This window comes from Leptosomus discolor, chromosome 3 (genome assembly GCF_034619465.1).
Source record: "Leptosomus discolor isolate bLepDis1 chromosome 3, bLepDis1.hap2, whole genome shotgun sequence".
In the NCBI taxonomy this organism is placed as follows: domain Eukaryota; kingdom Metazoa; phylum Chordata; class Aves; order Leptosomiformes; family Leptosomidae; genus Leptosomus; species Leptosomus discolor.
The window spans coordinates 3,881,147-4,025,325 of NC_141393.1; the positions used below are offsets into that span (position 1 = coordinate 3,881,147).

At 46.6% G+C, this 144,179-nt stretch overlaps 1 protein-coding gene across 2 annotated transcripts; it reads right to left on the minus strand.

Moving 5' to 3' along the window:
- Nucleotides 1-18,873: 18,873 nt before the first annotated feature.
- DDHD1 (DDHD domain containing 1) lies at nt 18,874-85,780 on the minus strand. 2 transcript variants are annotated; one of them, XM_086462646.1, is made up of 13 exons: nt 85,090-85,780; nt 70,159-70,332; nt 62,140-62,241; nt 55,416-55,544; nt 53,463-53,610; nt 42,495-42,601; nt 42,237-42,343; nt 31,440-31,702; nt 29,180-29,255; nt 24,032-24,181; nt 22,641-22,893; nt 21,157-21,339; nt 18,874-19,055 (listed from the first exon to the last, which is right to left on the minus strand). In XM_086462646.1, exons 1-13 carry the CDS (start codon nt 85,778-85,780, stop codon nt 18,874-18,876), a joined length of 2,565 nt encoding a protein of 854 aa, XP_086318772.1. The 2 variants fall into 2 exon arrangements, with proteins under 2 accessions (XP_086318772.1, XP_086318773.1); XM_086462647.1 differs by lacking the exon at nt 62,140-62,241.
- Between the last annotated feature and the right edge of the window lie 58,399 nt (nt 85,781-144,179).

Here is a 144,179-nt window from a genome sequence, read left to right on the forward strand (position 1 = left end):
CATGTGCCAATGTTTGACCGCTCTTTCAGCAAAGGAATTTTTCCTAATGTCCAATCTAAACCTCCCCTGGCGCAGCTTGAGGCCATTTCCCTGTCCTATTGCTTGTTACTTGGGAGAAGAGACCATCACCGGCCTCACCACAACCTCCTTTCAGGCAGTTGCAGAGCGATCAGGTCTCCCCTCAGCCTCCTCTTCTCCAGGCTGAACACCCCCAGTTCCCTCAGCTGCTCCTCACAGACCTGTTCTCCAGACCCCTCACCAGCTTCGCTGCCCTTCTCTGGACACGCTCCAGCACCTCCATGTCCTTCTTGTTGTGAGGGGCCCAAAACTGCACCCAGCATTCAAGGGGCGGCCTCACCAGTGCCCAGTACAGGGGCACGATCCCCTCCCTGCTCCTGCTGGCCACACCATGGCTGATACAGGCCAGGATGCTGTTGGCCACCTTGCCCACCTGGGCGCACTGCTGGCTCATGTCCAGCTCACTGCCGACCAGCACCCCCAGGTCCTTTCCCGCCGGGCACCTTTCCAGCCCCTCATCCCCAGCCTGTAGCGCTGCGTGGGGTTGGTGTGACCCCAGTGCAGGACCCAGCCCTTGGCCTTGTTCAGCCTCACAGCACTGGCCTCAGCCCATCGATCCAGCCTGGCCAGGTCCCTCTGCAGAGCCTCCTACCCTCGAGCAGATCAACCCTCCCACCCAATTTCGTGTCCTCTGCAAACTCACTGAGGGAGCACTCGATCCTCTCATCCAGGTCACTGACAAAGACATTAAACAGAACTGGCCCCAATACTGAGCCCTGGGGGACACCACTTGTGACTGGTTGCCAACTGGATTGAACTCCATTCACCACCACTCTTTGTGCTTGGCCATCCAGCCAGTTTTTCACCCAGCGTAGAGTGCAGCTGTCTTGGCCATGAGCCACCAGCTTTATTAGGAGAATGCTGTGGGCGACGGTGTCAAAGGTTTTACTGAAGTCCAGGTAGATGACATCCACAGTCTTCCTCTCATCGACTAGGTGGGTCACCTGGTCATAGAAGGAGATCAGGTTGGTCAAGAAGGACCTGCCCTTCATGAACCCACACTGGCTGGGCCTGAGTCCCTGGATAACCCGCACATGCCATGTGAGTGCCCTCAAGATGAACCGCTCCATAATCTTCCCCAGCACCAAGGTCAGGCTGACGGGCCTATAGTTCCCCAGATCCTCCTTCCAGCCCTTCTTGTAGATGGGTGTCCCATTGGCAAGCCTAATGCTGCCTTCCTGCTGCAGGAACCTGTCCCTCTCAGCTTCTGTCATCCCCATCGGTCTTTGAGCCAGCCCTAGGATCCTCAGGGATGTTGGACTTACCTCCATCCAGCCCACCGCCAAGGTTTCCAAATTCTTTCGGCAAAACCTGTCCCAGACGTAGCTTTCCCTGGCTGCTTGCACCGGCTCTTGGAGGGTGCTCTTCTGCGGGTGCTTTGCATGGATCTGTTGGCAAGCGGTTGGTGTAACTCATTTTCTAGAAACACAGGATGGAAAATGCTGTGCTTTGATTAGGTATTCCCAGAACATGATCAGTCTGAAGAGTTTTTTGGCTAAAAGTGTCTTTGAAAGATACTTTACTGCTTTACTGATTTGCACTTACCCAGGAGAAAGTGGGTAACTCCAGCCTAAAGCAAATACCTCACCCCCTGGCTTCTCCTATAATATACAACATATTAAACCACTTTCTATTGTCCATCAGATTTTCTGAGCCTTTGCCACTCCCTTCTGGCTCTTCTCCACCTCCAGAAGGACTCCTATTCATTTGCTCTTACGAATACAAAGTACAGGCTGGAAGGCTGAATTTCTCCCATGGAGCTGGGGCTCAAAGAAAACCCAAATGTCATGTCAATCACCATCCCTGGAGCTGGTGACTCTGGGGCGTTAGAAGACACACCCGGTGTCATTTATCCACTGCGAGTTGGCAAGAAGGAAAAACAAAAATCGCAAATAATTCATCTGATGGCTCTGACACCATCATCTGCAGAGCTGGCCAGATAATGGAAAGCGTCTATTTGGAAGTGATTTAGTGGGAAGCAGTGAAGGGAAAAGAAATAAAAATCCCCAAATCACCCCATCAATTATTCACCACCGCTATTCAGGCCCTTTCAGGGCAGCTGCTTGATGGGAAGCGGAGCTGCAGGAGAGCACCCCGCGCCGGCACCCAGCACCCTGTAGATCTGCCCAGGTCATGAAAGAGGGGAGGAAAACTGTCCCCAGCACCCTGTGCAGCCCCATCTGGTGTATTTGCAAAGCTGCAGCCCCACGGCCAGCACCCCCAAGTGCTGCAGCACCAACCCCCCACCCCGAGCCCTGGCACTGCCGCTTCCCGTTATCTCTCCAGCCCCAGCTCTCCCCTCCCCAACGGTCTGGGGAAACTGGCTCCCAGCCCGTGGGTTTTCCCTCTATCAGCTCAGGGAGCAGCGAGGCGAAGCTCATCTGTCACGCTTCGTTAGGGGGGCCCGAGGGCTGTAGAGGCGTAGGGCATCCCTGGGACATGCCGGACCATTCCCACCCCTATGGAGTGGGGTCAAAATCAATTCAAGCCATGCGGAGGTCAAAGACAAAGCCCAGCGAGAGCAGATCTTTCTCCTCCCCAGACCTGGGGGTTCAACACACCAGTTTTTCTTCGCAAGCGTTGCTTGAATCCTCCCACCCTGCGAAAAACTTTGCTCGGCCTAAGATGAGCTCCCCAGGGCACTGTTTGACCCCATGGCATTGCAAAAATCACCAGATCATGAAAGAGGCTGGCAAATCCAGCCCCGGGGACTGGCTGTACAGTGGTGCTCAAGGGACATGAGGATGGGGAGGGACTGGGGTGATTTTCCCACTGTGGAAACCACAGAAACCCCAGCCTGGACCACCCATCCCTTCTGGCCAGCACTGGGATGCTCCACGCTGGCTGCACCACTGACCCTCTTGGTGCCAGTGACCTGGTCCCCTCCCCACAGCCCCCAAAAGATGCTCTGAGATGGGTTTATTCTTCACCTCCCAGGATCAGGGCTATGACAGCAGCAGCTTGGGGGCGTGAATGGAGAAACCCAGATACCCCCCCTCCATGATGTGGAGAGCAAACACCAGTGGGCAGCTGGGACACACTTGTGGACCAATTAACCCCCAAAACCCCCACACCTCCCCTTCGTGTGGCATCCTGAGAAGGAGCCACGTTGCCCCGACCTCCCCAGGGAGGAGCTGCCCACCACCCCCAAGCCCAGCAGCGATGGACACCCCCCCCAGAAACACCACCACTTTGTTCCCACTGTCTGATCCCAGAAGCATCCAAAGCCTCGGGAATAAGGGATTCAGAGCAAACCACGCTGGCGCAGGGAGTCAGGAGCTCCCCAAGGCTGCAAAGCCCCAAGGGCCAAACAAGTGTAGCAGCAGCCTCGTAAATCACACCAGTCCCATGAATCACACCCTCCTGATAAATCCCTCCGCTGCTGCGGGAAGCTGTGAAGGCTGGAGAAGGAGGAGGAGAAGGAGGAGGGCACCGAGGACGGAGTCACCGGGGTTTGGCCACCTTTGCTCGTACGCTGCTAGAGAACAAAAAGCTCCGAACGAGGGTTTTTATCGCAAGGCACGTCAGATCCCTGCGAAAGCCGGGCTGATAACGGGTGCCTGAGCAAAGGCACCGACGTGACGTGGGTCAGATGTGCCTCAGGGGGACATTTGGCTGCACAGCCCTGAGCAAATCACCCAAATTTGCCCCAGACCCCAAAACATGGGTTCAGAGTGAGCGGCTCAGCATTGTGCCTTATGACTACCTCATTTGAGCATACATGGGGCTCCCCACAGGCCCCAGATTGCTCTTTTGTCTTGTTTTTAACCAAACACAAGCATAGCCTGGCTCCTCTCGCCAGGTTGGGGGTGTTTGCTGGACTTTCCTCGTCAAATCTGGGTACGAACGGCTGCGGCCAAGACAACTGCAATAATTTTCTCCCCGTTTCACAGATGGAGGTGCTGAGGCCAGACGCTCGGCAGAAACAACCACTGAGGGTGCAGCTCCCCACTGGAGACGGGATCGTGCCTCCTGGGATGGCTGGTGTGGTTTGGTACGGTGGAAAAGCACAACAGCCCCTCTGCGCAGATTCGGGTCAAAAATAACCCCAAACTCTTTTACAGGGCAAATAACACCGGGAGGCTGCAGAGAAACAGGCTGCAGATGCTGGGCTCGGATTTCCCAGCCACATCCACGTCTCTCACTGCGGATTGCTTCGGTGCTCTCGGTGCTGCGCTGAAGGGTTCTGAGCTGAAAAGAGGTGTTTGGGGAACAACGAGGTGAAAACAGACACATTTATTAAAGGGGGAGGGGGTTGATACTTTTTACTTGCCTCTCGGACATCCGAGATGCCCCGTGTAGCTGCAGCAGCAAAGCACCTTTGTGGGAGCCTGTTGCACCGGGGGAAGCTGGAGGCGGGTGATGCCCAGACAGCTGGATGGTTTTGTGGGTTTTTGACTTCAGTCTTCACCAGAAAGGTTAGATGCAAGCAGGATGGTAATGTAGTTAGCGCTGGAAAAATAGAGACAGAGCAGAGCAGCTTAATAAGGCAGATGTTATTGAATCAGCCGGGTGGGATGAACTTTGCCTCCGAGCAGAGCGGTCTGAGCAACGGGCAGCTCCTGTAGGAAGGAGAGCCGGGCTCTCAGCTGACCAGGAATGGGCAACCTGGGGAGATGTTGGGAATGCCCAAAACCCCACCGAAGCATGACGTGGCGGTGACTTGTGAGCTCCTAGAAGACACACAATGGTCTGCAGCCAAGGGTGCTGTCGGGCACCAACGGCTTCTGGCGCAGCTCCACAACCCCTGACAAACTGGGGACAAGAAGGCTCAACGAGGTCCCCGCTGGGGACCCCCACTCCTGGTTCATTATCAGTTTGTGGCGAGATGGGAGTGTGACCGATGAGGAAACATTAAAAGAATTCAGACTGTTTACCCTAGAGAGAGAAAGAGGGCCAATAACATCTTCAGATAGATAAAAGAGGTTTTTTCTGAACAGGGAAGGATGGAAGAGGGAGGAAATGTCCTGTTCCCTGTCTCCACAATGGACAGGCAAAAAGCAATGGGCAAATCACCTGGAGAAAGGTTCAAGTTAGCTGTTCGGGGAGACTGTTTAGGTGTAAGGGAGTGAGGGATTGTAAAGGGAGGGGAATCACCATCATCAAAGGGTTTTAAAGCTGAGCCATGTCCTGGATGGTTTATGTACCTGCTGTGTGCCAGTGGGGCTCTCCCACCTTTCCTATTCAGTAACAGCTTTTGGCAGCTCACTGCTTAAACTGGAGGATGCTGGGGCTGGTGCCTGATCTAGAGAGCAGCAGCTTCGTTCTCTCCAAAAAGGTGCTTGAAATTAGTGCCCCACACCGACTTGGTCCAGTCCCTGCTTGCAGGTAAATCTCTTGTGTTCCGCTGCGTGCTGAATCAAGCACTGAGGATGCCCCAACCCCACCGTGCGCTGGAAGGACGGCCATCCACTTGTGTCCTTGCAGCCACCTGTGGCTAAGACCTCAGGATGGAGAGCGCCTTGCTTCTAGACCATCCCATGGGCCAACAAAAATACCAGCGACACAGCCCGGGTGGGAGCAGGGAGGTGGCAAGCGCTGGGGGACCAGGACCCTTCGTCCCTGCTGCCAGCTAGCACCGTAAAAAAGCTGGTCCAGGATTGCTCTCGAGGTGCAGCAGGATGATACTCACGGGATCAGCAGTGATGGCAGGTCAGTCACATCTGGGACCTGCTGCTCCCCGGGGAACGGAGAGGCCAAGGCGAGGATGCGTTTCATGTTTTGCAGCCCGGTTAAAGCTGTAGCTCTCACGCATCAGGCACAGCGAAGAGTCAAGCCCAGTCACTAGGGCAAGAAACTGCAGAAACCAGCTGGGGCTTGGAAAAGAATAATAATTAAAAAAACCAGCCAGAAAACCAGAAAATAACCCGCCGCATTGAGAGAGCTGATTGTAAGCGACGGTTGTTTAAACATGGCAGAGCATCAGAGCACTCGAGGAGCTGAATGTGTGTACAAGACAAAGGTAGCCGGAGGTGGGTGCCAGTATTTTCTGGCAGCATTGGGTTGGAAATATCCTTCAGCTCCTTAGATAGCAAGCCGGAGATTACGATGCGAAGGAATGCAACGCAAGCCGCTGCTGCGCACAGCCGTGGGAGGGTGGGAGGAGAAGCCAAGCCCCATGGCAGCGTGATAGGAAACAGTCTGGAGAGGCACGGGGAAGAGGAGAAAATCAGGTCAATGCTCTGAAGTGGCTTAACAGGCCGTATGGAAGCTGTGGGGAAGGAGACTGGCGCAGGAGGAGATGCGTCGGGTGAGAGGAAGTCTCCATGGCAGAGAGATCATGGAATCACAGAATGGTTTGGGCTGGAAGGGACCTTCACAGGCCATCCAGTCCAACCCCCTGCGGTGAGCAGGGACATCTTCAGCTGGATCAGGTTGCTCAGAGCCCCGTCCAACCCGACCTTGAATGTCTCCAGCGATGGGGCTTCTACCACCTCTCTGGGCAACCTCTGCCACCAAATCATAAAAAATTTCTTCCTTATATCTAGTTCTACCCTCTTTTAGTTTAAAACCATTACCCCTCGTCCTATCACAACAGGCCCTGCTGAAAAGTCTGTCCCCATCTTTCTTATAAACCCCCTTTCAGCACTGGAAGCTGCTGTAAGGTCTCCCCGGAGCCTTCTCTTCTCCAGGCTGAACACCCCCAACTCTCTAGCCTGTCCTCACAGGGGAGCTGCTCCAGCCCCCTGAGCATCTTCATGTCCCTCCTCTGGTCCATGTCTTGGCTGTGGAGAGACAAGCGTGGAGGCAGACATGGCTTTTGGCCTGCGCTCCTTGGTTTGAGGCAGGAGGAACGCCCCCAGCTTGCTACACCACCTATATCTATTTATATTCATATGTATGCTTCTGCCAAACACCAGGTTTCCATCTTTGACCCCAGAGCTGTTCCTTCACGTACATCCTGGTGGGGGTTATCAGAGCTGCCATGGCAAAACCCCTCTCCGAGCTGAGTGCTGGAGGCCAACCTGCCAGTGATTCACCACCTACATTGTAGAACATTTCTTCCTTATATCTAGTCTGAATCTGCGCTCTTTTAGTTTAAAACCATTGCCGCTATCAAGACGGGGTGATGGTTGTTCCCCACGACGGATGTCAGCGTTTCAGCTGGGACTGCTGCTCCACGGGCAGCGCAAATGCAGCGAGCGCCCCAGGGAGCGTGAACTGAAGTGACGAGTGGGAGGGAGGTTTAGTGCCATCTTCTAGGGGATGGATGGGGGCACTGGGCAGGTTTTGGGATCCCAACCCAGGCCCCTGCCGCCCTCCCAGTTTGGCTTGGCAAGTGATGAACAGGGCCAGGGCATGCAGACCCAGGGTTCCCCATGAGCCCCGCGATGCAGAGGTGCTGCGCTCATGTGCTGACCCAGCGCTGGAAAGCACAGGAAAGCGTTTGTCAGCATGTTTGGCTCCCCAAATCTCTCTACACCAAGCACCGGCTGCTTTTGGGTAACCCCATCTCCATCCAACAGCCCAAATCTTGACACGTCTGCCCAGCACTGGCCAGACCCTCGGAGGTCCGTAGCAGCCTGCATCCAGCACTGTCCCCCACACTGGTGGTCACGCAGATGGGGGAGGGCAAGTCCCGAACGCTTCTCCTTGGCAGGGAACAAGAGGGAGGGAAGGTGATACAGGAAAGTATCTCAGCTGCGTGTTTGAGTGCACAGCCGGCAAAAAGATATTCCCAAGACCTCACTCGTTTTCCCAACCACACGGAAACATGGCAATAAAGAGGAGGAGAGACATATTTTGGCTGTCTAATGTGCTCTTCCTCCCCAGGGGGCTTTAACTGAGGTCCTGAGAAGCCACTGCCGTTTACACTGAGCTCGCAGCCTCCAGCTCCTTATTTTGCTCAGTTTTAAATAACACGAATGTCGGGCTCCATCAATTCCTTTGGGAGATTTCTTTTTTTTTTTTTTTTTTAAAGGCAGAGTCTAGGAGATTGTGCTGCCAGAGTGTTTTTTCCAAGCATCAAGTCTCCTTCCCTGCAGGGCTGTGGTGTGGCCAGGTTTTGCTTACGTCTCTCCAGTGTGTTTTGGGCACTGGAGATGCTGCCAGCTGAGCAAAGTTGGGTTATTCCAACATTCGTTCCTTGCAAGGAAACACCTCTGCCGCCTCCTCCATCTCCCCAGTGATGACACAGGATGATAGCGCCAGGCCAGGAAAAAGGAGCAATAGCAGCACTGGAAAGAATAAGGAAAAAAAAAAAGCCCACAGCTAAAACCCCCAAAGTTCCATCAAATCACATGGAAATTAGGCACCGTTTTGCAGGACTCACTCCTGGATCTCAAAGGAGAGGTTACCAAGGCCATGTGGATAACCCAGCCTCCACATCACGTCCTTCCTGGAAGGGACCCTGGCATGAAGATGGGACCTACTGTCCAACAGAGCAAGCCCCTTCTCACAAGAGCCTGAGTCCTGGGAGCTGGGCTGGCATCTCAGGTGGCTTTGGCATGTGAGACCACGATTGCCACCTTCTGTACCCAAACAGCTTGTGGTCATGGCAAGTTGCCTCAGTGTGACCTCCCAAGCGGCACAGGGAAGAGCAGCTCTCGGGGCTTTGAGGAGGGACAGGGAGGATCTGACCCCCAATTTCTTTTCCCTGGGAGAGGTGGGTACCAGGATCAGGCAGGACCACCCTGCAGGGCCGACTCACAGTGTCCTCTACCATCACCCCAACACCCAGGAACGTGCTGCTGGGGAGTCACTCAGCTGGAATAACTTTCTCTGTAGCATCACGCCAGCGGAGCAGCCACTGGGAAAACTCCCAGCACGGGTAAGCCTGGAGTTAACTTTCCAGGCAAAGCTGTAGGAAATGAGAAGTGCTACAAGGGAGAGCGCAAAGGCTGGTGCCTTTCTCATGCATCCCAGAAGATCAAACCGATGGGGATTGTCCTGCAAGGCAGAGCAATTTGGAGGGAAAGAAAAAAAACAAAAAGGAGTTGCTTCTTTGCAGAATAACTGCTCCAGAGATCACGAGTGACATTTCCAGCAGGGCAAGGCATGCTACACGGTCATGTCCCGGCTAATACAAGGAAGATACGGGCTCGTTTCCAAGCACTCTGGCTTTGGGCCAGTCACTTAACCCTCGGCATCTCAGTTCCTTGAGCTGGAAAAGAGGCGAGCTGTTCTGCCTGGACTCTCTGGCATCTCCTAGGCCGCTAGGGCTTTGGAAGGTGAGGACGGGGCGTACGCCTGCAGCCCTATGGCAGCAAGCTGCACTGGTTTTCAGGAACCCAGTCCCACACTCGCAGGTGCAAGCCTGTTTTCTGCAAGGTCAGGTTCAGGAAGCATCACTGGAATGATTTACGGTCCGCTTTTTGGGGGAGCTGTTTCCTTCTGTTGGGCGAGTGCTAGAAGCTACCCGCTGCTAAGGACAGGATGCTGGGAGCACAGGGTTGGCTCTGACAAAAGCCCTGTGCTCCTAACTCGCCCTCTCTGAGGAAATTTGGCATCAGGTCACTGCACTGAGAGCTCTGGGGGACAGCAAAAGTTGGCCTGAATGCAGTACCTTAAAAGAAGTCAGGAAGGGACACGTCTGTCTGTCTGTCTGTCTGTCTGTCCCTCTAAGCTATTTTGCAGCCAACACCTCCCTTCTTTAACTTCCCGCGACTCTACATCGTGTTGCAAACAGATCAAATGCCAAGTTCACCCAGCCCAGAAGGGAGATCTCCTTGAGATTCCCTTGGCCCTTTCCTAGACTGCCCAGGCACAACAATCCGCATCCAGGATGCGAAGGGCATCGGAGCAGGACTGCCCAGCTTCTGGAACACCATTTCTGGGGCAGGAGAGCTACCAAACGCTCAAAGCACCGAAGAACTGGGTAAGCATCTTGCTGCTCCCTCTGCTCTCCAGGACACCCGTCCTCTCCTCCCAGGAGCTGGGATATTTTAGAGCTCGCAGAGGCGATTCACAAAGCTAACTGCAAACTAGAAAACCTTATGTCAGGAAGAAGTCACAAGGCATCCTAACCAGAAACATATTTGGGGAGTGAGTCAGTGGAGGGGGAAGCAAAAAAGAAAGTTGCACCCTTTTACTTGATGAAAAAAGCATATGGCAACAGCCAATATTGTGAACAACATTCCCCACTCCAGCGACCGAGCCAGAAAGAAAACTCATGACTCAACCGTTGCATTTCATCCAAATCTAAAGAAAAAAAATCTCGTTCAGGAGGGGTATCTTCAGGGAGAGTCAGCAAGAACTGATTTAGCCAGTTAATTAACTAAATTGTTTGGAGAGGGTAAAATTATTTTGGAGGAGGTTTTAGGCTCATTTCAAAGCCGTGAGTTAAACACAGCTTGGACTGTGGAGAAACAAGTGCACTCTGCAGATGTATATAATGCACAATATATATTCATCCATGCTCACAGACATGCGTGGTTTCTCCTGATACCGCAGAATAAACTCAGGAGGACCTTAATGCTTACACAGAAACAGCTTGCCTCCAGAGCTCCCGCTTCCCCAGAAGGCTGTGAATATGTCACCATCAATCATTAATGCAAGGAGGCCAAGAATGCCATCACGATGATGAAATAACACTAGAAATTGGCAAAACATTTACTGCAAAACCCCTACAACCCTGATTTCCTTTGGGTAGCTAGAACTAAAAGAACGGGACGCGTTGCAGAACGCAGGACCAACAGGGTCTGCAGGCGCTTTCAGGCCCTATCGCTTCCTAAGGCTACTCAGAATCAAAATTCACTGCAGACAGAGGCAGTCTGAAACAGCCAGTCCCCAACACGGTTTTGGTTTGTTTTTTTTTTTTCCCCAAGACTTTGTGGTTGCAGATGTCAAAGCTGTAACGCTCGGTCAGCCCAGTGACTTGGGAAAGAAAGTGAATAATCCCTAGAAAGCAGCTCGGCGATGCTGGGTGGGAAGCGAGCGCCTGCACGAGACTCGACAAGGCACATCGGTCCCTCCTGACTCGAGCCGTCCATCAGTGCCCGAGTTTAGGTGGCTCCGGGTAGGGGAGCGAAGGCTCCTGTCGCCCTCCCGCAGAACTGCAGCCCGGTTGCTCCTTAGAGGCTACCCACTGAAAACGGGCTGGAGACCACGCACCAGATAACCCCCAGGATGGGGACAGGGCTCGGAAAGGGGTTTCACTTCCCTGGAGACACCTGTGGACACCGGGGGCTCCTTCCTCCGGCTCTGGGAGATCGCACCTAAGCGGGCAGGACACAGGCTGCCTTGCGGGACTGTCCCCAGCCTGAGTGTGGTCACCGGAGGAATTAAATACCCCCAGGAGAAGCCTTGCCTGCCTGAGCAGCAGCACCTTAATCCAGGCGCTCTCACGGGGAGTAGGAAGGGCTCGCTCGGCCCCAGAGAGGAAGAAGATGCTGGGGACAGGCGCAGGCTGAGCCCCTCGAGGGAGGAAGGGGCCGGAGCTCTCGCCCCGCTCGCTGCCAACCGCCTTGCGCCCACGTCTCTTGACGGGAGCATCAAGCTACAACATGTGTTGAACACGTGCTGGCTGATACGCATCAGGCTGTTCCACAACGCTGCCAAGCTTTGCCTTGATTTAATCAGCGCTTCTCCTGTCTGTTTTTTTTCCTCCCCCCCCCCCCCAAATGCAGATGTGGTCTCTCTCCAACACGAAGGAGAGCGCAGGTTTCTTTCGTGACAGCAGAGCACGCATCGTTGGAAGGACCGTTTCTACCCTCTTCCCTTTCCTGCAACCACCACAAAGCAGCCTCACCTCCCTCTCGTCCCCCTGCTGGTTTTTAATACTCTAGTTTATATGAAAATTAAAAAAAAAAAAACCCCACCCCACACTCAATTGCATGCAACGGGCAGTCTGGTAAGCATAAAGGAGAAACCCTGAGGAGCGTGCCAAGAGACATAACTGTCCCATCCGAACATCGTGCTTTGTAAACACAGAATATTCAGCTGCTGTTTCAGTGTAAGCCCTTCTTGCGAAGCACACAAGGCTAAACACCGCTGCCACACGTGAGCTGTTTAAAGAGTCCTTTTCCAACAGTACCTCACCTTATCCAAAGCACAGAGATTAACGGAAGGATCTTTCACAGTCCAGTAGCTGGAAAACTAGTTGGGGAAATACTGGTGAAACGTAGCGGTGGCCTCGCTGGAACACGCTCCTCTAAGACACCAGCCGGGAGATAAATGGTGTTTGTTTTGGAAGTGGTCTGTCCTTCTGTGCAAATAGGTCTAACCATTTCCTTACCGAAAGCACACCCAGCAATGTTGAAAGTGCCTTAAGTTATTTTTAAACTTAAGTATTGGTTACTTCAAAGCGATCAGGAATGTGAAAACTTCTGATGAATGCTGCAGTTTTAAACATTCTGGAAAGTCATCAGAGCAGGACATTGGCATTTTCGGGCTGAAAATGTGCACGTTCCTCATTGGGCCCTTCAGCACAACAACAGGACGGGAGCGGGTTGAAAAGCGGGAGGGAGGAAAGATTTGGGCACGTTTCGGAGGGTTCTCTTCATCTTGGAGAGATCTGTTGCCATTTTGCGTTCCCACGCTGATTCACAACGGGAAACACCTACCTGGGGAGCTGGTGGGGAGCCGGTTCCCGCCCAGCCGGGCTCCCGGTGACAAAGCACAGAGCTCGCGGCAGCCCCTCGGCAAACCGCGGCTCCCTCCCTGCGGGCTGGCTTTCGCAGCACCCGCCAACTCGGCGCCCCCGTTTCATCACGAGCACCCCCACCCTGAGACCGCGTCCTTTCACACCAGCCCTGCTCTAACATTCACAATCGCCTTTTCCACTCTTGAGGGTTAATCGGAATTGTCTCCATTCCCAGCCTGCTGGGTCCTTACTCTGCAAAACCCGAGTATTTGGAATCTGAAAACCCCAGGGCACGTTAGTGACTCAGTTCTGAAAACACAAGCTGTGAAAAGAGACCAGGGACGACGTGGTCCGTCAGCCTCTTTCCGGTGGTAGCACAAACTTGTTTCTAGTTTTGGGTAAGCGTGACAGACCACAACAGACAGAAAGATATCACAAATTCAAAATCAGCAGAGCTGCTCTCCTTTCCCCCTTCCCGTGGCTTTGGTTTCCAACCAGTCTGGGCTTTGCAGGCAGAGGAGGATGAACAGAAAACCAGAATTTAACCTTCTGCTTGCTGAGAGGCTGCTGGGATAACCCGGAGCACTCGGCAGTACACGGAGGCCAACGCTGGCCACAGCATGATCTCTCTGCTGGAGAGATTCAAGGGTTCAGTGCTGGCCAACTGCCAACCTAAATGCCAAAGCCTTTTCTTCCCTGACCTAATCCATATTGTACCTGTTCACCTAAGAAAAGGTAGGAAGAGCAGCAAGCACTAAAGGCACTCAACATGATCCAACACCCACCGAAGGCAAGGGAAGACCTTCGTTTCAGCCAGGTTGGGATCTGACTGTTAGAGAAGTCGCATAAGCAAGACCACATGGGTAGCCTGAGGTGGTTTGTCACGTTACCAGTGATATGATATCAGAGAGAAAAAAATCTGGATTCATTAAGGGACGATAAGATTAATTTCTAAATCAAACAGCTATTACGAGTTCAAAAGCCAAGCTAAAGGATCTTTCTCATGAACTGCAGAAAGTAGTAAATCCCCAAAAACGGAGATGCTTTAGCACAAACACACTTGAAAATCCCCTTTTAAAGGATCTTCTTTATCAAGGGGTATGGCGAAATGGTAAAACCCTTTAAGTAGCTGCTCTTTAAGTACAAAGTATGGGACCACTCTGAGATGAGATACTGACTTTCAAGGCGATATTGAAAAAGCCATAAAACCAGCAAGAACAAATTGGATGTGGGGGTCCTTGGAGCTCCAGCATCTGGTCAGGGCTGCAGCCTGTAGAGAAGTTTGCAACTCACCTCTCCCACGTTCGTGCTGACAATCAATGAGGCACCAGGCTATGGGCAGAGGAGCTGCAAGAAATCGTATTTTATGTAAGAAACAAAGAGAGAAGTCAATCTGTGGCAGATGCCCACAGAACTGTCAAATGGAAACCCTCTCTGGATAAATCAGCGAGGGATTTCAAAACCACAAGTGATCGCTTCTGGGACAGCTCGTGTTTGCAGGGGACTGAGTGACTTTTCACTCTTGAAGGGAAAGGGTTGGCCAAGGTCTGCTAGTCGAGAGCTGCTGCGACTGCAGCGAGGGAGACAGGGCATTTTCAGGGGAAAAGGCTGATGTGGGAATTTGCTTTCTAAGGGGACCAGAGAGCACTGACCTCCGGGGTGATCTGAAACTTTCATAGCCAGGCATTTCTCTCCGTGTGTTAGGACTTCCCCTCTTACTCTTTGGAAGAGGAGACCTCGTCAACACACTGTCGACATCAGGAGCTGTGCCTGCAGATTTAAGTGCTTCTGCAACGACATGCAGAGAACCACAAAACATTGTGACATCTATAGCAAAGCGTGGGTCAAATGGGCCTCAAGGGACGCAGGAGAAGCCCAACGAGCAAGGAACCAGCCTTGGGAGAGGCCAGCCCACATCCACTGCTCACTAACAGGCCAAAATTCATTGGCAGTGACAGAAAATGCTCTGTGGGTCCCGGAGTTAAGCTGCCTGATGGAAGACACAAACGCAGCAAAGGGAGAATGTGCAAACCCTTCCCGAAAGCTAAACACATCCAGCTGGGCTTTGCTGATGCTGAGCTTTCGGGAGAAGCCTGGGGGATCACAACAGTGATATGAGCCTCTCCCGTTTCAAGTGGGTTTCAGTTTCCACTTTAAGTCTCGAGGATGCACAGGCTGCGCTCAAACCTTCACGAAGCAAGCTTCAATTCCAGCGGGCAGAAATCAAAGCCGAAATGAAAACCGAATGCTTCAGAAGAGGCTTGAGCGCAACGGGCAAGAGACAAGCTGCACTGCGAAATCGCTATGGAAGAGGGAGGGAAAAGCTAAACCAAGAGGAAGTTTGATTTTGTGGAAAAAGATAATTAAATGCAGATCAAACATGGAATGCAAGAAAAATGTCAGGCTGAAGTCCAGCCGATAAAGCAGAAACTGGCATTGTCACCCAGGTGATGTTTAAAAAAAAAAAAAAAAGATTTTAAAGCTTTTTGCAAGATCAGGAAAGACAATAGGGGTGGACTCGGGGGAAAACAATGAAAAGTGGCCACTACCAGTAAGCAACCAGTAAGATATTGCTTGGGAAACTGAAAATAACTCAGTAGGTGTGGCAGCCTGTTACTGGGTCTTGGTGTGTAAAAGCTGACTGAACGCCTGATGCTGTACGGGTTGTAAACCACCGCGGATCAACCACCTGCAGCCCGGCTCCAGTAGCAAAACGACGTGTGGAGGCAGAAACCGAATCTCCAAGCTACTAACGGAAAAATGGGAAGCAATGAACGTCAAATAAACGTGCTGGGCAGAGGGCACACAAATATACATTAACTATCTAACTGCAAACAGTTGACATAGTGATTCATGAACTCAACTTGAAAAAAAAAATCAATGCCCACCGACCTAGCTCCGGGCAGAGTCACCTCGAACTGGAAACGAGCACCAGGACCACAGAAAACCATGGAGGAGGAGGAGGAGGTGGTGGCAACCAGGTGTCATACACATAGGAGAATGCGAAACGTGTTTCTGTTCAGCCTAATAATACTAATTAGGAACGGAGATAAAATAATTGAAGTTGGCCAGCTAGTCTGTCACAGTGAAATAAAGCAAAGGGCTTCTAACTCCAGGAACATGGGCAATAAAAGCAGAGAGAGAGTGTATACAGGGGAAGGGAGGCTGTAGTAAAACCGTGACAGAATGATTAGGAGTAAAGGGATGAAATGTAAAAAAAAAAAAAAGTAATTAAAAAAAAAATGAAGATGATTATCTGTAAAAATGACCTCGTAGCAAAAACCTGTAAGCGTTGAATTTGGACAAAGCACTCAAGGACAAGTTTCAGAAAACAGCTCGGTATCAGTCAGAAGACTGACAACAGTGCACTACACTTCCCTTATCTCGGTTTCTCAAGAAAAACCACCAGTCAACACAGCTTATAAAGCCAAACATCGTTCTCGCAGAACCAAACAAGTCGGTAATTGGAAGCCAGGACATTCCAGCTCTCTATTATGCCACGGACCATCTGACCAGAAAGTTTTAAGCATGAAATTTAGACTCTAGCACGCAGAGACGTGACCCTACTTGAATCCGTGCTACCCTGCAGAATAGAAACGGGGCAACCCTTTTCCTAACAACTTCAAAACTTAATTTCCAAAGAGCATTTTGTCTTTGCAGGAGGGTAAGAGATTTTTTTTTGGAGGCTTAAAAAGATGAAAGTCTGCCCCACAGCACGCTTAACATCTTTGCATTCACTTTAGAATAAGTCTCCATTTATCCTTTCGAGGTACGTTTTAGCTTGGTAGTTAAGCTTGGAGATTAGTAGATGCTCCATGAAGTTACAAGTTAGAACGGAATCATAAATACATACGTCCGTTAGCTCAGGAAAAACACAAAGCCATGAGCAGGTTTTGGTCCTCCTTATCCCTTCTCCTACCAGCAGTATGGTTTACTTCTCAGCTCTGTCTTCTCCCTGATCTACCAAGGGGTACGGACACAGAAGTAGGATCTCATCCCTTATATGGAGAGCACTCGGCAAGCACCAGCATGTTCTGATGCGAGGGGAATGGCTATTCCATAAATCTGAAACATGTTCTGGACAACAGCGGAGTTGACACAGACCACAGGAACTACAGGAATTAACCCCCTTCTGTTTACAGCGTTCAACGAGGGATCTAGCGTGGATCCAGGAGCGTCAGGGGATAAGGCAGCAGCGACACGATCCAACTCAAAGGACTGGAACGCAAACCACGCGCATTTGGAAATGTTTTGCACGTTCTAAATATAAAAGGAGATTCTCCTTTTATGTTTAAGTTCTCCTAATTAGGAAGAGCTGATTAAACAACTTCTCTGGAAAGCCACTAACGTAAACAAAAGCCTGTTTTCTGGAGCAGAGGTGTCAAGCTTCCTTCTTTTAGAGGGTTATTTTAATTTCTTCTGATTGTTCATCAACCCAAGTAAACACGTCAGGCAGGAGACTCACAATTCACTACGGCTGGAAGGATTTTTTTTCAGAGCTCCACACTGAAGCAAGGTCCTTTACACCATTGGAACAATTTGTTGGATATTGGTTCACTGCAGTTATAGTAGTGCTGCTTCTGAAATCTTCTGCCCATTCCCCTCCACTCCTCCCTTCCCTTTTCCTCTCCATTGTTCTTTCCCCCTTCATCACTGTTCCTAAATCCATAACCCCCAACACACAGCCTCGCTCCCAGTTCCTTCCCCACCGCACCACGGACCAGGGCAACGAGCAACAGCCCAAGCAGTATTACTTGGGAGAACAATACCCTGTCTCCCCCCCCAATCTCCAAAAGGGATGTCCGGGTGGTTTCCACACCTCTGAGCCACTGGCTCTCTGCTGTTTACACGGAGAACACCCCTACTCCCCAACATCACAAATCACCGATTTCTTTTTAAACAAAAGTTTGGATTCTGCAGCTTCCACCTGTGCTGTGGAGATCACAAGTCCCTCTGGCAGAGGCAGCTCTGAGGCCACGTATGCGGCGCTTCTGCTCCAGAGCCTCCCACGTGGTCTGAAAATCTCCGCGATGACCTTTCAGTGTTTCATTTGGGGATCATTTCCTTTCACCGCAACGCTTCCCTCTCCTCTTCTCCTGAATGAGTCTCAGACACAAACCTGATCTAAGCTCCAGTGTTCCCAGGCCTCACCGAGTTTATTTTACGCTGCTCTCTTTCCTCTTGATAGGATTCTCGTGCACAAATACACCCAGACATACGTTTTTATACACAGACGCACGCACATATATACATTTAACAACGGGAAGCAAAAGACAGACGGATCGTCTGCAAACCAAGTCGGATGTGAGGTCGAGACCTTCATGTGCCTGAGAAGCACCTGGGACCTAAAAAGCAACGGCAGTTACTTACCTTTGAGAAGAACGTGACTGATGTCATTTGTGTGAAACCACAAATATTTATTTTTAATGAAAAAATACTTAAAGTGTGCCACAGTGTCCATATATTCATTTGAATAGTAGTACAAAGATATGTATTTCTGAGTAAAAGTCTTAACACTGTAGAAAATAAATGTGGTTCTTAAATTATGTCAAAAGAAACCAGTAAAAAAGTAATGTTTTATACACTGGAATAAAATGAAACAATTAGAGAGAATAATAAATTATAATTACAGTATTTCAAATATTTGCTTCATGCTTTTTTCAGCATTAGTTTCTAAATGTGTCACGTACAATACGCCCTCGGAAGCCAGCAGTCAGAATGGTCTTTCCATGGTACTGTGGATAATAGGATGTGGAGCTGAAGAGAGTCCTAGAAAAATGACACCACCGCTTGTTATTTACTGATACATAAAACATCGGAACATGGCAGTTTTAGGTTTGTACCTAACATATATTTTTGTTAATGGAAATTAATTTAGTAGTGTTTTTTTTTTTTTTTTTTTTAAACCAACTAATCTTTTATACTTTAATGAACTAAACAGCAGTTATGGTCATTAACAAGTATGTCACCCAAGCACACCGCACAACCGTGCTTACGGGATGCTACACGTTGTATTGGCTTTTTATACAGTCAAAGGTAACAGGAATTTGGAATCATTTCAGGTCTAATCAAGCACTGCAAAATGTTTAAAACTATAAAGTGCTTTTAAATACAAATCATTTTTGCTCTTTAGAAACAGGAAAAAATCCAAACATGCACTTAAACCTGAAACCTCCATGCCACATATGCTGCAGTCTGACAGTAAAACATCAGTTTTGTGCCATTTGTTTTAAAATTTCCTTTCCCATCCCGCCCCATCCCCAGTCCAAAATTCAAATAGTGTCTAAATTGGATTTGTCAGTGTCTTCTTGGTCCTGTTTGTACATGAAGGTTAGAAGGAAAAGAGCAATATCCAGAGATGACCAATAGGCAGTGTGTGATGTGACTGCAGACCAGTATCTGCTCTCCACGAGACCTTCCCTGAGCTCGAAATCAATCCTGTGCTCCAGTTCCACTAGAAATCAAACGAGAAACAGAAATGGTGTTAGAATTGTATGGCAGCAGAAGGAAGAAAACAACACTGGCATGTTTTTCCATCAGCTTTGGGCTCCGATTGTACTTGCTATAAACAAAATGTACATAATAGCTGCGTTTACGTTTAACTGTACCCTCATCTAAATCTGCTGTGATTTTTAATGATACATACATATATTTTGATGGACAGCATTTAGCACAAACCTGACCTAAGAGTGGTGCTTAGTTCAGGTAAAAAAAAAAAAAAGAAAATAAACCTAAAGCTTAGAAAAAGCTGGTATTTTTTTTTAAGCAGCTGTTTTTCTTATAGTAACTATATAAATACATTTACGCTCCTTCTGATCCCTACACAGACGTATCCAGTAAACGTGGAGGCCCCATTAGGAGCCGCTGACTTTCACAACGTGGACACTTCAGAATTTTCCGAAGTAAACGGACTTCTCACATCTTTAGTGGCGACACAAGGAGACTACACCCAGCGTTACAAGCCCGTTCTGAAAACCAGCAGTCCCTACGCAGCGCTGGCCCTTTTCATTTCCAGATTATTCCAAATCGATTTCAGCAGCTATCCTCTCATTTCAATGGCTGCTTTGATTAATACCACATTCAAAGCAATTTTCACTGCGTGTTTAACTGGCCCAACGGCTAACCTATTGTTAAGGCACTTGAGCGGTCAGAAAAATCTCTACGAGGAGCAACAGAACAAAAAGGACACAACTAAAAGCCTGCTTAGCTCCAAAAGCCAAAACCCCATATTGAGTAAAAAATGCAGCCATTTATCATAGCCAACTTCAAGGAATTTCCATTCTTGGCTCAAAGAGCGCCCAAAGGGAGCGTCGCGCAAGCGCTGCCTCCGCCGCCACGGCCAACGGGCCTTCGCCGGAGCGCTGCGCCGCGGCGAGGGAGTCAGAGCCTTCCAACGCCAGGAGAATCCGTGGTCATTTCCACGAAGACACGTATATTCCCAAAAAAAACCCACCCCTCCCCCGGTTGCTGTCTGCAGGAAGGACGCCCCGACCATCTGACAAGAGGCCGTAAGGGGAGCTTGGGAGGCAGCCAAACCCCGCCACGAGGCGAGCGGCCGCGCTCTCCGAAGCAAATCCTTTGGCCGCGGATTGCATCATCGCAGGCTCGCTGGCCTCCGCTCCGCGTTCTCCTTGTATGGAGCAGGGACGGGCTTTCGGGATGCGGGAAGCAGGCAGAAGGCCCTTGATGTGCCAACACCCCCCCCCCCCCCCCCCCGAAAGGACCTCATCGGCAGCTCTACAGTATTCGCTGTCAGGCCACTCTGTTCTCCTCAAGTTTAGGACAAAGTCTGTGCCCTCGAATACTGACGCAGGCAGGTTATCTGTTGAAATGAGCAGTGATGAACAGACAGTAATGTAAATGTGTCATGTGAACGCCGTCACAGGATACAACATACTTGTGACTCCTTAGATTGCAAAAACCCCTGCCTTGCAACAGTGCCAACGAGAAGTTTAGAAATAATATCATGTAGGATTTTCTGTAAAGGAAGTACCTATAATTTTCCAAAAAAAAAAAAAAAAAAAAACCCAGCGGCTCAAATCACACTTTCTGTTTTGGGTGGTTCAGAGCAGGACAAGGGCAGCTTCTGTTTTGAGTCATATGTGCCTTTAAATCCAGATTGCTTCAGAACTGCAAATGTATGAGGAAATTTAAATAAATCCAGCTAATGATAAATGGTGAGGGGGATTCTCTGCAGCAATTATATTGCTTTTCCTAGTGGGAGTCTAGGAACTACTGATACATTGATCTCATTAGCCAAAACTCATGTATATTCATATATATATGTGGTGTGCATGGATGTGCAAACACATATACAGACAAACCTCCTTTAAGAGGAAAGAAAGATTAAAAGAAGAACAAAAAGTCAGTCCTTGGGCAGTCTTAAGAGATACAAAAAGCAGGAACAGATTCAATATTTATCACTTTAGTGCAAACCAACAGAATCCAACAGCAGCATTATGTCGTTATGGTATTTCCAGCCTCCCACAACCTGCAGAGGCAGCCCACCAAAGCCCTTGTTTCCACAGGGTTTGTAAGGTGGGCTCGTCACTAACCTGCAGGTTCGAGAAAGCCCGAGCTGCTGTGCGGGAGAGGCGGCGTCCCAACAGTTGTGGCCTTCTTGTCGTCCCCCTCGGCCCCATCTTTTCCCGTCTCCAGTGTCTGTGGGGTGGCTGGACTAGATCGACCGAATCTGGAAAAAAGCATCCCGCCGAGGCCCTTCCCAATACTCGCAGCGCCTGCATTCAGCACAGAGGGAAAAAAGAAAACCACAACCAAGCACAAGGGCAGCTAAATTAAACTGCAAATTAAAGTCACTGTAGCAGCCGTCAATTAGAGCTGAGTGACAAGACGGAGGAAAACACGACTCATGCTTTTCTAGGGTGGGAACAGCTCATCTGACTTGAGTGTACACTGTTTACCGTGAGGCTACTCTAGCGTACGAGCAAAGGCTGTAATTTGGAACCTGTAGTTCGGGGAATAAAAACACACGAGAACACTTCTGCAGCAAGAAATCTGGTACTTTTACAGATAACGTTGTAACTCCTCTTTCACGAAAACCCTAAGGCCAAGACACAAACGCTTTATAGCAATGTTAGTACCTTCTGCACAGAAGAATCCCATCAGGACATTTAAGACTTTCCTCTCATTAAGGGTCCTTCTGTTGGCATCACCCTCACAGACATTTAGAAACGCTACATCATCCTTTAAAAGGACTATTTCGGTTGTTCAGGAAGGGGGGGTGTAGAAGTTAAGAACAGATCTGTGATGTTTTCTCCCGACTTTGCTGCCACCTTATGGACAACACATTAAAGTTCCTACAGTCACACAGCCCAAAGCAACCCTCCTCTGAAATACCACATATTTCTACTTAAGGACTAAACTGCTTTTATATGCTTTACTTATTTGATTGGGAAGATTCCTGGCACTAGCCTTCTTCCAAATCCCACGTAGAGAGCGAAAGAAAAGCCTTGGGTCAACAAAAACTGCAAGGGCAAGCTCAAATATAAGCTCCAGTGCAAGTGAATTTAAGCTCACTTAAACCAGGGTTTATTTTGAATCAGAAAGCCAGAAGGGGATAGACTTCATATTAAAGCAGCCTGAATTTCCTATTGTAAAATCATGAGTTAAATGAACGGTAATAGCTTACAATAGAGTGATTTTTCTCCTCTTTGCCAATACCAGAAAATGTAGTCACAAAACAAGCTTTAATCTTTTTTTTTTTTTTTTTCTTTTCCACAGAGTGGAAACTATTAAATCACCAGGATGTTACTTCAATAAGGCAGGCAACAACAAGACAGCAACAGCATAAACTCCCTGACCCACATCCTCTCCCCACAAGCCTTGACTCCAGCGTACGTAAACTATCTTTTCTTCAAAGTTAAACGTCAGCTGGGATTAAAACAAACCACACAGCTACGCAGAACAAACTGAGACAGCCAGGAATAGTTTGCTTATGGTTGCACCTCCAACGCCACGGAGCAGCAAAGCTCTACCAGAAGGTCCTACACAGAAAACAAAGGACATTAGGAACAATTACCCAATATACTCGCTTTGCCTATGTTAGTTATAGACTCCCCGTAGTGGCGTCGAACCATGACCGGTGAAGTCGTTGGGCTTGGCCCGGTTGAAACACTTTCACCGTCTGTCACTGAGGTAGGTTCTTTTGTTGGGTTGAGAAAACTTGGCTTCATGTGCTCATAAGGTAGAGGGTTCGCAGTGTTGTACCAGTGGATCTGGACAGGCGAAATGTTGCTGTAGTGTTTCAGAATTAACGGTTCTAACCTATAGGCCTGCGAGAGCAATTCAGAAAAGAAAATCCTGAGTGTCGAGACGGAAAAACCCCCTCCCCTTCCCATACAGAGCCCTTTCCAACCTCAAATCCAAAATATCTGTAATGAGTGAAGCCTACAAAGTGACAGAATGGTGGCATTACGTTCTGGTTCACTTTTATTTTCACAGCCTGGAAGACACATTAGCTGCCCAGTTGCTTGTGCATTCCCTTTTGCACATTTCTCTGCAACACTTCTGCCACGCCTTGTTACGAACGCACCAGTTACTGTTAACAGACGTTTGTTATTAAACACTGACAGAGCAAACTTTATATGCAGCTAGGCTGATTCCCCACAGCACAACAGAGAGGGAGGAACTGGCTATGTAAACATTTTGTTTGATCACTCTTCATTTATCCCCATGCAAACCATGAACTGGTGTGCTTATTAAAAAATAATTTTCTATTGATTCTTTATTTTTCTTTGTTTATTTTGAGGTAGAAAAGCATTCTGCGCTTCCTTATCTGAAAACTAAGTCAAGTTACTATTTGCAGAGCGGGACCAGAGATTACAGCCTGACCAACCGTCCTAGATGTCCCAGGAAAATTCTGGTTTTGGAGTAGCTGGAGCTGAACAAGATCTGCCTATGGAAGAGTATAAGGACAGGGTGAAGCTATACCAATCCTGCCTTCCCAAGCACTATCTCACCCTCTCTCTAACAGTCTGTTACTCTGGACCCCTTGGGGGAAAAAAAAGCAGTGGTTTTGCTTTCCTACAGTATCTTGTAAAGTGCTTGTGAAACCTTTTTTAACAGCAGTAGCATCTTTGGACAGACGATGTTTAATGGAAGTCAGTAAGTTAAACACAAGTTGGAACTTGACTGAGGATTATTTCTTAAGTCTTTGCAAAAAAAGCAGAGTAACCTTGAATCTTATGCTTATTAATATGAAAAGACAAGCAAAGTATACGGTATTTAAGGCAATTATTTGTAGGAACTGTTATTCTACAGTTACAAAACCCAAGACACGGTACGATAACAAACAGTCCTGTGCTGGAACATACTTGCGTTGATTCACACGCTTTGAAGATCACACATTATCACAGAGCTGATGCTTAAAAACAGTCAAGGTAAAAGCTTGCAATGGCAATTAAAACTCACCACTGGATCTGTTGGATGAAAAATATTTAGTAAGCGGTTACAAATTGTTCTGGGCAGAATATGGTCTTGACTACCGCTGTTTCCTGGACGGATGCCACGCAACGCCAAAAACACTGCTAATGGAGATCCCATACAGAAGAAATTCTCAACCTAAAGAGAGATTTCATCCACGTTAATAAGGATGGAAATAATGCTTTCTGACATGGCTGGATTTGATTTCTCTCTTTCAACTGATTTCTCAGTTTCAGCTGAGGGACTCGTACAGTATTAGTAAGTCAACACAGGGAAGACCACTGTAACATACGCCCTATAACATGAAGGTTAAGTTTCCCATTTCCCTTTGCTGTGAGAAGAGAGTAACATGTTGTGGTGCTACACAACTGGAAAGCTGAAAACCAAGTCGGACACTTGAACTGAACGAGAGCTACCAACATTGGAAAGGCTGGAGTAAGAAGAATTTGGAAGACACTAAAGAAATGTACTGAGTTTCACAAGATTGAAGCCCGATTTCTCATGAAACTTTTGGAAGCTCACCACACCTCCTTCATCTCACCCTAACCAAGTACCCCATGATTTGTTTTGCTACACACACCCATTGAGGAAGTAGAAATGCAACCTACGCTATTAAAGACAACCTAGAGAATACTTAAAGTAGTCACACACACAGAGACAGGCTGCTGTTATGTGCCGCCTCTTAAAAACACCTAGCGTTAAGTGAACAGAACGGTGCTTGTGAAAAGTGCCACCACGTCACGCGTTGGGAACCACTACCCAGGAAGAGGTACAGCACCCTGAGCGACACCGCGGGCTACTCTCACGTCATCCAAAGCTACCGTGACTTTGCTCTACAATGACAGCCTCTAACCCTGAGAGGCAGCCGAGTCAACCTGAACTGCCGCTGCTAAGCCATCTGACAAAGGTCACTGAACATGCAGCAGTGGTAACGACTTCTGGTCACTACCAACCTGGGCCGGGATTCAACAGTGACCTAGAGGTGAATGGCTTCGTATCCCATTACCAATCCTCAGACATCGTCTCCTAGAAACATCAAATGTAAAACTCTGTAGTCAAAAATATTTTCATCAGTCAAAATTACTTTTTAACCTCTAGTTAAGGTTATTTTCTTACACGAAAAATTAATGTTACCGTTATCAGACCTTCACTGCAGCTTTCCCAGTTCGCAGGGCACTACAACTGAGCAACTCCTAGTGCGCTGCCACTTAACCAGCAAGAGAAATCGCTGCATTCTTGCTAAGTGCACGTGGAGGACGCTTGGATTCCCACGTGCCTTCGCTATATGTCAGCGCAGGGAGCGAGGGCATAGAAATAATGGCCCGTTTCATCTATCAGATTCCAGCACTGCACAAAACATTCCTCCTCCTCTGACTTGGCACTGGTACCCCACTGCGTCCTTCCAGAAGAATGAGCAAGTCCCAATTCAATGGGGTGAAAAAAAAAAGAAATCTAGGTCTTCAGCAAAGCTATTCAATGTCATATGCTGCAAAGCACTGCTCTGTCATCTATATTGTCACTCTAGTGCAGAGCTGCTCTCCTTCCTTATCATCAGGTTTTACACAGACCTTTACATCTTTGCAGTTTGGACAAAAAGCTTTCTCATCTTCAAATACAATAGAACAGACATTCACAGTGCAATCCTTTAAACTGAATCAGTAACCTTTAGCCCCGTCCATCTGATACGCCTGTATCCAGCGCCTGGAATACACAATTACGGTCCTTCTGCTTCAGTAAGACATCAGAAAGTGACTGCCAGCAGATGCTTAAAAGATGTTTTTGTGAATTCACCTTAGGCAACTACAGACTAGGGAAAAATCTCAAAAGGTAAATAGTTTTGGTGGTTACATAGCGCGTGGCTTTTATTCCATCGTTTCTCTTGATAAACGCAAGATTAACAGCGTCCACAGACGGATGCTTTCTTCTCGGAGGGCGCTGTTCTTTGCTACGTATTTTCTTACATGTGCAAGCCTTTCAACATGGTCTTCCAGCTCTGGAAATGCTTACAAAGACCAAGTACCCATCGGTGGGTACCTTAATGGGTGGCACCAGACCGGTACCAAAGCAGTAAATGCAAAAAATCAAAATTAAGTCTCCCCAAAATAAACTCCTTTAAATTGCAGCCATTAAAGCTGTGAGTGCTGTTGCAAAGTGGCTGAAGAGAAGACTGCCATGCGATGAAACGTACTGGGAACAGAGGACTAAAACCTTTTGAGAAAACATTTATTAGTGTTGGTGTTTCTCCTAGAAGCGGGAGTGAGGCACTTCACATGTATTCCCGTAAATGTTTAACAACAGAGAAGACATGTTTAAGAACATGACCTTTCAGGGTAACACTTTTCTCCTGGGTATGATTCATAAACAGAAGACTTAATGCATTTATTTGTACTTTAAGCAGAAGCTGAGCCAAACAGTCATCCATTCAACTTAAGGCTGCAGTATCTTCAGAATTTAAAAAAAGCCGAATGAGCCAACAGAAGTGAGGCAGCGCAGCTCCGCTGTGCATAAGTAAGTGTGGGGGGCAAATGAACAGACACAGAAGGTGATTACAGTTTACGTGTCTGTGCTGCCTTTCGGCTTGGAGCATCCCAAACATCCTCCCAGAGCGAGGAAATACAAACCTTTGCAGCAGCCTCTACCCATTCCTGCACCCAGGAACGTTCTGCAGCCTTAGCGGACAGAAGGAACAGAGACTTTCACCGGTGTTATATGAGGAATTTAACTGGGCGGTTGCGTGTTGAACTACCATGGCACATTGCTGCTTCCAGTGTAAAGGCTTCCCCCTCTCAGATAAGGCTGCATGTCAGCATCCCATTAAGCTCTCATAATTCTTGTGCATGTAGTAAATCACCAGTATCTTATAAATTATTTGTGATAGTTGTTATCGCAACACTGACATCACTGTCAGATGATCCCACACAGAAACCACAAGGCCAAATACAAGCTGGAGCTTCTTCCAGAAGAGCTTCTGTAACCCTGGATGAATGAGAAGTGCTAAGGAATCCTGAAGCACTTTGGGGAAGCACACAGACAAGTCCAGATTTAAATTAATTTCCATTTCAGTATTAGGAAGCAACTGAGGTACGTCCTGCCCTCCTCTTCCCTACTGTGACTGAAAATCGTCCTACAACATGGATATTTTCATGCAGCACAGTCACAAAGAGGTAGGTATCACACCATTCCCCATGCTTTCACGTTCTTCAGCCCATTTAGCCTCTAACCCCGATTCCTCTTACACAGCTGGTAGGGAGGAGTCTGTGCTTCTAAGCTTTACACTTACAACGGGGTGTTGGCTTTGCTTTTAACCCACGCAGGTCGTAATGATTTCCCAGTTTATTCAATTGTGCCTTTTGAGGAGAGCGCCATAAAGATAGCTCACCCTCAAGTTCTCATTCTGGTGGCTTGTCCAATACATTTTTAGAGTACAAGACACTCCATACCTTCAAGATTTATTTTTTTTTTCCCTCCCCAAAGGGTCAGTTAAACGCAGGTAATTTTCTCTAATATTAAATAACAGCTAAGTTAGCTGCTGTATTGATTCTTACATTTGTCTTGCCAAAAGCTACCTTTGTCCTTGCTCAACATCAAGCAAGCTTAACTCTGCTTGATGTAGGACTAGTTGCTTTCCATCATCCTGGGAAGCTTAATTTGTTCAGTCCATAAAAGAGGCAACACACGGACAGTGGCCAGCCTTCTTCATCACAGCAGTACGTGCCCATTTTGCCGTGTAACACAGCCTAAGGAGATCAGTGACCAAAGCCTCCAGCCTCCTGCCTCGCACAGACCAAAGTAATTGGTGGATTATGCATTTGTAGTTCATAGCAACTCACGATCAAACCAGAGCTCTGGTCTGCCATGAAGAGCCAAGGTGCAGGTCGTTGGTACCTACAAAGCAGTTAGCTCTCTTTCAACAAGCTAGTCACCCTCAGCAAGCTGGGCTGGCTTGCTGATGAGCAAGTGACTTTCAATGACATCCTGCTGAACTCCTCCTTTGGCAGAAGCACTCTGCCATCACGTTCACGGAAAGCCTCTCTCGTTCTGGAGCTCTGTCTCAGGCACGGTACTCAAGCAATGGGAGTCACTAACGGAGAGTTTCACAGAAACAAAACATCTTCCTTTCCGTAAGGGTAGGAAAAAGGATGTACTGCAACGGAAAATTACCTAGCAGTAATTTAGAGAGATACAGTCCTCTGTTCTTCCCAATTTCTTTTCTCCTCCTCGCCTTCTCCCTCTAAAAAGCATCTGTTCAAAAAATCTTCAGTTTAAACACAACTGAGTGAAGAACAATCTTTCACAGAGCTGGAGGAATATCAGCCTGACTCCAGCTTCCTTGATGGTAGAGATAATAGCACGATACATGCTTTTAAGCAGTGATGAAAAGAAGAAGGCTATGACAAATTGAATTATGGTTAGTTTCCTCTTTTTTATGGCTCAAGATTGAGCTTGTCTTCTAGGAGTCCTTCTGAACTCATAAGGAAAGAAAAATGTCAAGTTAAAAACCAATAATCTATTTTGTTCTCATCTATCATGTCACATTTTTATGGTTTAATATTTCAGGATATAGTCGAGCAACTACAAAGTGTTGCACATCCCACCAAGAAGCTAGAAAATGCCTTTTCCCAGTGATAAGAAATTCTAGCAATTTGAACAGCTGATCTGTTTCAGGAGATGAAAAGTAACTTGCGCGGCCAGACCAGAATAATGTGAAAGGAAAATCCACTGCTGAAGGAAATTCAATCAGATTTGCTCAGAGATGTGACATGTTAGAAGTAGAGCCCAAGGAAAATGGATTAATCAACAAAGCAGAAGTGAAATTGTTTAAGGTAAGTGATTAATGTAATTTGCCAAATGGCTTTTACCTTCCCACACAGTTGTATGTGCACGTGTAACATTAACAATCTACACACAGGTTTATATATTTACATATAAACATACATCTTTGTAATAAATAGTAATATGTGGACACAGTAACATGTTTACACACACGTACACACACTTCAACCAATACATTAAAATTATTCTACCAACATCATGTCTAGGGACACGGGCAATAAATAGTAAGCAGAATAACTCATATTGCAGGTGTATTTTTACAGCAAGTAGCACATTCAGTAAAAACCTCTCGAACGTACATACCTTAAATTTTAAGACAGGTGGTTTTGATATGGTGGATGCCTTTAACCCATGTAACCTCTCTTCTATCTCTCTCAACCTAGAAAATAGAGATCTTTCTGAGATCCAATAAAAAACGTAGCCTTAACCTCTCTGATCCAAACAGCCATTCCTGGGGGGTCCAACCGTTTTGTCTGTTGGTGCTGTCAGTATTTCTTGGAGGCAGTCCAGCTGATTAAGAATCAACGTATGTGCAGTCCTGTTTCTCTGACCACAGAAGGAATCAATCGAGACGTGACAGCTTCCTTGTTCGCCACCCCAAGCATCTGCCCACCCTCCTTCCTCACAAGGAGGTGACTCACCTCCTGTTTCCTTGGTGTTTTTGCAGCCAAATCACCTGTTTGGTTTTGTTGCGGGGTTTTTTGGGTGTTTGGTTTTGGTTTGGTTTTTTGGTTTGTTTTCTAAAAAAACCCAAAGCTGCGGGAAACTCCGTGGCCCAAGCATTACGAAGGTCTGTATTGCGGTGCAACATCTAGAGGCCAGCGTCCCACCCTCTCAACTATCATTAAAAAGGTTCCCCTGTTCTAGTTAGCCTGAATTAAAAAAGCAGCTACAATATATAGCGCTCATATGGACTGGTTAAACTGGCCCCCAATCCCAGCACCAGAACGTTATGCCCTCTCCAGAGCAGGAAAACACCATCTCCTCAAGTACCACAAAAGCATTACGGAAACAAATATGTTAAGCTTAACCGCTGCCATCCTGATTAGAAAGAAGCAAGTCTGGAGCTGAAACTTCCCAAAGACTTCCCGCTACTTTCAAAAAAGCTTGTATGCTTTAATGAACGTGATTCAGTCTTAACAAAGACGGCACGCAGAAGTCTTGACTCGTGAACTGCTGTCGAGGGTTTCCAACACACAGCCTCACGTGCTCTATGTATGTTGTTCTACAATGTAGGATATTTATACATGCTATGACACACCCCACTCAGGCATAAGCATTTCCAGAAATCCACTGTGTGTTTGCCAACCCAAGTTACAGGATGTCAGCCGTGTATTTTCTACCGTTTCAGACCGAATTGCACTAAGGTGGCCCACGGAATGGAGAGCCACTCTTTGTATACACAAGTGCCAGTGTCAAATGATACTTGGGTTACTGTGGATGCAACCCCAAGCACTTCAGAGGGTGTCTAAAGAGCTGCAGCATAAGTGTGAAAATGGTAATTTTTCCTTGATCATATGCTAGCGATATGCCTGAAGGGTCGTCTCACCACTGGACAACTTCATTAGGTTTCTAACTCCCTTTCTCTCAGAAATACTGCACTTTATCCAGCCTTGCAGCTGACAGAGATGTCCTGTACCAATCCCTAATGACACACATACTGATTTCGAGCACTGCAGGAGATCTGATGCTATATTAATGCTTCTAAAGTACCGCCAATACTAAGACAGGTTTCATGAACAACCCAAAGAGAACTGTGATCATGATTTATCATCACCTCCCACTTGAAAGATTGAAGCTCGAGCTACTGTTACTAGATTCTCTAGCTACGGGTGTCTCATAGCACCTTGATATCCAGGTTATGACAGGGAAGTCACCTTAACACTGTGGAGACATCGTGATGATCTGCAAGGTCCCCTGACACTGAGAATCCCTACCAACACTTGCAAGGTGCTGAAACTGAGATCCTGTTTGTCACAGTGGGCAGGGCTGCTTTGCACTCCAAACAGCATGAACGTTTCTAGATGGCAGCTGGAAGAAGCTGGTAGATGATCCACAGCAGGGCAGCAACCCCCTAAGCCCAGTCACAGCAATGACAACATCTGTATCCAGCTGGTGGAGCTCAATTTCCAAGCTGAGCCTAGCAGAAAACGTCTCGTTTTCCTCTAGACACTCAGGAATTTCACTGCTCAGCATTACAGCTCACTGCCCGCCTGCAAGCTACTTTGTTGTGTTTCTCCTCAAGTACCTGGAGGGCTAATGGCCTGACCTTCTCCTTTCTTCCTGGCTATGATCTGCTCCCCGTGCATGTGGTCAGTGAGCAGTAGCTAGGTGCCTGGTTCTGGTACGGCCCGTAGGATGTGGGTTCAGAGCTCCTGTTAGCAGTGCCAGCTCCCTGTGCCTGCTCAGTCCTGGGTTTAGCATTTACCACTGCCATTCAGCACCAGCAGAAGGACATCATCCACAAAAGATAACAGCCACGGTGGGTTCGGGAAACACTCAAAGGGCGTCATCATCTAGGGATGTGGTTTTCTCCTTTAATAACCAGAAGTGGATGCATTACCGTTGTTTAGTTATGTAAAGTTCTTCAAGTAAACGTTGCTCCTCGTAGCTCATCCAACGGTCTTCAAGCTCCTCCTCTTCCTTCTGCAGCAACTGTTCGTAAAGCCTGACTGGGTTCCAGCCAGTCATGATGTCGTAGGTGATGACGCAGCCCAGCGAGTGGGACACAATCGAGACTTTCCCTCCTTTCTCCTCAAACTCCGGATTCCGGGAGCAGAAGAGTGTGTATAGCCGGTTCAGCTCCTGCTGCAGCCCTTTCACCAGCTGTTTCAAGAAGGTAAGGAAAGAAAGTTTAATATCAACATCTTATCACTCCATGTTCACGTATGTTCATGTACTACACTGACCAGCTTCTCCAGCATGCATCTAGGATGAGCGTGATGGTCTGGTCACTTAGGCTGAGGAGATGAGCTAAACCTTACGGTCAGCAGCCACAGTTTGGCTGACTGCTGCTGACTGCAGTGGTTCACCTCTCCCCTTCAGACCCAGCAGCAACCACCACACAGGACACACGGTGACCCTAGAACGGCTACAGTACACAGGCCAAGGCATTAAATGGAAATAAACCCTTAAACAAATAATCAGCCGTGCTTAACAGCATCCTCTGAGGCCAGCCGTAGCGAGGTACTTGGTTTTCACTAGCGGTCCGTTAGCACAGCAGCAACTACTAACACAGCAGCACTTCCCTTAGTGCTCGTTTCTCTACCTTTTCACAGCACTGAACGTCTCTCCTGTGTCAGACGTTCAGCTCCTTTTTTAACCTAAGGAGGCTGGAAGGAACCTGAGCCACACACGATGTGGAATCAACTCCTACCTCTGCCACAAGCTCGGCACATAACCCTAGACAAGTCAAACTCTCTCTTCTCCATTTATCAAAGGGACCAACAGCATTCCTACCTCGCTGCAGGGGACTGGGAAGATAAATCCACTAAAATGGATACGCTCAGATACTACGGTGACAGCCTAAATGGGTTCTGGGAAAACATCCTCAAATTGCTTTTGGATCTTCATAAAGCATAGTTGAGCCCATCAAGTCTTTTGTTAGCCTGCCCACTGCTTGGCTACCAGGAGATGCCACTTTCTGTCCTACTTCCCCTCCTACCATACTGCACCTATTGGAGTTTCTTCCAAAGGAATCAGAATTAAACGATGCTGCTAAGGAATAAAAAGCCTCATTTCAGGCAAAAGGAAGGTATAGGAGGAGAAAAAGCACAAATGAGACGGGCAGAGCCAGAGTTTGAACTTTTGATATAAACAATGCTACGTAAAACAGTTTTCTGGGTACAGGTTTCTAGGAGGGTTTTGGGGGAAAAAGAAGGAATGCACCACAGTTCTCAGACACTGCAGGCTAATCCTGTAGTACCGCTGCAATAAATATATATTGGTATTGATTTCTAGGAGGGTTTTGGGGGAAAAAGAAGGAATGCACCACAGTTCTCAGACACTGCAGGCTAATCCTGTAGTACCGCTGCAATAAATATATATTGGTCCTACAGTAATTGAGTCTCTGAGAGGCTTTTCTGCTTCAAATCCTGCACTAGGGTACACATGCATAAAACCGTTCAGATTCGCCAAAAGTATTTTTTAGAGAGAAACGCTGAAAGCCGTGAGATTTAGGAACTCGACGCTACAAAAAAAGGCAGCTTTGCTTGTGAAACTCAGCATGGCAACAGAGCAATGCTTCCAGACTATGGGATAGAGGAGGACAAACAAGAAATTGCAAATCATTCCCTTGTTAGCAACAGGAAATTAAAGCTATAGAACATGTAATTTGAACATGATTTTTCAAGAGCCTGACTCATTACTGAATATAAATATGAATGGCACTAGGACTGTCGGCGTTTGACACACATTTTACTGAGCGAGAATCCACACATCAAACCCTAAGCCGAGAGCACTGTGAAATGATTAACAAAGCCTGGCGACAGCTTGGAGAAATAAGTATCTTAATACGTATTTTCAAGTATTTTTGACTGTGATGCTGCCTATTCTTGTGTTTGGCTCTATATGGACTTCGGGCACCGCTGTCACACATGAACAAACAGGCAGAGGTTTTAGCAAGAGTTGGAGCTGAAAATAGAAATCGGGACCAGCTTTGGCTGGCTGGCACTTTCTCCGTTTAAAGAGGTTTTGATTAAAACCCAGAACAAAATAGCAGAGATCAAAGTGTTTTGGGATTCCCGCCAGGAACTCAGTGAAATGAGGGAACGCTGATATCCAGCAGTTTGGCTCCAAGGGAGCCAACGTACATCGTCCTGCCATCAGGGACCTCGGCAGGGAGCCCGGGACCCCCAGCAGACACGCTGGATGAAGTGCTGGCTTCAGGTTTCAGGGTCGGTGGTGTGGAAAATGCCAAGCAAGCTAGTGCTGGACTCACCACAGCTTCCAGCATCCCTGTCAGTACAGCAGGGAGATGAATAATGCCATCTTGTTTTAAAAAAAATCCTCAATAAACTGTTTTAATACATCTCAGTGTCCCCAGATTTTTCCTCTGGTAGGAAAAGCGAGATGCGCAACTCAACTCCTTCCCTTGGTTTCTCGTTGCATAAAAGCCACCGCTCCCAATGCCCTGCCCAACTTGCTCAACAGCCCAGTACTCTCCTGGGCCCTATTCCTGCCCAGCCTGTTCCCTAGGAAGAGCAGATATCTTCCAGGAAGAATGATATTCTGTCAGTCTCCCCCACAGCCCATAGGAGGTAAGCAATCTTCTGGCATCATGGCAGTTCATGACAAAGGTCTTGTTCTCTCAATCTGGGGGCACAAACCAGAATATTCTTGGAAAGTCCTGGTTGGACACAGAGTCCTCGTTTTAAGCGTCCTGCTCCTTGAAAACATGCTGTCACTGAGAAGTTAGGCAAAAACACGGACAGCAACTGAGGAACTGTGCGTGGATTTCCAAATAGCTGCCTATTTGGAAGTCTGCAGACCAGAGTCCGAGCACTTAATTCAACTAAATCATCTGATCGAGATTGTTTCTAACCTCCAAATCACTGGCTACCTAATTTAATTGTAGAGTGAAAGGTCTGCTGTAGTAAAGCCTCCAGATTTTCAGGGACTATGAATGGTCTGGTTTGCTGCTATTGTAAGCTAAAAGAGTGAAATCAATTGGGTTTACAGAGTTATTGATCCAATATTTCAGTAACACTATGACAAAACCAGAAGCCCTCCAACCTGCAGTGAGTGCTTGTGGATGTTTGTATCTTGCCAACAGTTCTGTATCAGTACTAAGACTTGAAACTGAACCTTTTGGTATATAGTAAGGAAAAAAAAAGAAAGGGAAAGAAAAAAGTATATTCATTTTAAGTCCCAGCTAAAAAAATTATTTGGTTAAGCAGTATATGAAGTTAATTTTTAATCCTGATTTGCTTTCTTAGTCTTAAAAAGCATACAACATCCTAACTTGTAAAAGAAAAGCTTGGTTTGAAAAGGACTTTAGTCCAGCAAGTGTAACACGAAGTGCTTTCAAACCTCTTTTGTAGTTACAATATATAGATAGATATATATCCTAACACTCCATATAAAAATACCTTCTATAAACACCAATGGCCTTTACATTGGTTAAAACGCAGTGATTTTTTTCATTGAAATTAAACAGGAAAAACGTAACTACCTATCAAATTTTCTCTCCTAAATGCCATCATTGTAATTAAAACCAGCTTTTTAAGAGCTAATTTATTTTTTTTTCTATCCACAGCTCATCTTTTTACTCACCCAGAGCTTGCTCCTGCTCTCACTGCACCTACAGCCAATGCCTTCCCAGTTCAGAGAGCCCTTTCCCTACTGGTTTCCCCAGTGCTTCTGCCAACCCCAAGCCTCACTGCCTGCCGGTCCGTGGGATTTATTATGGGCTTAGGAAGCACCTGCTGTTTCTGCCTGAAAACAGGAAAGCGGGAATCATCCAGGAAAAAAAAAAAAAAAAAAAAAAAAGAAAAAAAAAAAAGAGTGCCACACGACCAGACCCCTTTCTCTCTTTCCATCCCCCCTCTTGCCTCCTCCCTCCCAGTTCCCACCTTATTTTGGGGACCAGTGGGACTGAGCATTCACAAAGAGCTGCACCTCCAGCCCCCCGCAGGGCTTTCAGTAGGGCTTTCCTCCCTAAAAAGCCAGAATTTCCTTGAGTAGCTGCCCAACCCATATTACCATCTCCTAAGGCTTCTCCCACCGACTAAACAAGCTCAAATACCACACAAAAGAACAAATGTGGCAGCGGTCAATTGAGTTGATTTTTTTTTTCCTGTGCAGCTGCTCCTACAAGCCCCGCTTGCTGCTCTGCCTGCTAATCTGCTGGCTGCTCTGCTCCGTTACCCTCCGCTCTTCCAGAAGGACCAGTGAAATGCAGCAGGCCTACGTGTCTGTTACTGAAGAGATCAAACCACCATAACAAAGGGAACACTTCCTACTTCTTCAAAACCCAGCCATATCAAATCCCTTCCTCCCAGCTGACCTTTCTACCACAGCACCAGTTTAGCCTGAGGACACTGCAATGAAAGAAAGATTCAGAAAATCTTTCCAGCGTTCCTGTTTTCTTCCCCAGAAAAGTCCTTTCTCCTTGTTCTGATTTTCAGGGAAAAAATCTCCCAAGCACCTTTTGCAGACCAGTTGTATCAGTGCAAAGGTTTAGTGCAGGATTAAAATGCTACAAGCCTCATAGATGTACCACTGCAAATACCCAGAGAAAATGAAATACAAATAAAGCAGGACTTTGCGACGCCTGAAGCCTTTAATGCAATCAAATTTCCGTGACTGATTTTATGGCAAGTCACAATCAGGCCCAGGAAGCACCCCACAATTCTCAGGCTGGGGACAGAGCTCTTATGTACTACTAAACTTTCAGACCTGCTCAAAGCCAGCAGAAGCACAGACACTTGAGAGACAACCTTTGATAGGGAGCAGCATCCAAGAAATGGATGCACTTCCTACACGTTCTAGTCTGGTCCCAAAGGGCAAGGGAGAGACTCGTCTTCCAGCAGCCAAAGATCTCAGCAAAACAGGGTGAACGGAGAAAAAATGCCACCGGATACCTGAGCAGATGTGGCACACCGCTGTTCCCCTGTGAAGCTCTTCTGGGCACGTGTTTCATTTTTGCTTCATGAAAAGAAGACTGATTGCTAGTTGCCTGAAGCTCCCTTTATCAGCTGAAGTTTTGCCAATAAATCTTCCATGCAGGAAACCCAAGCCCGCAGGATCAAGTTGCTCAGAAGTCACCAGCTTATATTCTGACAAACGGAGGTTAAATGCTCTATGCCCTTCACAAACCAAATTAAAGGCAGAGTAAGGCATGGTCTTTCTGCTCATTCATGGAGAGTCAGCGTGACAGCCATGCAATTTGAGGGGAAGCCAAAACCCAGACTGTTCACCAAGGAACGGGTTGCTGGACTTGATGAGGTCAAAAAATCCCCTCTGCTTTCCAGTTACATGCCTGCTCGGCCTACGGCTCCCAAGAAGTCAAAAAATAACAGCCCATTCCACCCATTCAGGAATCCTGGTGGCGAGGGCACGTGTTTTATAAAGACAAGATGGGAATTGGAGTCAGATGAGCCATGCCACTGTCATCTCAGGCAGAAGAAGGAGCTGTGGCAAGGCTGATAAATAAGGGCAGAAGGATCACGTCTCTAATCACCTCTCGGGTACTGGGTAAGCCTGAACTGCTGGATCGTGATGGGGGGGGAGCGAGTAACCGTGTGAGCAGTGAAGCATCCAGAGCTGCTGTCTGTCTCAGCTGCAGCCCTTTTGCACAGAACATTAACAGCCTCCTGTGCCGAGCTGGAAAAAAAACCAACCCTCTAAATCCCCAGCACCAGCATCCAAACCAGCTGCTCATTCCTCCTCTGACGCACAAGAATCCTTGTGAGACACCAGGATAAATAAGCAGGCCTGTTTCTTGCAGAGCAGGAGGCAGTCGGCTGTGTGCGTGGTGGACGAACACCTCCCGGACCCACACCAAGCAGATCCAGGCAAGAGAAGGAACTTCACCCTCTGCCCATTCTAGTGGGGAGATCGCTGGGGTTCAAAGGGGCTTTTCACCGCACGCCAAAAGTACCAGGGTAGAAAATGACATTTTCTCCTCAATATCCACAAAATGAGGTGTGGGTTTTTTTTTTTTTCTTCAAGAAAACGAGTACAAAACCCCCGCTGGTACCCTGAGCACAGAAGTAACACAGAGCTGGCACTGCTCTTGCTCAAATCCTCGATGACCCGCTTGCTGCCAAAACTTGGATAGAGCTCTCCAGTCCCAACCTCTTTGATCTGTCAAGGCCAACACAAACACTTGCTCTCCTCTTGGGCTACGCTGATTGTCCCCTTCTGAGACCGCTTTCAGCTCTGACCACCCTCTTGCTGTAACTTTCAGAGGTCCTTTCTCTCTGCTGTCTCCACAGGACCCTCACGCGCTGGACAAATCTTCTCACATGAACAGCTTGAAGCCCAAGAGAAAAAAAAAAAAGATAGCTACATAGGAAAAGGGAGTGCAGGAAACCTGACCTCTGCACCCCTCCAGCTTGAATAGCATGACTGTTTTTGTAGGCTTTGTGGGAAAGGAATTTTAAGGAGATCTGAGGAACAGTGAGTTTTGCAAGCAGCTCCCTCCAAATGTCAAGAGAACTTCAGGAGAAAGTGCAGACTCGTTTGAAATTCAGCAATCAGGCAATAAGAAGGTTTGTGAGCCAACTGCAGGTAGAAGACGGTCCTTAAAAGCCAATGAAAGAGCTGCATCTCAAGGACGGATTGTAAAGGACCATGAAAGCAAAGACATGGAGTGTTTGCTTCACGTGAACCAGAAGAACATGCCAGCACATAACGCAGAGGTGGTGAGACTGCTGACCCTCTAGAATACAACAGTTGCCACACTCCCTGATGGCATCGCTGATGGATGCCAGAAGAGTGTCACAACAACAGATGAGAGGCCAGAATGAGACTTAGCTGTGCGAACAGGCAGGAATGGCTGCGCGTCTCAGTGACGTTACAGAAAAAGGATCTGCAGATCTGCCCAGACCCAAGTCTCTCTCTCTCAGTACCCCTCTTGCTGTTGAAAAGGTGAGTCTAACTCATTTCTAACCAGGTCACTGTGTTCAAGACTAAGTTTAGGTTCAAGCAGATCCAGTAACTTATCACTTTATGAAGTTGAGGATACATTCAAGGACGATCAAATGAATTAAGCAAGTCATGAAAGTGCTGCCAAGCAGCTCCTTGACTATTAGGTTCAACAGAACAAGCAAATCCAGTGTTGAAACAGTCTCGGTTAAAAATTTCCTGCTTCAGATCCCTCTTGTTTTCAAACGCACATAAAACAAAACAATTGCCTGTTATTGCTGAGAGGAGTGCATAGGAGAGCATTGCAAAACCTCATATCCAAGAGGGATGAAAGCTCTAGTAAATGTTAATACTCGTCCCGAATTTCAAGAGTATGTTCATTAATTCTCCTTTTTATGTGTATAACCATCAAGCAAACCATCAAGCCCTTTCAGGGTGGTCAGTGAAGTCTGCCCAAGGGAGCAATGCTAGGTTGGCTGCACTACACTGCATTCCCCCTGGCCTCCTAAAACCTGTAAAGCACTTCCAACACCAAGCCATGGTGTCCCAGACCCTGGCTTCTTCGTTCCCTCTCCTCAGTTAGTGAGAAACATGCAAACACCCACCGTGTTTTCCTGCTCTTCAGCTGTGAATCCATAAACATCTCCTACTCATCTTCTGAGGCTACTGCAACATTTGCACCAAACCTTTAGAGATCTTGGGATGATGGATGTAAATAATATTTATCCTGTACTAAAGGCATTTTCTGCCAAGACATATATCAATAATTTACAGAATTACAATTAGCCTGCAAGTAAGCCCAGTGAAGATAGTAAAATAAGCACTTAACAATATAACGAAGGTGACAACACTAAATTTACTACGCATCAATCAGTCTTTTTAGTCTCTGTTACAGCCATTTATTATTAAAGAAATACGAAGCTACAGCGACAGAGATGTGAAACGAAGTCACCCACTTGAAGACACTAAACCCCAAGATTATGTTACCACAGACGGCACTGGCACGGTCAGAATTAAAATGTGAACTTTCTCCATTTAGAAACCGGCATGTGTGCATCAAAATATCCATTTATTGTTTTTCCTTATTATCTGTGTAATGTTTAAAGAGGGATTCCCTTTTACTCCTCATGGACCACCGTATAGGTGAGGATCTGCACAGCACGATGCACACACAAACGCCACAGCTGAACCTGTTGCCTGCAGACATCCTCCAGAGTGAACTCTGGGACCAGACTGCCCGAGAGGTTCATAGGGCTGCACTGAATTATTAATACCTGTCTGGTATCACATTCGAGGCCAGAAGTCAGAGGCACCTTTTGGATATTCTCCTACCACTCTGCAGAAGAAACAACACTTGAAATCAGAGAGAGGGTCATCCACCACGCTCCTGTAACGCTCAGCAGAGCAATCCAGCTGCGTCTGAAACAGCTCTCTGCTATCTCACGTGAAAGCTGATATGACAAGGCTTCTTCCCCCCGAAAGAAGATAGCGGATACCCACCTGCAACTCCCTTAATGAGTTGTTTAAAGAGTGGCCAAAAGCTTTAAAGAAGCAGCTACATTACTTCCAGACGTGGGGAAAATCCTTGGAAGTAGAAAGAAAATTCGTATCAAAGCATTGTTGAGTGTTGTCAGGCGAATAGCGGCTTTACTCTTCTCTTGCTGCACTGCTCAATTTATTTCACAGGGGCACGGCAAAGTTTAATTAGCTCCTTTTGAGGTGCTTGTAGGATTTCTGGATGGAAAGCATCAGGAGTGCCCACAGTATGCAAAGAACCAGGTCGGCGTTACGAAGCGGCAAGCAGGAATGCTAATTCTGAGCAACACGTGAGCATGTGAATATTTGGAGACAAGGCTCATTTCTGAGCTGGACTGAGCACTCGGAGCAAAGTGCCACAAAACGGTGCCACACTCAACATGGGAAAAACCCCAGTGCCTACCTTGATGCTATTGTGTTTGAACTCTGCAAAGCTAGCTCACAGAAAATAAACGGGATAAGGAAGCGTAACCAAACCCACCCCAAATCAAAACAAGTCTGTAGGTAAGGCAAAATAAAAAGGTGAGAAAAATATACAAAAACTATTTAATGACTATGAGCTTTACACAGCTCCTAACCAAAGGAGCAGGATCAAACACGAAGCCGCATCCCTGCCAACTCACTGGCAGAACACCAACTCGGTAGCTGGACGAACAAGAAAACCTGCATCCCCAACATTTTGACCGCAACACCAAAGATGCATTTGACAAACCCGTTCTTCAAGGTTTTATCATTTCATTTGTAACAGCATTTTCTTTTTTGGACAAACACTTGCAACTCAAATTGTACAACTTTGCTTTGAGAAAGTTCTAAGATTTCTCAATGCAGCCTGAATATGGTAAGGTCACGATCAGCTTGTCGCAAGCATGTCCGGAAAATTCACTCGATTCGGCGACGAAAACAACTGTCTTTTGTCATCAGATCTAAGCACAGACACAGCACACTCATTTCATTTGTTAATTCTTGTACTTAGCGATGGTGATACACCTGCAAAACTACAGTTCTACTGAGCAATGAATTAAATTATTCACGCGTTGTTGGCCAGCATACCTGAACTTTACTCGCTCATCCATTTCCCATAAGATGCCCACAGATGTGCCAAGCCTCGAACACAGTCTAAAAAAAAAATCTATTTTAAAGCTGCCAGAGAAGTTTTCATCGCTTGCCACAAAAGTTCACGCTGGCCTCGGTTCTACAACAGACCGAGAAACCTGATACACAGCGGAGAACCCAGGAGCCCTGAACAATGAACTCCGCATCACTGAGCAACAAGAGAGGTACAGTTTTCGGTACAACTATTGCTAGTGTTGGAAGCTTAAAAGGCTCATAGCGATCTCATCATGATTGGGAAAAGAGGTATTATTAGGTAGTTTACGTTTTAAAATTACAAAATCCACAGGTAAATTTTGAAAGTCTCTCCTCTCCCCACTCCAGTCTAACCCCGTACAAAGCACCAAGGGTGCAAAAAGATTACTATTACTCCACACATAATGTAGTCAATGCAGAAGACAACTACAATTCCTATGGAAACTAATCCTAAAACATCCCCACAGGGGCTTCCAGTAAGGGCGATACACAAAGGATGCCACTAGGGTGAGGCACTGCACATGTTTTACAGGTTACTTCATCAGTTATTCAAGGTTTTTCCCCTCTGATTAATGGGGTCACTCTACAGCTACGCCAGACTAAGGCACACATGCGGCAAGGTAAGATGGGAGCTTCCACTATATGAACAGTCTCCTAACAAACAGGTAACTGAGAATCATCTTGTTTTTCCTGCAGGGCAAGCGTACACAAAGGCACTAAAACTGGCTTGGGCGTGTTCGCGCATGCTGCCATCCCATCCGACACAAATGAAATGACAAATGTCTGCCGATTTTGCAAGAGGTATGAAGAATTTCAGTGCTATGGAATCCCCTTGCTCTGAATATGCAGATGCATGAAAATGCCGCAAAAAACCCTTCCCATTTCTAAGCTGCCGATACAGACTGATTTTACACAGTCGTTTCTGCTCCAACTAAATTACACTGATTCTACTTTTTGCTGTTTCTCCACTCCTCTCACTCTTAAAACTCAGTATTTCGATTACTGTGGATGACCATCACATACTTGCAAAGTGTTAGCATTCCTTATGCAGGGTCTCTCGGAAGGAAACTTTGCTCACATTCCCAAGTCCTGTTTGTTTCAACCTCTACGCCCTGCTCTAGCAAAACTTGCATACAAACCCGCTTACTTCATCTCTGTAAAGAGGACTGGTATAATACATGATATCCATGGCGCTGCTGTTCAGCATATCCCTTAAACCTCGTACTTTATCTGGAGTAATGGAGTCCACAGTGTCTGAAAAATAACAGAGACTTGAGTTACATCCAGGAGAATGACAAAATCCAAACAAGGCACACGCAGACAGCCGGGCATGAAAACTTCTGGGGGCAATTTTGCAGACTGCAGCTATTGGAACAGCAAAAGAACCAGTAAGTAACTAACGTACCTCCATCGAGGGTGAGTTTTGATCTCCATTCAACCGGGAGAAATTCAACATGTGTTGCGAGATTGGAAAAATACTTTTCTTCTATTTTTCTTGCAGTATCTCGCATCCTGTAAAAAAAAAAGAAAAAAAGAACATGTTCCTGCAAAGGCTACTGCTGGTGCTTTTATCAAATAAAGCCAATGCATCCAGCAACAACACAGTTCTTGCATTACTACTTTTCAAGTATGCCACGCGTGGTAATTACCTCAACCTCATGCTTTTGTTATAAAGTAGTTAAACTCTCATATAATGAAAAATTCTGTGCATTTACATGCACAAAAGAGTTTAAAAAACTTTATGGGCTTAACATAAACCACCTTAATTCAATTGAAAGATGTTAACTCTGGTGGGTTTGGGGTAGGACACAACAGAAAATTAAGGATTTTATCACTGCCTTGAAATCTTGAATCCACTGAAATCAACCATTTAGACCAGTATGTAAGGAAGACAATCCAGTGCTTTTAAACTCAAAGAAAACTATGAAAAATATTGCTTGAAAAGTCAGAATTTTATCTTACATACTGAATTGGAAGGCTCGAGAGCTCTCAGAATGAGACACAGGATCAATTATTAGTGTTTCAACTCGCAGTAGCAGACGGAGGGGCTAACTGTCCTTTTAAAACACTTTTCATTTTTAAAGCATATCTGAACATGGATATCGATGAACCTCTCTCAATGGATGAGAGAAACTTAAAATACCTAAAACCCCAAGTATATCTGGCCCTCTTTGTTGTTTGGGGGAAAAGGGGAATAACGGTAGACTATACTCTCTTAAAAATGCTACTTTCCTTGGTGTTGTGTGAAAGACACATCAGTAAAAAATGAAAACCAGCGTGCAATTATACAAGATTGTAAAATATCCACACATTCTACCAAAACCATCCAGCAACCAAACCGAGAAAGCGTTATATTGTCCTTTCTTTCCTTTACATGAACTCTGGCTCCCAACAGCATTAGCATTTTTGAAGACGAGCATGACAAACTAAATCTGACGAAGGGGCAGCAGGGCAGGGTTTCCAGCAGCTGGTTCCCAGTTCCAAGCATCAGAGGGTTTTTTTTTTATTTCTGAGGCAAAGCCCAGAGTTTAAACATGGGGGTGTGGGTTTTTTTTTTCCTATTTTTAAAGCAAACTCCTTTTAATGATTGCTACAACCAGAGGCATGATGACATTAATCTCCCATCTGTACTTCAACCCGTCCAAACGCGGTTTAGTAAGCTTAACCCCCTAGCTGAGACTCTTTCCTTAAATATATTAATGCTCCTCTGTTCTCTTTCAATAGAAATGAGACAGTTCAGCCTAAATCACTACGAACACCTGAGACAGCAATCGCTTAAGCTGCTCCGCTCGATGAGCGCTTTCTGCACCGACACATCATCAGCACTACACAGAGGTCCTACGCAGACAACTCTGCCAAACATCTGCCTTCAGTTTCAGCCTCCTTTGAGACAAAGTCAGCAGGACTCAGCGGGTCGCTGCAAGATGAAGTCAGGAGCTGCCCAAATCTCCTCCAAGAGGTCACCACCAGAGGTGACGATACAGAGGAAAAGGAAGAAGTATTGACAAAATTTGTTCTTAATCTCCCAGCGTAGCTATCGCCCCGTTGGGACGCAGCTCGCTCATGGGATTTAGGCTGTGCAGGAGAGCTGAAGGCAGATGTGTCTGGAGGAAGAAACACAGAGATGAATTTTAGCTGTCACCAGCAGCTCCTGAGGGATGCAGAGAGATGTCACGGTAGCTTTGGGCAAAATGCCTTCTACGTTTTAACTTCAGCCTTATCAGCTGTACAGCAAGAGAAACACACTTCACCGAGGAAGGAGTACGAAAGCCAGTGCCTTGCAAAGACATTTTCTACAAAGGTAATGGATTCTTCTTCTTTATCGTGTTTTTCCCCAGGAAAAGGAAAAGCCCATTATGCTGTTAAAAAAGCAGATCAGTGATGCACCAAATTTTTGAAGCAGGCAGTCAAAACAGTTCCATAAGCGATGCCTATTTTCTGATGAAGTAAGGAGGAAAAGGGGGGGGAAAAAAGGGGGGGGAAAAAAGGGGGGGGGAAAAGGGGGGGGGAAAAAGGGGGGGAAAAAGGGGGGGGAAAAAAGGGGGGGGAAAAAAGGGGGGGGAAAAAAGGGGGGGAAAAAAAAGGGGGGGGAAAAAGGGGGGGGAAAGGGGGGGGGAAAAAAGGGGGGGGAAAAAAGGGGGGGGAAAAAAGGGGGGGGAAAAAAGGGGGGGGAAAAAAGGGGGGGGAAAAAAGGGGGGGGGAAAAGGGGGGGGGAAAAGGGGGGGGGAAAAGGGGGGGGGAAAAGGGGGGGGAAAAGGGGGGGGGAAAAGGGGGGGGGAAAAGGGGGGGGGAAAAGGGGGGGGGAAAGGGGGGGGAAAAGGGGGGGGAAAAGGGGGGGGAAAAGGGGGGGGAAAAGGGGGGGGAAAAGGGGGGGGGAAAGGGGGGGGGAAAGGGGGGGGAAAGGGGGGGGGAAAAGGGGGGGGGAAAAAGGGGGGGAAAAAGGGGGGGGAAAAAGGGGGGGGAAAAAGGGGGGGGAAAAAGGGGGGGGAAAAAGGGGGGGGAAAAAGGGGGGGGAAAAAGGGGGGGGAAAAAGGGGGGGGAAAAAGGGGGGGGAAAAAGGGGGGGGAAAAAGGGGGGGGAAAAAGGGGGGGGAAAAAGGGGGGGGAAAAAGGGGGGGGAAAAAGGGGGGGGAAAAAGGGGGGGGAAAAAGGGGGGGGAAAAAGGGGGGGGAAAAGGGGGGGAAAAAGGGGGGGGAAAAGGGGGGGGAAAAAGGGGGGGGAAAAAGGGGGGGGAAAAAGGGGGGGGAAAAAGGGGGGGGAAGGGGGGGGAAAAAGGGGGGGGAAGGGGGGGAAAAAGGGGGGGGGAAGGGGGGGGAAAGGGGGGGAAAGGGGGGGGGAAGGGGGGGGGGAAGGGGGGGAGGGGAAAGGGGGGGTGGGAAAGGGAAGGGAGCATCCTTTACACCCTTTCTTCCAAAGCAGTTACCAACAGCCTGACCAAACAGCCAAGAAATGCAACTGATCAGCATCTCTGTTTTTAAAGCCTGGTTTGATCGCACTCCTAACCCCCTAGTCTCTAGTCCGACGAGATGGCAAAGGTTTAGTAAAGCAGAACGTCCTTCCCATGATGGGGGGGATCAGCAAGAGGATCTCCTGAAATCGGGGCTGATTTCAGGCCCGAACCGACCTGACCTAGCCTTGCCAAGCACAAAACAACCCTCCCCACCACACCCCACACAACACGCCTCTCAGGATACTTATTTGAGAGCCCAACATCAACCACGTGGAATTTCTAGATTATCAAGAAGATAAAAGTTCAGTAAACACGCTAACATTCCTGGAGTCCCTAAGTAACCAAAATAAGAAACACACCTGTCTGAACAAAATCAGACGATTACCAGCACAAGGAAATGTAGAGACCTAAAATCTAAATGAGCATTCTTTGGAAATGCTAACAATTCTCTGGTATTGCCAAGTCAGCTTAACTTTCTCTGCATGAAGGAGGATGGTGGCCAGCTAAGATGAATTCAGGAACAGCTAAGTTTAGCAGGAAACCAGCCAAGCAGCAATCTCAAGCTGCTAGGCTTAAAAGCAGTAAAAGCATTGAAAGGCACGAATAAAGCACAGAATTCTACACAGCAACAATTACTTTAAGTGAAGGAACCAGCAAATAACCTGGTCCTAATAGTGCAGGAGAAAATAATCTGAACTATTTACACATCAGTCGCATGAAGAAATAGCTCTTGGAGCTATTGACATCCCCATCTTCAAACATGACAGCTCCAGGGTTTCTTCCCGTTTGAAAGGGTCCAGGTCTTACTCAAGCTATTCACAGGCAAACTGACACAGAGGATTTTTTTAACTAAAAGTCTCCTTTCTAAAGCTAGATATATGAGTTTGGAAAAAACAGCGCAGCCTAGCAATTCTGCAATGCTTTTGGGAAAAGCTTCAAGTCTCCCCTCCTAAAAGCTGTGCCAGCTTCGTGTCCTTATCACTAAATTTTGTGAAATGCAAAACCTAATTTTACTCGGATTTGGAGAGTTCCCCCACACATCAGCTGAGGTTGTCCAGACACGGTCCAGCCTCCGGCAGAATAATCCCAAACTTCTGCTAGAATGGATTACGGACAAGCATTCAAAAGCCCTCGGGTATATTAGAAACCCAAAACCCAATTCTGGGCGCATCTTCCTTAGACCTGGCAAAATACATTCTGGTAGAAGCGCACAAAAGCTCTGTTTCAACAAATTTTTGTTAACCACCACCTCACTGATGTCAAATCCAAGTGTGCAGCAGTGGCACTACTCAGTGTCTCAGGCTCCCCCGCACTGCATGCTAATCTGGGGGAGCTGGTTAATACCACAAACTACTGACTGGAGTTTTGCAGACTACAAACTATGTAGTTACTAAGCCACTTAATTTTCATGCCTTCCACTAAACTTTCTGAGGCAATCCAGTTCAGTGTTACCAGCCCAACACCGCCAGAGGTGCAATTATTCTCTCTTTCATTATTTTACAGCAGCAATGTCACACCGATCTCCTGATCGCAGGAGTCACGGAGGCATTGACACACCAGCAGAACAATTCCCAGGGCAATACATCTCACCTGCAGCAAACGATGCTATACAACATCTCCCACTGATTTTGATCAATATTATAAATTCTAAAGAAAATTGTGGTGTAACTGCCAAGCAGCGTGGCTATGCTCACATCCAAAACCCCAGCATATACACCTGCTGTACACATGCTTACCTCTTCTGCTAGAACAACATGGGGGCTTTTTCCTCTTCTGTTTTTTTTTAAATAAGTAATTTGAACTATTTTATTAGCTGGCAAGTACCTTGACTCATTTGCTAAATTAACACCAATAAATAAGTAATAAATCCTCATCTAACAGGCAGAGAATCCTCCTCCTTTCCAATACAAATGGATGTTGAAATATTGACCCCAAAGCAACAATTACTTAAATCTATACATCGAACCACACAGTAACAACTAAAATTTATGATTTTTCTCAGGAAAAAACCAGTCACTCAGATGCAGACGCAACGCATGCCTTAGAGAGCAGTTTGACATATTGCTATTTTCCACGCAAGAAGTAATGGCCTGACAACAGATACTTTGAGACTCGCCATAAATAAAACGTGTTTGGCTGCCTTTCTCTGATTAAAATAATAAAACTGTATTTTCACAGGTATACATCCCTGCGTAAGCAAGTATATTCCAGAGGTATGTTAACATATTTACGATCATTGCTGTGTTATGCTACTAATTTTACTCCTGTGGAGCGTTCACAAACCCTACATTAAAAACTGGAGAGCTACAAACAAGTTAGCTTCAGCTAGTCCACAAATTTTATAAAACGACCTTGATAGCTGGCAACAAAGCAAAATGCCTGAAGGCTTGAAGATATTACTCATTCTATTCCCAAGTCATCGTTGCAGACTCTCTTCAGTCAGATGATCCACAGCCAAGAAAAAGGGAATGGTTTTTAATTTAAAAAGCACTACACCAGCCAACTTCCTACTCTGAACTCTTCATTTCAGAGGTAGGGCAATGGGGTGTCCCCACAAAAAAAAAACCCTAAACTCTCGCTACTGCCTGCAAAACCCTGTGGATCCATTCCTGGATTTTGGTCACGGACCCAGTAAATCACACTTTAAAGCAGTCTTAACTGCTTTCACCACTCTGGAGTTCCCTTAAATGGAGGACAGCACTCACTGCCTCTTTGAGGAAATAATACCACGAGTTATTGAGGAAACTCAGGGCTGGCTTGAGCTAAATTTGGTAAGTCAAAGTGAGAGTAGCAGGCATGAGTAATAAAAATTGAGATCTGCCCAAGCCAGAGGAAATGAAAGGGATGCTCTTTTCAAAAGCTTAGCTGCACCGCAGAAATACAAACTCAAGTCTTATTCGAGGCAGACTTCAAAGAGCAACTGCAAGACCCCAGCCATCTTCTGCCACTGTTCTTCAGGGATTCACCTGCTCTCAGACGAGACACTTAAGACCGTGGCTCTAGGATGCAGCAGATCCATGTTACTTCGGAAGAAAGACGGCAATACCAGCGTGCAAACAAAGTAAGCACAATCGTGACTCACACTTCATCCTTTTCAAGAAGATCGGGATTCTGCATGATCAAAGGGACTCGGTTAAATTGATTACGGGATCCCTGAGACAAGCCTGCAGAGATCCAAGTGCTCCAAGTGCAAGTGCCTCCCTCCCCAGCACTGCTTTCCAAATGGCGGGCAAGCCTGCCCTTCAGGGAGATGCTGGCTTTGGCAGAAAGCAGATTAGGCATTCCCCGTCCCCACGGTCATCCCCTGCCTCCTTGCTGCTCACTCCCATCTTCCAGAGGGGGTTCCAGTTTTTGAGACTAACCGCAGTGACTCAGGTTATGATGAGACAGTTGTGTTGGTGTGGGCAGGGAAAGGGAAGTTACTGAGCAGAAATGAGGGCTGGGAGGAAGATGGGAATGAGAACAGATCCCGAGATACATCAAAGTCCTAAACAGGCTGTTACAGCTTCCGTCCAATATGAAGTCATGTGTTAGATAATTAACAATGCACACAAAACAAGCTCTTATGAAAGTATTTAATGTCCTAACTATCACCTTTTACCTCTTGGGCTGAACTTCTCATTTAGCTCGCAAGGCAAGCTCAAGTTGAAACCTGTAAGACAATTTTTACCATTTGGATATTTAATTTCAGAAGAACACGCAATTATTACCAGCACCGAAGAATGGAAAACAAGCACGTAACATGTATTTAAGGCAATGCAAGCATTTATATGGAAAATAAGCTAAACTACCAAAAATCTGAAAAGCTGAAAATTATTGGAAAAATTTTACAGGAAATCTCGATTTAAGAATCCAACAGCGCGTATTTAATGCACTGGAAGGCCTCTGAGAGGCTCTGCACTCTATAAGGGCTTGCATACCACTGAAAATGTACCAAAATAGCTATTCTGAAGTAATTATTATAATGATAATCCACAATTAAAATGCTCTCTAATGGGACTTGCAATAAAAACGTAATTGGTGATTATGGAACGCCAAGATGATGTTGCTTGTGCAGACAGTAATTTTTGTGGCACGTGCAGCAGCACAGGCCAATACAACTTTTGAATCACACCAGGAGATTCAGACAGAGGCAGACACCAGCTTTAGTGTAAGAGCAGCCAAGAAGTGTCACAACTTTACGGCTATTATGGAAATACACAGAACAGTTACTTCATTCATTTTTCAAGCACAGGAGCTGATGAAATTTAGAGGGTCAGCCTAAAAGCCTGACCTTTACGCAAGTCAGATAAAACAGCAGGGCTTTTTTAAAGGAGGTTGGAAACACGGATAGTAACATTCCTAAATTCTATTTAACATGTGTAAGGATACCTGCCCCCAATCTAGAAGCACAAGGTCAACAAAATCAGAGCTTAGGCTTCAGTGAAAAAATATTCCAAATAACAACATCAAAGTGTGTACAGTAAAATAAAAGGACATCCCAAAATTACTGTTAACATTGTACCTTATCAGAAACCTAGTAATGCCAGAATACTGCACCTGATGGCAATTAAAAAACCTCCAATTAAGTACATTATGCCATAATATCTTAGCTTGCATCACACAGAAATACAGAATATACTATCTGCTTCCTTAAATAACCACCCCTATGCTACCCAAGCAGCTCACAGCCCATTATTCCGTTCACGTTAGGTCAGCTGAATCACTATTCCAGCCTGGAGGAGGTACAGTCCCTTCCCAGACGAGTTCTGCAGTTAATATCGGCACTGACAGGAGCAGCTTGTTGTACCAGCTGCCGAGCTACATTTAGATAATAAATGTGTTTAACTACACTGTGAAGAAACAAAATCATGTTACATCTACCAAAGACCTGTTCATTCGAGCATTGACAAAACACATCTTTTCCATTTACCCACTTCCAGGGCACCCTGCAATCATAGTGCCTAACCACATTAATGACCAGATTGAACTCCATTCCTTAATGAAATTAGCGCACACAATTCTAAAGTCCCCTGGAAGAAGAATTCTGTTTTCACCTCTGGAACCAACAGGATCTGCCTCATGAGGCAGATGCATCACGTGAGCTGCACCGATTTCTTCTCGAGGCGGTAACCCGAGGACAGAGCATATCAAATGAGCTCTAGGAGGGTCTCTCACCAGCCTGTGTTACAGACAGAGTATTCCACGTCTGGGTTATAAGCTGTATTTTTGCACTTTTATCCCTTTTAGGAACACTTGTTCAAGGGAGGCTACGTTTCTGTGCTATGAACTGAAGCGCTGTTCTCACACTGATTGAAATAAATACAAAAGTTTTATCCCAGGGTAGAATGAACTCAAAAAGAAGCAGCAATAAATGTACGTGGCAAAGACAAAACGCCCAAAAGGTATTTTTTTTGTGGATGGTGGAAAGGGAAGGCCCCTGAACAAGCATTCCCTTCCACAGATCCCAGAGGCCCTCTGAGCACCATATCAAAAAGACGCAAGGTGTCAGGGAGTTTACCGCACCCAACCAACTGCCTCGGCTCTGATCTCTCCCTACCCGTGTCCCAGAGCGCACCGAGAGGACTGGTGGCACCCTGCAGAGAAATGTGTCCTGCCAGATGTCCCGGGGCCTAAACCAAAAGCAACTTTCTGTTTGCAGGGGACACCCACGCCACCTACCCCAGGGTTTTCCCACACCAGCCCAGGGACGTCACAAGCGACAGCCAGGTCCTTCAAAGCCACACGCAGCCCAAGACAACGATGGGCTCTGAGGGCCGAGAGTGCCTCTACATGGGGTGGTGGTACCCAGGTGTTGGTGAGGGAAGAAAGGAGCGGTGACACTGATGGGCAGACCTATGGCTGAAGGTATAGATTCAGCATGGCTGCAACTACAGGTTTCCTACTAAAGAATGTGCATTTAAAAGGAAAAAAACCCACTGAAATCTTTTCTCCTCAGCTTCTACTTTAAAGTGTGAACGGTCAAAAAAAATATTTCTCCTTATCCATCTTACCATTTTTCAAAAGGCAACGTTTGACTCCCTGTGTCCCTAATGTAAATGGATGTAATAAAAAAAAAAAAAACAAAAAAACCCCACACATATATCACGGATGGAGGTGCTAACAGAAAGTGCTAGTATGGCTTGTGAGAGCTGCCGTTGTGCTGGCCTGGCAGACATTTCTTCTAAAATCTCCTCCTAGAACATATGGGAAGTTCCTCACTGACAAGTTTTAAGCTATTAAAAAAAAAAAAAAGATACTTCAATCTAAAATGATGCTTTCATTTGCAGATTTTGTACAGAATACACAATTTATGCCAATAATCAGCATTTTAAAAGGCTATGCAATACTGTCTGATGTCTCTTGAGGATATGAGTGAGACTTACTGGAGCACAGAAAGTCTTGTTTCCCTTTTAGATGAAAGATTTCACATAATGGCCCAACGATTAAAGTAGGGCTTCTTAAGGAACGAAGGCCTATGTGCTGTGTCCTGCACTTAAGTTAATCCACCCATACAACCCCTGTAGGTATGTTCAAAGAAAAATGGGTTAGGGAGAAATAAAAAGCAGAAAACCTTAATGATTCCAAGGTGGAAGTTTTATTTCTTATTGCTGTTTTAACAGCAACTTATATTTAGGGTATCTGCATTTCCACTGTAATTGCATCCTACAAAAATTTAAGTTTCTACATTTATTTTGGTGACTAACTTCAGCTTTTTATCAAGGGCTGTGGGTCCTTTTCTCTTTGGTTTTGATTGCTTGCTCTTAAACGACACGAATAAAAGAGCAGTGAAGTGCCAGAACAAGGGGAGCAGGGAGCAGCAAGTAGTTGCTTTGAGATGACAAATGACACCGCAGCGAGATCAAGAGGTCTACTCCACCACACCAGAGACACTGGAGTGGAATAATGAGCTGAACACAAGAGCCTGCTGACAGGATGGTACACACCACAGCACGGACCTACGTTACCGTTCTGGCTTTAAAGAGAGGTTCACGAAGCTCTTACCACAAAATCAGCAATCCCAGCTCTACGCACACGTTGACGGGAGTCCCTGCCGTATGTCACCATTTGTGTCAACTTTGATGGAACCTGGAACTACTTGGGACACATGTACTGAACCATCTGCACAGTATAGATCCGCAATTAACACTTCTTTCAGCTAATGAAGCATTCCTTAACACCACCTTGTCCCCCACCATGCTGTCATCACGACTTTACAGTTTCTTCTAATATTCAAAAATCTTTGCAGGTACAGCATTCTCAATAGCTCAGGAGTTTCTCTTCCCATTCACCAGCACCCTAACTGGCCTTCTGAGTTAGCTCAGGTGTCAAATCAAAAGCCATTTGCAAACCAGGCTTCACAAAAGACATTCAATGAAAAGATGCAGTAAGCTTTCAATCCCGTTTTCAACTATGCACAGACCTCCACAAGCAGTCTCACAGCAATAGCTTCCAACTGCATGAAGTAACTCTGTCCTGTTAGGAATGCCAACATTCCCACCAGCTCCCCCAACATTCCCACTAGCTCCCCATTTCCCCTCTCTTACCAGTATGCGCTTCGCTTGCCCGCTATACTGACAACCAGCTGAAACAACACAGATTTCCCTTGATTTTGACCAAATGAAAAATCTCTCCCCCTCAGTGAAGTCACTGACCACAGGTGCTAGAAATTCACGGGCCAGTCGCCTAAAAGTCACAAGTGTTGGTCATGAAAACAGAATATATCTTTGCTCTTCTGGCTTGCAGCTGCTCTCGCTAAGTCCATACACCCAAATTAACATAGAAAGTAGCGTACTCACAATATAAAGGCTAATGACTGGGGGAAGAGGAGGAGGAGAAGGAAAAAGGAAAAGATACAGCTTAAACCAAAGGCTCTGCTGTCATTTATAACGTCAGCCGTTTATTCGGGCTAGAGTTGGTACTGCAAATATTACGAAGCACTCACATAGCTGTATTTTTGATGATCCTTCCTTGGTCCATTTTCTGCCCAATACCATGCACAACAAACACAATGTGACTAGTTTGTGGTGGCTTGTCTTCTAACGTAGCTTCTTCTACATAGCCTCTATGTAGCCTTGTCCCACTACTTGAAGCTGTAGAAAAAACATTATCCTAGATCAGTTACATTCTATGAAGTGCAATGGTCTTGTACGTTGACAGACGCTCGACTTTTCTCAGACCAACACATTATTTTGAAAAGAAGATTAAACATAAAGGAATACCATGTATTTTTAAGTATCTGCAATTTGAAACTCCTGAGAGTTTTGAGCAACTAGATGAAATTAATTGTACCAGTCAATGCATTACTAGGCCATTTCCACTGTAAAGATAACTAATTTCAGAAAGGTTTTGAAAAACAACTTCTTAGGAAACTTTTGTATAATTGCCCATTCATTTTTACAACACAATACCCTTCCTCTCTGTGTCTCAATCATTAAACTTCCTTATACCTCCACCTTACTCCCACAGTATGGAAGGATCATAGAAATAATCTGGCCACAATACTGGTAAGTGTTGTCATTCTTTCTCTGTCCCAATTAAGAGAGCTGGTTGAAAAGGTTTACAATTTTTCATTTTGACAGGGAAAACCCAAGTTTTATTTCAAGCTGAGCCAACCTCAAATTTCCCCACCCATTCCCCAGTTCAGTGGCCAAATCAAAAATGATTTACCCGGGACAGATCTGGGTATTTTCTTGGTGTCCTACAGAAACCCACTGGCACAGCGTGTCTCCATCCCCCTCTAGTGACAGAGCCACAGAGAGGACCACAGCCTTGCAGGAGGGCGAGCTGCGCATCGGTCCAGCAACGCCTTCACGGAGAGGAAGGCACCATCAGTCCCCACCACAAAAACCGAAACAAACAACTTGTTTTGTTTTTAAAGAGGAGGAAAACACTACAAAAACCCTAAGGGCAGTTTTTTCACAGGACCGGTTTTGTTTACCAAGTGGGCTTCTATTTGATATTTCTCCCCCAAAATTGTTTAGAACAGATCTTACTGATTATTGATTACACATTACTCTATTACACACTATTCAAATCATGTTCTGGATATACAACACTTCATTTCTTCTGGAACTGAAGCACTGAATTATATTAATTTTTGGTTAACATTAATTACATATCCGCCCCGTGGGGTAAGAGGGCATTAATTACAGGACAGAGGCACGGAGATTAAAGCCAAACCTATTACCTGATCTTGTCTCTCCAGAGACCAAGGAACAAACCAGATCTGTACGCTCTTGTTTTTGCCACTGCCCAGCAGTGCATAGGGGCACCACGACAGGGAGGGCAAGTTCCAGTATTCCAGGCTGGCAACAATCTGCCTTTTGTTTGAGAGAGACCACATCCTCTCTTCCAACCATCTCAGCCTCGCTGGCTTTATCACTGGTACTTTTGAGCTTAAATGAGCCTGGATTCCTCCCGGAAACAATTTCTGTCCAAACGCTTCACACCCCTCCTATCAGTTCATACCTCTGCTTAATGAAAAGGCAAGAGGTGGTCAGAGGGGAAGGTATAATCACGTGTTTAAGGAATGCATCACAGCATGCAAGGGCACAGCGGTGAAGTTAAGGTTGTAGAGGGGACTGTAATTCTCACAGTGTAGCTGCTAGACTCTGCCACTGTAGTATTTTCATACACCTGTCACGTAATGCTAACTGCTGCATCCAAAATAATAATAAAATATGTAATAAAAAGAAGTCATAGCCTATTCACATCTAGCTACAATTCTGTACAACCACCTACGGAGCCTAACACCCCCTTCTGTAAAACCTGCAATGGCCAAAGTGGGCTGGTCACATATTAAAACTATAAACTTGAAATCTCCCTCTAGCATTACAGTAACAAACTTAAAATACTGGCATTTACAATATGCTTTACAAACGCCGAGAAATATTACCTTTGGAAAACCCCAACTTTTGTGTAACAGTTCTTGCAATTTTAGATGTTGTTGCATCACTGTAAAGATACACTTCATCCACACTGTGCCAGTCCACATGGTTGCGACTCAACTTTAGACTATGAATAGCTGCAGCAAAAAGGAACAACATTTAATTGAGATGGGTAAGAGGAAAAAAAAGCCTCTTCAAACAGAGAGAGTGAAGGGTAATTTACATACAGGTTAAAATCTAGAGCTCCATTACACCTAAATCCATCTTACTTCTTACCTTGAAAAGTTTTTACATTTAGCATTAATCTGACCAGGACAAGCAGCAGCTTGGAGACCACCTCTGAGGACATTTCACATCATTCTCCTCCCACCCTCATTTTGGGATGGCAGGTTTCCAAAAATACTCCCTTAGCTGAAAACAAAAAATGGTGGTGGTGGGGGGGGAGAACAGGGCAATGCATCCCGAGGTATCGCAGGTTGGTGTGACGACCAGGTGGCTGCCCCGTGCACTCTCCCTGCTAGAAAGTCAGCAATTTCACTCCTCACTCCTGTGTCTGCACAGTGAGATCCCTGGTTTTGACCGGACTCTGCGGGAACCAGAAGCTTTCAAGGCTCCATCACTAGAACGCTCCACCGCATTTCTTTCCTTTCAGAAATATCCAGGAGCTGGAAACGCAGTTCAATGAGAAAGCCTCTGAATGAGTAATTTCTGGCACAGGACAGAACCTAGCTCTTTCAAAAGCCACTAAGAGCTCTAGTGGGTTTTTTTGCAGTTATTGTGTTTTCCATATTTGGAACGGACCGAGCTCTGGGACCAACCTCATGACACGCTGCCTGATTGTCGGGATTAAGCACATCAGGCATGTTATAATGCAAATCAGAATCTCTCATCTCAGGCTTGGAGCTTGCATGAGCAAAGCAGTACCACAGCTGTATTACTAGTAATTTGGATTTCACCTAAGTTTGGAAATCTGCTGCTTAGGTCTCATCTAATGTGGGATACACAACATTTGGAAAGCTGACAACACCAATAGCCCTGCGATAAAAAAAAAGTGTTATTTAACTGTCATCGGTCTTGCTAAAAAGTTCAAAGTCACGGAAAACACCCAGAGGGGTTGGTTTGGGTTTGTTTGGTTGGGTTTTTTTCCATAACAAGTGGAGCTCTAACCTGTCCCCTACTTGAAGCCACTCAAATGAATTTTTTATGCTTTTCTAAAAGCATTCTGAGAAAGCCTGCGCCATCACAATTTCATATTTTAACTCTGCTACAGCACAAACCAGTCACGTTAAGAGCTAGGGGTTGTGACCTTTCTCCTGTAGTATTTTTTGTTTCTTTGCCAAGGCAGACAGACCTGACATAGTCTGATTAAAATCTAAATGAAGTCTGTAAGAAACAAGAGGATTAGAAAAGGATCACCCCTTCTGTCATAGTAACCAACTGATTCACAAAAAATAACTACAACTACATTGCTGTTTTACACCGACAGAGCAAGAACAGGAAAAGAAGTAAGGCTGACTTTGAAGAGCAGACACGACAGCGTAGGGTAACAACCAGCCAGAGCAAGCAGCAACCTAGCGAGAACTCAGTGAACATGTTTTCATAAACATCCCTGCAGGCAGAGACGAGTCCACGTTCAGAAATCTCAATTTAGAACTGGAGAAGGAAAGGACATTCTAAGCGAAACTTCCTCTTTCAGACTTGGGAGACAACGCAACAGTGACTGTGATGTCCTGAGGCAGGCCTAGAGGCTAGCGGCAAAGGCAAGGGACCTCCTTGCAGATGTCTCTGCAGTCTCCTCCATCCTCAATTCCATGACCAATGTAGACTTCTAATGCATTGTCTAGCAGGTCTTTAAGAGTTGTTCCACCTGCATTCTGTAAAATCCCTCTCAGATTATGTTCCTGGGGAAGCTGACGGAGGGCTGGAAGCTTGATGCCTTTGCAGAGCGTGGTGCTTAAGGTCCAAAGCATGCAGAGGAAGAGACGGAGAGGCCCGTGGCAGAGTCGCTTATTACCAGTGGAAGAAAAGCAGTTTGGGGAGAAGCGATCCTCAAGCTCTTTCTGGAATCAAGTCCAGCCTCTCTATTGTAAAGAATATACAGAAAGAAGTAGGTTTTCCCCATCCTGCATGAATTATTCTCACTTGTGAAGAACAAATCCCTAACTTACTTTTATGGTGCTCTTCAAAAACACGTATGTTGAAGGACACATCAAAATCAACTACAAGACGTGCAAGCTCTGAGGAACTGCGAATGAAATATCCAATGCTACTTCTCTGGATATTTAGTAATGCAAAAGAGAACCTGAAAAGTTTGGTCTACTGTTAAGAAAAGCACCACATGAAACTAGAAGTAACCTTTGGCAGGTTCCTTGTCTCTTGACCACAGAGTAACTCACCTCTCTGAGACGTGTTGTTTACACATTGCATTCAAGCACAGATATATTTTTTTTTTATGACACTTGGACTATATACCCTTCCTTTCTACCCAGCTCCCAGAATAAAAAAAACCCCAAACGTGTGTGTGTATGTTCTTGCTTCTCACTCTTCCTTCAACCATAAAATATCACGAGTTTTTAGGGAAATGGCAGGATCCGTAACATGCACATGCACAATGCTTTTCAGAGAATCTACAAATTTGCCAGTAAGACAGCAAATTTTGCAATTTTAATCGATGTATTTCCATTTTATTTTGCATTTCTTAGTAAATTTTGTTTACCAACACGTTCATTGCTTTGCTTTTGAGGGCCTGTCCATGCGCCCACTCCACAGCAAAGTCCAAACCAGCAGTAGAGAGACTCAATCGCTGAAAAACAGTGGCTGCAGGAAATTTCAAAGGCACCAGGCACTCCACTGCAGTATTTCCCAGAAGTCGGGATAACCCTTCTGGGGTGTCTATCTTACCAACATTACTTTAAAAGTAAACTAGAGTCATCTGGATCAAAACAAAGCTGGGTGCTCCACCTTGGCACCTCGTTTTGAAATCCCATGGGATGCGCTGTTTAAAACCTCTGCCTGAGGATCAACGCACCCACTCCACAGAGCAACCCACCTTCTTACTCAGGTGGGGTGAGATTTTGCCTCCCCTTTTTTAATTTATATAAACATTGGGATGTCTGTTCATCCTCAGACCCTGGCGATGATGTCCACCAGTGGAACAGAAACCCCCTCATAAGTGAAAAATCTATCACCCTGAGCTCCAGGCCCTCTTGGTGTGCAAGAACATCCCTTCCAAATAGGAGTGACACCCCACTTGATTACTATGGTTGCGCTTTCTCTATCCTTACATAAGAATCTGTCCCAGTGGTGACAATGTCTGGGATGGGAAAAATTGTACACCCTTGCAGATTTGCATGGGAGAAACCCAACTGAGAGAAGAGCTGCCCAGCTGAGATCAGGCACGGGGATAAAAGATCCACAAGACATGCGTGCATGCGTAGCTAGGCAGAGACCGTGGTTCTCTGTCACTGTGCACAGGAAATATTCTTCAGGTGAAAAAAAACCCTGCAAAAAGATACCTCTTCATGAGGGCCAACACTACGCTGAGGACTGTGAAGAGGCTCTGAAGGCTCTCAAGAGCCCAACCAAAAGGAGTTTCTGCTGCTGGCAGTCCCAGGGTGTGTTAGCAGTGGGGCAGGGAACAAAAAAAAAAAAGTGTCTTTGGAGAGGATTTGATAGCAGTCTGAAAAAAGGCAACCTAAAAAAAAAAACCCATGCAAACTGTGCTTTCCAGGTACGGGATAACAAGGGTGCCTGCCATTGCTGTTTTGAAACTGAATACGAGGAAGAGATGAAGATTATGAGATAACATGATTTACATTCCCTTTGCAGAACAAATAGTGACTGTCCTATAAACCTCTTGCATGCGGCAGAGGTGGTCAAATTGACAACTCAGGAGCTTTTCCTACCAAGAGATGTCACAGAGTGTCAGGAAGTCAGCAAGGCATATCGTCGCGTGGCCGAGGAAGCCAAGCCACAGAATTCAGATTAGGCAGTGGGTATGGCACAAGAGAATGCTCTTCGTGTTCATTCCTCTGCCTTCTGGGCCCTTCAGAAACACACTTTCTATGTTTGTGGAGTCCCTCCAGGACGCCAGGCTAGGATGCTATCAAGCTTCACCGAGACCTGACTGTGTTTACGGCATCTCTGAATGTCAGGTACAGAAGATGAAGGGCCTCCCGTAAAACCATGGGACAAGAACCTCCCTCTGGACCAGACTTCTCACAGCTTTGTTTTCCCATGAGCTACTTCTCTGACACTGACAACATTCACAGCTTTCTTGGTAGGTGTCTCTGTAGGTGCATCTTCCCCCTTTGCAGCAAACCCTAGGTTTTCTGCACACTGCTTAGTTTTCTAGTTAGGGATTGAAGGCCAAGCCCATGGAAATAAGACCTAATTTTGGTTCCCTTTGTAGCCATAAACAAAAATGAAATATTTTTCTGGAATACCAACGAAGACAGACACCTAGAGTATGAGAACATGGAAGGCACAACCCCATTGCAGATGGAAGACAGCCTGATGCTAGAGAGGAGCAAGCAAGCCATGCAAAAACAAGGAGAGAAGCATAGGGGAAGTGAGAAAGATCAAGAAAGGACTTTTTTCAGCTAAAGAAAAAAATGGTTACTATCACACAAACTTCCAGTTTCACCAAGACAGGTGAACACAGACAGAAAAAGTCCCCCTGAAAAGTTTAAGTATGAAAAATGAAGAGGTAAACATAAAATAGAGAATACATATTCCCAAACCTTGAAGAACCTGCTCTCAATTAAGACTGCAGAAACTCATCTTGAGTCAAAATCACTGCAGAGTAACTGAGAAGCAGAAAGCCTGCACTGTTCTTTATGCTCATAGCACAAAACCCATGGAGAAGCCAGGGATGCGGACACTGCATGTGCACTGCCAGCGCAAACATCCTCCCAGCTCAAGCGCTTGAGGAGCTGAACACCTCCAGCATCGAGTGCAGACAGACAGGCACTTGAACATGGCATTTCACAGTTTAAAATTAAATACCTTTTAAGGCAAGCACCCGCTTTTTTACTTGATACTTTCATCCACCTGCCGAGACCAAAGCATGGTGTGATTCTCTTCTACCAGCGTCTGACTACGCTCAAGTCAGAATCAATCTAGAGGAAACCATCTTTGAAGTGCTAAGAGCTGATATTAGCTCCATCTCCACCACAAAGACACTGTCATTCCAGTCAAGGCTAATGACCCGAGAAGGGATACACACTGCCTGAAAACCTTTTCTGTCTTCTTTTTTTCAGGAATTTTTAAATTAATCTGTCTTGCAGTCAGTAAAAAGTCATTTCTGCACAAAAGCCTGCCACAACATACAGGTAGCTGAAAGCATAATTTCGCCCCTATTGTTCTTTCTTAAACAACTCTGAAGTTCTGGGATGTAAACCTGAGGTGCCGCTGTAGATTTAAAAACCTGATTTATTTAAAAAAACAAATGCAAAGCCATTAAAAAGACGCTCTTAATTAAAAAGGGCTGTTTCACATAGCTGTCATTTTTATATGGCACTTCACCACCTCTCAATTCATCAATGTCATTGTTATGTAAGCACCTACTTTTAATTTTTTTAATTCAAGCACGCTCATTACCACAACCAAACATAATTTGATGGAAAAAAAAAAGTACAAAATCATTTCAAAATTACAATCACAAAATAAAAGAGTAATTTCTTACTGCTCAAGACAGTAGTTACATTTATTCACCTTTAACAGACTTGAGTTCCATGTGTGAGAAGAGGCAGGAAAAAGTTCACTATTAAACATTTTGATTTCAGGCATTTTCATTCGGACCCAATTATAGAAAAATATAATTAAAGGAAGTCAAAAAGCAAACATTTCTGCATGTCAAAATAAATTCTCATACTTCACAATGTCCTCAGGAGCTAAAAGAATATATGGTATGACAAGAAGAACTCTAAACCTACCATGTGCATTTACATTTTAAATCGAGGGTGCAGTTTTCAGAAGTCTAGTTCCACAGTCACTGAAGTCAGTAAAAGCTTAATCACTACTGGCTTTAACGGTGGCAGAGAAAGACCAGTGACAAGTCTTTTGAGCCTTCTGCAATCATTAATGGCTCCTGTAAGATCTACGCCCACTTTCTGAAACAAATTTGCACAACGTCAGCTGCTGCGAAGTTCAAAGTTGTTTTCTGCACCACAGCAGCCTTTATCATGTATTCTCTACAGCTTCCTCTTTTTATATGGTATGTCCAAAGTCTCATTTCATTCCAGTACTCGTACGAAAACTGCAGTAAATGTAATTTACAAGATAAAAATAAAGCAGCATGCATTATCAAAAAAAAAGTGGCAAACAAAACATCGTCTAGTATAAACCCTGCATGCCTCCTCTGCCATAATTTATCTTATACCAGGCCTGCTGTGATTCTAAAAAAGTTGCTTTTAGCTTATTGAAAAAGCCAAGCCACACATAAAGAGTGTAAGACACAAACATTTACAGTTTTCATCACAGTCACAAGCAATTATAAAAAGGATTACTGCATGATACTGTTAGCATCTACTTTTCTCTAAGACTCACAACACTTCTACTTTTCTTCTAAGATTTATGACGCTTTTTCCTTCCCTTTGGAAGGAAATGGCATGAATACAGCTCAAGAAATTGAAGCACATAAATCTAACACATTTAACTGATACAAGCAAAGTAGAATTTAAAGCTCCTAAGCCAGGAGTACTACAAAAAAGAAATCTACAATTACTGTACCTTGGGAATGCTTTCGCTTAAGACATGCAGCCTCTGAATTCTCCTTATATCCTCTCCATTTGAACAAAGAAGGGAGGGAGAAGGGAGGGAGGTAGTAGAGAACTAAAAGTAAAAACACTGAGCTTCAAAGTAAAATTTTTAAAAGGGGTGTCATTTTTTGTCATTAGCATTACCACTTTTAGAAAAAAAAAAAAAAAGTTGGCACATTATCTGAAAAAGTATATACACTTAAACGGGGTTCGTAGCAAAAGCGTCAGGTCACATTAGCCAAACTCAATTTCTTCACTCTTCATAAACAGTTATGACATCACAACAAAGCTAAAGGCAATAGTAAAAGACGGCTGGGACACAGAGTCATCAGATTGACCAAGTGCCTTTGCATTGACACGTACAAAAGCATCATCACTCTGCTTGTATAGGGTAGAATACAGTGACCCTTCTCACATATACACTAAACATTTGAAAAAAACCCAACTCTATTTTAAGCACAGCTCTATTATTTTCCCCAAAGACTGCAAGAGGATCATTAAAAGTTAAGATTAGACAAAATATCCTACTGTCACCCTGTTCTGTAAGTCCTCAAGAAGCTGCCTTCCACGGTGACGTGCAACAGCACGCACGCTTCGCCGCTGAGCTTCCCCTTGATGGTAAGGCAAGTCCAGAACTTCCATGAGACTTTCAGTTGTGTTATTTCACTCCTCGTGAGAATATTGAAATCTTGCACAGCAATCCAAAAGATTCTTTCTCAGGGACTTACGTATCGGTGCTGTATGCTTATGGAAGGAATACTTTAAGGTCAGTGAAAGCTGCTGCTAAGGCGCAGGTAAAGTTACGTGAGCAAGAAGCTGCTGCTCTTGGCACTTACACAACAGGAGACTTGTATTCACTGCCAACTCGGTTATGAGGGTACCTTTTATGCTTCTTCACGTGTTCCTGAGCACGGCTGAAAGTGAAATCTACACAAATCTACTTCTGTGTTATGCTCTGTGGGCACTCGCTCATACAGATAGTCTTAATTTCAAAATATTTTAGCCCCAAAAACCTGACAGAGTCAAGAGAACGTGTTTAAACTCAACGAGAAATCAAGACTCTCCAGCCTGGCTTCTGAACCCACAGTCATTAAGCTGTGATTACCTGAAATCAGTTAGTGCTGGAGAGCGGGGGAAAATGCATCTGAATGACATCTTCCCTTACAAACACCAGGAGCAGTTAATACTTTATGATCCAGTAACTTATGCCAGTACAAGCGAGTGATACTCCATGCTTGTGTCAAGGGCTTCGACTGCCACAGTTCTACTGGTCCAGGATCAGGCCTCTTCACACCCTCAGCTAACAGCTCTGTCAGCAGGCGCCTTAACGCAGATGAAGTGAAGTATATTACTGTTGCACATCAGTTTTCTAGAGGAGAGGAAAATTAGGCTCACAGCTACTGCACTTGGGACTTGACGGAGTAATTTATCCTCTAGAATATTCTACTGGCTATGGCAATAAAACACTCAGGAAGAACACACACAGGGAAGTCAAGAAAAGTGTAAGAAAATGTGGTTTTCATAGTGAGGGTGGTAAAACACTGGAACAGACTGCCCAGAGAGGTCATGGAGTCCCCATTGTTTGAGATACTCAAAACCCCACTGGAAACATCCTGAGCAACCTGCTCTCATCGACTCTGTGGTTTTGAGCAGGGAGGCTGGACTAGACCATCTCCAGAGATCCCTCCTCATCTGCACAACTCTGACGCTGTGAATAGGACTTTCCCATCTAAAGGAGGTTAACCTAGCCAGCTGTGACAGAAATCTACATAAACTTTTTACAAAGAGAGAAAATAGCGTTTGAAATCTAAGACAAAACAAATCAACAATTCCAAATGCAACTTTCGTAGATTTTGTGGCGGCTAACCGCATGCTGAAATTCCCCATGAGAAAATAATAAACTTACGCCATTTCAAAATCAATGCCTTAAAAATTAATTCTGACTGACAGGATTTTTTTCTACATTTCTTATCACCTACCACAGAATCATAGACTTGACCATAGAATAATTTCTGTCAAAGGGACTGCCGGCCTTCATCTGCTCCAGTCCTCTACACAGAGCAGGACCAACTTTTAAGTTGGATCCATTTTCAAGTTTGAATCAGGTTGCTCAGGCGATTTCCAGCTGAATTTTCAGCATCTCTCTCTGCACATAAACTATGTCTATTCCTATCTCACTATCAGATATATTAAGCTTTCCGCTTCACTTCATCCTAATTAAATGAATATGCCTGAAAAAGATGATGGAGCAACAGATGACGGGTACTCAGCCGTATTCATGACTGTAACGGCTAACCAAGTGTTCTTAAGGCAGAGACAGCAAACGTTAAAGCTATTAGAGGATATTACTTACACCAGGGACCAGTTTATGATGTACCCTTTGAATCACTGCTCAGTGATCCTGAATGGAAGAATCAGAAGCAGCCCCCATGCTAGCCTGGAGCAGCGGGAAGTATCGCCCGCCGCGACCTCCCCAGGAGCACGCTGAGCACCGGCTGCTCCTGCTCTGCTGCCTGGCACCATCGCCGCCATACGCAAGGCAAGAGATGACAGTTTTACCATGTACCAGGCAGCTGTGGGTCCCCCAGACTGAACTTCCAGCTGAAAAGTCGGACTGTGTGACAAAAGCTGCTCCTCCATCCTTGACCGCCTCCCTGCACCTGAAGCAGGGGGCACCTGCCTGGTAACAGCTCCTCTGGGCTCGAGGAGCTCACAGCAAGGGACATGTGGGCTCCGGCCACAGAGCAAGAGAGAAAAATCAACACTGAAGGAGCGACTTTGACCTTCCATCAAGCAGCTCTTGGTCTGAACGTCACTGCCTTTATTGTGGTTAAATGCTGTTAGCAAAATATCTCGTCTGAGAACCCTTAAGCATCTGCTATGATCTGAGTTCATGGTCTTGTTATTTTATCTCCCCTTGGTATGACTGAAATCTCTCGAGAACGCTGCTCCTTTGCTGGACTACTTTAGATAGGTCCTGAACTCACTGTCTGCCTAAGTATGCATAAAAAGTAGTTTCTGAATCTTACGTTATTCTGTAAGTTTTAAGCTTATTGACTGCTAAAAAGGTATTATGATACCCTTTTTGTATTCCCTTCAAAGTGGTTTCAGCTGAAATACTGCTTCACAGAACAAGTGTTACAACCTAGGCTTTTCCCAGAAATATTTATAGAATTATTTTAAAGTAGTAATATATTTAAGTGTAATCACTGTGCATACGCAATGCAAGAAAGGTCAGTATTTCTGCACAAAGGCAGATATAACCCATTCTCAGTGTGATCAAACAAACACCCCAGATATTTCCACATTTTAAGGGCTGACGTTTGTATCAATTATGTAAAATTTTGAACCTAAGAATTTGGACCAAAACGTCACCTTACATCTTGTGTTGATATTAATTTATGTATGTTAGGTTCAAAGAATGAATTTTTCTTAAGAAGGACAAGCAAAGCCAATACACAAAAAATCCCAGTGTTACCTGGATGAAAAAAAATAACCCAAACACTGTAGAAATTAATTTGAGGGCTCCAAAACCCACCAGTATTTTCTACCTAGGGGCAGAGCAGCAGAACGACAAATCAGACCTGGAAGCCCGCATATACTGTTACAGCAGTGCAGCATCTCATTTAGGGGTTTAAGGTGTCATCGGAGTCGACTGCTTTTAGCACAGACTCGAGTGGCAAATGCCAAGCTCTACTCAATACAGCTATAAAATGACAACGTGATGACTCTCATTTTGCTCAGTAAAAATTACTTTATGTAATTACAAGCCAGAAGATGCTTTCCTGAAGCTGCAGAGTTGCGTTTGTGCAAATTTGTGATGTGCATTAACTCAAACGCAGGCCGCAGATATTCAGTTTCACAGCAAAGCAGTCGAAATGCAGCCAAACCCTTAATTCCTCATCCTTACTGTGGTTTCCTCCCGTAGCCGTATCGATTACTCTGTCTTAAAAGACAGAATAGCAACGTCCTTTCTTGTATCTATCAACAATAAAATGAACTACTTAAACGGGAAAATGTATGTGGAATTTGGCCAGGATCAAAGCAGACGCTGGGGTGATGAGATGTGAAACAGAGTGCAGTCAAGCTATGGAGGAGACGGGTGATGCCCTTGCAGCGTTTGCTTGCACCAGGACTCCAGCAGCATTCCTCTGGCCTGGTTTTAGGCACCTCGGGAGTCAGAGCGCCCTGCAGAGTCAGTGAAGAGAGAGGCTCAGTGCCCTCAGCATCACTCCCCGACACGCACACATTCTGCCTGGTCTGTGGTGGTCCGGGGAGCGGGCTGTCGCATGCCAACACCTCCTGTGCATGCTGCGCTTCGGAGATCGCCAGTCAGGGCAGGTGGCCTTTCGCACGTGTTACAGATGCCAATGGGTTCAGAACCAAGTATCCCTCTAGAAATCTCAGAGATTTGACTAATTTTTCCAAGCAGCAGATAGAGCTGTGGTACCTGGGAACCACGCCTGGGAACTCCTATGGGACATAACCTTCTTGGAGACCAATCCAGGTCAACTGGATATGGCAAATCTAAAGGTCGTATTAACCTGCTCGGAAGGTCCTAAGAAATAAGTGCCCCATTTCTGTGCTCTGCCACTACAAATAATTTGTCTGAGAAAGTCCTGACACTGCTGAGACCAACAGCTCAGCAAACCAGTATCTCAGCAGACTACTGAAGAGGATCAGACACCAAGAGGAGTCACCGACATCAGGCACCACAAATGCAGTTCATTTCGCAAGGCGTGAAATTAAATACTTTGTAAGGATGAAAATCTAAATAGCGCTGCACTTTCCTCAGCAGAGGGACCTCCTGCTGAAGCAGGGGTCTCCAGGCTGCCCCATGGGAAACAGAACTTGAGAAATCGTTCACCTAAACACTGTCATATGCTTTCTGTTACCTTCAGCATTTACAGCGTCGTGTGTTCCCAAAAAACGCTGGCAGGTAGCACGGGCATTATGTTACTTACAGGCTACAGGTTGGAGACCCCATTCTGAAACATTTTGCGCTTTGGGAGGAAGGTTTGCTTGGATTAAGAGTTCAATAATGGGGCATTTATTCACCAGCATCCTATCACCCACAAAAGCCCTGAATGAAGCTTAGTTATTTCCTTGTTCACATGCAGCAATCCAGGAGCAGAATTAATAAATCAAACCATTGGAGCGGGAAATTGGTTTTTTTAGATGTAAGGGTACCCTGCTAACGTGCATCCCAAAACTAATGATATGAGGAAAGAAGAGGGGCACTGAGCACTGAGCAGGTACCCTTCACAGGTAACGTACATCGTGCTCTCTGTCAGGTTTTGCAAAGACGAACTCATCTGTACGGACGACTCCACGTGCAGACGGGAAGCACCACCACTTGCCCTGGGCTTAAACGGGGCGATTCCATTGCCAGCGATGACCTGGGCAGGCTGCTTAAAAGCTGGGGGTGCTCAACACCTTGTAAACTTGCTCACAATTCTGTTTTCTTCACAAAAAGATTTCAGAGGACAATAAAATAAATAAATAAAGATTATTAAATTGCAAATAAATTGTCAACTGAGTCTCGGATATACTAAGTTCCAGGATATCATATGTTGCCTTGAGTTAGCAGGCTGAGAAACAGAAAATTACCCAGAACAGGAGCAGCAAAACAGAACCTGCTCTTAACTTTTCATCCTGCTGCCACTGTTTAGAGCACAACCAGTGTCAAATCAAGAGCCAACAGGTTTGTCTACTGCATATCAAGCCAGTTTTTTGTTATTCGTGACGCAAACTGGCAGGTTCATATAAGAAAGTACTTATGTCTAAGTACTAGGAAACTGTTACAGCAGCTCATCTTAATTTTGCTGAGGAATTAACGAGATGGCTAGTTTTTCATGATTTACAATGCTTTATCATAGCACTGCCAAGAGTCCCTTAGTCTCTGAACGATATTTCCAGATCTATTCTAACTTTCATCAGTCTTAAATAACAGCTACCTGTAAACCTTGATGGGACCAAAATATGTTTCATACAGGATGCAATTACAACAAACTGTAGCCACAAATTGTAGCATTTAAGAAATTTATAAACTGAATTCAGCACTTCTCCAGCTAATTATGTTTACTTCACCAGCGATAATGCAAGTTGCAAAGCTTCTCCCAGTGCCACGTGCAGATGGCAATGATGGATGCTGACTGGAGATGTATTGAGAGGCATTTTATAATGACAAAACCACTTTTCATGCTTACTGCTAGCTATAATTTTCCTGCAACTCTCCTATTACTACCAAGAACAAAAAATCTATTGAAAGTTATCGGTGACTTGAAACATATTCCATTTTGAAGTGACTGCACAGCTTGGGTTGCTTGGGTTATTTTTAGTTTTGCCTTTTTCTTTTTAACTTCAGTTTTAAAAAAGGCACTGATCTCTGAATTTGGAGTTTGTTTCCACAAATATCAGGGATTATATCCTTCTCATCACTCTCCCCAATCTCTCCTACCTCAAATCTTAAAATTTCTGCTCCACAGCCCAGGCTTTTTCTGAGAAAAATAAAAGAGAAAGGACCTCCCTTCCTTACTCGCGAAGAGAATCCAACTGAAGCCATCCATCCTTCCTTCCTTCTATCAGGAGTTAAGCCCCCAAAGGATGGAAGCACTCAGCAGCCAGAAAGATGTGCTTTCCATGTAAAAGCACGCTACCCTACCACAAACAGCACCACGCTCACAGCGGGGATGCAGCTGTACTAACAAAGCTGAGCTTTGTACCAGTACCCTGGCACCCTAAATCAGTACCAGCACACAGAAATACAGGTAAAAGTGCCTTTCGAAAGGGCGGTTGTACTGGCACAGTGCTGTGGCTCAGGGGTCACACCATGCTCTGCACCTACCTGACAGAGCTGTTAAAGCAGAAGACTCTACTGCAGGCTTGGACAAAGGAAAATGCCTTTTAAAGTGGTACAAACAGAAAAAATATTCACAGAGTCCTTGCTAGCTTTGAGGGGAGTTAGAAACTTAACCAGTCTTTGTGCTGTTGAAAAACCTCCCTAAGTCAACAGATGATATTCTGGTTTTCCTCACATTAATTACAGAAGTACCCTGAATATTGCCTTGCTTCCAGTTTATTAAAAAGCTTTTACTTGTGTGGTCATGTAGCTCACACATAAGAAACACCTCCACGCTCGTGGCCAAAACACAGCCACTGCGTAACTGCTTTGTACAAAGTTACAGTTTAAAAAGAAAGTTTCTTTATAAAGAATAACACAACCAAAACCCTATCAAAATACATTGTGAGGCCTCTGCACTTGCAGCTCTTGGTTTGTAGACTGTTCACCAAGTGACAACCAACCAACAGAAGCAAAGTGTGAAAGCCAAAAATACTGAACTTTTGCTGTGCTATACTTACCCTGAGCAACCAATTCAACTGTGCACATTAAATAACAGATCAGTAATTTCAGAAGGCTATTCTTAAAAATGTTTAATGCATTTGACTGAGAATCCCAGGAACACTAACTGAATGTCCTCAGCCCGGTCATTAAAATATAAGGACTTCCATAACAGAATGAATGCCCAAGATTTACTATAGCTGAAAACTAATAAATTCACAGACTGAACGAGAATGGAAAATGAAATGTGATCTGTAAAACTGATACTCCCTTTAGGGCAGATTTAGGAATGCTGGCCAGAGAGCTAATAGCCAGTTTGCATTTGGACACTGACTCTTCTTGCCCCATCAAGAGATTTCAGTTTGAAGTGAGATTTCAAACACAATTAAAAGATACGAAACATGAAGCAAGATGGGAACAAGAAGTTTATCTGCAAACATAATTTTTACAGTGTTCATCAAATGCCCCGCAGCAGGAAATTCTACAACATGAAGATGCACTGGAAAACGGGGGAGTGAACTGATGCCTTTAACAATGTTCCCCACTATGTAGAACAGAAAACCATTACAGATCACATTCTTACTTAAGAAAACCAGACCCCAACTACCAGAGAACACACTATAAAAATATTGATCTAAACAATCTTACCCTCCTTCCCGTCAACAGGTTTTGATACTTCCATATCAAAGCTCTCTTGCAGCTGCTGGCCTTTGAAGCGGTTGAGATGCTCCTGTTCTATTAAGTTACTTTCCTCCTCTTCCAGAGGTTGCCATGTACCATCAATAAACCACTGTCCACGCATTACAGGGATCTTTTCTGTTTCTAAAATCAAACAAGAGATTTCATGTTTTATGCAACAAATCACAAACTGACAGCAGATTAAGAAGGAAAGGGAATCCTGTTTGGTGTTTTGCTGAAAAAGTTGCACTCCCACTGCTGGGACCCCTAACAAAGGAACCACAAAAGCCTCGAGAAACACCACTACCGGGGCTGAAATGAGTAGTGAAAGCAGTGTTAATCCACAGACACCTGAGCTAACGAGGCCAAATTTTCAGAATGTATGTAAGGATGCAAGAGATGGACAGAAAAATGCAGATTCTGTAAAATTTATTAAGGGTTAAGTTCAAATAACAGTCCAGCTTTAATGGGATATGCCACCCAGTTGCCTTGAATTTTCAAAAAAATTAGGAACTTTGGGAGGCTCACAGTCCTCTCCAAAATTTGACTGTTAACAGCCATTGGTTTCAAAGTTATCAAGAGGCTGCAGAATGAGGAGATATGAGCCCACTCATGCTTATCCTGACTGCACAGCGCCTTGTTTCCTTTGGGAATTGCACTTACAAGAACCCAAATTACACATCAATTAGCATAAAGGGTGATTTTAAAGATGAAAGGGTTTTTCTTTTTAACAAAATCAGCCTTTCACCAAGGCACCAAGTGTTTTCGGTCACTGTCATTCTAGTTTCAGTTTTGGCACTTCAGATGAGGAAGCTGGGTGCCCAGCATTTGCTGTCCACGTGACAAAACAGAAGTCTCTATGAAAAATGTATCCTGGTGTTTATTCTTCATTAAACTGTGCTTGATGCCCACACCAGCTACTGGGCTGTAGGAAGCAAGAATCATCCTCTTATACCCATCCCTGCAAGCAAGCTGAGACAATAACACCCATTGTAGCTCAGTGCAGAATTTCTCCTCCTACATCCGGAAAATCAAGGAGAAATATTGTGTGGGCCTGTGCTCCACAGGCAAGTAAGACCTCAACCTCCAGCTTCATGGGACCAGCACAGATATGGGCCTGCTGAGACCCCGGAGCAGTCAGACCACTGACCTCCAGCGCCTGCCAACGCCTGCTGCTGTATACCGCACACGTACAGAGAGACTCGGCCAAATGCAAACACCTCCTGTGCGTGCACGTCCACTGCACAAGGTTGGCTCTGCGAAGCAGCTAAGAACTCAACCACAAAAGTGGCTCAAGAACGGAGATTGGGGGGGAAAAAAAATAGGCTTTATTACTTGAAGATCTGTTCCTATCTGGAAGGTGAGAAAAAAGCTGGTAAGGACAGCTTGGAGAAGAAACAATAGATGCAAAGAAACAGAAAAGGGAAATTAGGTAAAAGCCAAACAATAAAATTAGGTAAAAGCCAAACAATAAACAATAGAGAGCATGGAGATTTCAGAGTTCCTGAGCAAAGGCAGGAATCTATCTGATCTATCCCCAGACCAGTAAAAATGCAGCTGGGCGAGGTGACCCAGCCCAGGGCAGTGGTTTTTAGCCTGGCCACACAGCTCTGTTAGCACAGCCACTAGCTCAGGTCACAAAAGCATCTCCTTTGCAGAGCACCACACCGGGACTGGGCACGTCCCCCTGAGCTCGATGGCAGTTCAGAAGTCTCTGCACTGCCCTGCCCTACAGATATGACACTAGTGCTCGTGTGTGGACACTAGCACACACCCGAAGTACTTTTCACACTAACTGCTTGCAGACAGGAACGCAATAGACAATTGGAAGCACCTCCCTCATTTACCTGGGACCTCTAAACTATTCTGAATTCTCCCAGATCACTGCACCTACAAGCTATGAAAGTAAAAGTAAATAAGCAATAATCTCCCCACAGAGCAAGTAACACTCAAAATGTTCCAAAGCCCATTTTGAAACCTTTCCCATAACGGATTTACAGGAAAATTCTGCAAATATTCTGCAAATAGTTTCCACAGTCCTAGAAATGACACTAAGCTCTTACCACCCCACCCTTGTCACAGAAGGAGAGCACACAGGCGGGTGATGGTCCCGCAGCAATCAGCAAGGAAAGGTGAACAACAGGAAAGCTCATGGCAGGGAGGGAAGCAGATGCTGGAGGCAGATGATCTGGAGCAAGGAGCCCAGATTACCGCTGCATTTCCCGCACTTGGTGCTGGCACACGTGCTCTCCAAGCAGTCTCGTGACTGGGAATCCTGCAGACAAGCCTGTAAAACAGCCCCTCCTTGCACACATGGCACAACGCAGAGTGGGAATTTCCCGAAACAACATCTCCGAGTGCTGCCAGCCCTCCCATCGCCACTTCCCACAGATCCCAGTTTTCTTCAGCAGGCATGGGGCGGGCTGGCTCCTCCCTCCCAAGTCCCCCAAAGCCCCGTTCGAACTCTTTGATCCCCCTGCATCCTCAGCTCTACCTATATATAACACAGATGACTCAGATGTTGTTGGCCTGACCAAAATACAGACAGAAGTACTGCAAGACCCAGTTCTGCCATTCAGCTTCTGTTTGTTTGCACTGCTAAAACAGCTATTCCAGATACAAGCCGATTGTTACGCGCCGAATTTCTAATGTTTCTGATGTTATGATCCACCACATGAATAAAGAGGTTGGAGCATTCAAAGGGCATGGCTATTTAATGAAAATTAATCCCAAACGTATCAGGAGATAGGTCTGAGAGGCTTTAAACTGCAGAAGTTAACAGTCACTGCAAAACGCATAGAAAAATTCAATTGGTTATGAAAATTTAAACTCAGGAGTCTACATCCCATCAATGAAGCGTGAAACACGGCTACTTCGCTTTCAAGAAATGAAAGTTAACCACGGCAATGTTAGTTGTCACCATATACAGTAGCCTCTCATCACGCACTTGTCTTAACCTTTGCTGTATTCCCCCACATTTTACACCTGTCAGATATCCGCATTTTTCAGCGGAGTTAATACACACAGACCCGGTTAGGCTGCCCTTCCAAACAAAGCACTGTCTGTAGGAAAAAATGAAACACACATAATATGCGAGTGTAGATAAAGGATCCCATTGTTGCTGAAGCAATGACACAACTACGTCAGATGTTAATCCTTACTGGGAAAATCTGTAAGCAATTCCTTAATTCTTGACTAAGCATTCTGACAAGGCTCTGTTCATTGAATTTTAAAAAATAAAACTAAAAAAAAAATCATATGAATACTATTTTGTATTCCAAACTGAATTAATACAAGACACTTCTTTTTCGGTTTTGAAGGGCTTTAAGTTTTTCACATGGGAATTCCCACCTACAGATTTCTAGAAATTCTAAACATAAAGCACTAAAATAAACATTTTCAGGCTCTTTTTGCCCGAGAGAAACTTTGCCACAGTGGTTCTTTACAAGAGTAGACTGCAGCACTCAACAGCAGCTCTCAAACATAAGATGATGGGCAGTGCCTTTTCCAGAAAGGCTCAGCCAGGAAAAATTGGCATGTTTGAAATGAGAAAAAATTTATTGTAAAAATCTTTAAAGGACAGCTTGGTTTGGGAATAAACTAATACATCTGGCTCTGGAAAGGGCATTTATATGGAAACAGAAATTACTTTCAGATCCAAAGACAGCTTATTAGGGACTGTTGTTTTCAGCCTAGGGCTCCAAAACCTGAGTGAGGTAATTCTGGGTCCCCCTAAAATCCCACTGAACTTCGGAAAACAGGAGTTGCCTTTTTTTTTTCCCCCACCCTCCATTAAACCGTGGCACACTATGCACGCAGCACAGCACCCTGAACTACAAGCTTGTCTTATTTCACCTCGCCAGCTGGATGGCACGTTTGATCACCATCCTACTGGGAAGCCTCCAGAGAAAACTACTCTACCAGTAACTGACGCTTCCATCAGAAGCCGCGGGTCAGTTTTAAGAAAGCTGAACGCTGTCTTTCAGAACGGAATCCATCAAATTTGTGATCACAGTCCACAAAGAACCATTTCAGCTTCTTCTCATAGAGAGGAGGCTTGGTAAAGCGGGAAAGAACAACTTCCCATTAACATCTGTGTTTCCAAAACTGAACAACGATGGCTCTAACATCGGATGTGTGTAACGCTGGATTTCAGTCCAGGTCAGAGTCTAACTCCAGTCGTGGTGACGATGACAACTTCCTGATGCCAAAAGTCACCGGCTCCAAAAGGAAGGGGCATTTCAGCTACGAAGAAAGCAAAGTATATTAATGGTAATTACCCTGAATACTCCAGATTCGGGGGGGGGGGGGGAAACGAGGTGACTGCAACACAAGAGGAGAGTTTTCAGTATAATCTGTTGACTGGGGGAAAGAGTAAAGGCACAACTTCATCAACAATTCCTCTGTTTAATCTTGGACAGGTGCTGTTAAAGATTTCTCTGTGATTCACCCAGAGAACTTGATGCAAGCTATTACAGTAATCAAAAGTGATGAACCAGAACTGCCATTTTAGCACCTAATTTCACTCACTCCTATCCACCTTCCATAAATTCATTCTTGTCTTGGATATTCAGATAATTTTAGAAAGCTTAAACTACATTCTTTCAGTTCTTTTTGTTTTATGGGAGAATTAAATACACAGATATTTACATCATGTTGTAATTTAATTTTTTTTGGCCAATACAGAATTCCAAATCTATAATATGAAGTGTTATTTAGCTTTGTCCCTACAATCTTGATCCGTACAAAAGGATTTGCCTTGATTTCTTCACCGCCTTTACACCATATAATCTGCAGTTGGCAGTGCTTCAAACTGAAAGATGCCAATATATTTGGCCAGTTATACACTTGCATGGTTTATTTATACAAGAACTCCTAAATAAATCTGAATGGCAGGGATTAAGAGCTGATGAAAGGCGCTTTATTTTAATTTGTCATACATATTCTACCACTTTTAAAGGAAAATAGTTTAAGCGATCGGAACCGCAACAAAAGATTTATTTTTACACAAAAAGGGCTTTTTCCCCCTGAAAATCCAAAGAATAAAAGAACGCGAGTGCTGTAATTAATGATGTGAAGGGACAATAACGTGAGCAATTTGCATTACGATAATCACCTAAATCTTCCAAAGAACAATAACCACGTTAAAATAAAAACTGTATGAAACACGTAGTACACATGTGCAGTAACTTTGGTACGTATGCCCCAGCTACTCCTTTTTTGCAAAGATCTTTAAACTGTGTGATCACATCCAAAATAAACTGCATGAAAACCTACGTAATCCTTTGGAATACATTATGAAAAGTGGTAACTGTGCAGAATTTGCCTTCATTTTTCTCCTTGTACTATTACATCAATGCTATCATTTGTTTCCCGCCAGTTGAAGCAGTGTATACCTAAATTCAGATATTGTACAGCTCCAGCAGTGGCTCACATAACCCTCTTTCACCTTCCTTGATTCAGAACCAGGGAAGTGTTGCAAAACTAAGGTGATACAAAGATAATAACTAAAGGTTAACAAACAGAGCTTAAGCAAGCAGCCAAAAGGAGGTCTGTTTGGGAGCAGCTAGCATGTAACCTGGAAGATTATGAGAGAGTAAGATTCAGTAAACTTCTCTTTCATTGCTTCAAAGCTGAGGTCCTGTTCAGACGGCTGATGGCAAAGTTAAGGCACCTCTGGCACTCTTCACTCACCAGTCTCAAGACAGCTATAACAATTTACCCACAAATGAGATCTAAAAGGTTAACACCATATTCAAAGGCTCAGAAATTAAAGTTAAAACTTGTATTTTGATGAAAATGACACCCCCAATTTCCCAGCTTTCCAAGCCCAAAGCCAAGAGGCTGGACAAGAAACACAAGCTCATAAAATGCAGCCAGCTCGAGATGCGTTTCAGAATAGTGATTTCAGATTCCTGCTTTTCAGTGACTACTTCTGTTCCCTAAATTTGACTGCCTTATTACTACAGTTGCAAACAACTTGCAGTGGGCGAGGGTAACATCTACACAAGGTGAAGGTAACGGTGAGGCTACCGTATGTGACATCTCAAGCTGAAAGGTATTTCAATAACGAAGAGAAGTGCCCACACATTTACCAAGGGGAAAAAAATCCTGGGCAAAAATAAGTTTGGGGGTTTTTTTGGCCTTTTTTTTTTTTTTTTTTTTCCTCCAAAGGCATGCTAAAAGTGCTGAACATCTTGTGTCTTGGAGCACAGCACTCCTAGCAATTGGAATACACAGAAGAACCTGAATGTCGATGTGAGCCACTGAAATAAACATATTCCAGAGTAACGTCAAGGGTACTGTTGGAGCCATTTTAACATTTGCTATTCATTCCTCTTGTACCAGGCCTGAAATTACATTTAACTACATGTAACTACAGCACAGCCTCTAAGACTTTTCCCTAGTGCAAACACTGTATAGTACAAGGAGGGGTAATACTCGGCCTCTGCATCAGCGTGCCTCCTACCCACCCAGCAGCCACGGCCACTACAGCAGGAACGATTTGCAGATTCTATTTTTGCCAATGCAAATGCAGAGAGCAGTCTGCGGGACAAGATCTGTTCCTCTTACCTGGTTCCCTCATGGCTGGGTTTGTAGAGCCTCTTGGAAGGAAAAAAAAAGAAAGAAAAACTCATGAGGACAGGAAGCTTTATTAAGAGACTAGATGGTTACAGAAACCGATCATGAGATTGAAGATTCCTACATTTTACTGTCAGTGACATGATCAGGCACACCGGGGGAACAAACAGATGTTATAATAAAATAGTCCAAAACGAAAATTTCATTATTTCATGTTTGCTAGGTAACATAAAAAAAAGAAAAAAGTCAAAAACTCTGTTAATAGCTTAATATTCTACAGCTTTCCAGCTATTCCCTAACATACTGTTTCAGAATAGAGCAGGTTACTGACATTTAAATAAATGGAGCCACTCACATAATCACAGCCCGGGTGACCCTCCTTTGTTTAACCACAAACACGCACAATCTGTTCTGCTCTTTCAAAAGTAACAACATAACCTGAATAGGAGTTCAAGGGTGAAATCCTGGCCTCAGAAAACTTAACAGAGCAACAGGAATTTACGGAGCCAGACTTTTCGTTTTTCATTCGGTGTCTGAGATGAAAAGAGATTTCATTCACTGAGCAGTAAAGGGTATCATTTTGCTGGTCCATCAAATAATTCTAAACTGCTCTGTTGAAGCAATTTCAAAATTACAGGTGGAAGTTACTTTTGAGTTTCACAGAGACTTAAGCGCATTACTGAGAGCAATCTGATCGGCATAGATGGGATTTTCTCTCCAGACTCTGATCTACAGAGCACCTACCCATGCAAGCCGCCGCATACGCTTCCAGGTTAGATGCAGCAAGGGAGGAACACGCGCTTTGCTCTGCTGCCAGCGTGAAATTGCCTCTGTTTTACCAGGACCACCTGAGGTATTCAAGCAACAGCTTGTAGCTGTTTCTTCCTGAACCATTTTTAATTGGTTTACTCTACGAACTGAGCCATCCAAAACAGTAACAAAAGGCTGATCTTTGTGACTAGTTCAAATCTCAAATCCAGAAGGAACACCTCGAAGAGAGATTAATGTCCTCAAAGTCATCTCTCATCTCAATTGCTATATATCACCCCAAAATACAGTGTATATCATGTTTTCCAAGAAGGATTTTTCTGGTTTAAAACAGGAGTTTAACTAACATCTCTGCAATCGCTCTTTACACAGACCTGAACCCGACGGCCCAAGTCAAAATCCTAACGCTCACCTCACCAGCTGTGTCAACAATGAGCAGGAAAGGCTCATCAAAAAAAAACCCTGGACTGTTAAAACTGCAGCCCTGTTTCATGTTTGAAGTTTTGAGCTTTATTTTTACCGAATTCTTATCAATGAAAATAGTTTACCAAATTTCAACACTAGTACTCGGAGGTGAAGCGCCACCAGCGCTTGCTGCTGCAGTCAGTAAGCTGTAGGAGCCAGCCCCTTATCAGCTCTTTTCTCACCCAGAGAAACTTGCATTTTTTTGAAACCACATTAGGCGAAAGCTAAACCGACCCACAAAGGAATGACTGTGCCACATGACAAACATGTGAGCACCTCTTAGAATGTAAGCATGTGCCCAAATCCCATTGAAAGTCACAGGACTTTGGCACAATCCCACCCTCAGCTCTAAGGGTGTGCGCTCTCCCAGCAGGCGCTCGTCAATCGGTCTTTGTTAGCGAGCTCTCACCAGCACCGAGCAGCAATGACCATACAGTTTGAGCAAGTAGGTTCCTATACAGGAATATCTTTAAAAAAAAAAAAAAAAATAGAAGAGCAAGATTTTTCCTGTGCACGCCTCAGACCTACCACTAACGAACGCAATTAAGACACTCAAGGGCACACTGACCTTTGCTCTCAACTCCTTCCCTCTTCCTCCTATGCAGGGATTTTTTTTTTCCTGCACCCTCCTCCCAACCTCACTTCTTTTTTCTGTCTACTCCACCCCAAGTCCACATTTCCCTACACTTTCATCCACAGATTTCATTTTTTCCTTCAATTTTCACCCTATAGGGTTTTCCCCCTAGAAAACCAGCATGATTTTAGTTTCTTTCCTCTTAAACATTACTGCCTGGGACCTCCCTTGCACATCACACTCCCTTCCATGCTCACTAACCATGCTATTTACAGTACAACCTCTGGAGCATCTCCCCTCCAGCTCCACACCAGGCACACTCTAATATGGCTTCAGCTACTTGCAACCCCCTCAGACAGACCATACCACACCAGCGACCTTCTCTCTGCCCAACACTCAAACCCACTACACTTCACTTTTCTCAACCTTACAGATACCACCGACAGAACTGCTCATGCTTCTTATTTTAATTTCTTGCTCTTTTCCAATTTTTTCTTCCATCTAGTCCTTCTGCTTACTAACTTACACAGTGCCAGCTCTTCCAGATTCTTCTCGTGCTCCTCTCAGGGCAAAAAGGAGCTCTCTCTGCCTTCAGTGTTGTTTTTTCCCTAGACAACATCCCCCCCTCACACATATACAGGCAGAAATTCACCTGCCATCTATCTTTAATCTAGCCCTGTCACCTTCAAATTAAATCCCATCCTATTTTTTTTTTGATATTGCCACAGTTGAATCAGTATTCAAGCCTGAATCAAGCCAGAAGAGAGTTCCTGACCCTTCTCATCCCACAAACATTTTCTGCTTTCTCAGTTACAGTAGATAACACCCTGTCACACACAACTTGTAACCCAAGTGTTCCCTGCATCTCTGCCTTCTTCCTTGTTGACTATATCCAGCAGGAAAAGTGCTGGGCCACACCAAAGGGCAAGCACAACTTGCTTTCTAAGTTGAGTCTATCCTTAGCTACTCTGCTGTAGCTGACACCATCCGCTGGAGAGCGATTCTGTGATCCTGGTATCTTTTACAGGAGTAAGACAACAGATTCATTTTGCTTAAGTAACACTTATAAATCACAAAAATAAAAGCTGAGGACACAGAAGAAATTTGCCCTCAAAGACACATGAAAGCAAAGTGCTGACATCTCCCACCTGTTCTAGTAAAAGCATCAGAAATGTCACAAGTTCTCTCTGCTGAAAGAAGGAAAGGTGCCAGAGACCACAAACATAAACAGAACATACTACAAGCAAATGTAATTTGTGATTTAATACATGAAATCTAAAAATCCTTTAATCTATGTGTGTTAGGCCTTCTGGTCAAGAAGGAGCTGGCCAAAACTAAGCTATGAGAGACTTCTGGAAGGATGGTATGGTAAGAACAGAAGCAAAAAAGTAAAACCTAGGAAAGATTTTGAGTACCAAAAGTAACACATCACCTTGCTATGTAAACGATCAGTATTCTATTTGCAAAAGAACAACATACCTGGAGAGAAAAGCAAGAAAATAGTATTCAGAAATTCAGCTTTCGATCAAAAGATCCTTTACATAAATGAAATGGTATCAACCAAGTTCAAAGACTGTCCAACATACCAAAAGCAATGTTCTAAGCATGGTGTAAAGCAACTAAAAATGCGTTCTGCTGCTCAGAACAGCCTAAAACAAATGCAAGCCACAAATGTACCGATAAACTCTTGATTCCAAACCCTTAACTTTCATCTTGCCTAATGAATCTGTTTTAATACTATTTCTGTTTCAGAATGCAAAACAAACCCCATGAACTCAACACACAGCCGCAGCAGAAATACCAGGCGTTGACTAAAGCAGCCAGGCTAGAGGTCTAGTGGGGCCTCAAGATGGGTTTAGGGCTGCCAGTCTGTGAAGTGCCACCATACAAATTTATGCTGCCAGCTCTAGGGATGGCACAAGCACCCAACGCTCCTGCACAAAGCAGACAGCAGAGAAGCACCTTACAGTTCCAAAATGTTGATTTTTAGTCGTGACAGTGCAGCCCAAAGAACCACCAACGGCTGAGGTACAAAAGGCTTCGCGGCTCACTGCTAACGTCTACCGCCTGCATCAAAACAAGCACATGATAAAAAAAAAAATCCACTAAGAAAATACCCTTTTTTTAATCATCTGGTGCCAAGCACCAACTACTACACCCCAAGACTTCTCAGTAATCTCGACCGGCTCTAAGTTCAGAGGGCAGATAACACTGCAGAGGCTTTTCACTGCCTCTTCTTCCAGTTTACAAAGCAGCTCGCAGAGAGCTTACAAAAGAAAATAAGAGGGTCCTGGGTAGTTCTTTCTGTCCAAGCTTAAAGGCATACAGCAATAGTTTTTAAAAGCTGCCCAACTCCAGCCTGAGCATAAGGATTTTAAAACCAAGACCCAGTGGTTCACTCTATATTCATGGGTATTTCCAGGCAAAAGTCAGTGAAGTATCTATTCGATCAGTACAGCAGAAGTTACTCTTACGTCTTCCCTCAGAGATGGTCCTAGTGAAATTCAAAATTTTGTTTTTAAATACAACAAGAGGTATTTTACTTCACAGACTCTGCAACTCTTAGGTATAAAAAACATACACATTAAAAACAAAACAAAACAAACCCTTACCAAACCTGCGTGCAGGTAAGTGTTTTATCCTTCCCCAAAAGACCATGCTCCACAGACTCCCCAAATGGCTGTAGAAACACATATTTTTGTCGTTGCTTCTCTCCACACACCGCCAGATTTTACAAAAGCCCTACTTCAATTTTAAAAACTATGGTTGCGAGACAGATGTCAGCTGAGGTGATGAGTGTCCCCAACACACAGTCAGAACTGAAACTGGAGAACATGCTGGGAGGAAGACAACTACCTGGAGAGTGAAAGCCGACTGATTTATAAGAAAACACTGCAAGAATTCTAAATACAGGCAACTTGACAACCTAAGCATCAAAAAGCAAGGGAAAAGAAAATACCAGACAGGGCAACAGTTGCATGGGACGAACTCACAAGCCAAGGAACAGGAGAGTGTCACCCAGGAGCTCACAGGCTGCAGATTTAACAGACTCACCCAGGACTTTGAAAACATGACTGGGTAACTCTCTAGAAAAATGTAAAGCAGCCCTCATCAACAGGAAGGGCAGAAAAGGGCTGGAAAATTTAAGAAGACTCAAAGAGAAGACCCTTGTATAAAACACCACTTGTCGTTATGTCCACAGAAGACAAGAAGCAGCCCAACTCCAAGTTACTCACTTATCTGGAAGCCTACACTAATAATTTTAGCCCTCTTGCGCCGTCTTTCCCAGTTCTACAATACTAATTAAATAAATCCCAGAGGTCACAAGGTAAGGATAAAATTCTCAGTAATTAATCTGCTCAAACTGTAACTCAGTGTGATATTCCTGATGTTACAAACGAATCCTGCGAGGAGCTTAAGATGTCTGAAGATGTGGAGTGAAAAAACATTTCAGCACATGCCATACTATAATCAACATTTCCCTGTCATTAAGATGCCAGAAGAGCTGAAGAACTGTCAGCACGTTCAGTATTGTAGCTGTGAGATAGCAGCCGTCCCTGAAGTACGGCTCATACGTGAAAAAGACCAACAAAATGGGCAAGAAAAACAAAGGGAAAAGCTTTTGACCTTTGCTCTGAACTGAAAATGTGAATCAGCAAAACCAGACAGCAGTTTCTGTACCTTTTAATGAGCACCTCTGCGTATTTTAAGTCAGTTGTACTCATTATACTTCATGCTTGTGTGATCCGACAGCAAGATTCTCCTTCCTCATGCACGGCTTGGATAGTGCGAGATCTGCTTTGCCAGCTCCCTCCCACACTATGGTGAACCCTTTGGATCCAAAATTACACACACAGACACTATCAAATGGAAATAATTTGGGAATAACGGCTACACCAAGGCCTTCAAAAGCACCGATGAGACTGAACGCTTGGGATCTGATCTTGCTGTTTTTCTCTGCAGCGGCTGTGAGGAAAGAACAGGCGAAAGGCAAGAGCGCTCATGTACGCAGGGAGCAGAGGTAAGGAAAGGTGCAAGTGAAGGAGCAGTTAGACACCAGGAGACACTGACAGACCCTGGAAACACCAAAAGTCTATCTTAGTCATGCAAAGGAGTGGACTTGCTAATAAGAAAACACTTGAGCACTCTCCTTAATAAGTTTTCTGAGGACTAACATGCCCATCGTTAAGTCTTGTCAGGACCACGAGTTTATTTCTCCCCTGCCGAGCACCACTTGTGGTGCTAACCTCTGGGAATCTCTCCTCCCAAACATCAGAAACCGTCTCTGCACAGCGTAGGTTGCCATTTGGAACATCTGCTCCTCAGGCTTAATGGGACTGAATCAGCTTCCAAAACGGACAAGGCACAGGGTCAAGAAATTAAAACCTTTAAGCTGCTGCTGAGTACAGCCTCATGTTCCCATGACCAATCCCGCCTCACCTGACAGCTCTGCTCTCTCGCTCTCCTCCCTCCCTATGGCACAGTTACAAAAAGGATCCCTTGGATGACCTGCACCATCTCTTTCCAGTAACCATCTGACAGAGGCACCAAGTACCAACAGTAGGGGCTTCAGGGTGGCGGCAGGGAGAACCACCTCCACTTTCTGCTCAAGGAGCTGTGCTCAGGCTCCTCTAACTCCAAACACACGTGGACCAAGACCTCTGCATGCTCATGGAGCTCAGCACCTGTCTGCTGGGGCAAGGATTGAAAAATTGTCACACCACAAGTGAATTGTACCACCTGGTATTGTCATTTATGGATCTGCCTCCCGTAAAGATGCTGATAAAGACGGGAAACAACGAAAAACCTAGTTTTCATATCTGAAACAGTTCTGCTCTTCCACTGTGACTTCCACCCGAGTCTCAAAAATATGCAGGAGAGACAAGAGAAACCTGCCTGCCCCTCTCCCAAGTCTATGCCAGGACAGCATCTATTGCTTGGCCACTCTGTGTCTCTCATACTACCCCATAACATGTTCCTTGTCCTTGAAGGAATGCAGCTGGAAAGCAAGCCTCAGGGATGGTGGGTGAGCAGGGGCACGGCTTGTCTGCTCCAGGAGAGCAGATGCTTACTTGTCCAGCGAAGAGACCCTGGGAGACTCTCCCTCCAAAGGTAGGGGCAGAAGAGCTGAGGTGTTTGCTTTTCTTTCATCTCTGTTCCCCAAGGTCCCCTCTCCTCCAGCAAAGGTCACATGAACGAAAGAAGAGTGGGAGAGGGGGTGCATCACCACCTCATTTTGAAGTTGAGGGGGTGAAGCAAATTCCCCTTTATTGGAAGGGTAAGAAGTAAGGACTGTACGTGTGTATCTGAGATGTCGGTTGCATCCCCTCCAGTAAAAAGAAGTCCCATTTCATACCCCCTCCCAGTGGACACGTGATGGGGAAGGGCAGAAGCAGCGTATCATAATTTTGCTAGCTGAGAGGACAACAGCAGCAGAGGGGAAGCCAGGCACCAGCACTCTCTCCTCACTAAAGAAGAGGGATCAGAAGTGTGTGTGAGGCAGGGAGGCAGCGGACAAACAATCGCTGTTTCTACCCCGCTCCTTCTGAAGGGAAGGTGTGCAACTTGAGGGAAGGGGAGACTGCTGAAGGCAAATATCCACCTTCACTCCCCCTTTTTTTAGGAAAAGGGAAGTGTAAGCAAGAAGATTCTCAGTCACCTTCCCTCCCACTTCTGCACATGTCAAGAAATGAGAAAGTGCCCAGACCTCCCCTTCCCCTGCCCCTGCATGCCAGGCCGTGAATGCCCAGATTCCCCCGTTCCTTCAGGCGGATGTTGACAGGAGGGCAAGAAGGAAAGACGCCCAGTTCCCTTTGCAGCTTGAAGTGGGTGAAAAGGTGCCCAGCACACACTTCTCCCATAACCCCGCATGGGGGTGAGGGGTACCCAGTGCCTCTCATCCTCCGGCTGTGTTGGGGGGGGGGGGGGGGGGGGGGTGGTCCAGCGACCCCTCACTCAACTACATGCTGAGGGATGCCCACGCTGCTTCCCTTACGGTTGTACCTGGGAGGGTGGGATGCCCAGTGCCGTGTGTCGCATGCCCCCCCTCTGGTGTCTCCAAGACTTGGAAGGGATATTCCCTGTCCCTCCTTGCTCAGGTGTGTGTTAGAGATGGGCGTGCAGGGTCCCCTCTCCCTGGAGGATGTTTTGTCCTGTATCCCTTACCCCCAAGCGCACATGGGCAGCGAGCGGAGCCCGGTCCCCCTTGGCCGGGCTGGTGCGACAGGGAGCGCTCAGACCCCCCTTTACCTACGGGGGTGAGCCGGAGGGGCAGGAAGGGCTACACAGTGTCCCCACTGGCGGGGGAGAACCCAGTGAGGAGTCTCTGTACGCACAGGGACGCCCAGTGTCCCTTGCTGGGCAGACTGGGAGGCGAGAGACAGCTCGGCCACCCCCCAGGTGACCCCAACGCTCTCGGTGCGAGGATACCGGGACTCCCAAGCCCCCGTGGGAGGGGAAGGGGCGCTCGCAGGTGCCCATGGAGGGGGGACACGGGACACGGCGGCACTCACGGTTCCAGTAGACGGGGTAACTCTCCGCGCTGGCCACGTCCACCTCGTAGAGCCCGCTCCGCACACACACCGGCTCCACCGCCGCCGCCTCGCCCTCCCGCGGCTCGGCCGGGCCGCCGGCTCCGAGGGCGCGGTAGGCCAGCTCGATCCGCAGCGAGTCGTAGCCGATGAAGGGCTTCCAGGTCTTGCGGTCCTCCCGGTAGAACCAGCGCACCTCCTCGGCGCCCAGCTCCCGCACCACCTCATAGCGGGGCCGGCCGCCGCCCGGCCGCCTCCTCTCGGGCAGCGCGGCCGCCGCCAGGGAGAAGCCGCTGCCGCCGCTCTCGCTGCTCGCCAGCCCCGCTCCCTCGCCCTCGCTGCCCTCGCCGCCCGTGCCCGTGGAGTAGCGCAGCGAGGCGCCGGACTCGGCCGAATCGAAATCGCCGCCGCCGCCGCCGGCCTCGTCGCTCAGGCTGGGCTCCCGCGGCAGGGCGGCCGCCGCCGCCTCCGGCTCCCCTTCGGAGGAGGAGGTGGAGAGCGCGGCGCGGAGCAGCGGCGCGGAGCGCTGCTGAGGGCGGCGGGGCGGGCGGGCGAGGGGATGCTGCACGCCGCGGCTCGCCGCCGCCTCTTCCTCCGCCGCTTCCTCCTCGCCGCCGGCTTCACCGGGCAAGTCCCAGGCGCCCTGCGGCGAGCGGAGCTCGGGGTAATCCATGCCGCAGCGCGCCCAGCCCGCCGGTGCCGCCTCACCTCGCCCGCCCCCGCGCCGCGCCGCGCCGCCCCGATCACGCCCGGCCCGCGGCTGCCGCAGCCGCCGCCGCCGCCGCCGGCTCCGTCCGGGCGGGGGCGGCGCCGCATCGTCACGCGCGACGCGACGCGGCCGGGGGCGGGGCGGTGGCACGCGGCCTGCGGGCCCGCGGCGGGGCGGGGGGGGGCGCCCTCAGAGGCGGCCGGCGGCCCCGGGGGGGCGGGAGCGTGTGGGACACCCTCAGGCACCGCCAACAGCCCCTGTCCGTGTGTGAGACACCGTCAGGCACCACCAACAGCCCCTGTGTGTGTGTGAGACACTGCCGACAGCCCCATCCGTGTGTGTGACACCCTCAGGCACCAACAGCCCCTGTCCGTGTGTGTGACACCCTCAGCCACCGCTGACAGCCCCTGTCCGTGTGTGTGACACCCTCAGGCACCGCCGACAGTCCCTGTCCGTGTGTGAGACACCCTCAGGCACCTCCAACAGCCCCTGTCCGTGTGTGACACCCTCAGGCACCGCCGACAGCCCCGTCCGTGTGTGTGACACCCTCAGGCACCGCCGACAGCCCCTGTCCGTGTGTGAGACACCCTCAGGCACCACCAACAGCCCCTGTGTGTGTGTGAGACACTGCCGACAGCCCCATCCGTGTGTGTGACACCCTCAGGCACCAACAGCCCCTGTCCGTGTGTGTGACACCCTCAGCCACCGCTGACAGCCCCTGTCCATGTGTGTGACACCCTCAGGCACCGCCGACAGCCCCTGTCCGTGTGTGAGACACCCTCAGGCACCTCCAACAGCCCCTGTGTGTGTGTGTGAGACACTGCCGACAGCCCCATCCGTGTGTGAGACACCCTCAGGCACCGCCGACAGCCTCATCTTACGTGAGGCACTCTCAAACACAGCCTACAGCCCCATCTGCACATGTGAGACACCCTCAGACACAGCCGACAGCCCCTGTCTGTGTGTGAGACACCCTCAAACACAGCCGATAGCCCCGTCTTGTGTGAGACACCCTCAAACACAGCCGATAGCCCCGTCTTGTGTGAGACACTCTCGAACACAGCCTACAGCCCCATCTGCATGGTGAGACCCCCTCAGACACAGCCCCAGCTCTGTGTGTGCATGTGAGGCACCCTCAGGACACAGCCACCGGCTCCGTGTGTGACAGGCACCTCGAACTACAACCTGTGTGTGTGAGACACCCTAAAGCTCAACCTGCGGCCTCACAGGCGGGTGAGAAACCCTGCAACACACCCTGCAGCCCAGCGTGTGAGTGATGGGCGCCCCCAAAACACAAACCATGGCAGGTGCTGCTAAAACAACCTTGTGTGAGTGCAGCCAACACCCCCAAGACACATACTGTGGCCCCATGTGGGTGACAGACGCTCTTAAAGCACATCTTGCACCCTTGTGTACGCGTGTGTGAGGGAACGCACGTCCTGCAGCCCCGTGGGGGATTGGTGTCGGTGTGTGAGACATCCCCAGCACCCATCCCGCTGCCTTGTGGGGGGTACCCGGCACCACCAGCACTCATCCTGCTGCCTGATGGGAGAGTTGGTGTTGGTCTGTGTGTGTGTGTGTGCTGCTCCCTACAGCCTGCTGGGGGGGTAACTGAGGATTGACCTGTAAGTGTGGGTGTCAGGCCCAACACACACCGGGTGACTTAACAGGGCGAGCGGGGTACACACGTATGCAAGAGAGACAACCCCAGCCAACACCCTACAGTGTGCCAGAAAGTGGACCCTTCACACCCCCCGACACCTAACAGGGGGGTAACCTGTTCATCTCTGCGCGTGCTGGGGGCGTCACACCCTGTGACTACCAGGGTGCAACAGGGAACCCTCCTGTGTGCATGCAACCCTACCCTCCATGCCAAGGAAACCCTACAGGCTAGCGGTTGACAGTCATGCACAGGGTGACACTGTTTGTGAGATGTCCTCCCCCCAGCACAACCACCCCGACAGCTTGGCAGGGAGAGGTGGTCAGGTTTGACCTCTGCTTATTTGTGTGACACCCTTTTTCCCTTCAGCCAGGCATTTGTTGGTTGTGTAGGGGGGGGGTGTGCGACAGACATACCCCAAATACACACTCTGAAAACTAACAGGGGGTCAACAACCTGAAATCGCCCTTGTGTGAGAGAGACCCCACTCCTCCAAATGCTAGATATGCCCCCCCCCAAAGCAAAGGGGTGGGGGTTCACCTGTGCTTGTTTGTGTGTGTGGGCAGAAACAGCCACCTCCATCCCCAATACATGCCTTGTAATCAACAGGAGGGGGTGTTGAGATGCCTGTTTGTGTGATAAAACACCTGGCAGCCTGTAGCAGGAAAAAGGATGAGGGAGGGTGCCTGGGTTTTACACCTGTGTGACACAACTCCTCGTCCCAACACACACCCTACACCTGAGTGAGGGGCAGTGATGGATCACCTCTACAGTGCCAGTTCACTCCCCATCCTTTCTCATTGGGTGAGGGTTGTGGTGTGTGGGGGAAAGAGAGAGAGACTCCCAGAAACACACCCTGGCTTACTGGGGTGGGGTCACCTCTTTTCGCAACATGCCCAGGAGGAAGGAGATGGTGAGAGGGTATGTGAGTGATACTCCTATCTCCGTTCCACCTGACAACTGCGCCTTTGTCACATCTCTACGTACAACGTCCCCGCTGCCTTACTCACATACACATCACAGCCGGCACGGCAGGGTCCTGGTCCGCAGCCTGTAGCCATGTACACCCTGCGGCCTGACGGGGGGAGGTGGCCGTGCGCAGGTTGTACCCCCAACCCGACCTTCATACGCACACAACACACACGCACACACACTTTTCCTAAGGGGAGAAGAGGGGAAGGGGGGACAACTGGATGTCCCCTCTGAATGTGAATTACCCACAACACCCGACTGACTGTGCTGGCCTGCAGTGGGTGCATTGGGTTTTACCCCACCTGAAAAAGGCAGCTAGTGTGTGTCTGTGTGTGTGTGTGCGTACAGTCAGAATGCAGGAAGGAAAGTAGTTGTCACGTTTGTGTGCCCGCACCCCTAAATGTCTGTGTGTGTCATTTTCCTTCTTGATTTACAGCAAAACCCCTCTCACAGCCCCGATGTCAGTCGTGGAAAAAAACCAGGGTACAGTGCGTGTGTTCCCTGATTCCCCCGTCTCATACACATTCTGCTTGTTTCCATCCTACAGTCTCCAGCGACAAGGGGATGTCTGTGTATTGCACAGTGTTGTATGTCCAAAAATAGGTTTGTGCTCTACCTTCTACGTCCGCTTTCAGCTGGGGAATCCTGCTAATGGAGTGTGTTAAAACACAGAGAGAGGCCAGACTAAGTTCGGGCTGGAAGGGTAGGGGAAGCTTTTAAAACTGTTCACTGCTGTTTCCCTGAGTCATTAAAATCATACTGAAACACTGCACACGGATCCTTGAAGGCATCAGCAACACTTTCCAATCCTAAAAGCTCCAAGAACTCTGTTAGCATTCGCGAGTGCCCACCGCAGGAGCTTTGTGCATGCTTGTTCTACCTTTTCAAGTGGAGAAAGAGAGGAAAAAGAGAGGAGATAAACAAGGTACAGGCAAGAAGTCAGGGGAGCAAGATGTGCTAAGGAGTTTGACCACATTGCTCTAGCAACAGGGACATGATGTGTTTGTTTAAGTTATCTTCTGCATTTCTAATGGACTCCATAAGGCAATCTCTCCTTGCAGCCTGTCCCAGATTTTTCTGCACAGTGGGGAAGAAAAAGGGAATGTTACTTACATTGTAGATAGCTTTGAAGACACAGATTGGAGGATTCTCACTTTTTATCCTCATTTCCATCAAAGCCAAGGGGATATCAATATCTTTTCTCGTTCCACAAGCGTTTCACCCTTTTTCATGTCATCCTGCTCAAATTGTCTCTCCTTTTGCTTCTCGTCTGGGATCAAGGAACGTTTGTCCAAATGAACAAGGGACACTTTAAATGCTCTTTACCTTTTTTACATTCTCTTTCAGATGATGTGATTTATTTTTGATGTACATGTCTGGGGGTATATGTCTGCTTTCCGTATGCAGACGCTACATCCTTGCGCACAGTCTCTCTCTAGACAATAGGCAGAAAGTCTGAGCGCTGGTGGTTCATCATCCTCAGCACGGAGAATTGCAGTGTGACTGTTCTTCATTACAGCCGTCTTGGAGACCTACGGAGACACACGGCCTGAGAACTGGTTTATTAAAGGCAAATTGAAGGGAACTCCAGAGCTTGGAGCCCCTCCCAGAAGATTCCCAATGGCTTTCACTTTGATTTTGTGAGGAAGGTCTTTGCTGGGGTGGGGTGGTATGAATGAAGTTGAGAGGCCAGACCTCTCTCATTTGAGCTCAAAAAAGAAGTATTTTCCCCTTTTTACTGGTAGCATCTCTGAGCTCACAAGTGTGGAGTAGCTTGAAAGTTTCTGTCATGACAGAGGACTCAAGTTCCGTCACCACAGAGTTATTTGAAGTAAAAAATAAGACCAAATGTATAAACTTCATTTACCATCAGAGGAGGAAATTTTCCTTCCAGTGGAATAAATGTGGAAGAATTTAAGTGTCTATGTGGAAGTTTTAAAGAAAAGTTTTTATTTTGAAGTGTCATTTATGTAGCACTGTGAATTTCCAGGCAGACTAAGAGCAGTGGATGCTGTGATCCTTCTATCACGAGACCTTCACAGAAGACTTCCATAGCCGTACATGTATGCATGTTTCCTTTCTGCAGAGTTAATGCAGTTGGGAATTTCCTGGAAAAGAGGTAGGCAGGTGCCAGGAGGAGCTCCCAAGGACCTCCCTTTGACTGAGAGAAAAAGAGATACTAGGAAGGTAGGGAGTATACGTGTAACTGAAAGTACAATGCAGTGCAAATCATCTCTGAATATCCTCCAGTTTTTAGCATTACTTAACAAAAAAAGTGCACAGAAGAAATGGACTCTGAATTTCTGCAGCAACTTCACCAACAAAGAAACCCAGCCATGCCTCCTATTTTTCCAATTCATTTGCCCAAGGGTGCTGTCAGCTCCAGTGGCCGCAGCACTGGACTTAGCTCACTACAAATGTCCCTGAAGTACAATTTTCCAGAGCACACCCCGCCGCTTTCCAGGGTATGGCCTCGCCAAGAGGCACTTCTGCATTTAGGGATTGTGTCTAGATAACCCTGCACTGGGCTGGATATTTGTTCCTAAGTGTGGGACTCTGCACTTGCCTGTCCTAAGGCTTCCTTTAACTAAGATAATTTTACCAACTTCTCCTAATTATCCTCACCCCAGCGGTCTGTTCGCAAGACAAGATACTCCCACTAGTGCAGTTTTACTTTGTGTAGTCAGTTTTGAAACTCTCACAGTTCACAAACGATGCAATAATCTTGTATTTTCTTGCACATCCTAAATAAAATACGGTGAATAGCCCAAGTGCAAGTGCTTGCAGGGGTCCATTAGAAACAATCTTTATTCATTGATGAATCCTTTATCACGAAGCCATTTTAAGATCTTTCCACCAGCTATTTTTAAACCATTTATTAGGGACTTGTATCGATTTTGTGTATTTATTTATTTCTCAGATCTGGATACTGTGCAACACTGAGTCAACACGGTTACTGCTATCAACTGTACCTGTGATTTTATTAAAGAACAAGACGAAATTTGTTCTTTGACAGGAACCATTTCCCATGAAAACTGCTGATTGCTGTTTCATCACGTCCCCGCTCTCCACCTCCTTATTAGCTGGTACAAACCACTTTGTTATACCTAGGTCAGGAGCAATGTTGGACTAACCAGCCTGAAGTTACGTGGGTTTACCTCAGTCACACTTTTCAAATATTGACACAACACTGTTTTTCTTCTTAGAAATGGTCTCCCGGGCTGTTTCTAAACTCTCACATTCCCTCCTTATGTGAGAACAGTCGTCTGAAGAACCAGCTCTTGAAATGCTGACACGTAAGTCCTCTAGATGCGCTGCTTTTAAAATGTTGTGCTGTTTGATGTTCTTTTTTAAGTCACTTGAAGAGGAAGCATTTCATCATCATTATATAATGTGGAAGTGGCATTCAACTTTGTCCCAAATACAGGCAGGAAATATTTATCAAATACTTCTGCTTTTGCAGTTTCACAGCTATCCAAATCTATTTGGATACACTGAGAGGATTACTAATTGGACTCTGCTAAAACATTGTTCATCAAATTAAGCAGGGTTCCAAAAAATCTTTGCTTACCACACAGTATTTTCTGCGCAGGGAACATTAACTCTCTGGCTCTTTTAGAAGCGACGTTGGGTTAGAAATCCCCGTTGCGAGTGTTTTGCCCTGCTGTCAGACACGGGAGGCTTCTCTGTTTATGATTTTCTTTTCCTTGAACACCAGCACTTTTGGTACAGCTCTTTTGCCAAGGTCAAAAGTGCCTTTCGCTAGATCTGAAATGTTCTTCCAAAACCACAGCTCCACGTTCCTTTTTCCCTGCTGCAAGTGGGACAATATGCCCCTAGCTCTAAAAGACAAGAATTAGAGGGTGGGCAGAGGCTCATGTCTGTGCTATCAGATAATGTCTCTCTCAATGCAGCATTGTTAAATTGTACAGGCTTTTTTTCCTCCCTTTTTTTAATATTCGCATTGTTCCAGGGCAAACAAAGGAAGAAAGCAAAGTAACGATCCCTGGCAGAAATATTTACCCTTTCAGATTGTGATCTGGTGAAGTCCTAGTGTTAAGTGTTCACCTATGTGCAGGTGAGACTCGCAGAAAGCCATGCACAGGCGGATTGCTGGTAGCGCTTGCAAAAAAAAAAGGCTGAACTGGAGCTGTCCTGCTGGTGTGGCCTCAGCCACCACATCTCCTCTTGGCTCCTCCTTACCTCTTTCTGGATCTCCAGGAGTACGGATTTTGCCTTTCTTGCAGGAATGAATGAGAACGGGGTAACTTGTTCAACAAGGCAAAGTGGGGTTGATGTGACTAAGGAAGGAGTTTCTGGTGGTGAGTCTGTTATCACACCAACTAATATTGTCACGGAGATGTTGGACATGAATTCTTACTTGATCTTTCTAAAAAAAAAACAACCCTCCTGGCCCTGTGCTTGCCCCCTGGTAAAGAAGGGGGCAAAGACGTGAAAGATATGAACCCATCAAATGGAGGGGCCACACTCAGTCTTCTAGCCAAGACCCCTTCAACATTCTTCTGAGGAGGGTTAAAAAGAAGTTAGTCATAAGGTAAGCTCGCTTACTAAAACAATGTTCTCTGTGTGTGTGTGTGCATGCACACGCGTGTGCTCGTAGAGGGGGATAAAAGGCCTCTCCCACAAATGTGACTGCAATCCAGATGCGTGTCCTACACCAAAGATAGTCCTTCAAACCCCGGTACTTTTCCTCACAGAGTACTGATATAGTCCACCTCCAAGCATGCCAGCATCTGCTCTGTGTACACACTGTCCCATAAATGATGCCATCTTATTTCCAGGATATTTCCCTTCCTTCCAAAATACTCTTCCAAGAGAGTTTTGTCACATGTGCCTTGGCTCTGGGATTGGGGCAATTCCCAGTATCAGAGGGGTCACTGTAATTGTGGGGTTTTTTTCCTTGCTAGGGATGGTGAGCACATGAACGAAAATAATGTAGAAAAGGTAGTTCTTGTCGTGTTTTTTACCCCCAGTTGCAACAGCATGCAGAAGGTGCCTGAAGTTCCACTTTCTCCAGGTCTTTCATTTAGCCAAAGCCATGAAAAAATAATCTGAGAGTAAACATATTTCTTCCTGTGTTTTGTTTGTTTGGTTGGTTTTGTTTGTGGTTTTTATGTTTTGTTGTTGTTGTTGTTTTCTTCCTGAGGAGATACTATTAGTATGGGCACATGAGAGGCAAATGGGGTTTGTAGATCCAAGAACAATAAAGCTGGCACAGGTAATTTTCAGGAGAGGGGAGAGGAGCAGGGAGAGAGATGTTTTCTAACATGTTTTCTAACAAGTTGTGGACTTGACCAGATCAAGGTTGAAAACAAGGCCTCTGTATTCATACCGTGCCAACCACTAAGCCAAGAGACGATGCACAAAGACCTTCTGGAAGAAACTGTCATAGGCCTTTGGAAAAATGGAAACCTGGTTCCTTCTGTAGACACTGAAGGAAGGAACAGGACGCACTGCCTCTCCCACACACCTTGCCGCTGATCGTCTGAAAGGATACGACACGCACAGCACAAGCTGGAAAAGCCACAAGGAAAAGAAAAAAAAACCCTTATCCTGCACAAAAATCCCTCTCTGGTGAGTGGCTGAAAAGCCAAGAGCAAGGGGCGGTTAGAAGTTGTCCAAAACTCCTGCACCCAGGGCTTATAAGGGAACAAACCAAAAATACTCCCTCATTCACTTGGGAGAGGGTTGGAGTACACAGGCTAGGGGAACGAGGGTTTTGTAGGGGTGTGGGGCTGTGCTAGAGTTCACAGCTGAGGATCTTGAGAGGGGGGTCAGATGGGGAATGAGGCAATTTTAAAGCCCTCTGTGCCAGAGTCACAAGGCCTGGAGGGTTACACACAAGTGTTTCGTCTCTAATAACACCCAAAAGCATTGCTGGGGTTGCAGGACCTTGGGAACACTTGGCATTAAAAGTGGCTTTGAGGTCAGTGTCGGTGTGATTGTGTGTGAAATCCTGGCTTTGCTGAGGCTGATGTCAGCATTGCCATTGATTTCAGCAGGGATACAAATTCACCCGCTCTCTGTGGTTCGTCCTTTCCCCTCCCAAACATTTCTTATTTTCAATTGATCACAAAGCACTGAGTACATTTCTGGCTCAAACTTGAGATAACTGTTATGCGTGGTGAATCACAACGAAATATATTACCTAGCCCTTGCAGTACATGCTGTTCTGGGAAAGCATAGTAGCAATGTTTGTCATTGCATCCTTGATGGAAGTAGGAAGGGACTTACTTAACTTCAAGCATGAGAGCAATAATGGAAATACTCATGTGAATCCAGGTACTGTCTTAAATATCTTACTGAAATAGAGTCTGACTGAGAAGACCTTTAAGCCTCCACATATCTGTAGAGATGCAAACACTAAGTCTTGGTAAGGTGACACCTGATAGTACAGGAGTGACCTTGGATCATCTGACGCAGTCATGTTGCCCCGAGGGAATGTCCTTATGACTTGTGTTTTAGTAGGTAAAAATGGGATCTTTGCTGCCTGTGGCTGCAGCACGTGTGAAAATGTGCGGGAGGGTTGTGGAAAGCTGCTGTGGTAACGTGCAGCCGAAGACACCGCGCTGTCATCTGGCTGGAGCTGTCTGTTGGTCAGGTGACAGCTAGGACCAGATTCCAGCTATAAATACACCACATTTGATTCATTACGTGGAAGCGCTTTCAGCAAAAGCCCCCAGTCCCTATGGGCCTCAGGACACTCCGGTTTTGCTCTTTCCTGAATATTCCAGCTACTTTGCTCTGCTTCTGTTGCCAGATTTATTCACTTCTCCTCTAACGCACTGCTAAAAGGTCTCCTCTTTTATGTCATGTCTGGCAGATGAATTGAATTGTAGTTTTGCAAGCGTGAGGGGGACTGAAGGCCAGCCGTTCCTACAGCCTGGGCCAGTGGTGCAGGCAGATCTCCTTTCTGTTTATGGTGGAAGTACTGTTATAGCAAGTAGTAAAGGGCCTGGCAAGGAAAGTTGAGAGAGAGGCCTTGGAGAATAAGATCTTTCCAGTTAAACTTATTTAGCCTTCACATTATCCAAGATCTCTGCTGTCTTATGGACTGAAATGAGGCAGTCTGTACTCATATGGTACAGGGCGACGAAAATAAAGAAGGAAAAAGCATCTGGTGTGGAAAATACTGTGACAGAAAATCTGACTCTGGTAGGAAATCTGACTGTGGCGGAAATCTTCCAAAAACTCAAATTATTGAAAAGGCCACGTGAAGATATTTCCTCCCTGTGTCTTTGCAGAGGTAGGCAAGCATCTGACTGTGAAATACACCTTTTGCTTCCCAATGATTTGTGTTCTTTTACATCAACCTACTGGCCCAAAAGTTCCCATTTATATAATGTGCAGTGACATATAAGAGCAATTCCACTACCTCCTCCCTGGGCAGCATGGATGGGGACATTCCGTGGCTGCTTGGATTCCTCCCGCTTCTGACCTGTGGATCTGTCCCTGGGCTAGCATAAATGCAGTAATGGAAACCTTTCAGAACATTTTCCCTTCTTCAGTAGGTTAAATCATACCCCTTTCCAGAGTATTCTGGCTTTCCAAAGCCTTCCTAGGAAAAGGTTTATTGGCTGTTCAAGTCCCAAGTCACTGTAGCCCTCTCACCCCAGGTAAACTCTGTGAGTTAGAAGCTTACAGTCACGCACACCACGTTTGTAAGGCAATGTGCAATGGGTGGCTCTGCAGAACAGTGGTGTCTTTAATGATCCTTGCCCTATTCCCCAAACAGGTACTTGCATGGGAAAACAGATGCCTGCCCTCTCAAACTGGCTCGGTGCAGGTATGGCATTGCAGGTGGGTGAGGGATGAACCAACGTTTTGTGTCACTCTCACTGCGTCTGATTTCACGCCCTGATGCGAGGGTTTGTTTTTCCTGCGGGACTTCGTCACTTGGATATTACACCGGATTTGTACTTCGTAAGGGAGATTCTGGTGATAGAGTCGTGTATCCAAAGCTGGCGTCAGCACCGCAATTGCCTTGCTGAGCAGCACGGGTAGTGACAGGTTTAATGATGTGAACATCCGTATTCAGACAGTAATGTCCCGTGCCTCGTTCTCTTTTTACAGTGATTGTAAGTTAGCAGTTCCCGGTGAAGGGGAGAAAATCAGAACCACGTTCTGTATTCTCTCCCCTCCTGGCCCGGGTGGATGGCCAGCATTGCAGATCATGACTTGGGAAGGTAAAACGCATTCAGGCAAAGTGGATATGCTGCAATTAGACGTCTCCAGGAAGATAAAACTCCAAGCAGAGGGTCCGTTTGTCCATCACTTTCTGTTCAGGTCCTTAAGAAAATGGAGAGAGGAACATTTCTGAGGGGAGAGAGCTGGATGGCATTGAGTAGGCTTTACCTTCGTGGCTTCCACATCCAGGAAGCCCTGGGCCCCTAGCAAGTATCAAGATGCTAGTGTTGGACCTTTTGTGGCCTTGTACCTGAGACAGACCCCAGTAAGAGGAGCCCAGCAAAAGTGCCTGTCCTTTCTGCTGCCTTTTACTGTGCCCTGAACGCTGCTCAAAACGAGAGACACACCTTCCCCTCTTGCTACTCGTCTTGTGAGATTTTTTTTAGGTTCTCCATCAATTGCATCTGCTTTCCTTCTTTCCTTTCCTAAGGCCTAGCAGAGTCAGCCAAGAATACACATTTTGCAACTGTTGTAAGTGTTTCTGATACTGGAAAAGCAATATCCAAGGAAAGAGGCCAAAACTAGCAAAAATGTGTCAGGTTTCAGGTCTGCTGATAAGACGGGGAAAGTGCCTGTTTCCCCAGGAGCCAAATCACAAATGACAGTTGAAATCAAGCAGTGATTTCTATTTTTATTCGTCTTTTCTCTCTACTTTACCTTGCATTCATCATATCTTTTTGTAAAAAGAAAGCAAGAGCCTATTGCTCGTACTGCCTGGGGAAAACCAGGGATCTGACCTTTTTTTTTGCAAAGCCTCTGTCCATTTGTGGGACCAAGAACAGAAGCAAGGACATCGGCCTCCCCTGTGGATTACATGGCAGACTGAATGCCTACAATATGGGCTAAATTTGACAGTCTGATTTTTGTAGGATTTAGTTAAATCTCACATCACCACTTTATCTGGCTCAAAATCATTAGATTGCTTTTTTCCCCTTGTGTCTCTGATCATTAAACATCCGTGGTTGGTAAGAGTCTGAGGCTTTTAAGTCAAGGATTGCAAAAACCTCTGAGCCGCGTCGTCCCAGCAGTGGACTCGTGGCCACAGTTTTGGTTGGGTAGATCTACACAAGCAAATCCAGGCATTGCAAACATGCCATCCTTCCTCCTTTCTCGGTCACTTTGTGGCAATCACTGGTGCAAAAGGCCTTTGCCAAGTAGTTTTTCTTCATTTTTGTGGTCTGCTCAAGCTCATTTATTCCATTTAAATGAACAGCAACACTATACTTAGGAAAAACAACCCTCTGCCTTGTGACTTTCTCTCAGGGCCGTGCTGCCTCCCTTTCTCTTGCATCCAGCTTTTTCTCTTTATGTGGCTTGTGGATGCTTCAGTCCGTGGACGGGCTGGCGAACAATACCCAGCTCTGTGTCTGTGCTCAGCGTGAGCAGAGCGCTCCCCACACACAGCTCAGCTCCCACTGGCATAGGCTGCTCCTTGTGGTTTTGGCGGTGCCCTCTTCCTCTGACAAGAAGCTCGCCCCCTTCGTGGGTTCACTCCATCCTGTCAGTGTGAAAATACTTCGCTCAGAGCAGGCAAGAGATGCTCCTTGTTTGCACCTCCGGATGCTGGTGCCTGTTATAAATCAGTCAATAGTGCTCAAGTAGAAGGATACTTTGACTTGATGTGGATTCATTAGTGAGCTTCTCTAAGGGTTTGATGCAGTCAAGGCAGCAGAAGCCTTTCCAGGAGCTTCCATGTGCTTCAGGATGGGCCCCTGTTGGTTTATTTGTTTTATTCAACTGTTGGCACCTGAGGCATTTCTAAGGAGCTGCCCTCTCCGCCCTGAAGATGACATCGGGTCTTTTCTCCTTCCTTGAGCCAACCTGGCTGTGGATTTTCCTCCAGCCACGCTGCAAAAGTCAGAGCAGGCCCTTTGCAGCCATCCCCCATCCAGTGCCCTGGAGGCACAAAACTGGTGGAGGAAGGGTTGCACCACATTGAGCACCCAGGCCTCTCACCGCCTCCGCTCCTGCGAGACGAGAGGAGGAGGGAGGGCTCCCCTGGGAACTGGCAGGCACCACGCCGGTTCTCAGAGCCAGGGGACAGCAGGGCAGGGCAATGCAAAGAGCAAATACAGCCGCCGTGAAAACAAACCTCTTCATGCTGAGGAGCAGCACAGGTCATGAAAAGGATCTCCATACAGCCTGATCCTTCCTTAACCCCATGGCACCCCATCAGAGACTACCTTAGTGTATGTAGAGAGATGACTCTAGGCAGAAAATTTTGGAAATTCAAGCTTCCTTCCGGACTGATTTCAGCTTGACAGGTGAAGTGCTGCTTGATTAATTGTTCTTTAAGATCTGAAATGGCTTTTATATCACAATTTGATTTGCCCACGATGATGCTCATTTTTTTTGGATCATGCTTTCTCCCCTTTTAGCAGCAACATAGCTGGTAATCCAGAGATGCCTGGTCAAGTCAAAACATATCTATCATGTCAGGAGGTTTTAATAGCTCTTAATAAATACGATTATGAAGGATTTAAAGGCCTTAACCAAGACAGAGCATCACTGTACCAGGTGTCATGTCAAACAGAGAGGTGCAACCATGTTTGCTCCCCAAAATGTGCAAGCTCTAAGGAGAAACTGAAAAAATCAAGAAAATAGAGGTGTTTTAACATGTTGGCAAAGAGTAAATTGAGGCACTGAACGATTGAACGGTTTGTGGGAGGGCACATGGGGCTCTTGCAGAGTGTGGATGTGAATCTGGATCAGAAGGCACCTAGCTGCTCTCCAAGCCTTCTGGCAAGCGCTAACTTTGCACAAATAACAGCTGTTCCCTCTCTCACATCTGTCTTTAGGGCCTCTTTTGAAGAAGGATTGGGGAAAAACCTCCATGATGAAAATAGTGCTACAAGAAAAGGCTGAGGGAAAAGGCTCATGTCTCCTGTAGCCCTGCTTCTGGCCCATCCTTCTCCCCTCTTGGCAGGAGGAGAACATCAACGCTGGGGAGAGAGGAGATTAATGCATAGACATTTCAACCAGCTCAGGGAAAGTACAGCTGCATCCATGCTCTGCAAAAGGCAAGTCCAGACATGTGCAAGTACAGCTAAGCTGGCTTCGTTTCTGTGTTAGATAAATACTGATTGATAAAAAGCTGCCAAGTGTTTAAATAACCGGCTTAGGAGTCTTTTTTTTTTTTTTTTTTTTCTGGAGTTAGCTAGTTTTTCTGCAGCAAGACCATCCCAAGCATTTAGAACCCAACTGCAGTGACTGTGCATCCAACGTTGTCCAGAAGGATGTGATGGAGGGATCAGGGATTTAATCTTCCTGTCCCCCCGGCTCCTTACAACCATCATTCGAAGCAGTCTTTTCAAACTTATCCTGTGATGATGATGCTTTTTTCCCAGCCTGTCTCCACATTTTCATTTCCAAATTTGCCTACTTGTGAAAAGAACTGCTCATGGAAAGACAGCCCTTCGTCACTGTTGGTAAAATGCTGATTCCTTCATGTCGTGTATTTTCTGTGAAACACCACCAGGAAATAATACAGTGAGTGCCTTCAGAAATCTGTGTAGGAATTTTAGTAATAGTTCTAATTACAACGAACAGATCTGAGACTCATACACAAAATCTGTGCTTTTCAGATGTACCTTTGGTCTCTGCAGGAATCTGACTGTTCAAATGAAACAAAAGAAATACATAAGCAATTAGAACCCTTCTTTTTGTGGGACGTTTTCTTCCTAAGATAATCAATGTCCTAAAGACATCATCTGCAGGATATAATAATGAGAAATACATAGTATTCCCGAGGAACTGGAACTGTGCCTGAATCCTTGCTCTGCAAAAGCACATATTTCTTTCAGTGCAAAAATTTTACCATATGGAATTTCTCGAGGGTCAATGACCGTAGATAAAAATTTTATTATTAGGCAATGTTAATCAGATGGAAGCTGATCTAATGAAAGATGTGAGGAGTTGGCTTTGGCTCTGCTTGGCAGTGTGAAGCCTGCTAATCCAAGTGCCACAGATGCCGAGACATTCCTTCATATGATATCAGCCAAGTCCCGCACACTGCCAAGCGCTTCCTCTGAAATTCATGGGATCTGGGAGTGTGTGGCACCTGGCAAGACCAAGCTTGCTATAAAAACCCTTTGGAAAGGACAGGGTTTGCATAAGAACCTGGTGTAGTAAACTGACTGTGGCCCCAGTCTTGCCATTTGCCAGCACGAGCCAACATCAGGATCACGGTGTAGGGAAGCTTGTAAATCAGGCCGGGGAGTCTGCAGCCTGAGGATTTACAGACTGGAATTTCATTCACACAGCCCTGATCACATGGGTCATTCTTCCACGGTTTTACAATAAAGTCTTGGCTAATGTGTTAGTAAAGCTTATTCTGCCCTAAGAAAGGAAAAGGTTCCCCACCGTTGGTGCTGAAAAACATCAGATCCATTGCACAACTCTACTGGGAAACATGCAGAGGAGCTCAGCAACTACTTAGCCAGCCTGTGATTAGACTTGGCATTGACTTTGTAAGCACCACAAGAGGCCTGAACTTGATTAAACCTTCACACCAAATCCAGACAGAGAATGGAAAAAAAAGGCAGATTTTCACTCTTCCACCTGTGAGATCCAACTTTTTAAGCTCCACAGTCCGGATGCACAAAGGCAAACATGTGCTGATGAGGTGTGCACCCACATCTTAAGAGAAAGTCCTCACAGCCCACCAGCACCTCAACTCTGCAGCAGGGTAGCTCAGATATTACTGGAGTTATGGTAGCAGCTAGGAATAACCAGGAAAGGATGAGATCTCATGGACAAGACCAATGGCAGAACAAAAGAATCAAAGGGCAGAACTGCCCTGCCAAACCATTTTGCTGATATTTTGTGTTTTGAAGCTCATCCCTTTAGTTTATTTTCCTGAAGCCAGATTCACTGGCGTTGTCATGAGTGGTTTTTTACTCATTTTTGCAGCACAATGCTGCTACAAACTTTGCTTACCTGGCCACTGATATCCTTTCTAAGTGTTGATTCTTATCTCCAAGTTGAGCAAAGTACATGAAATATGCTTTCATCTGATATGGAAGCAGGTTGAGCTAAGAAGGAACTGGTTGGCCGGTGTGAGACACAGAGAAGATTACAGGAACCTTGCATCAGCCCTGCACAAACAGCGAGCTGTTTGATTGAGCCTGCAAGAAGCAACAATCAGGGCTCACCCCAAAATGTTTGGTGCACCTGGTTTACTCGGGATGTGACTAAACCTCTGGCACAGAGGTGTTTACGAGCTTTGGCACAGATCCCCGGCTATTCTTCATCCAGCGCCCACCTGGGGCCTGGCGTGAGCAGCCGTGCTCAGGTCGTGCTCAGCCTGGGATTGTCTGCTCTGGGTGCTCGGCTGGGGGGACCCTGCTCCTGCAGAAGAAAGCAGATATTCTTGGGTAGTTCCTCGTAGAGTCAGTGTGCATTGATATAGTGGGCCTTATGTGGCTCGAATTTTTCAAGTATCTCACCTAGTCCGGCCCCCCTGAGCTGGACAATGAAATTTGACCTAATACTGAAGACATGTAACACAGTCTGGCTCTCTGTGGCGTTAGAAGTCAGTTTAAGTGACCTCTTCTCTCCTTACACATTTACTGCCCTATTTCAGTTGGTAGGTCCCATTAATGTTGTTGTTTGTATATCCCAGTTTTTCAGGGGAAAATTTTTGGATTTTATTATTGTACAATGTGAAGATTTGATCCAAAATCTACTCCAAATGAGAGAATTGTATAGAAGGGAAGTCGCCTGTGCTGATATAAGGACCTGACACAACACAGCCATGAACGTTTTGCAGTAGTGGCTGGTCCAAGGGTCCTACTGGGGCATGTTCCTTGCTTTGATTTTGAGGCACTGAAACTAAAAGTGCGCTCTGAGGACTTTTTGAAGGCCTAGATTGACTGCCAGGTGATGCAGGTCTAGAACTTAAATTTGGTGCCAGCCCTTAGCCCTTGGCGTCAGAGATCAGTCTTGTCCCAGGAATTAAGTGGCACTTGGGCAGGAGTTACATGACTGGCCATGCATCACCATTTAGTTGTTCGTAATGAAGCGAGGGTTGAAATGGCAAATGCTGGCTGGACATTGCCTGACAGCTAGAGATGCCGTGAGCCACATCAAGCATAGAGTGTACCAGTGTACAAGCCTTCCTCTTTGGCCTTACCTCTCTAAAATGAGAAACAAACACCCATATTGGATTATTTCTTGGGTTTCTAGTGAGCTCCATTTATATCAGTGTAGTCACCTAAGGCAAGCCCTTCTCTAGACATCCATAAAGTAGCTTTGCAAGCAGGCTTCCTTCCCTTCTGCACTGAAGGAAGCTAATAGAGCTATTGTGTAGATTTTAAGTCCAAAAAGAAATATTTTGACAGTTAATCTGATGGTACTCAACCTTCTTGCTGGAGTTCAGGTTTTGTCAGTGCTGGGGAAGGATCTACTGTTCAAATTTAATTCCTCTGTAGAAAACCCAGCATGTCTAGCAACTCTGGATCAACTTGGTGCGTTCTATACTACACAACACTGCCCCAGAGAAGACAGGATTTAGAGCAACCTGCTGCCTTTAGGACTGCTCAGATACCTGGCTGTCCTGGTTTGGGCTAAATCAGAACTAATTCTGTTTTAGTGCTTTTAACTTTTCAGTTAAGTCTCCTCTAACTAACAGCATTTTCTGAAACAGCAGCCTGTTTTTCCAGGCAGTGACTGCTCCCAGCAGTGATAAGGCCTGGTGTTTATAGTTCGTACCAAGGAATGGGATGCAGAGAGGCCCTGGCTTAGACTTGTTCTTATGGCGACCAAGGTCACTGCTGAGTCTTGTGCTGCGTGTTGGGGTGCCGGGAGGGAAAAGGGTCGCACCTACAGGGAGGAGCGAACTGGACAGGTGACCCAAACCTGACCCACAGAGTGTTCCATCCCATAGACGTCATATTCAGTATAAAGCTGAGAGATCACGAGGGTCTCGCTCTCTTCTTCGTCTCTTCCTCTCTTCTTCGATGGCCGACACCTGAGGAGGACTGATCCGTGCATCCCTGAATCCAGTGCCTGAGTCCAGCTCCTGTATCCCATCCCTGTCTGCTGCTGAGTCCAGCCTGGGACTGCCCCAGTGCCAGCCCTGCGGTGTGGTGGTGACGTATTGTCATCAGGGTGGGGGGAGTTGGGTTCGGTATTGGTATTGTATATATTTGTACATATTGTATTTATTTCATTTTTTCCCCCTTATTATTATCTTTTCTTTTATTGTTATTGTTCCATTAAAGCTGCTTTAGTTTTCTTTTCCAAACCGTAAAGTCTCTCTCCCTTGTTCTCTCTGCTTTTCCCTTTTGGGAGGGGAGAGGGGTTAGTAGAGGGCGTCTGTCATTTGTTAGTGGCCGGGCCAGCCTCAAACCGTGACACTGGTATTGGACACCAGCTTTGCCACTGAACTGACACAGATCTATAGCTGACAGACCACAGACAGCCAAGAGATGGTGGTAGGAAGCAGGATACATGAACTGTTGTGGGAGTGACGGACCATGCACAGGGCTCATGTTCCCTTTGCAGTTGCCTCCAGAAAGCATCAGCTGAAGGAAGTGTCTTGGTAGGCCATCCGCTATTTTTTAAATTGAAGATTTCTGATTAACCGATGTCTTGCAAAACACAGGCCAGAAAATCTCATTCTGGAGCTGACACAGCCTGGCTCAAAACTTGTGGTGAAGCACAAGTGTCTCTTACAAAGCATCATCGAGCCTTGGCCTAAAGCCTTTGGCAACGAAGAAGTCTGGCTTTGAAGCCTGCAACATTTTTTCTTAGCTGGCTTTAACCGTGATGCCACTGATGGCTCTCTTAGGTGGTACCAACCACACCTCGTGTCGATGCATAGGTACCACGTACTTATTCAGCGTACATGTACCAGTGCACAGTGTCTGAGAAACCCAGGGCTTTACAGTGGAGACCACACAGATGTCGTTAAGCATGAAGAGATTACACTGAACAAGCCTTTCAGTCAGGTGGTTACTGGCCACGATGACATGCAGCAGGACAAGGGAGCAGGGTACGACGTGGTGGTTAGACGCATCAGCTAGTAGCTAGACCAGAGCAGCTTTGGGACTGTATCTTACCTTATGCACAGAGTAACCCCATAAGCATCTATAAGTCCCACATTGAATGAGTCTGGAAAAAAGAACAGGGACAAAAGCTTAGTCCCACTGAAAAAAACCAGCCAAACTCCCATTAGCTTCACCGGAGCCAGGACGTTGCCCTGGGACTCTCCGTACTGCAAGCTGTTCTGTGCAGATGGACCTCTGATTTTGTTCAAAGCTTCGCTGGTTTTCCCCGGGGCTGCAGATGGCTCTGAGATCTGCTGCACAGAGCGGGGCTGGAGCAAGTCTTCAGAGGAAGGAGCCAACAAACAGTGTCTCCAGCTCGGAGGGGCTGCAGCGTGCTGTAGCTTGGCCCGCTGGCTTTGCAGACCCTACAGCCTTCTGAAGCTTCCCTGCCTGGGGTGATGGGCCAGAAGGTATTAACCAAGAGTCAGGGGAAGGCAACAGCCAAGTTCAAACCTGAGTGTATTGCTGAACACTGCTTGAAATTCCCTGGAGCTTTCAAGGATGACAAGCAATGTTAAACACCCCCCCTCCCTTAGAGCCCACCTTTTTCAAATGTCACTTGGTGGAAAATTAAGTATCCTCTCTAATGTATGGTGAAAAGGTCAAAACCACTGCGATTTGGGAATATGATGCTTCCAACCAGGGCTTTCCTTGGGAAAACATTTCCCAGAAATTACGCCACCAATCCTGGAAAAGTACTGCTTGAGCCATGAGTGGTGGTAAATCAGAAGGGAAAAAATAGGAAGATGTCTCTTACGACCACGAGATGGCAGCTGGAGCCTGGGAAGTTTTTTGCAGGCACAGTAGCTCCCATGGAAACTGAGTCATTTGCCAACCAAGTTTTAAATCGCACAAGACAAGAGTCTGCATTTGGGAATATGCACCTGCACCGCTTTGGCTTTGAACCTTTCGTGTGTGTGCTCAGAGCGGGCGAGCGCCGGAATATCTGATTACCCCTTTCCTTTCCCAGCTCCTCTGAGCCTTCCTCGATTAGTCAGTATCAAATAAATGGTATAAGCAATGTAATCCCTGTTGATAGGAAAACAGCAGTGCATCTGGTTTAACACTGCTGTTATGATCTCGTCTGCTCCAACACCTAATTCAACAGAGATCTGCAGCCAGACGCTCTGCCCTTCTCGTACCACGACCACTTCTGCCTGCAATTTCTCCTGGAGCCGTACTCTTTCACTCGCCTCTTTAAAAGGCCGATTATATGTGTTGTTAATCAACGATTGTGTTTCATTCCAGAAGAGACCACATTTCAGTAACAGTTTAAGGAAGCCCTGGGATGCCGGTCATCTCTGCAACGCAATTCAGTTGGGCTCGGGCTCTGCAAAGGTCTGTTGTGTGGAGCTGCTCTCACGAGTGCTGCCCTCCCCAAGGGTTGGGAAATGGTCCACAAGTAGAGTTAAACAGCCCTCCACGCAGACAGCATGAAGCCTGAGATTTCTCAGCCTTGTTAAGATCCTCACGGAGGCCAGAGAAATGTGAACAGGGAAGTGGAAGTTTAGGGCAGAAATTAATTATCCTCGTAGAATAAGGACTAAGCATTTACATAGATCGATTTTAAGACCGCAGAAGAAACACATGCGTTGGTCAAGGTAGTAAGTTGGAAGTCCTGCTGTGAAGACATTTGGTCTAGAGCCAGCGTACATGAAAAGTGTCAATGCATTTGGCTGCTTTCCCCAGAAGTGACAGCATGGCACGCTCGATCCCCACCTTTCGCAGCTGCTCAGCATATGCCAATGCTGTGCAGGAATCCTGTCCCTTGCATAATGGAAAATAGCTAATGTTATCGTATTTCTGCCTGTGGGAGATCTTCACATGATGTGAAGCTATCGCTGCCCATCTTCACTCCATTCCAGCTCTGTATTTCCCTGTTGAGCCGTTGTTTTCCCAGTTTGGGTGATGATAACGATGCCACAGCCTGCTGCAGCGCTGAACAATTTCTCAGCTGAGGCAGGTCACAGCACCTGCTGCTTCAGAACCACCTGAAAAAACAGAAGAAAAAGGTATTCAGTTTCTGATTTGCGATATTGTGGTACTCTGAGCTGCTGGTTGACACAACTGGTGCTAGAGGAAGGTGTGGTTCACCCACACCCCACACTAGGGCAGACTTGCCCCCCTAGAGCTTGGTACACCCCCACAGACAGCCACACCACCCATGACACCTCCTGCCAGAAGAAAACATACCTGCTCCTCCTTCCTGTGCCACTTTGGTTTTACATGCCATGAGCAGATCGTTCCTAGGAGCTGTCACTCTTCTCACAGCAGCAGGAGGGATTTCTTGGTAGTCGGGAGAGGGTAGGAAACACTCGCAGCGGGAATGCTGAACAGAAAAAAGGAGGAAATTGTTATCAGCCACAGAAAAAGGTGAAGAATCATCGCAGCAATTTCTGCGCTTCTTGAATGGTTTGGTTTGTGGAATGGAAACTACCACCGCTCTGGGTGAATTTGTTTAGCGAGCTTTCCTCTTGCTTAAGAGCGTAAGCTTATTTTATAGGACAGGGGAACACAGCCAGATATGAGCTGTTAGCTTCTTTTTTTCCCTGACCTATTGTGAGTTATTTACAAAGGTTTAGACCAAGTTAAAGCAAAGATGAATTTCTGAGCCTGCTGGTTAATATCTTGCAGCTGCTCTTCTGAGGCCTGATCCAAAGACCAGTAACATTACCAGGCACCTTCCCTCTGACATTAGGGGGCATTAAGATGGGATTTATGCATTAAGTGGAGGTTTTCTAATAATTTATTTAAGCACTGGGGAGAGCAGCAGTGATCCAAGTCGGGTTGAGGGTTCAAGATTAGAGCTCTCTTGAGTGCCAAGTCTTGAGAGTTTGCATGTGGTTTGTAAATGGGGCGCTAACCTTGTGAACGTTACGGTCCTCGTGAGAAAGCGACAATTCCTGCCCCATTCTCCCCTCATCTTCAAAGCTCTTGTATCCCAGTGACATCCCTTTGTTATCCCTGGGTCTCTGCGGGCTCTCAGGAGCCAGGTAGTAGAGCTCATATGCTGCTGGATTCACGGTGCTCCTGTCCCACTTCTTCCTGAGTGTTACCTATAACCAGCAAGCTAACTGTCCATGGATGCAGGAAACATCAAGACGATTCACCTGTGCAATCTGATGCATTGGGTCTGTGTGTCTTGGTGTGAAACTGGTTCTGCAACCAGGAGCTAGGGTAGCATTTGATGTACCATGCAGAAGAAAGAGGGAATTAAGAGAACAGGAAAGCGATCTTGTGGGTCACATTAGGGATGGTGAACTGCAAAGCCTGAAGGCCAGGGGATGGTTGAGGAAGATACAGAAACAAAGGATTCAATGGACAGGAGATAATGGAGGTTTGGGTTCTGTGAAGATTGAAGGAGGCATTGAGAAAAGTTGGCCAACATCACCTCTTCGTCATTGCAGAGGGCAGTATCTCCCTGCAGTACAGCTGTTTGCAGGCTGCAGCGATGTCCCTGAGAATGCAGCTCTGCTCCTTGCTGGGCAGTGCCTGCTGTGGGATGGGACACTGGAGGAGGTGTGGGCCTTGGCTCTGCTAAAGCATGTAGATCTTCTGAGGTTTTTGGGGCCCCTTCAGCATCTCCTAAGACCCCATCCCCTGCACAACACAAGGCAGACACTCACGTGTTTGATCACAGCGGTGCACGTAGGTGTGAACTCAGAGATGCAGAGGGAGCGCTGAGCACAGCAAAACTGGCCCAGTTCTGCTTCCACAGTGCAGACGCAGCGAGCAGATCAGTGGGAAGAGGCATTGGCTGTGATGTCCCAATTATACTCGCTGCTAGAGACAACCTAGAATGAGGCTGCTGGAGTTCTTTTTACCTTCCTGTCCTGATAGGACTTGAGCTGAGGGTCCCTGAGCAAGCATGAACCCAGTGCAGAACTAACTGTATCTTTCACAGAGACAGCACCTGAACCCTTTCCCCCCCATGCCAAACTACAACAAGTGTGTGTGACTTTACGAGTTGAGCATGGATTTGGCAAACCAGTGGGGCGAAAGACTCGGAAGACCCTTGAGCATGGAAACAGCCGCTCCTTCATACAACGTGTTCTCTTGAAGCTGCTGGGGCAGCCGAGTGCTTTTCAGCCACTGACATCAGTTTCTTGTCGGGCTGTTGGTTCTGCAGCCTGGTGCACAGAAGCTGGGCTGCTCTGGGTCCCGCCTAACCAGAGGTGGGCTCACAGCTGTGCCCCAGTTGTGTGGAGGCCTCAGGATCATAAACAGAACCGAAAATCGAGACATCCCTGAAGGTTTGTTTCCATAGTCATCCCATAAATCGCAGCCTCCAGATTTCTTTCTGGCGGATGTCCTGGTCCTTTTCTCACTGCACTCTTTCAGTTTCTCAGTGCCTGTTCACGAATTCCTGCGCACAGCATGGTGTAAGTGTGTAGACCCAGGGTCAGCATGTGAGCAGGGTTAGATCACCCAAAGCAAGAGGCTGCTGAAAGCAAGAGGAGAAAATGGGCCATTCCCAGCCTCACTGGGAGACTGGTATCAGTCGATTTCTTCTCTGAAGATGTGCTCTTTGGTGGCTCTTCCTCTTCTCTTTCCAGCAGCAACAAACAGAAAAATAAATCAGTGTTTTCTCAGCAGTGCCCATAACCAGAGTGAGGTTCCCAGCATGGGAACGACACCCGTGTCGCGGTCCCTTCGGCCATCGGAGGAGAGTGCACTCCTGCCATCTCATGGACATTTCAGAGAACAAGGAGGAATTTCTCAACAGGAACAGGGGATTATGATGAATTTTTCTTCAAATCTATTTCAACAGTTGAGAATTTAGCTAAGTATTAAATAGATTTATTTTTTTTTTTTTGCCTTTATGCAGGCTTTTGATTATGCAGTTTTCGTAATGAACTCAATGTGGTTGTTTCCGATTTGGCCCTGTAGCATCTGGCAGGGAGCCTCTGTCTGAATGCGAGTCTTGCTGCATCCAGATTTGATTCCTTTTCCTTGGCACAGCTTTCCCTCCTGCTGATGGAAGCTTTAAAGAAAAAAAAAATACCATGACATCTGAAACACTGCCAAAAAACATCAACATGCTTTCTGGCTGCCATCTATTGTGCAATGCAAACCTCTTAAGATTTAATATTTCTAAAACTGCGGTGCACCTGCTTGCAAGAAAAACTACCTTGTCACATGATGACATGTTTTGTTAAACAGCTTTTTTTTTTTTTATTTATTAGTTTTGGAATGTGGGTTTCTTCTCTTTCTCCCCTTTTTTTCCTCCTCCACCCCAAGATTTCTCCGTGAAAAAATACATCCTCCTAGAATTGTGATCTGTATTTATATGATACATTTCCCACCCTCTTGTTTTGACAGATCATTGTCTTTTATCTATGGTGAGCGCTTCGATGACTGGGTGCATTTGGTTGTGCCCTGAAGGCACTGCTTCCCACCACAACCAAGCACCAGATAAACCTCAGCTTGCTCCAACTGGGAGATTGCCAGTGCCTGCAAGGTCACATTGGTTCAACCAGCTCTTCACTACCCGCTGCTGGACTGAAGAGGGCTCTGCTGTCTGGCCGAAGAAAGCTCTCCTGGCTGCCACAAAAGAAAGTTTCTTCTTCTGTGCGATTTTTTTATTTTTTCCCAGTTGTTTTTCAAGGTAGGTTTCAGTTCCACAGGTGCTGTGCTGGGGTGGGAATCTGAGACGGAGCTGGATGTCGGGCTCAGGTAGGCCAGGAGAGCTCAGAGCGGAGAGGTCTCCTGAGAAACATGTGGGATCCCTTAATTTTGCTCCCACCTGGTAGATCAAAGTATTGCTCAGCGATAGCGTCTAGCAAGTCGCCTTCCAGGTGTCACAGAGATAAGGCGCTTTGCTCAGGTTACACTTACCTGTTGCTAGCTCTTGCTGTCACTAGAGCAAGCACAAACGTGTACTTGCTTTGGGGATTGTTCTTGAAAGACCTTTTCCCAGTGCTCAGAGGGGTGGCAGCATGGTTTCACCTCCATCTCCCTTTATCCAACAGTTTTTCGAGCCACTTCGTGCTGCTTCTGCCCTGAGAAGGTGACACAGAAGCTAGAGTTCTCCATAAATAGCCAAAAAGACATGTTGTTTTGCTTCAGGCAATCCCTGGCAACCTGGCCCGTGGGAGAGTTGGGACTGTGGAGTCTGTTGAGCTACAGCACCTGGGGATCCCCATCACCTTTGTGGTCACTGTTTTTCACCACGTTTGCCTGTTGCACGATGGCAACGAGCAGGAATCCCCTGCAGGACAAACACAGCCTCTTTTCTTGCATATTTGGGCCCTTTCTGGGGTGTTTAAACAGTCTGTTGAGACCATGGTGGGAGACTCTCAGGTCAGTGTGGGAGCTCTGGGCATCTGGCCTCTGGCTGCTGAGCTCCTGGCTTGCTCTGTCAGGTCCTTCCTCCCACAACCCACAAACTGCTTTCGATTCTCCATAACTAGAAAGGCAAAAGTGCTTGTTCAGGGTTCTTCCCTTCTCTGGCTCCCTGGCCTTTGGGAGAACAATCATGGGGAGCTTTTGGTTTGAATGACTGTAGCTACTCCACCTGAAAAAAGAAAAAAAGAGGTTCCTCGTTGCTCTGAGGTGCTCCAGAGAGAGGATCTCAGCAGCTGAACGTGGTGACTGTGGGTTCGTTTGGATGGATCAGAAATAGCAGTCTTTCCTGCGTCCATTTTACAGGTGACAAGCTGAGGCACAGAAGGCCAAGGAGACCTGCCCAAAGTCCTGCAAGAACCCAGCAGCAAAATTCGGTGCTCCAGTTCCTTCTGGGTAGGTGTTAGCAGCGCCTAACAGCAGTTAGCTGATCTCTAGCAGCAAATCGAGGCAAGGAGGAGTTCAGGCTGCTGCTCTGAGCCTTGTGTCTGTGTTACCAGCCTCCGTGATATTTAATTAGAAGAGGAGGACGCGGGCAACCTCTTCCTTGCTCTTAGCTGTGAGCTGTCACAGGGGTGGGTGGCAGCTTGTGGTGACAGACAGATGCACCAGGCTACCAAACCACCTGGTGCTTTCAGCAGCTGCCGAATAAATGGAGACCCTTGCAAAGTTTGTCAATATTTATCCTTGCTGCATATAGCAGATGAGTGTCAGCTAATTACAGGCTGTACCACCACAGACAGGCAGGCTCTGGTTGTGCGGAGCTGGGCTTGCCAAGTGTCCTCATTGATGTCGCCTTCATCAGCTGTTCTTGCTAGTAAATCAGCCACTTCAGCTCACTGTTTGCCTCTGTGGAGGGGCTGGGAATCATCTCAAATTGCTGCAGACGTTCTCGTGTCATCCACAACAGCGTGGCGATACAGAGATTACTGTAGGAGAATGTGACTTACTCTGCAGCGGTCTGAAAAATATACTGGACCTCTGCAGAAATGCAGACTACAGTTGTTCATGAGGCTACTTCTTTGAGTTGGCCAAACTCTCTTCCACAGGCTGAAGCTGACCATTTTTTGCCCCAAGCCAGCCCTTCCCATTCTCTGCTCCATAAAAGTGGAAAGGCTCTGCTTATGTCCATGCTCAAAGCATGTTGGTGTATATAAGGGGGCTGGAGATAACGTATGCCCAGACATGACTAAAGCACCCACTTTCTTCATGACCAGCTTTGGTGCCCTCTAAAGATCTCCCAGCTTCTCCCTTTCCCCCACTTGCAGAGAGCATGTCCTGCTGGTGGTGTTGGGACAGGTTGGTGGATGCTCTCTCTTGCCATCCCATGGGCATAAGCCTGAATCCTCTCTGTGTGCTCTTGGCCCTGGATCCGTGCCTTCAAATGACAGTGAGCAAAAGGGAAGATCTCCCCTCCTGCCTTTTCCATCCTGCACTTGAGCAGACACAACATTTCTCTTCGTTTGCCACAGAACAGCACAGGTCCCAGTTCCCATATTGTGAAGCCTTCTGCCATAAATCAGGCTGATAGGTTTATTCTCTACGTAATGGGAAATTATGACAAATGCAGCTGTATAATCTGGTTAGTAACTCACCATAATGACTACTTCTGGGGTGATTTATGAGTTTTGTCATATGTGAGCTTTCAGAACATTAGAGATTACATTTTTCACACTTTTTGTTGGAATCTCAGTTTATTAGACTTTACTGCAGCATTAATCACTTGCAGTACAACCCCGGACTTCACAAATGTATCAGATCAGCATGGAAAAGGCAGAGAAAACAAGAACTGTTGTGAATTAATGAGCCGGGTAACACATGTCTCACAACCAGTGATGAAACAACCTGTGTTCTTCTTCAAGCCGCAACAGAAAGCCCTGAAGTCTGTGATTTTTTTTTTTTTTTTTCACATAACGCAAGCAGCAGCAAAGAACCGAAACACCACAGCCAGGCTTGAAACCTGAAAGATCTGTGAGGCTGAGTCTATTCTAATTAATGGTAAAATGATGTGTGAATCTGTCCTAAATGTTCAAATAAAGAAGATTGATTCCCAGTTATAACATGGCTTATAAGCAAAACACTAGGATTATATAGGAGAAATGCATGTGTCATCAAACAACCGATAAATCAGAGAGACAGTTCCAAGGTCTACTGTGAAGGTCTGGGAAACGTTCAGAGTTGCCATCTATGGAGTTTGGTGCAGGATAAACCAGACCAAAAGGCCATCATTACCCAAGCTGCTTTGGCTTATGCTGTTTTTTTTTTTTACAAGAGGCCCGTTCAGATAACGCTTTATAATACTCCAGGAAATATGTTGAAAAGGTCACCATGATCCATCAGAAACAAGCAGCGGGGAAGGCTGGGAGTGATGCAACATGTTCCCTGCACTGGGAGGGTGGGCAGAGGGATGGCCTGCTTTGGGGTACATCAGCATGGTTCAGGGAGGCGACTCACACCCTAGCTCAAACCTTGGCTGGCAAAAGCCTTGGCGTGTCCTGATGGGCAGTGGAACCCGGCTGGCTCTGTTTTTTGATGGGTGGGTAAGGTGATCTGCAGGCAGTGAGGAGTATCTCTGTTCCCCGAGCACCTGGAGAGCTGCAGACACTGATAACTGATAACAGCACCAGTCAGGAAGGTGACCTGGGGTTGGTGAACTAGTCCCGGTGTCTCCTTTCTACTGTTGCTTTCTGCTAAAGATAACACCGTGTTACCAAGCGCTTCTCGCTGAGGCGAGAAATGACTGGTGAGATTTGGTGCTGCGTGTCCCTGGTTTTGCCTGCACTTCTTCTATGCTCAGTGCCAGGCAGATTGGGACAGAATGGAGGGATTTGAGGTCTCAGAGCTGGAGCTGAGAGGGACAGCCAGGCAGAGCAGCTGGAGGTGTCACAAACCCTCTGCCAAAACACAGCCCTGCTCTGTTAATTCAAGAAGGGGATACCGAGCCGCACCGTGAGCGTACCGATATCAATGGGACACCGCAGTGCTCAGGGCAGTGCATCTTCAGAGGAGAGGACCTGCTCTGAGTTGAGCTTGTTTGGATACTCAGGGAGCAGCTCAGGCACAAACTTTGCATCTTCTGTGAGCTAGGGCTGCTTTCTTAACCCCTTTCCCCTTTACTACAGAGTACCAGAGACATGGGGCTACATAGTCCTTCATCCCTCCATAAGGCTGCTAGTCCTGCTGTAGGTCATGGTAACCCTCCATGGCTGCTGCTGCCATCGATGTTGTGGTGTTGGGTCTTAGCTGCAAGAAGAGGAAGTGTAAAATGAAGCTCCTGAGACTGGTAGGTGTCCTAGAAGCTGGCCAGGCTCCACCTAACCACAGTGCTTCTTTGGCTGGCTGAGCTCATGACAACTTACTGGGCTGCGCGTGGACAGTCATCTGTGGAAATGTGGACCTGTGAACGACCACCAATGGGCATGAAATGGGGCCTCATAGTGGAAACAGCTGGATAGAACATTCTTTAAAACAGGCCCTCACTGTGACTCTTTGCTGTCAGGAGCAGCAGACTCTATCCTTCATTAAACCAGAGCCCTTTTTTTACTATTTTGAGGAACACAAAGAACCTTTCTTGTTTATTTAATTAGCACTTTTAGTTCATCTTGTTTGGGTAGTGCAGGACACCCATTGCACGAGAAGCGTGAAACGTTAGATACTGCTGGAGTGTGGCATCTGCAGTTAGATGCAATGTTGCTGAACCTCCTTTTGGAGATTTGGAGATGTGGGAGTCAGAGTCTCAGCTCTTCCAGTGACCAGCAGCAGGTGAGAGACCAGCACCACACAGCCACAGAAGGTGACATATACCACGTCCAAATCTTCTCCTGCAGGTAAGAGCAACTTTGCTTGTACATGTTGTTTTGGTTTTAAAACCACAAAAGGAAACAAAAATACGCTCCTCTGCTTCCATCTTCAGCTTGATACAGGCTGGGAAAGACTTTTTCCATGAGTTCGATGCACCCATTCCAGGCTTCAGGCACTGATGCTGGTACTGAGCAGATACAATTCTGCCTCGCAGGAGGCCTTGCCAGCTCGGGAGCAATTTGGCACTGCCTGTGCAGAAGTGTATGGTTTTGAGATGCCTGCAGGGCAGGCAGGCAGCCAAGGGTGTGTAGGTAGGGCTGGGAGCATTGCTGTGTCCTGTTGGGAAAATGTGGTGGCAAGAGGGTGAAGGAAAGAAAAGAAACAAATCCAGTGTTTGGCGGCTCTTCAGCCACCCAGATTGAAGTGGTCAACGTGTCAAATGTGAAAAAGTGGAGACTTTGATGGAAAAACCCCATCAAGTACCATTCTCTGCAGGTCTAGGATGATGGCAGCAGTGTCTCCATGGAAACCCAGGGATGAGGCAAGCAGTCCCAGTGACTACAAAGTGGCAGGTTCTCACCCCAGTACCACCACTTTGAGCCCAGGGGACCAGACTGCCCGACCGAAACCTGCCCCTCACTGTGCATGCCACCTTGCACAGTACTGAGGCAGGGGCTGGACAAAGTCCTGCCCCAGCTCAGCCCTCGTCTGTCTGCACCAGCTGCACCAGGCCAAAAATACAGCCAAATCCCAGGCTCAGCCTACATGACGTAGGAGAGATTTTAGCTTTGATCACCACAAGCGCACGATGGCCAGTTACCTGTCCTCAGAGAGGCTGTAGGCTTTGCATCCACAAGTGACCCATGGATGGAGGATGCAGGACGTGGGCACAGGAGGAAACTCAAAAAAGCACCTGGCAGTATCAGACCTTTAGGTCTAAGCAGCGTGGCGAGGGACAAATCCAGCTCAGAGCTTCTCAACCTGTGCCCATGGGTCCTCAGGAGGAGAGTCAGGGCAAGGATGAGGAGCGGGAGAAGCTCTCAGTGTGCTGCTCTGGTTGCTGTTGGTGCAGGCAGCTGGGCATGTACCTCCCCAGCTCTCCCTCGGTGGCAGGAGCCCATCGGTCTCGCAGTACTCTGGCACGGGCAGGGAGGCCCAGGCTGCTTTGGGCAGCTGCCTGATTTGCCTGTGCCTCAAGCTGGCCCGGCTGGATGCTCTCAGCTCCGACGCGGTCCAGAGGAGAGAAAACAAGAGGCATTCCTGCCGTGTGAGGGGGGAGAGCAGGGAGCAGAGCCGTCACACAGCGCCATACGTCATGTTCCGCTGACAGATACTGGCTGCAGCAAAGAAGCTATAAACCAAAAATAGCCCCTTCCCACACACATGAAATAAATAGATGGGAAGGCGTACGTGCGCCCAAATCTCCACGTCCTGTGCTGGGCTGCGCGGTGCCCCAGCAGAGAAGTTCAGCATCGGGAAGGGGGTTGTACCCGCCTGCCCCCAAGGAGCGGGGTGGATGTCGCATGGCTGGGGGAAAGGTGCCAGCCTGGCCTGATCCTACATTTGCATACCGTGTGTCCCAGCTTGGTGTAGCCAGCTCTTGGTCTGCAGTCCCATGCGCATCTCCCAGCTTTCACCATCTCTAGGGCCTGACCCTACCGTCTCAGACGGCTTCTCCTCCTGGAAGGTGTTGCTAATAAGTCCCGTGCAATGTTTCACCTCTATTTTCTGTGCAGCACAGAGCAAAATGTCCCCATTAGGCTTGCTGGCATCTTGCTGTTGCTCTGCTGAAAGCCTATTTCTCCTCTGCTTCTTCCCTTCATCTTTCTTGGGGGAGACCTGTCTTTTATTTCCAGCTAGGGGAAATGGAGACAGGTCCTCATCCCCAGCCCTGAGCACTGGGGAGTAAAACATAGGTGGTGGCCTAATGCCATTAAACCGGCTTTCTCCCCATGCCCATGGTTCCACGACTCTGCCCGCTCCCGGCCCAGGGGTGCTGGGTTGCCTCCTGGGGAACCGTGCGCAAAATGTGGAAAATTAGGGATGAACCGGTGAAAAGGCTGCGTTGGAGCTCAAGTCGATGGATCTGCCCTGTGGTCAAGGAACTGCCGCTTTTGCCACCAAAACCAGCCCAGCTGTTTTTCAATTTACACAGGCAAGCTCGTCGAATGCAGGTCAGCACTCTCAAACTGCACGCTTGCAAGGGCAAGAACCCCCCCTTTGCCAAGTCCCTGGCATAAAATACATGCTGTGAAACGGGAGGTCGGCGTGCTGAAGTGATTTAAGAGCCTTTGCTCTGACTCAAGGATTTTGAAGGGGTCTTCGTGTTTGTTGTGTTTCTGGGTTCTAATATCAATGAGAGAATTAAATCATTATATTAAAACATCAAAACACTAATGCTTTGTTTTCATTGGCATGAACCAAAATGATCTAACTCAAAAGCCATGAAATATCAGCCTTTTTTTTTGCCGACGAATAATAAGATCTCTGGCTGCTTGTGATAGTAAATTTAATAATGTCAGTGATTTGAAAGGTTTGAGTCCTAAACGTGAAGAAATGTGTCTTACCCTCTCCGCTCTCTGCCTTTTTCTCCCCCCCTCCTTTACTACTGTCAGGAAGTTTTGTGGCAAATAAGCTAAAATGCACAGATTAGAGCCCAGCGGTCTCATATACCAGGTGAGTGCCAAACTCTACATACCCAGTGCAAACCTCCATCTCCCAGGTGGTCTGAATTTGCTTATAGCTGGGTCCTGTAAGCAGATTTAATATTTCATAAGCACTGCTCCGTCTCATGCCTATATTATTGACACCACATGGAAGTCAGGAAATTGGTTCTTTCTGGGAACAGTTTGCAGAAATATGCAGCCTGTCAGCTCCTTTCTCATGGGGTGCATTAACAGAGGGGCTCGCAATTACAAGTAATGAACCTTCTCCAGATGTCTGCAGTGACTCAGCTCCAACTTTATCTTCGACGAGCGAGATGGACTTGACAAGATGGATTATTTGTGGATATAATATAATAACTTTGCAAAACGTGGAATTCCCAATTATTGCAAGGCAGGCGAAGTATTCGGTAGGAGAGGGAACGCCAAGGTTTATCCACTGGATAAACAACAACAACCAAAAAAGAAAATACACTGTGCCGTTTCCCCCTCTTGAAACTACAAATGTTCCCATGCTGTTTTAATTCTTCCTCTTTACGATACCGTTTATGTTACACACATTAAAGTTAAGTCATGTCTTTAATAAGATGGAAACTGGAAGTGAGATTTTGAAGGAAAAGGAGCTCAGCGTCCTAAATTTACTCTGCACTTGGAGAGCACAGAAAAACAACAGAAAGGATGGGATATACCAAAGAAAGCAATTTTAATTGTCATCTTCCATGGAAAATTGAATCCAGTCATTCCCCACCGCTGTGAGTGCCAACGCACTGTGCTATATATGGCTGGGTGCTTATTTTAGCAATTCAGCTGTACAGAAAAAGTGTAACCAAAGTGAAATTTCTTGGGTAAAGTTCTAGCTGCAAATGATGCATAAGGTTTCTTGGGTTATAAATTTTAAACTGGGTATTTCAGGGCCTGCATCAAATAATTGGGACAAATCTCTTTTACTTTGGGTTTGATTAAGAGCGATAATTTCATGCTAATGCCCTCCGAAGGCATACTTGTCAGGCGTGGATAAAGAGACGCTGAATTATCTTTCTTTTAAATCACAAGTCTCCTGGTACCCAAGTTATAAGACTGGGGTCTCCTTGGGGAAGTATTTGTATATCTTCTTGGGCTGAGCTGCAGGTTTGTTTGATGTGGATCTTCAAGATAAAATTACTGCGCTCCAGATGTTACAGTTTAAATGTTTGTACATAGGGATTTCCTTGGTTGTTGAAGAGAGGAGACTCAAAACAGACTCGATCATTCATGCATCTATTTCTAGCACATGCTTGGCTATGTTTGAGGAGGTGAATGTCAAGAGGAGCTTTTATAAACAGGCCTTTCTTTCTCTGAGCGCAGTTTGTTTACCAGGTAATGTGCGGAGCAGGCTTCTTCAGTGCTAACAGCAAACTGTTGATTTAAACTATCACGCCTCTCCCACCAACTCAAAAAAAATCTCCTTTTCTGGCCAGGATGAGAAAATAAAGGGGGAAATTCTGCTCCCTACCTGTGGCCTGCCAAGGGTGAGATGCGCTCTGCCTGCATCCCCACTGGCTGCCCTTGCAGCTTCAGCGGTGGCTCTTTCCAGACGTGGGAAAGGCTGAACTCCAGGGATGCTGGACCCTGCCTGGCCCCAGATTGTGTTGAACTGAGAAACCCCGCTCCCATCCTTCCTGTAATCAGGGTCTTTGCTCCCCTCGGGATCTCCTTGTGCTCCCCCTGTGCCCTGCTGCTCTGCCGGCCCCGTGCCACGTGCTGCGTGTCACCGGGGTGGTGTGGGGACCTGGATGGGAATGGGCCCAGCTGTGTATGTGTTTGCTGGCTGCATCCTCTGCATTGCACCAGTCTTGCAAAGCAAAATGCAGCCAGATATCAGATTTTAAAACGCCAAACACCGTGCCATCAGCCAGCTGATAGGAGGGAAAGACTGATGTCACGGGTTTCTCTACGAGAAGAGTTCACTCAATATCATACCTCCAAGAGACAAGTACTGTTGGCACTTGTTGCCAAACTGGTAACTGTTTGGGAAGGAGCAGAGACCTTCCCCATGTGGTTTTGTGCCAGGAAGGAGACTCTTCATGGGTGTCCTCAGCAATTTGGGACAAAAAACATGTCTTAAAGCAGCAGCAAGCATGTGTGGAGACACAAATGACTTCAAAGGGAAACAAAAGCACATCAGCGCGGTTGGTAATTATCAAAAGGAAAAGCCAGCCCTTTGTAAATAAGAGGAAAAAAAGCCCACTGCAGGATGGGGTCTGTCCCGACGCCGGTTTTGGTGGCATTGCATGCAGCAGTGGGGGAGCAGGGCTGGGTTCCCTCTCTTGGATGTCTGTAGAAGTCAGTGTAAGGGGTTTTGCTGCTTAGGTGGGGACAGGGGGAGCCTGGGGGCTGGCTCAGCAGTCGTTATTCTCATCTGGTCATTTGGGATGGCCTTGAAGTCCCAAGTGATGGCGTTGTCAGCATGGAGATGCAGAGGAGGGGTTTAATTCTTCACTTCCATATTTGTAAACCCAGCTTTTGACAGTAATTCAGAAACTTGGGGAAGAATAGCCAACCCTATTAAACAGTGCGGCAGAGCAGAGGCAGGGGCAGGGGGATGAGGAACAAGGTGGTGGAAAGGAGAACTGCCCTGAAGTCGGTCCCAATCCTTTGCGCCCCACAGCAAGGTGGGAAAGAGTCTGTAAAACCTTGTTTGATGTAAAAGCACAAAGCAGCTGCGCTTCTCCCCGTCTTCCCAGGAAAGAGGGAAGGCATCCGGGTGTGAGCGCCACATGGAGCTGCAAAACACATCCCCGCAGCCACAAGCTCCCCTCTCCCTCCTTTTTCCATGCACTCAGCGGAGCAGCTCTGAGCCGGCACCGGCGGCCGCAGACGAGGTGAGCCTGCTGCGTGCAGCCACCTGCGCCCGGCGCACGCGGCCATTTCCAGCCAGAGCATCTGGGGCTCAGGCTGCCTCTTTCCGGGCACCTCATCCTTCTCCGTCTATGGTGGTGGTCTCGGATGAGCATCTGCCGGCGAGCAGGACCCACGCTGCCGGCCCCAGGGTGCGAACTGGTGGCCTTGTCGGATGTTTCCCCAGCGGCTCGAGGCGTTTGTAGTGAGAAAGGAATGTTCTTCCTGTCCCGCCCCATCCCCTTTCAAAGCCCTGCATTTCCCAGCCAGCCATATGACTCCCTTCCCAATATATTCTTCCCTTCATCTGTATTTTACTTTTTTTTTAGGGTTTTTGCTAGCCCATGGTAATATAGGCAGCCTTTATGTTGTGCTCGGGAGAAACATTTCCCTGCAAAACCCCGTGGAGGGGAGCTCACCTCCTGCCACCTTGCCCAGGAGAGGGATTCACCTGAAAAGCTCATGCAGGCACCCCTGTGGCTTGTTCAGTTGCAGCCCTTGGTTCGTCCCTTCTCAGGCAGGTCCAAGTGGGCACCTGAGCCTTGAGCTTTCATACTGCCATTTCCCACTGGAGCGGCAGGAAATCTCGTGGTTTGATGGTCTTTTAAATGGTGCTGCAAACTAGACGCAGCAGTCTTCATCCTGGGAGGAAGGAAAGTCAAGACTGTTTGGTTTTGTTGTTACTGCTACAAATGTTTACATCGTCCTTCTTCATGGCCAGAAGAAGACACCCAGTCAAGTGGACAACACACAGGGCGAGGAGAGCAGCTGTGTGCTTGTGACTGTCCTCTGCAAGGTGACCTGGCGTGCATGGTGACCTGGCGTGCATCGTGACTGTCATGTTCCAATCCCAGCATGCCGGTGCCTGGAGAGCTGGTCTGGCCATTGCCGTGAGCTCCTGGGGTTTGGTCAAAGGTTTGTTGCAGTGCTATGGATGTCAAGTCCTGGCTGGCCAGAGGATGCACTTGGTAAACTGAAGGCCTGAGGAGAGTGATAGGCTGATAAAGAAGAAATAAGAAACACAAGGAGGGCTGTAACTCAGTGACACGATCTTTCCAAAGCTGGGCAAGGAAAGCCTGTTAATGCTGCAGGATCTTAAACTTGCCTGTGGATGACAACAAGAGGCGTTTTGCTTTTGTCTAATTCTGCCTTTTGCTTTCAGCTTGTGATGATTTTTAAAGCAAAAATATGCGAGAAACTGAGCTGTGCTTTTGCTATTTTGCACAGGCTTCCCCCAAAATCCTCTATACAGCATCACCCAGCAGTTCTTGGTATTACAGTTTCAGGCAGAGAAATGTTTGGTGCATGCAAGTGCTGACAAAAACAGTGCAAAAGTCACAGCCTAGACTCCAAACACTTGACAGCTCTGTTTTACAGTGGTTACGTGACTTCATATGTGTGAGAGAAAGGAGGTTTGAACCCTTTCACAATATCCACTCTATTATGACTGCAGTTCCCCAAAGAGCAAGACCTTCCCTGAGAGACTCCCATAGGCTGAAATATTCCCAGACTGCAGCCAAGAGCAGGGGTTGTGTTTAAACAGAAGGGTAAGGAGCAGAATCACCCAGCTGTCCTGGGTGCACGAAAACCAGCTTTGCTTCAGACCTCCTTGACTGATGATTCAGCAGCTGCCCATGGCCATGCAGTTGCTGGATGTGTTTTTGTGACCACCCTACCCACGGCATTCATGTCGAGCGATGCTCTTGGGGCAGTCTGCACAAGGGCTGAGAGCTCTTTGCTCACTGGCGGGAAGACAGAGTGACCAAAATAACCTGGAGGATGTTCAGGGTGAGCTTTGAGAGTGAAGCCCTCGTGCATGCACGCAAAATTGGTGCTTGCCAAGGGAAAACCTTGGGATTTTTTGGATGGGAAGATGTGTCTCAGGAATGCCTTGTTCCCACAACCTGAGTGCTGCACCAGGGCGATGCAGGTGGGTACTTTGAAGAGAATGGACTTTGCAGCACTTTCCAAAGCACATACAGAGAGCTGCCCGGGGTATATACCGCTCCTGGCTCCATCCATACCGACTGCTCAGTCACACCAGGCGTTGCCACGTCTTAGCTTGGCCAACAATGGCTGTCGGCGGCTTGTCAACCTCAAAGAGGACAGTCCTCGAGTCCATAGCTGGGTTTTCTCTGCTGAGCGGATTATTTGGTACATTCCTGAGGTGAAAACTGGCATATGTGCAAAATGGGCAGCAAGGAGGCAGAATTGTTTTTGGAGTAAAATGAGCCAGGGAATGATGGGGTGGAAAAACAGGGGGAAAAACAGGGGGAAAGGCAGTCTAGCACTGTAAGCGTAGTTCTTAGGGCTAAGAACCAGCATGTGACAAACAGGTATAATTTTTCTGGGATAAATGGAGCTGTGCCATCAAATAGGGCAAAAAAATTGCCCGTGGTTGTGCAGGCTCCCTTGCAGCGCAGCGCTGTGCAGCTCTCCCTTTAAGCCACCAGCCTGAGGGACCAACATCACACTGCAGCATGAAGGATGGTCCCAGGTGGCCGTGTGGCTCGTGTCGCTGTCCTTGGCGGGCCAGCGGTCCCCTTTGTTCCCTGGTGCGTGGCACTGGAGGAGCAGACCTCGGCATGGCCGCACAGCCGGAGCAGCAGGACTCCCACCGTCCCGTCCCAGAACACTTTGTCCTTGGATGCTGCTCGCGGTGCGGCTGCGAGGACAAAGACCTACGAGCCAACATAAATCATCGTTTGAAGTCTGCAATGACAACATGGAGAAACATTAATGGGATCGTTTAATAAAATCCACATTGTTTCCATTGGGAAGCTGTATAAACAGCACTATCAGGGGCTGCCTAAGCCAGCCCTTGAAGGCCGTGAGCGTGTGCTGTTCGGCTCGTGTTCGTTGCATGTGGAGGGAGGCAGGGAGCTGGATCGAACGATTGATTAATCAAACGGTAGTTTGGCTCTGGGGCAGCTCACATGGGAGCTGGGATGCTGCGCTAACACACCCTTCCCTCCAGCGCCAAGCTGGACACCTCGTCCTCAAGCCCAGCTGTAGGTGAGGGATGCACAGAAGAATGCGTGACGCCTCTCGCTTGCGTTTACCCTCTCATTCATCCAGCACCCACGGGTCCCCCCTGCGGCTGGTCCTGGCTGAGAGATCCCCCTCGCTGCTCTTTGTGGGAAAAATCAGCTCAGTTAATCAATGCCAGCTTCGTGTCTTCCTGCCCACTGTTCTTTAGGGACTGCGAACCCCCTGTCCCAACATGCCATGCTTGGAGTAAGGCTGCGTGTGGATATGTTCATGCATTTTGGCCTCGAGCCAGCACCCAAATCCATTTCAGCTTAATTAATCTGATCATGATGTGTAACGAGCCAGGGGGATCAAGGAATTCTCCAAGCCTACTCATGGCAGACATCACCCAGGACAATGGAATCACCTCTCTGCCAAAATTCCCTTCAGGACCATTTTCGTAGCGCGAGATGCACAAATTGGCACAAGGTTCTTGCTGGAGTTTTGCTGATGCTGATGTGCCGACTGCTGCCTTGGCAGAGACTGTTCTCCCGCAGGGGAGCAGAGGAGCACAGGCTGGAGGAAGTACGGGCTGTCTTGTCCATATTTTGCAGAGGGATGAAGCATTTTCCTACATTGGCTCAGGGCACTTGAGGAGTGCTTTGCTTTTTCTGATATTTTTAGGAACTGCAGATCTGAACTTGTTTGCTCTGAGCAAAGCCTGAAGATGGGCAGAGCTGCCATCTCACAGGATTTTATTGCAAGCTCTGCAGTACTTCCTAAGTCCTGGTTCTTGTAGTCATGTGACTAAGTGAGAATTTCAGCGTTCAAAAAGTTTTCTCAAGTAAGATGTGAAACCTGAGATTGCCTTCAAGACTCAGAAAACACAAAGAACAGAAAACGGGCTTTGAGTGAGTGTCACAGTTTCAGGGAGCTGGACTTGACTTTAAATATGGTAGGTTATGCTGAGAAAGTATAATTTTAGTAGCAAGGTAGCATCTGTGGAGACAGGGCAATACAGGGCACAGTGGAGCAAAAGCATGAAAGGCCATGTCTAGGAAGAGAGGCCCTGCCAGGTTTTTCCTGCCCTGAACTTGCCTCCTACCGTTTGACGTGGCTCCCTCTCACCTGTAGGAGAAGAGCTCTGGAAAGGGCAATATGGGCCAGCCCCAAACCCGCAGCGCCGTTCCGAGCCTGGTTGCCCTCTGCACCTGGATGTGGACCAGTATCCGTGAAGTTCTGGCCGCGTCTCATCACACTTTAGGTGCTTCCAGATGACTGAGTCCCCTCAGGCTCCCTGTGGAGCTGGTGGGCAGAAATAGGTGCTCCCAGAACCTCATCCACCCAACACCTGCTGCTGCAAGAGAGAGGAAAAGGGCACCTTCAATTTGCCCATTTCTCTCTGGTGGTTACAAAAGGAGCTTGTGAGGACCACCACAGAGGCAGGTCAGAGATGCCTGTGCCAGGTCAGAGGGGTGAGAAAGGTGGCTGTCCTGGCCTGACAGAGGTGACAGCATGGTCCCCCTGGCTGGCAGGACGCTGCTTACAGGTGTCAGGGTAGTCTGTAAGGCAGGTGACTGTGTGGTTAGCAGAAGATAAAAACATAGCCAAGTCATTTCATATCTGCAAGAGGTGCAAGTCTGAGAGGTGGGATGGACCTCAGCCCCGTATCCATCTAACAAGAATCCTCAGACATTATCGAGCCAAGTTTCTAGACTCCAATTGCTGCACGTGCTTCCATAAAACCCGAGGAGTCCACAGCCCCACCAGTGGCCACCCTGCACTGCTTCTGAGGACACCTTCCCTCCCTTTTCCTCCTTTCCCATCTTAAAGCAGTAGCTGAGGGAGCCGGAGCCGGTGCTGCTGTTGCCACCACCACTCCTGGAATTTCCTTGGCGAGGCTGTTTTCTTTCCCCTTTCTGCTCCCTGATGGCTGCATCCTTTCAGCCCCTCTCCTACCTCTGAAGGTCTTGCTGGACTCCATTCTCCAAAACCTCAACTGGCCTTTCGGCAAATCTGGCATGTCTTCCTGTGAGTCCTCAGGTGAAACCTTGTGGCCGTTGCACCTTTCAGCGAGACCAAGAAGTTCAATTTATGTAGCTCCAACTTGCTCCTGCCTCCCGTAATGAGTTTATCTCACATTGATGACCACCATCCATGCTGAGTTACGGATCTAGCATGGGTAGCTATTGCTCAGCGTATAAAGCAACCCACCAGATCTCGCAGAGACTCTTGACTTTTGTTAACATTTGGCTTTGGGCTCTGTGCTGGTGCATTTTGCAACCAGATTCGTGGCTTTGTTGGAGTCAGTTGCAGGTATGGACACCTCAGGGTGAATCCTTTCTTTGCTCTCTGGTCTTCTGTAGTTTCCTGGTCATCTCCAAGAAAATTGTTCTGTATTAATCTTTTTTTTTTTTTTCATCAGTTGCTTTTTATTTGTGCAGCAGCAGCTTGCTGAGTTTTCTTCTAAAGATGTGCATTGAGGTCCCATATGTCTTTGATCAGGCAAGGCAAAACACTTAGGTGTTTTTATCTTCTTCTGAACTTGCTTTTCTCTTGAATGCAGAATGCACCCACACTTGCTTAAGAGGCTTTCTTGTGACAGTACCACTTTCCTTCGTGTCTTATGGACAATGTTTTGCCTGTTAATTTCCACCAGGGTGAAACCTTGGTCTGACAGTCAGGTGATTTCTGCATTTGGATCCAGTGGGACTGGGATTTCCAGTCCTATACTCCTTGAACTTGGGTACAAAAAAGGGATTATAACATCACATAGCAGTGTGTTACTGAAAAAACAACCAGCTCTCCTGTGCTGTCATAGCTGGGATTTTCCTAGGTCCATTGTTGATCCCAGATTCAGCCCTGGGGGACTGGACAACGCTGACAGCAAGCTGAAGGCTGCTTCTGCCCCTGCGACACCTCCCTTGTGCACTGGGAACAGCCCATGGATGGATAAGATGATCTTTCTGAGAATTTGCTGCTTCGTTTGTTAACTGTTTGGCAGCCTTCACCCACCCAAAATGACACCGTAACTTTGAAGAGCATAAAGGAAAACAGAGGAGAGAAAGAAAAATCTTTGCTGAATCTAATTAGTTGAATCTAATCAAGGGCTACAAACATAACCATGCTTGAATTATAACTGCGTCATTATTTCTTGACTGTAGGGCAGAGTTAAAGAAAGAATATCCTGAATGAACACACCCTGGGCTGGTTTGGATTTCTTTCCCGTTTCAATTTAATTCTGATTTTTCTGACCCTAGCTCCTGGGGTTTGGGATGAGTCCAACATCTCTGTAATGGTGTTACTCCACCTGCAGCCTCCACTTCAGCCTGGATGTCTGTTCGAGACTACATATGTTTTGAAATTGCAGCAATATCTGAAGACCCCCTCCAGGACCAGACCCCGTTGTGCAGGAACTTGCATCAACCCCTACCAACGAGGTGGCTTCAGCTTAAAAGCCGCATGGCTGCATTTTAGGGGGCAGCCCATGTATTAGCTGAGATTCACCTGCTGCTGTCGGTGTGCTCTTTGCTTTGTCCTCCTGCTAACACGGTGCCTCGGATCCTACTGCTCCATGTGCATCCCCATCTGCCAATAAATACCACTTTGTGACTACGCTGTGGATAAAAGGAGCAGCAGAACAGTCAGTAAAGCTGTAACTAAGGTCTTAGGATCAGTTTAGGTCTGGGTCCAGGTTTTAGGGTTGGGACAAACGCATACAGGTAATATACCGAGTGTGATCTGGGAGTATAATTTCTGGATGTATAGGAAAACCTTCTTCATGCTGAGGACAGTCAACCGTTGGAGCCCCAAAGAGGCTGTGCCATCTCCATCCTTGGAAATGTTTGAGGCTGGCTGGGTAAAGCTCTGAGCCACCTAGGCTGAACTCAGAGGTTGGATTAGGGATCTCCTGATGCCCCTTTCAGCTTGAATTACCCTGTGATCCTGTAACACTTGTTTTTATCAAATCATTTTCTAGACCATGTGTTCACCTACAGCTGATGCATCCTGTCACACACCTTCAGCTCCGTTCCTAGATGTGGTGCAGTGGCGCAGTGGGTGCATGAACCTCATCTTGTCTCCTGGTCCCAGCTCAGCCATGTACTGGGAACTTGCCCGGGCATTTGGGCTTGGAGATCAGGGTGCCAACCCATTGCTTCCTCTTTCTCCATTCTACCGTTCACTGCTGTCTAAGGCAAGGGCAGGCCTGCAAGGAAGAAGAAGGCAGGATCCAAAGGGTCTTCACATCCCAGGCCAGAAGGTAGCTCTTAAAATGTGTTGGCGTGGTATGGAAACCTTGGGCTGGATGAGCATGACCTCAAAAATCAAGTCAGCATAGCATCCATAGCATCTCTCTGGGATTAGAGTACAGCTGCACCCGGGAGGGAGACAAGCCCTGTGAGACATCCCACCTTCTTGGGACAAAACCTTTCAGGTTCTGAAGCAAAGCAAGGGCGTGAGTGTGAATTCATGACAATATGTTTAAAGAGCTGTAGGCTGACTTCCTTTCCTCAGCAGGAACATGGCCCTGGGGCAGTCAAACCTCAAGGGATTGCTTCTACATGGCTAATATTGCCAAAACTCAGCATGAGCAGCAAAAAGAGCTGTAAAGCAAAGCCAAATAACCTTCAATCAGAGAGGACCATGCTGATAAGAAGTGACCTTGTCTGGGGCTCTGGTGCATTTGAGGAGGGCATAGTGTATCACAGGCTGAAAGGGAGTCAGCACTGCTCTGCCCTTTGTGAGCAAAACAGACATCAGACTTCCAGCACTATACAGAAGACATGCGAAGTTATCCATCTGCTCCACACAGCCCCAAGAAGACCTCGGCTGGATATTGAATCCAGTTTTTGGCACTACACTTGAGAAAAGATGTGGACTCCTTGGAGAGGGTCCAGAGAAGAAGAACAAAGAGGAACAGAGCTCTAGAAAACATGACCTGCAAGGAGACACTAAAAAAATTGGGATTGTTTAGTCTAGAGAGGAGAAAACTGAGGGAAAATATGATGACAGCCTTCAAGTATTTTGAATTTCCCTACTGGATAGGAGATAGGAAGCAGTCCTCTGTGTCTGCTGGGGCTAGCTTGTAAAGTGATTAGGCTAAGGGTAAGGGTGACTGAGGTCAGACTTTAGGAAACATTTTCCAAGGGCGAGAACTGGGATTCCTTGTGTGGGAGGTGGTGGAAACTCCATCACGGGAGGCTTTCAAGAACAAGTTGTTTAGTTATACGTCAGGACCGACTAGGTGGATGAGAAGACCTGCAGGGATTAGAAGACCTCTTGAGGTCTCTCTGGCCACCCTTGTTCGGTGTGAATTCACAAACTGAGCTACTCTAGCTTTGTCCACGTGGACTTTTAAAAGTGCTAGGGGATCATCTTGTGTGCTGGAAATCACATGCACTGCTTCTTCCACTTCTCACATAAGTGCTACCCCAGCAGCTCTGAAGAAGGAGAGAGGAGAGGGCTTCCCAAAGCACCGATCCTTGGGCTGCCTGCAGTCAACATCTCCATGTGAGAGTGCCGAGGCATGCAGAGAAGCTGGACGTTGCTACTGCAGAGCTGGGTGTTGGAGGAAAACAGTCATGTCGGGGGCAGGAGGTACTGTGGGTGGTTTCATTGTAGTTGTTTTTGTAATTTATGGCTGGTGAGCCTGGAGTCTGGGAGGAGTGTTCCTTTTTATGCTCTTTTGTATAAATCCAAATAAATAAATTCAGGGAGAATCTCTTAGGCAACCAGGGCCCGGCCAGCATATAGCTGTTAAGATTAATATCTGCCTCTTGAACTGCGCCAGAAGACCAGAGAGGGAGCTGGCAGGGATCTCAAAGCACTTTGTAGAATGTGTTGGAAAGTCTGGCGAGTTATATGGTGCTCCAGTGGGAACTGAGTCGTTGGGCTAAACTGATCCCAGCGGAGGGTGAAATACGGGATGTTCCAGCCCAAAGTGTTTACCTTGAGCAAAAGCTATGAGCATTTCTAGAAGGAGGGGGCATCTCAGCTCTGGAAACCACGCTCCTGTCCTCAGCCCTGAAAATGCCACCAGTATGGGGAGTGGGGGGCCGTCACCTCGCTCTGTCCCCTCGGATGTGCTGGGAAGGGGAGTGAGAGATAAGCCAGGCAGCCTCAGGATTGCTACATCCCCACCATGATTTTAGCAGACGGAGGAGGACACCGAGGGAGCAGTGTGTTGGTTCGTTAGCAGAACAGCCAGAAGGCCAACTTCTTTCAGAGGGGAACAGGGTGCCGCCAGTAAAATGTCACCGCCCATTTGAAGCAGCAACAGAATAATGGATAGGGGTGAGCCCCGAGGAAATTTTGGATCCTGAACGCTCTCAGATGCTGCGTTCAATAATTTTATGACACGGGTGTTCAGGGGAGTTTCTCCCGGAAACATTTGTTTTATAAATGGCTCATTTTCTAATTACATTCTGCAGGGCTGAGCAGCAATGAGAAAAAGGAAAGGAAAAAAAGAAAAAAAAAAAAAAAAGAAAAAAAAAGAAAAAAAAAAAGGGAGGGCCACGAGACTTGCCAAAGCTGACTTGACACAGGCTTGCTGCAGCTTCCACTTTGATGTGAATCAGAAACATCCACCGAACGCGAGTGATAGCCCTTGCAGGAGGTGTCCTGCATGGGGAACCCTGCACCTGTGGGACCAGGAGCAGTGGGGTGGCCGAGATGACTTTACCAGGGAGTACCCAGGGTAGGGGGTCCTCTGCTGCGGGCGGTCGTGGCTGTTCTCCACAGGCTTCCCGCCGAGCTCCGCTTCCCTCCCACACAAGCCATCTCTGTGGTCTCTCTGGCTCTTGATTGAAGAGTGCGTTTGTAAATGAATCCCATCGTGGGGCGGTGAAGGAAGAGTTAACCACTTCCTTCCAAAAAAACACAGAAAAAGCCACCGTTTCCTGACATTGGGCAAGATGAGCCGAGCAGCGGGGGGCTCGCAGGGTGACCCTCGCCCGTCCCCTTCAAAGAGGGGCAGGGAGAGGTTAGAGAATTGCTGGCTGGAGTGAGGGCCCCAACCACCTCCTTTCGACATGTGCCCTTATTTACCGGACTTTTTTGGCTCAGCAGTGTGAGGCCAGGTATCCCACCAAGCCGGGCAAGAACGACTTTAAAGCATCGCCCGTAACAGGGGAAAGAGGGGAATTAAAGGATGAGGCCCGTTTTCACGCTGGAAGGGAATCTGGTGACCACATGTATCTCTGTCCTCCGACTTGATGATGATGATGAAAGATGTCATGCTAGGAAACTCTGGAGATCAGAGACACGCGGACCACATACCGGCATTTCAACACGAGAACACAGCTTCCAGCGTCTGCCGAACCTCGGAATTTGCACCTTGTAACACTAGAAATGGACATCTGTAGACGAAAGAAAAACCCTTGTGTACACACGGATTTTATGAAGCAAGGAGGGGAGGGCTCTTTCATCCCTCCAACGCTGCGAGGGCAGCCCTGCTGCCAACTCTTCCCTTTTGGATGTGAAATGCGAGTTTAGCAGCGCTCGTGTGCGTGTGTGTGTGCCTACGTGCATGGGCGCACGCGTGCGTTATTCTGGGATTCGAAATCTTTTCCAGGCTCAATAACAAAGGGTGGCACATGGCAGCTATTGTCCCCGCTCAGCCAGGGTAAAGTCAGGGGAGGTCACAGTTGTCCTGACCATATTTAGCTCTCAGAACAGGGTTAATTTAGTTTCGCTTAGGTTTTTTTTTTCCTCTTTTCTTTTTTTTCATTTTCTCTCTAAGGAAGAAGTTGCTGGTTGGCTGGCAGGAATGCAAGTCGCAAGTTTCAGGACCAGTAAAGCTGGTACTCGCCCTGGAGAAAGTCTCAGAAAAAGACTATTCTTCAGGTGCAGGGTGAGATCCTGGTGCCCTCCGGAGCCAGAGTCCTGGCAGTCCAGTCACCTTTGATAATCAGGGAGCTGTTTCATACAAAATCAGGAATTTTTGGCTGGATTCTTTCTGAGCAAGCATGGCTATCTTCTCCTGACCCTCTCCCCTGCAGCTATTAATGTGAGGGGAGAACATTCCCCCGAGCAATTCCTTCTACCAGCTGTTTGCAAGTCTGCCCCCTTAATGAAAATAAGAGGGAGAAAAAAAAGCCTCAACCCAGTGACCCTCCTTTTTCTTGCCAGATGAGCTGTTCCTCAAAAACACCTGTCTGGTAAATTAGAGTGGGAATTGTAAACGCCAAGCACAGCATATTTTCCTTCGCCACTAATATATTGAAGTTGCATACGGTGCCCTAGGGGAAAGGCGATTGTTTCAAGTCAGATTTTCAAATCATGAGCAAATCCTAGGGAGAGAGATTTGCTGATTTACAGTGGATCTTGAGAACATATCACCAGCCCGTGCCTTCAGGTAAGGAAAACAGAGAGCAGGAGCTGGGGGTATTTACCAGGACCAGGACCACCTTTCCAGCCAGGTCAAAGCAGAGGACAGTATCATACACGTGGAGGCTGGAAACAGAACCCGGGTGATTTCCAACTAAAACACAGACGTGAATTTTAGCCATTCTAAATTAAGAACCAGGAGGAGTCCCCTCTGCATTTAGATGTTCGGGCTAAGGCCAAGGAAATGCTTTAGCCACACGCAAATTGCCAGCCCCAGTGCAAAGGAATGAGAAGTAGCAAAGAGAAACCGAGGGGCACACGGGGTGGTTTTATGTCACCTTTTCTGTCCCCTTTTTCATGTCCCCATATGTGATGAGTCTGATTAACCCCACCAGCCCAGAGACGGGAGTTCCCATGCAGGAGCTGTGCACGAACCCTTAGCGTACATATGCATAAAGGCAAAGTGACCGACGCTTTCAGATCATTTCCGAATAAATGTTAATGCAAATAAAAAGCATTTAGGTAAGTGTTTTGTCGTTTGGTCCCTTCATAGCTGGAATAAGTGATTGTTTCAGATTTATGCGCTACGTGTTGTTTTTCTTGGCAGTTCGCAGAGTGCTGTGGTCTCCAAAGGCTTGCAATTTTAGGGATACTTTCTGATATTTAAAGAGAGCATTTTGGCTGAAGTCCACAAGCTGCCTATAGTCACAGATACTAAAACTTCTTTCCAGCGACTGCCACTAATCATGCAACACTTTTGTGCTCAACATCTTGCCCTCGAGTTGACCCGGGGACTAACGGATCCCCGTTGCTGTATGCTGAGGTTGTGGCTTCCCCCAAAAATGGTGTGCGAGTAAGTCCAGCGAGGCTGGAGCAGCCTGGAAAGCTGCTGCCTCTAACAGGTAGTGGCTGCAGGAGTTCAATTAAAAAAAAAAAAAAAAAAAATATAAAGATAGGTATAGGTGTTTCAGTGAAAAAAAGGAAGAAGAAAATGCTGGCTGTTCCTGGCACTGTGCAAATGTCGACACACAGCAGAGGCACGAGCTAGTAAAGAGCTGGTAATGAGAAAATGAGATTTTTTTGGAGCGTGGGATATTGGTGGGGTTCACCTAGTAGTGGAATGGAATAAATTAAAGGCGACATGGAAATAATAATAATAAAGTAAAGGCAGCGAGAACCCAAGGAAAGGACAGGTGTTTTTCAATGTTATTACCAAAAATGGTCCAAGAGATTGTTTTTTAAATTTTAGTTTATTAAGAAAAGGACTTACACGCTCTATGTCAAGTTGAGGCATTTGTGTCCCAGTTGAAGCCACCAAAGAGAAGGAGAAAACGCGGATGCTGCTCCCACCTGTCCCCTGCCTCAGGGAAGTGGGGCCATGCCACGCTGCTTCGTATGCTCGTTACCAATCCTGCTAATTTTGTTTCTGATTATTTATGTTTTTTCATGAGCGGCCATTAAATGTTCATTTGTTAAAGGCTTAACACATTCCATTACACCACAAAATTTATATTTGTAACAAAACGATGTCTCAGAGTGATTCAGAATTAAATTAATGTGACATGGACTATTTATCAATACGGCAGCTTGGCTGCTCAGGAACAAGGGATGATTTAGTGGCGTGTATGTGTGTAAACCTATGGGCTCTGCCCTGGTATTTCTCTTGTACTGCAAAGGAACTGATAAAATAATCCTCCAAAGTACCTCAACATATGGTTTAGATCATCAAAGAGAAAAATACTTGTAAAAGCACAAAGAAGGAAACCAATAAACATGTACATCTTACCAGTTAACTCCCTCTGTAGGAAATGTAAACCATGAAGGATGGTGGGTTTTGAGTCAAATTCTGTCATTTGTGTATTTTTTTAATTACAGTAACATACTGGCTGAAATTACAGCGTGTCCATTCAAACAATGGCAGTGCAGGAAGGAGGCAGAAGCTGGTGCAGATCAGCAGCGTTATGCTGATTTACACCAGAGAAAGACTGAGCCCGTTTCAGTTGCTGCGCCTCTGAACCTGTGTGGGTTTGTCGCTATTCCAGGCCTCACTGGGTTGTTTTTACTAAAAGAAGAAATTTATGATATAGCACTAAGTACTGCAGCCTTTTTTTATTTTTAAATAAGCATGGCTTCCTCGTATCTAAGATTTAATGTTTCTTTTTAGAGACGCAAGGCTAAAATCAACATATGTTTTGGCAGATTCACATCAACACTTACCACAAATGATATCAATTTCATATTTTTTTAAGGAAGTCTCCATTGAAAATCTTCATATATTTGGGATTTTCTCTACCATACGCCAGAGTTCAGGCAGTGATACTGTACTCAGCCTGCGCGTATTGAGATTATTTTTTTAAAAATTCATCCACTTGGGCTACACAGCGTTTAGTCAGCAACCTATTTTCAAGCATGCAATTAAGTAAAATAAAACTCTCCTTGCATTTGCTTACATATACCAGCACTAAAATAAAGCAGTAACCATCTGAAGTGAAGCACAGCCAGACATCTGAGGCACTACTGTTAGTGCACCTAAATTAATAATCTCCTAAATTTTCCATAATACATCGGATGATTGTCGAACATTTACAGAATTTAAAGTGTCAAATAATGCTCATAATAGCAGATGAGTTCAGGAAAGGATGAATCTTTCCTCTGATGGAGTTCTCTTTGTTTTCCCACATCTTTTTAGCCTTGTGGAAATTAATTTCACTTTTTGAATTTCCAGCAATATACTGGAAGATCTGCTCTGACACTGTGTTTCAAATACTTTCAAGATCTACGCTTTTGAAGGAGTTTCTAGTGTTCTTCACGGGTAAACCAGCTATTTCCCAACAAATTTCTCTGGATTCTTTTATATTTTGTCATGTCAAACTTTGTGCTTATAGCAGAGCAGGAGTTATTTATGGCTTCCTTGAACATCCTCCGTTTCCTAGAAGACGTTGTTTGTCACCTGTAGTAACTTCGGGGAAATTTATGAAGGGCATCGGTAGCTCCATTTGAGATGATGTCACTCTCTTTAACGGGAATGACTCCTCCACTTACTGTCAATATTTCACGTTGAAAGTACCAAACTTAACCTTAAATGGATTCCGCTTGGATTTCTTTCTCATCAATCACGTAGTTAAGGTCCATCGTTTTGTTATCCCACAGACTCAGTCTTCTGAAATAATGAAATCGGCTTTCCTCCAGGTCTGTTTTGCACAGCTCAACCTGAGCTCAGCCACGAAACCCCTCCATTGCACCCCCAAAGCCCGGCACACATCCAGAACACCAGCCCCATCCTCACCCAGACCCCACAGCACATCTCTTTTCTGCTCGTTTTGTAGCAGGTGGCGTTGCATGTGGCAACTAAACACACTGGTTTTAGATCACCCTTGCCTTTGTTTTTTAATATGAAACCTGCTGGTCTCCGAAGGAGATGGGAAATTCTCGGACAAGGCAAGGAAATATAACTGAAAAAAGTTTTTAGTAGGGATTTACATATTTGCCATCAAAATTACTGAAAAACACGCCTCTGCCCTAGGGCAGCTTTTATTTACTCAGAATAACATTTATCAAAAGACCCAAAATGAGGCATATAAAGGTCTCAGAGTTTAGAAGCACAGTTGCTACGTTTACTGATTTCACACCAAAATGAGGAAAATACATTAGCAGCTGGAAATCGTCCTGGCCCGGGAGTTTCACCTACAATTAGAGAAAACCGACAACTGTGTTAACCATCTGCTATTTCTTTCCTGAAGATGATCAAATACTTGAGAAAAATGCTCCTTTGTAAAGTGTTGTCGGGGGAACAAGTGCATGACGTGGGTCCGTATTTATCTAGGAAAGCAAATAAACCGCTTGTCTTGCAAAGGGAATTAAATGGAAACTCCCCAGGACACAGATCATGTGTGAAGTCAGCCGCAAGACCTGTTTCGGGATATTCATGGCCTCAATGTGTTTCTGTTGTGTTTTTCTTCACCGCATACCTGATGTGACTAACATGCTTCAAATGCTCTGCACTTGCTTGCTCTCCAGCCAGGCCACCACATCAATATGTGCGCCTTGGAGTCTTTAAATCCTCAGTCCTTTTTAATGTTTTAACTTTTGCTTTCTGCAATAGTCTTACGATAACTTCATTTTTCAGCCTACCTTTCCAAACAAAATTCACGCTTTCTGGTGCCATTCAGTGACTGCCAACGCTTAACAAGCACCCAATCGGCTGAAGACTGTGGTGCTGTAAGAAAAATGATGGACACTTGCTGGAAGAAAAAGGGTAGCATACATTTTTGCACCCAAACAACAGATTTTTCATAAATTCCTTCTTTTAATTTTTGTTTTTAATTGACAGTATTTATTTATTCTTTCAGGGCTGTCTCTCCTTCACCCCAGGACCATGCCCAGTGGCTTTGCCCTCTCCTCCCAGCTGCCCTCACCTGCCTGATGCTCCAGACAACCCCAGCTCCAAATGACGCAGTTACGCAGCCTTTGCATTTTCAATCCGCTGTGGAGGAAGCCCATGCGATGGTGTCTGAGGTCATTCTGGCTCACGCCTTCCATGAGATGAGGGCTTGGGGCTGGGATTTCTGTCGTTTCAGCTCCCTTCTTCTGCCAAGGCTCTGAGCGCCTTCCCTGGGGTCAAGGATGGAGGGTAGCTGCTCTGCCTTCAGATTTGGAAAGGGTCTGATTTCCTGCAAACATGAGCTTTTAATGATTTGCCTGGAAACCCTGCAGGCATTACACGCTTGCATGCTCAACCACAAGCCAGGAGGTCTTGCCACACAGGCTGGTCATTTGCAGGTACACTGTAGGTAGCAAGGGCGAGGGATCACCTCTCCAGCCACGTGAAAATGCTTGAGCAGTGGGTATCTCTCTACCTACCAGCTGCTCAAACGCAGGCTGCCTTCATGGGACATCGCGTCTCTGCAGAAGAGGAACCTACAGCCCAAGCATGTCCCACCTTGGCTGTATGGGCAAATGTCAGATCAGCTGGGGTGCAGCGGGGTGCTGGACTGGGGGATGCCATGGGCAGGTGGCCAAGGGACACCCCATGGTACCCCAGCTGCATCCACACCACGTGGAAGGTGAGTCTGGGCGTGTGTCTGGCCAAGCCAGAGGAGCGCAGATGAAACCTCTTTCCAATACATAATAAAAGGAGAGCGAAGCCAGCTGGAATATCCTGTACATTAAGTGTGATGACTAACTATAGCAGATGTTGGTGCATTTGTTAAAGTTTCCACCAGAGAAGGAGGGACTGGAATATGAGCATTTGAAAATCAAAGGTAGCCCATGAGTTAGGGAGGAGAAACAGGAGATGAAAGGGAACGGAGCTGTGGGGAGGGACGGCAGCTGCTGGGTTGATGAGAAAGATGATGGGGGAAATTGTGGTTTGGGGTAAGGGGCCAGGGGAAGTTTGCAAGGTCTGGGCAGGGGGTGTGCGTAGGGCTCCTTCGTCAGGAGGGAAGGGCTGTGGAGCCTTCTGCAGCAAACGGATAAATGGCTCCATTCCCAAGGGTGAAAGAGATGGAAAATCACACGCATGGCTTTGGGCAGACACAGAAACCAGTGCTCGGGAGCCACGCACGCATCTCCCACCCCGAGCCACGGCCAGAGGAAATTCTGAGGTCCCTTATCACAGCTCAACCCCAGCTGTGCTGCACCAGGACACCAGAAACCCAGAACCTCTCTGGCAAGATATTTCCTTTGCCTGTTGTGGAACTATTAGGTCTCCCTCCTTAACAGGTATGTTCATCTTGGTGTAGTTACACTGTACACAAGCATGAGCCCCAAAGTCATCACATCTTATATACAGAAGAAAGGATAAACGCATTTAATTAATGTTATCAATATGTAGAAGGAATTGATGGACTTGCTTGTCAGTACTGTATTCTGAGGAGTGTCAATCCAGTAAGCAGAGCCAATTTCTCAAAAACATGATATGAATTTGCTGACTGAGCTCTCTTTCTAGTGAAAAAGAAAAAAGCTGGTTGTAGAGTTGCTCAGAAAAAGTAAAACATATTTTAAAAAAAGGGTTAGAAAACATTCTTTTGTGTCTTAAAAGAGATTACGTTACGCTATTTTCTCTGGTTTGGTTTTCCCCATGTCAAGATTAGGTTGGAATATTTTGTTTACAGAAAAAATTATATATTACAGAAACTGTAATTGCTTCCAGTGAGCAAAATTAGCCATACAATGAAAATCACAATTTTGTGGAGAGGTTAGCAAACTCTTTATTTCTTCGAATTCTGTAAGTAACTTTGTGTGGTTTTAAAAATGCAAGCTAAAGAACATAGCCATCACTTGACTTTTACCTTCTCTTTCACCGGTCAAATATTTTGCAAGCACAGGTCTGTTGGCAAATATTTCAGCAACGTTCAAAGAAAAAACTTGTCCCCTGAGAAGAGGCTAGTGCAAAAGGAGTAGGAAGCACCCAAAAATAATTTATTAATATGGCTGCACACCTATCCAAACTGATCTTTCTCCCTTTAATGTTAAAATAATTATAACATGATGTATCAACTGATGTATGATGCAATTTCCCCCAATATTCAGTAATTGCCTGCTGCAGGTCTGATGTAACAGTTTCTCAGCTTTTTTCAGCCAAGTGTTCCTCTCCACACAGGGCAACACAACTGAGTTTAAATTCCTTATACACAAAATTATAATTGGTAACAACTAGAGAATACATGTAACTGATCTAAGTGTTCCTGAAAAAAATATCTTCTGGTTATTCCACACAAAACAGTAATTTGTCTGTGTTACATGACACTGCTAGTGCTTGTATATGAGTAGTATCAGCAATACTGAAAACCCCAAATGTCTCAATTTAATTATTTTCTTTTTTCTGTCTAGAAACTAGGCGGTGGCAGCTGTTTAAGTTAGTGGCTTAGGTTTCTTTCGTTGTCGCTGTTATCAAAGCTAAAAGGCAAGGCGGATGATCAGCTCTGGTTAAGACAAGTTCTTGTTTTAGTCCAGTGGGCTACACTAATAAAATAATTTTCACAATTTTCTCTTTGGATATAATGCAATATTGCCTTAGCCTTTCCTTGGCAAATGAGATGAACATCAGGGGGGAAAAAAGGCACCAAGATTCAGCTTGGAAAAATGGAAGTTCTGGAAGAAAGATTAAAATAAATGAAATATCACTGGCTTGGCTAGCAGCAGCTGGGAGAGAATGAAACAAATATTGGAATGACATAAATCCTGAGGAATTACAGAGTTATAAGGAAGGGCTGAAAGTGAAGAAGGTAAAATTTTGGCTGTCTAGCCACAAAAGTTTCCTGGTGCAGATATCCATTAGAGAAGTGGTCTTACAAGGAAATGGTGAAGGATATATAGCGTATGACATTTATAACTAGACTAAACAAAAACTACGCCGTCCTTCCTTCACAGGCAAGTGCCCTCAAAATCCACTCCTAGATCCTATGCAATCCCACGCACTGCGTGAGCAGCCGCATCCTGCAGGAGGCACAACCCCTTGGAGAAGTGACTTTTTTTCTTGAACCACAGCCCAGGCAAACCTGGGCTTTGAATGATGCTGAACTCCAACCGGAATGGCTTGAGCTAGAGCTTCAGTCACCACCAGCCCTTAAGAAAATATCCCCTGGCTCAGATCCCTGACACCAAGCCAGGCTTTGGCAAGAGGTAAAAACCTGCCAATGATGGAGCAAGGGTGATTCCAAACTTCTTGGTAGTTCTGCACCAAAGGTCTTCAATGACCTGTTGGGATGACCTTGGATTTGGGCCATGTCGGAAAACCCTGACATTCCTGGGATCTGCTAATAGGTTGGCCTTTCACAACAGCAAACATGACTTCAAGCCTGCCTATACATCGCTGTACTTAACCACCTGCTTCCTCTTTCTTGCTAAGATTTACGTTCTGCTTGGTTTAGGGCCTCATTACACCCCACCACTACCAGACCTGAGCATGCTCATTGGTTCTACATCTCTTGTGTGACCTTCCTTTCTCTATTTCCTAGCGGGGTGAGTAGATGTGTTCGCTGGTGTGACACCGTTTGCTTTGTGAGGGTGAAGATAGAACATTTCCCCTGCAGCAGAAGGTTAGAAATTTCCTTAATTCAGATCCATCCTTGTTTTTAACACTGTTCAAGGCCTGGAGAAGGATTTATTCAAGGTGACCAACTGAACTGTGATGTCTTCCTCATTGAACACTGTAGGTGGTGTAATGATGAGGAGATCAGATGGAAGAGGTTTCTGAAAAATAAGCCCAACCCTCAGTCGTACACCCCTGGTGGTCTTCTTCCACAAGCCTGCTGCCTGTTAAATACACTGCAACAGCTATTGTTGTACCTCAAGGCCTAAACTTACTTTTTTGTCCAGACTTTGGAAGTAACTCTCTCCTCATTTTATCCTGCTTCTCGGAGGGTTTTTTTTTGACATCAGAAACCAGAGACATTTTCTGAGGACTTTTAGGCTCTTTGGAGCTATTTTTCTCTATAGTTTTTCTGGCCTGTATTAAGTAAAAGTGGCAAAATACTGAAGGGCAACAGGCATGGTGGGGCCATTTAAGAGTGGGATGCAAGTGGGATGCGAGCCTAGGTGAAATGGCTCATGTGAGACTGTATCAGAATACCAGGACAGTTTCATCTTCCCAGTTGTTGTGCAAGGCCAATGACCAAGATTGAAACAGTGGGAAGCAGAGACAGGCAAAGGGCTTCATTGGTCAACTGCAGCTTCATTTATTTCCTGCTTTGTCAGTGAGTTTTCCATGACAGATAGAGAAACTGTGTCACTCCAATAACCAAAACAGCTAGGCACACGTGTCTCAGAGCAAGCTGGCCTTCACAAACTGTTTTTGTTCATGGCTAAAGTGAGATTTCAGCTTCCAAAATCATCTTTGGACACAAAGCAGAGAAGAAGTCAGCTCTCTGTGACACTGCCAGTTCAGTGTGCAGCAAGAAAAGCTTCACATATCTACCACACATGTCTCCTGAAAGCGAAGAGAGACAACGGGGCCCGTCTGTCTATTGTCTTGCAGTTGCTCAGGATTTTTTTTCCAGCCAGAAAAGAATTGCATTATGTATGGTGACTCCTCTATATCCCAAGGGGCAGCAGTGGGAGAAATGTTCTCATTCCTTGAATGCTATTGTACTGAGGTTCCCTCTGTAGCATGTACTCATAAGCTGGTGGGACGTCTCTCCATGATGCTGGCAATTACACCTCATTCAAGAATGGATGGGAAAAGATCCGTGCTACTCATCTCCACAGGAGTACTGTTAAATAAGAGCTAAATACAGACCCAGGCTTGATGGCATCTGGAGGAAACTCTGATGATAGCTTTCAGACATCAGATGTGTTTCACATTCTCTCTGTGTGATGGGGTCCTCAAACAACATCTCTCAAAACTGATGGGGACAGCTAAGTGGTGTTATTTGGTTGAATCCAGTTTCCATGCTCAGGAAAGCTCCTCATGAACTGACTATTACAAATCCAGTAAGTGTTTGTGTAGAGAAAAGGTGTTTGTATTAAGGCAGATGTCTCAAGTAAAACGCTGGTGGAAGTTTTCCTGCTCTTCTTAGTCAGCCATGCAAGCTGGAATGGGCGAGTTTGTCTTGCCTTTTGCTCCTACTCAAAAATGTCCTTCTTTGGGATCTTTTGCCACCACTTTAGCAGTGGTCACCAGTACTGCGCCTGCTAGTACAAAATGTAAACCCTCGTCTGGGCTACTAGCCACCTCCCTGAAAAGCCAGTTTACTGGAGACCGCATGTGTGGTCACCGAGTCCCAGTCCTTCCAGGATGGAAAGCCCTAGGAAGAAAACCATATCCTGCTGTGGATACAGCCCAAGAGAGATTTAATCTGGGGCTGTGGTGTTCTCATAAACATGAAAACAGATCATCCTAAATCTTATGGGTTTCTGACAATTTGAGTTGGCCTCTCGGAGCCAAGTGGCCACCAACCTAAAAGTAAATATTGGGATAAGAGTTAATGCCTGGCCCAGGCAGAAGCCTCTGCTGTCAGCGTTGCCAGGTGACTTCTTTAATGGTTAACCATTTTGTTTCTTAAAGCTTTTCTTCAGCATGACAAAGAATTGCAAAGAACTAATGCCAGTGTTTGTCATAGGCGAGTCAAAGCAAATTGTTATCGTCTCCGTTACCACTGTTTTAGTGTTAGTCTTATGGCATGATCCCAAAAGGCAGTCCTGCTCATCTGGGCAGTCCAGGGCAGAACGGGTCCTACCCGTCAAATCCTCCAAAACCACCTTCTTAACACCAAATCTTTCGTCCATATTTACAAATTAACCTGTGGCTGGTGCCGTTATAGCCTTCCACCATAGGGAGAGGACAGCGTCCCGTGCAGTGGCATTGACTGGGGTGCAGAGGGACAGGGCATTTAGCCATTAGCGTGGTTAGAGTGACAAGCCCTTCCCTGGTTTCATTAAGCGCCCAAATTGCTGACATTCCTGTCAAATGCTAAGTGGGGACCTTTTCAAGAGCGGCAGCTGGGTCAAGACGTGCAGGCTTAATGAGCTAATGCAATTTGGTCCTTGGCAAGGAAATTACTTTTCAGCGGGGAGGTCTCAGGTGTGAGGAATGCGTTGGGTTGTTCCTTCAGGGAGGCGGGGGACAGACCCGGGTGTGTGGGACGGGCATGGGAAGAGCGTGAGGGAGCTGAAATGCAATGTCTTGTGGCCATAGTGTGTCACCTTCCCGAAAGGAGACAGCTGGGCATGGGGAAAAAAAAACCCAGGGACACTTTGATGGCAAACACCGGGGTCCATCTGGTCATCACACAGCGGACCAGGAGTTTGGTGAAAAATGAAAGGGTTGGAAACAGGTTGAGGAGGCTGTTGTCAGGTGGACTTATGCAGTTGTAGCGAAAAAGCAGAATTGCAGCCTGGACCCCTGTGTTACAGCAGCGTGGCTCTGGGGCACGGTGATGCCACAGATGCCACACAGGCCAGGTGAGAGCCCCTGATGATTTTCATCACTGTTTCAACAGCCAGAACATTTGCTCTGGGGTTTTTGCTTCTTTTTTGTGGCTTGATAATATAAATACCTCCTAAGAGCAAGGCACTCTTTCCCTCCCTGCTTACCCCTCTCCTTGTAGGAATAGTTTCAGCAAGGGCTAAAGAGACAGCGAGGAGCAGCTCCAAGCTGATTTTCAGGGATGCAAAAGGTGACAGCAACTCAGGCACTGGTGACAGAGAGGTCTTAGATATCCTGGCACACAACATAACCACGTTGCACTGAGTGTCTGAATAGCTGTAGCATGAATAGAAAAGAAGGAAGAACATACTGAATCCCTTCGTTATCACTGCTTTCCTGTGGGAAATACAGGAGAATAACTCTGATGTCTCCGAAGCCTCAGCTAACTCCCACACCAACTTAGAGATGGGGTAAGGGTGAGGGGTTTGGGTTTTTCCTACCATCCTCTGGACTGCGACCTGGAAGGGTAGAGCTTAACAGGAGAGTCTTAAAAGGCTCTAAACCCCAGGATTTATGCTGCAATAGCAATTTAACCCACTGGGGTATATGTTATAGAGCCAGCTAATACACACCTCGGGTGGTGAGCTGCATTAAGGCCATTGCTGTCTGGATTAATGTCCCCATAAAACACGTCCCGTTGTGAGACATTGTTGTGAGGAGAATGAAGCAATAACTCTGGGATGCGCGGGGCGAGTGCCCGCCCCAGCTCCGTGCTTGCAGATGGATCCCCACCTCAGGGCTGGAGGCTTTTGGGGCTAATACAAAACATTTGTTATAAAGCTGCCCCTCTCTTCCCATCCAATGCCGAACGGCATAGCCCAGGGCCCCTTCCTCTCCGGCTCCTAGTTCTTCCATGCCTGCCATGCCACTGGCATCACCGGCTCCCTGGTCTTCATGCGGGGCTGCATGCGTGGCCAGCTTGAGGCAATCCTTGGGCAGCCGGGTATGTCTCTGGGCAAGCCCAGGCGATGGCAAACAACAGGTTTGGCAGGGCTGAGGGTGTAAATAAAAGAGCCTGACTCAGCCAGGGCTGCTGAGCGGACGCCACAGAGAGCCTTGAAAACTGGAAAGTATTATATCATTTATTAATAGGCATTTATGTTACACTCCCCACCAGAGTGTGCGTGTCCCTGATGACAGAAGTGCTTACTAGTGCTAATGAGGCAGAACGGAGAGGAAAAAATGGCCCTGTGGGTCGGGGACTGGCTGGGGAGCCGGGAGATGTGAGCTCAGCTCCTGGCTCTGCCGCCGCCTCCGCCGCCGACCTTCAGCAGGCTGCCGAGCCTCGGCCGGTGCCTCGCATCCCTCCCTGCCAGCTGCGGCGGCTGGGGATGCTCTGCCTTTACCTGCAGGTTTCACGCAGGTAACAACTCCATAATTAACCAGGGGGAACAACTACTGGGGATTTGCCCACAAGCTACATTTTCTTCCCCCTTGCTTCTTCTGCAAGCATTTCCAAGACCAAGGTCCTCTCCGTTTCCCTCCTTGTGCTTTGCACCATCACAGTAAAGGGCTTTTCTGTAAAGGTGCAAGCGTGAAATGTAAAATGCAAAGCGGAGAT

Bases quoted from the DNA above. Each gene is read 5' to 3' on its own strand.
- DDHD1 (XM_086462646.1), bottom strand. From the start codon at position 85,780: ATGGATTACCCCGAGCTCCGCTCGCCGCAGGGCGCCTGGGACTTGCCC. The intron at 70,333-85,089 runs GTGAGTGCCGCC...GTTTGATTTTAG, and splicing joins TTACCCCGTCTACTGGAACC to AAACAGAAAAGATCCCTGTA. The intron at 21,340-22,640 runs GTAATTGTTCCT...TGCTGAATGCAG, and splicing joins AGGCAAAGCGAGTATATTGG to GCGCTGCGAGTATTGGGAAG.